The sequence below is a fragment of the Mus caroli genome, unplaced genomic scaffold (assembly GCF_978045245.1).
Source record: "Mus caroli unplaced genomic scaffold, Mus_caroli_1 scaffold_1, whole genome shotgun sequence".
Taxonomy (NCBI): domain Eukaryota; kingdom Metazoa; phylum Chordata; class Mammalia; order Rodentia; family Muridae; genus Mus; species Mus caroli.
The window spans coordinates 69517998-69650980 of record NW_028227256.1 but is presented as its reverse complement, the minus strand read 5'-3'; the positions used below and the strand labels follow the sequence as shown (position 1 = coordinate 69650980).

Sequence of the window (132983 nt, the reverse complement as noted above, 5' to 3'; positions counted from 1 at the left end):
TCTCTCTGACCTTCCTTTTAAGCTGACATTTTTGTTGTTGTTTCTATTTTAGGTAATGGGAATGAGCCCAGGGTCTTATACAGTAGATAAGCTTACTACCTCTGTTTTGTCTTCATTTGTTTACAGTATTTTTTTAAATAAAAGATTAATATTTGCCTTTCTAGTTTCTTTCAAGAATTTACCTTTATTTGCAAGTCTTTAATAATAAAGTATATGTGTTTATTTTTTTGTTTGTTTTTTGTTTTTTCGAGACAGGGTTTCTCTGTATAGCCCTGGCTGTCCTGGAACTCACTTTGTAGACCAGGCTGGCCTCGAACTCTGAACTCTGCCTGGCTCTGCCTCCCAAGTGCTGGGATTAAAGGCGAGTGCCATTTTTTTAAAAGATTTATTTATTTTTCTTTATATACATGAGTGTTTTGCCTGAGTGTATGTATATGCATCACACACATGTCCGATATCAGCAGATGTCAGACGAGGGAATTAAATTCCCTAGAATAAGAGTTAATAAGAGTTCATGAGCCACCATGTGGGTGCTGAGAACTGAGCCCCAGCCCTCTGCAAGAGCAGCAAATGTTCTTAACTGCGGAGCCATCTCTCTAGCCAAATAAAGTTGATTTTTTTTCATGAATACTTTTCTTTTTTATGTACATTGGTGTCTTGTGTGCATATATGCCTGTGTGATGGCATTGGATCTCCTGAAAAAGGAGTTACAGATGGTTGGGAGCCACCATGTGGATGCTGGAAATTGAACCAGGGTCCTCTGGAAGAGCAGCCAGTACCCTTAGCCTCTGAGTCATCTCTCCAGCTCCAAGTTTATTTGTTTATTTTTTAAAAAGAATTTCTGCATTCATGGAATGTATAGACATTATGAACCTTTCCTATCCTTCCAATCCCATAGTTAATTTCCTCCCTTTATATCAAAAGTGTTGGTCTGGACGTTCCCATTACAACTGGCAGGTTAATCAATAGTTTCAAATTCTTTCAAATTCTTCATCATTCTTTGATAGTCTCATGTTCTTTCTCTCATACCTGGTGTGGCTTTAGTGACTGACTAGAGGAATATGGTAGCTGATGTGCTGGATCCTGAAGCTCAGTCAGACTCGTGTTGCACAGGCTCATGGAGTTCTGAGTCTCCACACAAGCAGCCTGACTACCCTAAGCTACCATGCTGGACAGACTTCGTGTAAACACTTGATAATCCAGCCAAGCCCAGAATCTTAGCCATTGGTACCAAGGGACTAAACATGTGAGTGAAGTCACTGTGGGTTCTCTCTCTGTCAACTGAATATCACCAAGTAACCATTGTCAACAGTAAGCAAAGCAGAAGCACCAGCCAGCTGAGCCCTGAACAAATCCACGATCCATAGCACAACTGCAGATGTCAGCTTAAGCTATTAGATTTTAGGGCTACTTCGTTACATGACGCTAGGAAGCTGGATCATTACTTCTTTCTCAAGTGTCAGAACAGAATCATGGTATGCTTTGAGGTGCAGGCAAAGGCACTAGAGTTTAGAGAAATGAGAGAGCTAGGAGCTTGCACCAGCATTTTCTCACTTTCTCATCAACTGGTGATAGCTGACATGTGAAGTGGCTAAGGTCTTTAATCCAAGCACTTGGAGGCTGAGGCAGGTGAATCTCTTTGAGTTCGAGGTTAACCAGAGTTACAAATGAGACAAAAGAAAGAGAGAGAGAGAGAGAGAGAGAGAGAGAGAGAGAGAGAGAGAGAGAGAGAGAGAGAGAGAGAAGAAAGAGAGAGAGAGAAGAAAGAGAGAGAGAGAGAGAAAGGAAGAAAGGAAGGAAGGAAGGAAGAAGGAAGAAGAAAGAAAAGAAAGAATCCAATAGATTGTGCAACTGACATCTACTTTGAGGCAGTAGAAAAAGGATACCAACTCTAACTTTAAAAAGAGTTTGAAATGAAAGCTTTCTTCTTCTTCTAATGTTAATCCATTGTAATGTGCTGTTTTCCTCCCAGCCCCAAGCTCCCAGAATAACGACTCAGATTCATGATATATATGCAAATACCTAGGCCATATAGCTAGGCTCATTCCCTGACTAGCTGATAATTTAAAATAACCCATTTAAGCCGGGCGTGGTGGCGCACGCCTTTAATCCCAGCACTCGGGAGGCAGAGGCAGGCGGATTTCTGAGTTCGAGGCCAGCCTGGTCTACAAAGTGAGTTCCAGGACAGCCAGGGCTATACAGAGAAACCCTGTCTCGAAAAACCTAAAATAAAATAAAATAAAATAAAATAACCCATTTAGACTAACCCACATTCTGCCATGTGGCTGGTTTCCTCTGCATCTTTCCTTCTCACAACTTCCTTGGCAACTGGCTCTATCCCAGAATTCTTTCTTCCTACCAGATGTCCCATCTTCTATTCTACCCTTTACTATAGACCATAGGTTTGTTTGTTTGTTTGTTTGTTTGGTTGGTTGGTTTTGGTTTTTCGAGGCAGGGTTTCTCTATATAGCCTTGGCTGTCCTGGAACTCACTCTGTAGACCAGGCTGTCCTTGAACTCAGAAATCCGCCTGCCTCTGCCTCCCAAGTGCTGGGATTAAAGGTGTGCGCCACCACACCTGGCCCTGTTTTTTGTTTGTTTTTTTTTTTTTTTTTTAAATTGACAGGTGATGTATCTGTGCAATACAAGATACTTTCTACAATTCATGGAGCATTTTAAATGCACTGAATGTAGATCTAAGTTTTCAACACTGCTTCTCTTAATTTGATCCCTATGAATACATGCTATCAACATCCTTGTTCCACAGACAGGGCAATGGAACTTACAGAGATTCAGTAATGTGCCTATGGCCACAGAGCTAGAGCCAGGGCTGGAGTCTCGGCCTTTGGTGCCTGAGTCTTAGCGACAGGACCCTCTCTTTTCTCAGATTTTGCCAGTCACCTTTCTTGTCGCTGGGACAGAATACCTGAGAGAATCAACTTAAGGAAGGAAAGGCTTCTTCTGGTTCAACAGCTTGGGAGACTTAGCTCATGAAACTTGGCTCCATCACTTCTGGGCTCATGAGTGGTGAGGTAGAGGTGGAACCTCAGTCATGGAGGGGAACTGTGTGAAAGAACAAAGTGGCTCACCTCATGACAGTCAGAAAGCGGAGACAGTGTGTGTGTGTGTGTGTGTGTGTGTGTGTGTGTGTGTGTGAAAGGTCGAGAAATAGAAACACCTCAAAGGCACACTCTAGTGACTTCCTTCTTCCAAGGATGCATTACCTTCTAATAGCCCATTCAACTATGGATTAAATCCACTGACAAAGTTAAAGCCCCCACTACCCAATAGCCTCTGGAAACAAAGCCATTGAGATTTTATCTTAGACTCAAAGTGGAATAGCCTCTGAATGTGGGTGATGTTCTGATACCAACTTTCAGGAAGTCTCCCTTTACCAGGAGACACATCTGATCACCTTCCTCCCCACCAGATCCTGACACGCAAGTATCTCTGAACCTGTGAGACTGGACTGTTGATTCAGATTGTCTAAAGCCTTACAAAACTCCCATTCCCGCCGGGCGTGGTGGCGCACGCCTTCAATCCCAGCACTCGGGAGGCAGAGGCAGGCGGATTTCTGAGTTCGAGGCCAGCCTGGTCTACAAAGTGAGTTCCAGGACAGCCAGAGCTATACAGAGAAACCCTGTCTCGAAAAACCAAACCAAACCAAACCAAACAAACAAACAAAAAAACCAACTCCCATTCCCAAAACCCAGCTCTGGGCTTGGCAACACCAACAATGCTCAGGAAAGCAAGCAGTCTCTCTGACTCAGGGACTTCCTATTTCAGATACCTAGAAGGATAGGGTGAAGTCACTTGTAAGACTTTATGACTCCTATATTCAATAGGGTCAGGAATGAAGACTAATTTATCATCTCTCCCACTGAGTTCAACATAATGCCGGGTTGCTCCGCATGGGTCTGATGCACAGGAAAAAGGAACTCAAATCACAGTGTCCTAAGACCTTTGAGACTCTCACATCATCTCAGAGAGCTTTCTGGAGTGCTGCCTCACATGCATCTAGGAACAAGTTTACAAGGTTATTTCACTCTGCTTTATCTCCCAGCCACTGCTTCATCCATCAATCCTCGGGCTGTGCTCCCAGGTACAGCTGCCCTATAATTGCTATTGACTTTACATCAATGGCCTCCGGGGAAGGGACACTGCTCACTGCTCTGCTACTTGGTCCCAAGTAGGTTTCTTCCCTCAGCCACTTCAGTGTCATTGTGGCCAAGTTGAAACTGGCAAGGAGGTTTTTCTCTAAGCTGGGTTGATAGAAGAAAATTATGAAAATGAGGAACTACTGAAACTGCCATTCCACATCAGGTTGGGTTCAATCTTAGGATCAGATTCTTTTCATTGCTTCCATCCTGCCTTCATTTGACAAAGGACAGTTCCCCTCCCCGGGCTGCCTCAGTGTACACTCATGCTGGATCTATCCCAGGCCTCTCTTGGCCTTGGGGTGTTAGCTGAAGAGATGACCTACATATCTTCTTTACATCCTTAGAGGCAACATTAAATTAAATTTTTGTCAGAGCTATGGACAATGAGAGCATCCATTTGCTTCAAGGGCGAGCTTTTCTCCCTCCCTTACCACTCAGGTATGTCTGGCTCAGATAAGACAATCACAGAACAGCCTGGCATTAATCAGTCTCTTCAGCTGGGTCCTATTATCTTACCAATGTGTACCTTGATAATGAATGAATGAATGAATGACTTGGCCAAAATCAAGGTGCCCATCCTGATCCCCAGTCCACAGCTATCTTCTTAAGGATTCAGACGGCTTCCCCTTCACAGCAGAGCTTGTACATTCTTAACACAAATCCTAACCCCATCAACCCTATCCTCCCTTCCTCTGGCCATTGTGCACTCTGAGATCATTAATCACTCTGCTGCCAGGCAGGACCTTTCTGTCCCAGGATGCTCCCCTCTGCCCCACCCTGTCCATCTCTCGCCTTTCCAGCCTCTGACCACCAAGCTAAATAAGCTCACACCTGTTGGGACGAGGGGTTCAGAACTAATCCCCCAATATTTAATCTCTAGACTTCTAAGGAACTTGCTAGACCCTGACAAATCTGGGTTTTGTATTTCCTTCTGGAATTTACCAAGAAGCAAGAGGAGGAGGTAGGGAAAATCCTGGGAAGAAGCAGGAACACTTAGCGTGGCCAGCCAAGCTTTGGGATCACTGATTCCACAGTGTCCTATGCATCAGGAAAGCTCCATTGCTTGTACCCAGACTCCCATAAAGGAAGAGTCAAACCTAAACACAACTGACTTTAGAGAAGAGGCCCAAACTGATGTTTTCCTTTAAAGCCTGCTACCTAATTTCTGCAGTGCCTTGATCATAGAGGCATGAATGAATTGAGTGACTGGTGTCTCAGTAGGAAGCAACATTGTAAAGCAGGCCACTCCTGTTGGCTCTGAGCTTCTTGCAGAATTAGCTCTTTGTGCTAAAAGAGTCACACTCATGGGCCTCCCTTCCACTCCCTGGAAACCTCCTTTAATGGTGACCTGCTGGGAAACATGCCCCACTCTTTGTCATCTAAGACCTTAGCAGCTCAAATGGTAGGAATTGAAGGCCTGGTTAGAAAGGAGGGTGTCCTAGGCAGGCGAGTACTGGAGATATTTTTAGGTTGGCAGAGCCTCAGAAAAACCCATCAGCTCACAGAAGCCCTACCACTCTACCTGTGTGTCAGTTTAAATTTGGATTGAATTTTGGTGGCACAAAAGATACCGTGTCTCCTGTCAGCGGGAGGCCCCATTCTCCTCTGGTGCCATCCCTAGCTCTTCTGCCCTTCTGGCATCCAACTGGCTCAACTCAGCCTAAGAGAAAATTGGCTGCTGAACCAGTCTCTCCAGCCTGTCCATCTGTCCCAGAGGAGGGATGTGGTATTGCTCAACCCAGGACCTCCCTGGGTTGCAGCTACTTCAGAAAGAATTCAAAGCTTGACTTCACCTTGCTGCCAGAACTTGGTAAAGATCTGAGTTCTCTAATAGTAACTTCTGGGAAACTAGGTCAATTCCTCCACCACTCTATGGAGTCTGTAGAGTATGGGATCCAATACCATGTGAAGATGTAAAGGAACATGGGAGAGGTCAGGACAGTTAAAGAGATGTGGCTTCTGGCCCTGGATTAGCTTCTCAGCAATGATAGGATTTTAGACATCACTTCTTTCTGGGTCTTAGTTTCCTCTGTAGAATGAGAAATTTGGGTAGGATGTGTCTAAATTTCTTTTCACTGTTTCCTTTTATGGATGTAATCTGATCAACAGGAGGATATGGCTCACTCAGACGGATCTCTACAATGGTGCAGTGGAATTGGAAATCAAATACGTGTATATACTTTATTCTAGGCAGAAGCATTTTTTTATTTTGGGGAAAAGTAGGAAGGGTACTAAGTAGCGCTTCATTCCACTTTGTTGGCTCGTATAGAAGAAGCCCAGTAGGGGTCATTCATCCCTGGTACTGGTGTAAGGTTCAGATTGGGTTGAGTAGACAGGCCTTTCACTATCTTCTTGTCTGCTCTGAGATGTTTTCTCATGCCAAGGGCTCCGTTCCTCTTCTGTCTGTATCAGTCAGACCACGGTTCATTTGTTTTGAGCCCCCAACTATATGACAGACTAATGGCAGCAAAGACCATGCACTGCTTCATAACTCACACCTTGCTCTCTGTCTCTCTCTCTCTCTCTCTCTCTCTGTCTCTCTCTCTCTCTCTCTCTCTCTCTCTCTCTCTCTCTCTCTCTCTGTCTCTCTCCTGTGTTTTCTCCAGTCTTAGGTAGATTTGTCTTTTGAGATTCAAAGAGAACTTTGAGGGGCTTCTAGGGTCATGTGCATCCACAGTGAAATTCTATGTTAGTTGGAAAAATTTGAGCTGCAGATAACAAAAAATGTGACTCGAAGTAACATGAACAGTAAGGGTCCCCCCAAATCAAAATATGAAACCCCCAAATGGAATAAAATACAAGACAGAAAACTAGATGCCTTAACCATGTGTTCAAGGTGGGGAGTTTTGTTCCCCCTTTCATTGCAAATGTTACTTCTTTCATGGCTTCCCTAAGGCCATACCATAGCAGCTGAAATTCCAGACGTCACATCCAGGCACTGGGGTGGGAAGGAAAAGAAGTGAAAGTATCTCTTTCCTTTGTTTAGAAAAACAAAGGTATGTGGCAGTGTGGTTATGTGAATGAGAGTGACCCCCATAGACTCATATATTTGACCATTTGGTCCCAAGTTGGTGGAACTGCCTCCAGAGTGCTAGGATTAAAGGTGTGTACTGCTACCATCAGCACCACCAAGCTTGCTTTGTTTGTTTATTTATTACCAGGAAAAAGACACTGCCCCAGTGGGGGTGTCTGAGAATATAAGAGACTGTTCTACTCTCACAATCCAGTAGAGCTGGGTGATATGGTATCTAGCTTGAAGAGGTCAGGGTTGTGGCTGAATACCCCACAGTTTAAAACCCATCTCCAGAACTGGACTCCAAAGGATGACCTTGTCAAAAGTGTCAGTGGTGCAAAGTTGGAGAAGTCCTGGCTTAGACAGTCACCTGGGGGGAAATAGCTAATATGGAGCCAGTCAGCCTCAAGATCTTTCAGTCTAGGAGAAAACTGGTCCTTGTACTAGCATTTCTTTCAAAATCCCATGATACTTTGTGATATAGAATACACCAATGTAGTTGCCTTGGTCACATATCCACCCCTGAACTAACTAGGAACAGAAAAGGAGGAGAGAGGGAAGAAGGCAGATAAGAAGGGTAGCAGTGGGAACATGGGATGCAAGGTTCTTCATTTGTTCCCAATAATAACAAATAATACAAGTATTATTTGTTCCCAGTCTAGATGACCTCTTTGCCTTGGACGTTGATCTCTATGACCCAGAGTCCCCAGAGTCCGAAGAGTCCCCATGCCCTGTAGCTTCAGCTGAGTTTGGCCAATAGAGATAAGATAGGAGGAAGAAGAGAGATTGGGCTATGTATTCCTCTTTTTTTTTTTTTTTTTTTTTTTTCTGCCTGATTTGTCGGAGTTCTGGCAGTAGCTACATGCCACTATGACTTACACTTCTATGGGACAGTCCTCCTAGGCCAGCACTTTCTTCTTATGTTCACTGGGTCTAAAGATAGCCTAATGGTACCTTTTTGAATAACTCAAAATTTCCCATCAGTTCCCCTTTTCCTACCTACCTATGTGTAATTAGTACTCCATTAGAAAGTATCTTACTGTATATTCCACCTGGCTTCTCTAAGTTTACTGAATGATATAAGAGGCAGTTGACAAGTAAAGAACCATTCATACTAGATTGTCACGATAAGGTAAAATGTGATTAGATTATATCAAAATTTTCATGAGTCTAAAGAATAGCCATTCATGGGCCCATGCCTTGTCTGAGCAGCAGCACAGTGGAGCTGGCCCTGGAGGTGTGGTGTGGGTTGAGTCAGCCCCAAGGGCATGACAGCAGGAGGGCTGATCCTTCCTCATAATGATGGTGGCACTGGGTGGCCTAGCCAGAGAAATGCTGGAGAGCAAGCCCTGGTGGTGCAGATAAGGGATAGCCAGCAGGCTGACCAATTCAGCTATGCCCCCAGGTCCAGAAGCGGGGCTTTGAGTTGGCCTGCCCCCAAATCTATATCATCTGCAAAGGGTTGGGACGCGTGAAAGAGCCAAGCCTGCTGATCCTAAGCTGCAGGATCTCTAGGGCACAGGGCAATAGCAGGATAACTGGAAGTCTCAATGAGCATCCAATATTTATGGTGTCACAGAAGCCAGATCAGTGACTCATTGCAATGAACACTTACAAGTGAAGATGTGCGGACAGAGGGATCTACTGTGGGATGCACTGTGATGTATTATGGCTTCCACCATGAGATGTTTTCTATTATTTGAGTTTGTTGCTGGTGTGTGTGTGTGTGTGTGTGTGTGTGTGTGTGTGTATGTATGTATGTATGTTAATTTGAGGGAAAGTTGCAAGGAAAAAGGGCAAATATAAGGAGATGAGAGATGAGTGGGATAGGGGTACATGATAAGAAACTCATAAAGAATCAATAATTATTATTAATAATAATAATAATAGTAAAAAGAAAGTAATAGCTACTCATACCTAGTCCTTTAGGAACTAGTCCTTTGTGGATGCCTAGTAGTTAAAATGATGGATTTAAGGATGGATCTTTTGTCTTTCCTTTTAAGCCCTAATATTCACATCTTCCTATCTTCTTTTTTTGGGGGGGGTGTTTTTTGTTTGGTTTGGGTTGGGTTGGGTTGGGTTGGGCTGGGTTTTTTTGAGACAGGGTCTCTCTGTGTAGCTCTGGCTGTCCTGGAACTCACTTTGTAGACCAGGCTGGCCTCGAATTCAGAAATCTGCCTGCCTCTGCCTCCCAAGTGCTGGGATTAAAGGCATGTGCCACCATGCCTGGCTCTTTCCTATCTTCTAAGTAAGCAAAAAGTGTGTAAATCATTCTGTATTTGATAATAGCGCTTACTTCTTCTTGTGTGCTTGCAGTGTGCAAGGTACCACACCAAGCACTCTGGGTACTTAGTCTTATTTCATTTCAATTATCGTAGCGGTGCTACTGATTTTCCCATTTTATAGACAGGAACTAAGCAGTTTGCCCAAGATCAAAAAGTTTGTAACCATGGCAATCACAGACAGTGACCACCAAAGTTCTTAATTCTCATTACATTTTCCATGAAATGAGTGTCTTGTGACTGGTTTGGTCAACATATTAGGACTTTCAACAGATAAGGTAATTCTGGGATGACACATTTAAAAACTGGCATACGATGTTTAGTGCTTGATCCTTGTGCATTATAATGGTAATACGTGTTACATGGAGGTGCCATGGATTAGGAAAATGTTGGCTTGCTGTGAGCCACTACATGAGGGCTTCATCCTTATAGTTGCTTGGACTTTCACTGAAGTGATGTAAAACCAAGTGAATTTTATTGTGATTAAAAAGTGAAAAACGGGGACTAGAGAGATAGCTCAGAGGTTAAGAGCACTGGATGCTCTTCCAGAGGTCCTGAGTTCAAATCCCAGCAACCACACGGTGTCTCACAACCATCTGTAATAGGATACAATGCCCTTTTCTGGTGTGTGTCTGAAGACAGCATCAGTGTACTCATATACACAAAATATATAAATAAATCTTTTCTTAAAGGTGAGAAATGTAGTGCTATTTGTTGGTACAGCAAAACCTGACTTATCCCGACTAAAACAGTGACCAAGCTAACAATCAAGTCTTTCTGAACCATGAGCCTGTGTCTCTAGCCACTGGGCTAATCACTTTCCTTGTTTCTTCTTCAAAGAAACTTCTTGGAAGTCATAACTTTGGAAAGATGAGAGGAGGGTAGAAAAGAAAGGGGTATTCATGAGAGCCATTATTACATGAAGAACGGAGGTAAGAAAGGATTAGGAAGCAATCATACCTATTGTTGCTACAATAAAGACATAAGAAGAATAAAAAAATAAGAAAAGTTTATAAAGTAATCTTTAGAAAAATATTTATAGACGGGACCTCAAGGATTTCTGATCTTGGCCAGGGAATTAACTGTGGCCACTACTTGCTGAAAATAGTTTTGCGGCCTTCTCCAGGGAAGTGAGAGTGGGAATGGCTTCTGTTGTGGAAGGCAAGCACCAGTCCTCCTGAAAACAGGACAGAGCTCCATTTGGGTCATTGCCTCCCTGTGTGGTTTCCCTCCTTTCTAGCTCAACAAGGGCAGCCTGTTGGTTTAAGGTTGTTTGTTAATGCTAGCTGCCTTCTTCCTTCAGTCCTCTCTCACTACTGTCACATCCCAAGGATGGACAAACCAGATCCTTGTAACTAAGTTTGGAAACAACCTACACACTGAGGTCGGTATTCATATGCTCTCAAGGCATTTTGTATAATAATCACACATCATTACTATGAAACCCAAGTTTAAACAGATTACACAGAAGACAAGAGTAGCTGGAGTGATTTACTTTTCTGAAGTGGAAAAGATGATACTTTCAATTTTAAAGACAAAGACCCGACAATGAAGATGGTCCCATTACTGACATATGCACGGATCTATTAATTAGATCAGAATGCCTGATCCCAGCCATATTTTTGTGCAGGCATATGTGGGTTTATACGCTGGGAAAGGCTATGAGAGGACTTGCTAGTTAGCATGTTTATGCATTTATTGTCAACCGTAGTTTCTTGTTTATTAGAACAGAGGCTTCCCTGCTTATTACAGTCATTATGTCTGTCTGTCTGGAAGAGGTAATGCTCCTGAATTTCACAAATATGAAAATTCCACAAACCGAGGCAGCCTCAGAACCAAATCTTAATGAAAATGCAGAGAAGTTCATTTTGGAGGACACATGTTTTGTTTTGTTTTGTTTTGTTTTTTTAGCTAATATGGAATTTTCCTGATCAGGAGGACCACAGACTTTCCAAGAAAGGAGTCTGCTGCAGACTGCATTTAGCACTAGCCTATGCTTTTCTTTATGCATTGTGCAAAGTAAGTATGTGATATGTGTGTCCTTGTTTCTATTCTCTTACAACCTCTGTCATAGGGATGAATAGTCCCACTTTTTTTCACAGAGAAAGTAAGACTCTGAGAGGCCAAGAGCATGCCTGAGTATGCCTTGTACATGCACACCCACACCCACACATGCACACATCCACACATGCACACACTCACACATGCACACATACACATACACCTCCTACTCACCCACGTACCCCATGGAAGTCTACTGGAGAAGAATATTGGCTAGGCAACTTTTTAAATGTACATAAGTATAATAGGTTATGTGAAGTGAGATGATTTCTAAAAGGGCTGGGAAGTAGCATCTCTACAATACAAAAGGGGAGACAGAGTGGCATGCTCAGAAGAGGCGGGTGGCAAGGAAAAGGGGCTATGCTGTTTGCTGAGAAAATTTGAAGAAACAATGCCTTGCTGAGGAGTTGAAAGACTAAAATTCATGGTCTGGACGTTGAGGATGAAGCTGGCCAAGTTAGGACATTACAGATCATTAGTTGGGGCTCTGATTACCTGTGATCATTTTTGCTTTTGCAGATTTCTGGGGAACGGAAGTTGTGACCTATAAATGATGCTGAGCATCGAGTGGTCTCCGGCTGTGTCAGTGCCAGAGGTCAGGGTAGCCGTAGCCATAATGGAAAAAGCTAGCTGTTAGTGAGTGTCATGTGCCAGACACCATGCAAAGGCTCTGCATTCATTTTCTCATTTAATCTTTATCAAGCTCTGTGGGGTTGGCTCATTTTGTTTGCAAATGAGGAAACAACAGACAGACATTAAATAAAGTGACTAAAATGACAAAATTCACAATTACCGAAGTCAGGGCTCAACATCCCCCTTCACTTGAACCAACAGAGTTCTGAGACTGGTCTCACATACTAGGCTTACCCTACAACTCTGGACTTGTTTATAAGACTGAATCCTGGATCTGAACAGCAACGTTGTTACCCTGAGGTGTTTACTGATATGCAGTGCACGAATCTTAAGTGGATAACTTAATGGATTTCTAACCAATATCCATGTAATAGCTTTTGATTTCAGTAATTAGCTAAGCCAAACAGGTAAAATGCCAAATACGCAGTTACTGCTACAATTTAAAAAAAAAATACCCTTTAAGCAATGTAATTTAGATCATAGTCACATAGTATGCATTGGTATAGCAAAACTCCTGTTAAAACTGATAGAACCCAAGTCTTCATGACCTTAGATGATTTATAAGTTAGATGATCAAAATATGTCACGTGCCTAAATTAGCATGTGATAGGCCACTATTAGTGTTTTTTATTGTTAACTATTTCCAATCTCTTGCACAGGTGGGTACTTTCTACATAAGGAAAAGAGACATACATTGTGAGTTCCCCCAAGAGGGGAGGGTATATAAATTCAAGGTTTTATTATTGTTCTGTATCTTTAAAAAATCAATACTTCTATCTGTCTGGCTATCGATCTACATGTGCACATTGGATAGCCATTTTAAAAAGCTCTTTTTAAAGCAACACTGCATTAAGTGGTCCCTCTGTTAAAATGGATTATATGTACATGGCTAAAGTTTAAAGCATGTGGGTGCGTATCACTGTTCACCTGTGAGCTGGGAGGCCTGACGTAAAATCAGATTATATTCTGATTGAAGGCTATGAATACTGAAGTATATGTACCTCTCAGACACCTGTAATCCCATGCATGGTAGTAACATGTGACTCAAATAAGTTTGTAGGATGCTAGTGGGCTATGGTCTGTTTTTCCCCATGCAGAACAAAAGTCCCTGTGTTCTGAGACGACGTGTGGAGTGGACAAGTCAGGAAAAGAGCCTTGGGAAACACCAACTAACTTTCTCCTACCAGCCTGACTGAGCAGGCGGCCATTCCCTCAGTACAGTTGGGAAGGAGGTTCCTTTTGGCATGTCCACTGAAGGCTCACTGAATATTTCATGGTGCCACTTGCCTTCCCAGAAGGAGCTCAGAAGGGCTGAAACCATTTGTGGGCACAGGAGGTGGGCTACAGGACTGGTGTTGAGATGAAGCAGGTTGGCCAGTGTCATCTCCCCAGAACCATCACCACACTAGAAACCCCGAAAGACAGTTCAAAGCCGTGGAGAGAGCAAGGAGAAGAGGCCATCTAGGTGGTTCCAGGCACCAGGGAGGAGCCTTAGAGAGGAAGGTAAAAAGCAATGCTAAGCTGATCATCAGATGACCATGCCATGTGGCGAGTCAGAAACTAGAGACTTATTTTCCATTCACAGGGAAGAACTTGGCTCAGATGCAGGTCCACAGAAGGACCATGGAATGGTGAAGCCAGAAAGGGTCACATTTCTTTTCTGTTCCCAAATAACTAGTTTGCAGATTGAGAAATGGTAGGCCTGGTTTAGCCAATCTCTAGGGTCATTCCGATACATAGTGTCCTATGTTTCCATTCTGCCCACTTCTAGCTCATAGCTTGGTCAGAAACCCCAGTGATCTCTTAGATGGGTACCACCTGAGCCACATCCTCTCACCATCCATTGGTTTTAATCCTCGATGACTTCCATGCTCCTATGGAATTAAACTCACTCCCCATTACCAAATGACTTTGCACAGGGCTCTTGCACTGTGCTTGCAACTCATTCTTTCTCCCTTCCAAATCACCTGGCCTCCAACCAGCCAACTTGCTATTGCTCATGATGTGCCAACATGGCCGTCTTTGCTTGCTGCCTGCTCTCTGCCTCAGATTCTCTTTACTGGCCTCTTCTCCATGCTTGCATTTACACTTGGGGATGGTTTCGATTTTCCCCATCAACACACATACCACTGAGTCACATACCACTGAGTCATTCCCTATCACATGTCTCTGTTTATGTTCTTTATAGCACTTACTACTAGAGGAAATTAGCTTATTCTATTCACTTTGCTCACTTGTCTCTTTTTCCCACTAAGCTATAAACTATATGAGGTCATAGATGTCTTCCTCTCTATTATATTGCTGTCCCTGGGAATAGTGTAGACTTCCCCTTGTAAACAAGCAAATCTCTATTGAACACCATTTTTATTTCACTACGTTGCTTCTTGCTGATAATGATTTGAAAATTACTTTGTACTTGTGTCTGCAGATAATGTGAAGTCACACAGGAGACAAGCTAGCTCTCATCGCAGAGGCTGAGAGTTGGAAGGTGAGAGCTTAGCTCTGTGCTTGCTGCTGAGAGTCAGGGTTTGGAAAGATTAGAGACAGACCACCTGTCTGAGCACTGTCCAAGGTCAAGGTATAAAACCTGGGCACGTCGACTAATACCATATGTCTTTATCTATAAGTTATCACCTGTTACATAATAAATTATTCCCAAACTCGATATTTTACTCTCATTTAGGGACACTTTTCTGTTCACTGGAAATTCATTAAGAAAGATGGGATAGGATGAAATGAATGAAGAGCAGGAAAAGGACCAGAAATTAAATTCCATTTCAAATTAGTCCTTGTCTGTGGTTTGGTGGCAAAACCTGAAGAAGGAGGAGGTTAGGAATATTGGTTGATAAATAAGCAAAATATCCTATTTTTAAAAAAAGGTTTAAAAAAAAAGAATATTGGTTGAGATGAGGCCTCAGTGTAGCTGGGGATTCTTATGATGCCTGCGCAAAAGAGAACTATGCTTACTACAGTGATGATGAGCATGGCGATGAAGGGCACAAACCATTAAACAAATATTTATTGAGGACCAACTATGCACCAACACTGACTTATGCACATAGCATCAAAAAAATAAGAACAACCACAAACTCTGCCCTTGAAATCTCCAGTCCAAAAGGGGACATGGAGAAAACAGCACTGGTACGCCCTGCTCGTGGGCTCTTAGCCATCTGGGACTTGTTCTCTATCGTCAGGTTCAGTGGGAGCTTCTCCTCAACATTCTCTCTCCTTCCAAGGTGTTGTTTAAAAATGGAGTCCGATGGAGAGAGACGGGGTGAGGGGGGATGACCTCTGCATGTGTTGGAGGTGAGCAGTGACAGTTTAGACAGCTTGATCAGCTCTGTTTGTCTAAAGGTTTCTACAGCTTAGAGAGGCTTAGCTCAAATGCTCCTTTGACCCAGGCTCTTCATGAATGTTTGTAAAGATGTGGGGCAATTCTGACATCATATATTAAAGCACAGCAGGGAAATGACCCATTTCCAAGTTCACTTACAGGGTGGCTGGCAGGATTCAGTCCATGGTCAACTTGGCTGTTCGCCGGTTGTTGGCTAGAAGATGCTTTGTGTTTCTTACCATGATGCCCTGCCATAGCTCACAACCAACAGCTGAGTTACACGAAGGGAGATGAGACAGAGTAAATATAACAATAGAAAGTCAGTCTGGGGCTGGAGAGATGGCTCAGTGGTTAAGAGGACTGACTGCTCTTCCAGAGGTCCTGAGTTCAATTCCCAGCAACCACATGGTAGCTCACAACCATCTGTAATGGGATCCGACGCCCTCTTCTGGTGTGCCTGAAGACAGCTACAGTGTACTCATATAAATAAAAATAAATCTAGAAAGAAAGAAAGAAAGAAAGAAAGAAAGAAAGAAAGGAAGGAAGGAAGGAAGGAAGGAAGGAAGGAAGGAAGGAAGGAAGGAAGGAAGGAAGAAGGAAAGAAAGAAGAAAGAAAGAAAGAAAGAAAGAAAGAAAGAAAGAAAGAAAGAAGGAAAGAAAGAAAGAAAGGAAGGAAGGAAGAAGGAAAGAAAGAAGAAAGAAAGAAAGAAAGAAAGAAAGAAAGAAAGAAAGAAAGAAAGAAAGAAAGAAAGAAAGAAAGAAAGAAAGAAAGAAAGAAAGAAAGAAAGAAGGAAAGAAAGAAGGAAAGAAAGCTGAGTAAGCCAGGGGAAGCAAGCCAGTTAAGTAACATCCCTCCATGGCCTCTGCATCAACTTCTGCTTCCTGAAATCAGTCTGTGTGCTCTGATCTCTGAAGTGATAATCCTCCCTTTTTACGTGTAGTAAAAAATTTTAATAAAAGCCAGTCACTAGGTCCATCCACACAAGGCAATGGATCTTAGGAAATGAGGGTCATTCTCTACCATAAGTCTGCTTGAATTCTGAACTATCGCTTGACATACAATATAGTAAAACGGACAAATATAACTAAGTAAAGATTCCACATGACTCCTGGAAATTTAACTAAAAGCTAAATTATATTGCTAGACTCCAGGTTCAGTATGGCTCCTTGTAGAATTTCACCCTCGATGCTCACCAACCCATGAACATAGGCTGCTTTCTTCAAGTCAGAATTTGAAGACAAAGTCTATTATTTAAGAGATAATAAGAATAAGGGAAAAAAACTCAAGTCAGGTATACTGGTTCAAATATGTAATCCCAAAACTTGGAAAGCTGAGGCAGGAAGATAAGGAATTGAGGCAGGCCAGCTTACAATAATGAGTTTAAGTTCAGCCTGGGCTATAGTGAAATCCTTGCATTAAAAAATAGCTTTGGTAGGACACTTGCCAAAATGTATGTCCCTAGGATGATCCCCAAGAAGTTTGCTTTTAGTAATTTGGAAGCACCCCCTTTCCTCCCTCCCCTTTCCTCCTGCTTCCTTCCTTCTTTCCTTCCTTCCTCCTTTTTTCCTGACAGGATTGTACTGTGTAGCCCTGGATGGCCTTGAACTAACAATCCTGCCCCTCAGCTTCCTGGGTGCTGGTATTACAAATGTATGCCACCACGCTCAGTAAGACTTTGTCTGTTTTTCTTTCATTTTTTAAGATTTATATATTTTATGTGTATGAGTGTTGTGTATGTTTGTATGTGCATTTTCATGTGCATGGACGGTGCCTGTGGAGATCAGAAGAAGGCGTTGAGTCCCTTGGCACTGGAGCTATAGATAGTTGTAAGTCACCATGTGAGTGCAGGGAACTGAGGCCAGGTCCTTTGCAGGAGCAAAATGCTTTAAACCACGGGTCCTTCCCTCCAGCCCAGAGAGTTTCTTAATTTATTCTTCCTCCCTGCCTTCTGTGTGCATGAGTAACATGTTGGTACATATGTGACCCAGCACATGCATGCATACCAGAGGATAACTTTGTGGACTTGGTTTTCTCTTTCCACCTTGACATGGGCCCCAGGGGTTCAACTCAAGTTGTTAGGCTTATGAAATACACACTTTACCGACTATGTCATTATCCTGGCCCCAAGAGTTCCTATTTTTAAATGAGTAATCTAAGTGCCTATGAAGAGGGTGTCTGGTTCGGTATAGAATAGATACTAATAATTTGCATATTAATAGAAATTCTGCAGTTATTCTTCAGGGTCCATGCATTTGAAGATGGCCAGTGGAGATACTGCAAAGTTTGGGAAAGCAAATTGTAGGAAAGATTAGAAGACAGATGAATTATGTATAAGACTTGGCTGTGTGATCTCGAGCTCGGAGCTCTCTAATGCCTGTAAAGCCTCCTCTGTCTTTGGCACACTCTGTCTAGGCAAATAAGAGCAATAGCAGCTGGCTTGGAATCCCTTAGAGCCTCCCTGTTTAGAGAATTAAGTACAGCAGCCTCTGGAATGAGTCAGGCTGCATGTCTAAGTGTCCTAGTATTTCTTCCTAAACCTATTCTTTTCAATTCCTTCACTGTTCTTGAAATTCAGATGACCCCAGCATCTTTGTATGTAATGAAATATATCTGAAAACAACCTCGTTTAAGAGAATAAATCTATTACAGGAGCTGAGAACTTTCTGGCGTGAAATGAAAAATATTGATTGCTTCCTACCTGTTAGCAATGAAATCCCATCCAGTTAATTAACCTGCTCAGGGATAAAGTTTATTTTCGCCCTTCACCTTCAGTTCCAAATCTTTAAAGCCATTAAAACAAGTACCTGGTCAATGAATAAATCTCACAGAGGGGCATTTAGAACCTTCTAGACACTGGCTCCACCCATCCTCTTGCCTGTACTTTCAGTTACTTGCCTCTAAGCACCTTCTAGGCAGCCTAACCGAGTGGAAGGGCTGACGTATTCTGTGTTCCTGAGGCCAAGAACGGCTTCCTTCTTCTGAATTCTATGTCTTCTAACTCAGCTTGAATGTCATCTCTTGAAAAAGGCTTTCCCAGAACTCTGGCACTGATCCCTAACTCCCCCAAACTCTTCCCACCTCTCCTAATTGCTGCTGAACTGTAGGCATTACCTCCCTATTCTGAACACTCCTACAACTTTTTATACTTTGATAGCACTTATTGTGTGCCTCACATTATCATTATTCCTGTGTTTCTGACATGAGACTCTCGAGGATTCAGCTCTAACCAATTCATCTGTGTGTTCCCGTATCTCCCAACAGCATTCCTTACCTATGATTGGTGTTCAGTAAATGTTTTCTGAGTGTTTAAATGGAGACCCATTGATTTAACATTTTCTTTATGGTTGTTTTTCCTCTTGAGGCTCATGATTCAACACTAACATAGTGGGAGCCTAATTCAGTGAGATGTTCTGCAGGATTCGTATTACATTCTAAACAGAATCCACAAAATTCTGTCTGTCTATAGGTAATCCAGTTGTCCTCCCATTATTAGTAGCTTTCTAGTTACAGAAATCTTTCACTTGCACCAGCAGGGTGGGACAAGACAGTCTTCTTTTGGCCATCACCCATCTCTACAGTTCTGAATGCAGGCTCCAGATGTGGCCTTTCTATTTCCTGTTCCAGTTCACCGCACAACACAGCGGAAATTAGTATTTCATAGTTATAAAACCTTAAAACTAAAATTAAATGGGACATGTACTCAGTCATGTTTACACTGAAGGGGAGAAATATGCAGTTTCATAAAGGCTGTTGATCCCTTAGATCTTTTCCCTGATCATCTGCTGGTCTTTGAGTGCTGCACAGTCTGTTCCTGCTGAAAATACAAATACTGGTCCGTGCAAGGAGGTCTGAGTTATACGGAGGGACTCAAGCATGTGATGAGGTCAGTTTTATAGAGAGTAATGTGCATATTGCCAGAGGCAGAGATTCAGGGTAGTGTAGAACACAGGTGCTTTCAAATAAAGTTTATTCTGCAGCAGTGTTCACGCAAGTATCAATAATATAAGCATTGTTTTATCGCCATTAAAACATTGGCATTGTTTTTATTGTATTTATTATATGTGTGTATGTGGGGGAGCATTGTGTGTCATGATATACACATGGAAGTCAGAGAAAAAGTTGCAGGAGGCAGTTATCTCATCCACCAGAAATCCCTAGGATCAAGTTCAGGCCAGGCGTGGGGGCGAGCACTTTCACCTCTGAGCCATCTTAGTGGCCTAGCAAGCACCGTTTTCTTTTTCTTTCTTTTTATTTTATCATTTTTTTCTGAAATCATTTTCCTTTTCTTTCTTTTTCTTTCTTCTCTTTCTTTCTTTCTTTCTTTCTTTCTTTCTTTCTTTCTTTCTTTCTTTTTCTGGCATCATTTTCAAATACTGACTTTGAGCAGGCTCTCAGCCTCCATGTCAGGTGCTGGGACATGATTCAGCCAAGCAACCATGCTTGGTTGGCCAAGACCTAGAAATTGATGTCCGCTCCCTCGGTTTCAGGGCGATGAATATCCATGGAGACACCAACAAAAGGGCAGCTTCCTTATGACTCACTGAGCGAGCTTTCATGCCAGTGATTTTTTGGTGTGGTGATTTTACATTCTACTCTGTCTACAGCATCAGAATTTCTAAGTGCATTAGCATAATTAGCCCAGCTCTGTAGATGACTCATTGCAGTGTGTTTTCTAAGTCTGTGACCCTAACAGGAGTGGCAGGGGTGGGGCGGAGTGGGATTCTAAATTACAAATGGCCCAAGTCTGCAGTTGTAAACAGCGAGTGTTGATATAGCTTGTTTTGGGCTTCCTTCTCTCTGGGTCTCTGCATTTAGGAATACGCTTCTGATCATTGGAAATGCCTTGACAAGGATGGGTAGAGTGATACAAATAAGAAGAAAGGGCAGAGGAAATTAAAGTCAACTTCCAATCTCTCCTCATTGGTGGCTCTGTGGAAGATTCGGATGGGGGAGGGCTAGGGATTTTAGTTAGCATGAGGGTATATTATTGCCCTGGATTCTTATGAGTCACAGCCGAAAGAACGTAACAGCTTGAAGTAAAGATGACGCTGGTAAATGGTGGCCATATGACAAATATGTATCTTACCTCAAGCCTAGGAATATTAGGTTGACTTAGGCATATGAGAATAAAAATGAATCCAACACATAATGCAGGGTCAGGGAGAGAGGGGAGAGAGGAGGGGGGGAGGGGGAGGGGAGGAGGAGGAGGGCAGAGGAAAGATGAAAGAGGATATTTCCTTTCCCGTTGCAGTTTAAATTCTAGAAGGCAAAAATGCTTCAAGGTTTAAGAAGCACTTTTCTCATGAGTTCTTAAGTCATGAGAGATTTAATCTCCACCAGGGGCCAGCTTCAATATGGAAGTCACAAAACTTTATCTTTTCCAAAGCTACCAAGTGACATCTACTTTAAGTGCGTGTAAAGAAGAGCATCATAGATTTTGGTTAAAAGAGAACTGTATTGGGTGTATACGTGCTGAGGGAAGCGGTGAGAGGGACGAACGGTGGGCAGGGAGCTTACGAATGGTGCTGTACACCTCGAATTCTTTCTATCTGGGAAAAGACGTTGGAGTGAATGCACGCATCACTCCACCACCCAAGTTCCCATTCTGCCTCCTTTACTCTTCACTGCCTCCTCCCTCCTCTCCTAAATCCCTCCTTCTCTTCGTACCTCCCTTTCCCCTGGTTCCTCCCTATCTTCTTCCTCTTCCTTCAAACAGTTCTCTCTCCTCCTGTGGCTCCCTCTCTCCTAGTCTCTCGCTCTTTCCCTCCTCCATCCCTCAGCGGCGTCTGCGTCAGGCCCCCACTGGCGTGACGCGCGGGGTCTGGGTGGGAGCTGTCCACTCACCCAGGTGCTGAACGCAGCAGCGGCTTCACGGCCGCTCGGGTGGGAGTAGCTGGTGCCTTCTCCGCTCTAAGAAGGTTGTTTCCAGTCCCCGGACCGCCAGCCTACCGCCGGGCACCTCCCTTCCAGCACCACCCCTTTGGGAACTGAGCCAGGGGGGCAGCAGTCGCGGCGGCGGGTGCTGAGCAACGGCGGAAGACAACACCTGGCAGCAGGCTAGAATCTGATTTGCTTCCTTTTCGGCTTTTCTAAGAGATATATTTATATACGGTTCTGGGGAGTCTCCAGGACCAAGCTGGAGCCAAGTGCCGTCTGTCTGACCATCTCGACCACACCGTCTCTATTCCTCCTCCCCACCTTCAGCGTACACCGCAAACAAGCCTTACCTCGGTGCATCTGGGAGAGGTAGCAACAGCAAGCGAGCCTAGCCAGCCAGAGGCAGCCGGAGGAAGGAGGGGCGGCGTGGGGGTGGGAGCAAAGAGCGGGCCGAGGCCGCCCAAGGTGGGGGGAGCGGGGGCAGAGCTGTCGACAGAACCTGGCAGCCGCCCTCCTCCACCCCCACCCACCAGAAGCACTCTTTCCTGATTATCTGAGAACTGAATTGTTCCATTAGTATTATTTTATTTTTTATTCTCCCCATCACTTACCCACCGCCCCTACCCCCGCGCCTGCCTTGTCTGTGGTTGCATGGCAGCACTGCCCGGGTGCGGGGGCTCAGGGCCAGCCCCTCGGGAAGGAAGAGGAGGAGGATCATGAAGCCTGGAGTCGCGACCGCGCTGGACCGCGGGCAGCAGCCAGAGGACCAGCTGGAGCAGCCCCCGCCTGGGAGACACCAGGACGCAGACCAGCAGTCGCTTCTGCAGCCACAGCAGCAGCGCCGGGCGCGTGCAGACCCAGAGCAGGAGGAGGAGGGCGACAGCGACCCAGAAGAGGACGAGGAGGAGAAAGCAAAGCCACTCTCCAGCCCGGACCTGCCCATTTTCCAGCTCTCGAACCTCGCCCGAAGGGACCTTTGATGGAACCAAGGGGAGGGGCCTCCGACTCACAGACTGCAGCTGGAGTGGGCTGGGGGCTGAGATCATGTAACTATTCTCCTTCACTCTCCCCTCCCACACGCCCCTCTTCTCTACCTCCTTTCTCTGATCCTTCTGTCACCTTCTCAACCCCAAACACACACCCTTCCTCTATTCAGGACCTTAAGCTCTGGAAGGCAGCAGCACCCTCCGAGGGTTAAGGATCTCTTTTTCCTCCATCCTTTCCTGGTCCACCGCCCTATATCCCACCTCTTCTGTGTAGCCTTTTGGCTGCATAGGCGAAGCACAAGGCGAAGCTCTTTGCCCAATTTCACCCACAACCAGCCCCCCTAATTCCTCTCTTAAAAGCAACTCTGGTGCTGCTGGAGGTCAATTGCCCCGGTTTTCTGCCCAAGAGAATTAGAACGTCTTCTACCCCCACCCAATTTTGCCTTTCCCCCAACCACTTCGTACTACCTGAGACAGTCTGTCTTTCTCTCTCTCATGTGCAATTCTCAATTCTTTACTGAGCTGAGTTCCCTAAGCTGCTCCAAATTTGATTTATATCCACCGTTTTTATATAAAAGAGATTTACTACAGCCTAGAGATTTGAGAAGAAGCTAGCAACCCTTTCTTTGGGAACTTTTAACCGTTAGACATTGGTCATGCATCCCAGCCTCGATGCTTCTTCTGTTGCCCTGCTCCCAGCAGTGTTCTGGGGTCAAAGACAGAAAGGAGACAGCAGCCAGAACTAAGTCTGAGGTTGGGGCGGGGCTGCTAGAGCAAGAAAAACTTTTTTTACTTTTCATTTCCTTAGTAGCGTTCAGAATCATTGACTCAGAGTTGTCAGTCCAAGAGGGTAATTTATTTGCTGCTTGGAGGGGTTATAAGAAGAGCCAATAAGAAAAGAGGGAACACAGGAACACTGTGGACCCCAAGCCCCACCCTACCCACCTCTTCAAAGACTCCAGCTGCCCCTCTCCAGTCCTCTGCTTCCCTATCACATGCTCATGCCCCTGGGTGGGCTGCTGTGGTGGTGGTGCTGCTGCTGCGGCTGGTACAGCTGTGGACTGTGCACCCCAGCTCCCCAGATGTTGCGCCACCAGGGTCTCCTCAAGTGCCGCTGTCGAATGCTCTTCAATGACCTGAAGGTTTTCCTACTGAGGCGCCCCCCTCCAGCGCCCCTGCCCATGCACGGCGACCCTCAGCTCCCTGGTGTGGCGGCCAACAACAACACCCTTCCGGCTCTGGGTGCCGGGGGGTGGGCAGGTTGGAGGGGCCCCCGAGAAGCGGTGGGCAGGGAGACCCCTCCTCTGCCACCTCCACCACCTTTGCCTCCTTCTGGGGATGATGACTGGGATGGCCCAGCCACAGGGCCACCTGCCTCCCTGCTCAGCAGTGCTTCCTCTGATGAATTCTGTAAGGAGAAAACTGAGGACTGCTACTCTCTGGGAAGTAGCTTGGACAGTGGTATGAGAACTCCCCTCTGCCGCATCTGTTTCCAGGGACCAGAACAGGTGAGTCCTCTCCCTGCTTCCCCTGCTTTGGTGTGTGTTAACTCCAGGCTGGGCAGATTGCCATTTAATTATTTGCCCCAGGAATCTGTTGTGCGATGTCTAGTGTCAAGGGCTGTAGTGTTTCAAGTTTCACAATGTTTCTTGTAGAGAAGCTGACCAATAGGTGCAGGGAGTCTATTTGGTAACAAACTCAGTTCCCTTTGGTTTTGTACCCTCTCCCAAAGTAAGTCTTTTCAATTTCGCCCCCAAACTTCTACCAGCTTCTCAGAACAGAAGCCCCGGAAGCAATGAAATAGGAGCCTCAGAGGGCCCTTCAAGCTTGTTGCTAAGAACCACTTTTAGCTGGTTTCTTGCTCGTGGAACCACACACCCCATCCCAAAGCCCATATCCAGCTCTACATTCAGATTTCTTCCTTTCTTGAAGCTGTGGCAAGATAATGGTCTTGCCTCCTATTCTCACAGATTGAAGTGCAAACATCCTGTTTGGGTTTTGTTTTGTTTTGTTTCTTTGAGACTACCTCAGTTTTCCAAGACACTTCTTGGTGATCTTGAATTTTCCTTACTGGAAGCAAATACTCTAAGTCAGAGTGAGTTTAAGTGAAAGAATCTTGCTAGATCTTTCCCCCTTCCCTTGCCTCCCCTTAAACTCTCACCATCCACGGCATGGAACAGAGATTTTTTTCTTTTCTTTTCTTTTCTTTTTTTTTAGAGTCAGGCAAATTCTCCCTTCCTTGTCTATTCAGATCTCTGCAGACAGCACTCCTGTCAGTCCACTGACTGTCTGGTGTCCTCCGGACAGATATGCTAATTGACATCAGTTCTGACTTGTGAGAACGCATAACAAAGAGTCCCAGGTAGAAAAGGCTCACCTGTAAATCAGGTCTGGCTGGTGATGCAGCAGAGGGAACATCTGACTGGGATGTGGGCAGGGCTCTGTGTTCACTTCAGTAGTTTGGGTCTTCATGGATAGGTGTCAGTGCAGCAGGATGCTACACTGGTATTGCTGATAAACCCTGTTCTTGCTTACAGTGTGAGCTGCAGGCTTAGCTGGCAATTTCATTCATTTTTCTTCCCATGTTTCTGAATGGGCAGAGCACTTAGAGACTGGTGATGCCTTGGGACAGCAGCCTGGGCATTATGAAAGGAAGTAGGGAGTAAGTATCTCAATTGGGCTCCTCCTCTTTATGACTATGATAACCTGAAGCAGCAAAGGCAATGCTGGTGGACGAGGAGGTCCACACTGCTTGTTCGGTGCTTTTCTTCCAGCACAGCACTCCATTGCTAATACCAAGCTTCTGTAGGTGTGTGGGTCTGTGGCTGATGGCAAAGATGAGCCTCACTTTGTGTCAGAATTTGTCTCATTCAGGGGGCCTCGGCTTTTCCATAACATAGAGTGATTTTGCTTATTAACTTCCTGAACTATTTCTTCCCTCTCCCATATGGGCTGGCGCATGTGTACGTATCATGGGGGGCTGTTGGAAACGCGCCTTCTGGCAAGGGCTCACTTGTCTCTAGAAAACAGCAAGTCTTGGAACGTGTGCTGAGATAATATTTCACCTGCTGTGAAGTATTCTTCAAATAACTCTATGCCTTTAGGCCTCTTTTCCAACTTCCATGAGATACCACTTGCTTCCCATATCTTTCCTTGGTAGGAGAGCCCAGAAGTGTGAAAATACCTTGTAAGAGATTAACATATGATTAACTTTTTTTTGATCATGGAAAAGCTGTATTTTATTGGAAAAAGAAAAAAATCATTAGCAATAACTCTGAAATGCCTGCTTGTGGTACAAGGTCTGATTAATGGTTGGGGACTTTTGTCGTTGTTTATCATCTTTACTATGTGTCATAAATGGAACTTGGAATAAAAAAAAGCTAACATCACTAGAGGAATGGGTTCTCTTATTATGCGGGAGGTTGGGAGGCGCTGTGTCTGCATTGAGACCAGACCAAATCAAGCCACTTCTTAAAGATTATCTTGTTTGGGAGGCTTTATTCATTGTCAGAACCAAGTTGTTTTAATGGGACTGCGTTACACTGGTAACTAGAGAAATGTGTCATGTTAGATTGGAGAAAACGGTTTCCCACCTTCTTCTCACTTTTCTTCACAGAATTTCAATGAGGAAGGAAGACAAAAGAGAGAGAGAGGCTGGGGTCCTCTAGAGAAAGATGCAAAATGAGAGGTGGACATAGAAAAGGAAAGAGAGGGAGATGGAGAAGTAAGTGAAGGAGAGAGAGAGAGAGGAGAGAGAGAGAGAGAGAGAGAGAGAGAGAGAGAGAGAGAGAGAGAGAGAGTGCTGTGAAGCAGTTGTCTACCTGGTCTAAGAGAGGAGTGATTTGCCACCCAAACAGCTGAATGTCTTGGCCTTTTCCATGTTCAAACAAAGGAACTAAAAACTTCCCCTCCCCCACACCACACTCTCGATTGCCGCTACTCTAGGATCCAAAAGATTGACAAAAATAAAGATTTGGCCTCTTCTCGGAAATGCTTACAGGATTGTGGTGAGGGGTTAGCGGAGGGTTGCTAAATTCACACCTGCAGGTTTCCACGGAGAACTTTGTATCCATTCGCTTGTGTCGTGCACATGGATGCAAAGGCACAGGATAAGGCATCCAAAGGCACAGGACAAGGCATCCGTGAGGGAACAAAGCAAAGGAGAGTTCTGCTGTGTTGAAGCTGGCCTTCCAGTGGGGACACAGCAATGAGCAGATGACCTAGCAGACAAACAAGGTGATTTCAGATGGTGATGCACAGTGAAAAAAAAGAAGTCAGGAACAAACAGGAAGATGAGTTCAGAATGAAGGAAGAGGAAGGGATGAGACACGTGTATCTATACTCCATGGAACCAACTGGACGAGCCTTCCTAAGAGTGCTCTGTCCAAGCTGTCATTTAAGTGATGAGGAGGACCTGGCAGGGCACAGATTTGGGGGAAAAACCATTCCATTGAAACAACAACACCCCCCCCCCAAATCTAAATGTGAGCAGATTTAGAATATTTGAGGAACAGTGGAGGAGATCTGGGAGAAAGAAAGATAGGGTGTGAACCAATGCCTTGAGGACCTGTTGACGCCATGCTGGAAAGTTTCTGAGTAGCCATTTTGTTCTCCTCTCAGGCATTTGTTCCAAAAAGACCATGTTCGAAGGCCCCTGAGGGAATATGTTAGGGGCTTTTATACAGCCCTCTACTCTCTACTTGTGGCTAATGCTATCCAACCCCCCCCCCCGGAAGAATAGTGCACCATGGTAAGCGGAGGCTGCCCGAAGCCAGATGGCCCGAATTGGAGTGATTAACTAGTTACATGGTCGAATGGTGTGCTTCCTCAGAGTCCTCGTTTGTAAAATCCCCTGCTTTGTAGGGTGACTCTGAACACCAAGTTAGATACTACAAGAATAGCTGTGGCAGTGTTCTGTTACTGTCTATTATCTCTCAGGTGCACGACAGCGCTCCCTTGCTTTGTTAAAGTGTGCCCCAGCTCACAGGCTGGCAGAGGGCTGAGGACTTTCATGGGTGGCTTCTCTTGCATGTGTTACGCTCTAGGCACAGAGTGCTGTCCCTCTGCTTCAAGCTCCAAAGTCTTTATTAAGAGCCAACTTAAACCTGCTGCTTTGCTGAACAGTGGCTAAGAGACCCACGTTAGATGTGGCCCAGTCCTCTAGGATGTCACAGCCTAATCCAGACATCACAGGGTCTGACAGAGATCAAGAACACACAGATGATGAACCTGAGTGAATGTCTTTATTATCTGAACAAGAAAGAGGCAGGTTTCCAAACAGCCAGTGGGGTGGATACCTATTCAGAAAGACAGGAATGCAGGATTCGCAGGGATTTGTTATTTTTCCCCCCAATTAGTCAGGAAGGCTTCTCTGTTGCTGCTGAAGACCAAGGGAGAAGAAACAGATTCAGGCTGAAAGGTTGAGGTTTGAGAGGAAGCAGCAGAAGAGATGAGAGGAAGTGTGCCTTCTCAAAGAGTGAAACCACCTGCTCCACGGGAAGCTGCAGGATGCCTGGAGGTCCATGGGGCTAATGGCCAAGGATGCAGCCCAGAGCAGGGCAGGCAGGGGCTGCATATTTTAGATCTAAGGAAAAGCAGGAAACAGGTTTTGGGGAACTTAACAAACTTGGGTGCCTTTCATGTTCTTTGGGGCTGGCTTCCAGAAAGCTCTGTTCACAAAGCTTTACTAGAATAAAGGTTTTATAAGGAGAAGGGGAACTGCCAAATGCACTGAGAATTCAAAAGTAGAGATTGAGAAGAGCAGTTTAGGACCAGATAGTGTATTTATTCTTCTAGGAATGGCAGCTTTGTTGTGTATTTCCTTGTGTGCTTACTACATTATTGTCTCCTCACACAATGAATAGACCCACACCTAAAACTTACAGATCTTAGGCAATGATGATAGTAGAAGCTCACGTACTGTAAGCTAAAATATTTACAGGTAATAAAGCCAGCTAACAAACTGTTAAATACAACCATTCTATCCTCTCAACCTGACTACTGTGCCTTCAGAGCAACCAGGAAAATGAATTTAAATTTACAACTTTTAGATTTGTCTGAATTATGCATTAGCCAATGGAGATAGCCTCAGACTCCTCTGATTTTCTTGTCTAAGTTCTGCTCATACCATTCCCTGAGAAATGGTTTCTTCCTTAGTCCTCTAGCTTATGAGGGAAGTTCATAGACATGAAGAAGAAAATCCTGCGGGTCCTGGGAGCAGGCTCTTGTATCTCTGGGCAGGAACTCCAGGTTCCCAGGTAATTGGAGCATTTTCTAGAAGAGGCACAGGGTTCCTCAACCTTGCCGACTCCTTCTCTGTGGACCGGTGTGCTTGTAGAGAGGACAGCTATTAACCTCCTAAAGCCAGGGACACTTGCCTGGGTCTAAGGGAAGCGTCATGAAAGGACTCTAAGATCCTGGAAGGAAGCAACCTGTAGGTGCTTTTTCTTCACCAGATCATCAGATCTCAGCCCAGTACCTGACACATGCTTCACATTCTAAATTAACTGATGAAATGCTTGCTCAAGTGGACGTATCCACAGTCTGGGTAATTGAAGTAAAAAAAAAATGTTTAGGAAGAAAAAATACCAAACACCAAAAAAACCAACCAAACCAAAATCATTGTCTTCCAATGTTGAAAGCATGTTGTCTGAAAGAAGGGCCACAAACCCAGTGCCTTGGCCAGTGAGGGATTTCTACAGACATCAACTTGGGTTTTGATACTATAAAGTTCATTCTATCTAAGTTAGGCAAAATGGTAAAGGCTGCCTTAGAGGGGAAGTATATAGATGACTGGGTCTAGATGACTCAAGATCCCTTCTTGGTTTGAGTTTCAGTTCACAAATGACATTGTTGGGAGTGTCCACAGGGGTCTCTTAAGATCTAAGCATAAAGAAATGGCACCCTGTCTTCTGCAAAGCTTCTCTCACAGCAGGACATCTTGTCCCAGTATGCAGAGTATACATAGTATTCTAATGTGTCCTTAACAAATGAATGGACTCTCATGTGTTTATTGGAACTCTAAATTGTTGATAGCAATATGATTGGTACAATTTCGACTTTTTGCCACGCACATACCAGGGTAGGGGAGCAAGCCCTTCATGGCAGATCAGCAAGACATCACTGTGGACTGAAGAATACAGATTCATCCAGTGACGATGGCTGCCACCTTCAGATTTTTCATTGGTGCCTTTTAGTTTCTACCTCCATTCAAAGTTTCTAATTCACCAGGCCGTGATGGCGCATGCCTTTAATCCCAGCACTTAGGAGGCAGAGGCGGGCAGATTTCTGAGTTTGAGGCCAGCCTGGTCTACAAAGTGAGCTCCAGGACAGCCAGGGCTATACAGAGAAACCCTGTCTCAAAAAAAAAAAAAAAACAAAAAAAAAGTTTCTAATTCAGTTTCTAACAGTCTCGCTTAAACTGGAAGCTCCAAGGACCCTTTCTTTATCCTAGAACCTTACTAATGCTCTCCTTGTCTGTTGGGAGATAGTATAAAGATGTTCAAATCTCAGTTGAGTACCTGGATAGTTTTCATTTTTGTGTATTATTGACACGTGCATACCATGCTTGTGAAAGTACCAGGATGTGTCGCTTTCTCTCTCTCTCTCTCTCTCTCTCTCTCTCTCTCTCTCTCTCTCACACACACACACACACACACACACACACACACACACACACACTGAGAGAGACAGAGAAGCAGAGACAAAGAGATAGAGAACCAGGGATGGTTTGGGGAAGATACTGTTGTCTTGACAGCTGTATAGTACAGTTTTAAAATCAATTGTCTGTGGACCCTCCACATCAGCAGTTCTCAACCTTCCTAATACTGAGATCTTTTAATACAGTTCTTCATGTTGTGGTGACCTCCCAATCATACAATTATTCTTATTTCTATCTCATAACTGTAACATAAATATCAGATATGCAGGATATCTGATGTGCAACTCCATGTGAAACGGTCATTCAACCCCCCAAAGTGGTCGCGACCCACAGGTTGAGAACCGCTCTCCACATGCTGCTCTCACTAGAGTCATCTTGCACTAGCCAATCTACTTCAGCTTGGGAGGATTGGAGGATTCATTGGGTGTGGCTTCAAGCTCAGCCATTCATATAGAGAGTTACTTTCTATAGCTGGGAAGGCAGAAAGTTGTGAAATATAGACTCCATGAGAGCCTGCAAGAAGACAAACATGGGGAAATGGTGAGAACATGAGTGCTGGAGAAGCCCAGCTCTGTCTTTTGAGTTTAGGGGAGGGCGAAAAGCTGAAGGAAGGGGACATGCTAAAAGGACTGTGGAAATGAGCAGGCACTTGTTTGCCGGGGAAAAGCCGAGATGGAGGTGAGCCTGGATGTAAAGGAGCTGCAATGTGAATATTGTGAACCCAAGCTGCATAGATAGCACCCCCCCACCCTAAGATGTGTTGTGCGCAAGCCAGGATTTGCATATGTACATTGCATACAGTGCATATTTGACACCTCCTTGTTTGGATGTGAAAAACAAAAGTGAGAGTATACAACCTTGGAACAAAATTGAGTAAATTACATTTTCAGGATATTTTTATTTGTTCTTTGACAATTTCATACATACATATGAGTATGTATCATTCCTGTTTACTCTGAATTCCCCTTCCCACTCCCTCCTCCCCCCAAATATCCCCCTGAATATCCTCAACTTCATATCTTCTCCTTTTATTTTCCCTTCTATAACCCACTGAGTCCCATTACTGTTGCCTGTTAGAATACTTGACCGATCCTGTTGGCTCCATCTTGTGTGGACAACCACAGCAGCAGTGAACTTATGAGTGCAGTGACTGTACCGATCCCAGAAGACAGCATCTCAGAGCCCTGCTCCCATCATCCATCCTTCTCTGGTATTCTCCCCTCTTCCTTTTCTGCAGTGTTCCCTGGGTCTTGAGTTGCAGGGTTGAAATAGATGTCCCATGCGGAGATTATATTCAATGATCACTTATCCTCAGCATGTTGATCAGTTAAAAGTCTCTGCATTAACTGCACACTGCAGAGAGATGCTTCTTTGGCCAAGATGAGAACAATAGCCTATGGTATAAACAGAGATATTTAGAAGGCAATTGGACAGTATGTCCATGCAGAAAAGCAACAGTAATAGGTTTTTCACTGTGTCCCTTGGGATCCCAGGCTGTGGGTCCTTGACCATGTTTGTAGTATTAAGTATGACTTTCCTCACGAGGAACAGGCTCACATCCAATCAGAAAGTGCTTAATTATCTCTCTAACCTTCATGCCACTGTTGCACTAGTGGGTGTAGCCTGCCTAGCAGGTCAGTGTGGTGCATTCATGGTTCAGCACTGGGAAATGACGTTGTCCCTCTCTGTGGCCTTCTTCTGGTACTGTCAAAGTTAGCCAAAATGGAGGAAGTTTTCTGTTCAGTTCCAGCTTGGTTCCTCTGTTCTACAATCCACATGTGTTGCATCTTCAACAAAAGGGTTTTACCATCAGTTATGATAACAACAGCGATAACTTGTGTTGTTTGAGGGATCCTTATGTAGAGTCTTCATGACGAATAACTTGTAGGGAGATATCCAGTCTTGGCAACTGATAGTTTCATTGATAGTCCATGTCTTCTAGGGGAAAGCATCGTCAACCCATGTGGGTCATCTGTGTTCAAACTCTAATATATATATATATTTTTTTTTGAGACAAGTTCTCACTATATAGCTTTGGCTGTCCTAGAACTCACTATGTGGACCAGTCTAGACATCTGTCTGCCTCTGCCTCTGCCTTCCAAGTGCTAGATTTAAAGGGACATGCCACTATGTCCGACTTTAATAAAAACTTTTAAAGATTCATTTTATGTTTAAGTCTTGTGTGTGTGTGTGTGTGTGTGTGTGTGTGTGTGTGTGTGTGTGCAGGTAAGTGCAGGTGCACCAGAGGCACTGGATCCCCTTGCAGCTGGAGTTACAGATGGCTGTGGTCCACCTGACACAGATGCCTGAGGCCCCCGCAAGAACAGTATGTGTTCTTAACTACAGACCCAGCTCTCCAGAGGTTGCCCAGTTGCATTGCAATAATTATCTTAATAAATGAGTGGGTTTTCATAATATTTTTCCTACATCTATAGAGTAGATCAACCAACTCTCCTCCCCCACTGCCCCAGTTCCAACTTAAACCTTGAACCCCAAGCCTCCCTTCTCGAGGTTTATATAACGTGTGTACTGTTAGCCCCTCATCACTCAAAGCCTCTTCCCTTCCCACTCAGAGCCTCTTTAGCTTCCCGATCTCTACCGACTCCAAGTTAAACATGCAAAGCTAAAATTTCAAAGCTAGCATCTCCATATGGCAGACTGTATGGCATTTGTCTTGCTAGGCCTACAAGCAAATCTATAATTTACATTTTGAGTAACAAGTAGAGGTCATCAGAGAAAAAAAAGGTAGGGAATTAGAACATATAGGCTCTGCCTAACTTTAAGATCCAAGGAGTTACCTCTTGCCCCGTAAAAGGATAGCTAATGTGAAACTCAGCTGATTGCTTTCATGAGAATTCCTTTTCTTTTCCTTTTCTTCTCTTTTTCTCGTTTTTCTATTCATTCATTTGTTTGTTTATTTATTTCAGGCAAAGTCTGACTATGCTAGAACTTACCATGTAGACCAGGCTGGACTTCAACTCACAAAGATACACCTGCCTCTGCCTCCCAAGTGCTGGGATTAAAAGTGTGCGCCACCATGTCATAAAGATTTCTGACTCTAGGCTGTGTGAAGTTGGCAGTTGAAGCTAACCAGAATAGAAACTAAACTCCATAAACTGGTGTTTAGGATGAATAGAAACCGTAAAAACAGTTAGCAGTACTGGGTTAGGTTACACAATGGGACAAATACTCAGGGCTAGTCTATGAAGTTTCAAGTTGTCTTCGGAATTACTGAGAAAGACAGACGAAATTATTTTCCTTGTTTATAGAAAGGTTAACTTGAATGTGATGAAAGAGAATCAATATCTACAGAGCCCTCTTGAAGCTGCCGTCGTGGCTAAGACGTGACTCTGCACATAGTAGAAGGTTAGTAATTGTCGAACCTTTCTCCTCCTTCCTGGACCATGTTGATCCCAGGTTAATAATGCATCTGTGGTCCCTAGTATATTCAATGTAGAAAGTACATGTGTGCATATATTTGTGCATTCATATGTGTGTAAATTAAAATTCCAAATATGAGGTCTATGGATAACCTCCTCAGAGCCCAACCAATTTAATTTTCTGATACTGAAAGGACAAAGGCTGGTGATTGTTTTTCTGGAAACCACAGTAATCATTTTCTTGGCTTGAGACCTCAGGGCCAGAAACACACCTTTCCTTATTCTTTTGAAGAATGATAGCATAAACACACTTTTAAAAAACCCCACCCACCTAAACAGGATAAATACCTTTTATCAACTATCGCCCATGTCTCAAGGAAGGTTGACAAGGGGTTTTATGTCAAAGGATGTGATTTCATTCCCACTTGGGGCCCTCCTCAGATTATCTTAGATTATTTATTTCACATCCCTGGACTTGGAAGCCGTTGTTTATAAGAAAGAATACAATACTGAGTTGGACACTTGTAAGAAGTTGATCAGATACACAACAGATCTAAGCACATGACAGCTTTTCAGGAGTTGGGGCATAGCTCCCTTTCCATCAGCATGTCTTAGGGACTTCCCAGGTTCCCTCTCTGGAACCCTTAGAAGATCAAATGTTTAAGGACATATTTGGACCTCAGTGAGACCCCAACATTAAATATTATTGTTGCATGTGTTTAGACCCAGAGTCTCTGCTCAGCAGCTCCCATTACTGTGATACCTGACTCAGCTGAACTCTGTTCTCTCCCTTGGGTCAGAAATTCTCTAATGGTGTTATCCTTATCCATCTGCACGATTGGATACTCCTCGTGGAGTCATAGCCTTGATTGATCTTTATCAATCAGTGCTCTATGAATGGCAGACATTGTTTTTTAGAAAAAGCCCTTTCTTTATCTGAGCTCTGAGTCCCCAGAAGCTAGGAAGAGTCTAAGTGTGCAGAGAAAGCGCAGGAAACCTCACTTACACCTGCAGGGCATTTGCAGTCCAGCCACCCCTGGGGTATCTGGAAGAGGATTTAGATATGTGTCTAAATAACATTGACCCACACGTAAGAAGACTGCTCCTTTCCAGTTTGCTCTCCTGCCTTAGGATTGTGTCTAGGACAGAAATCTTATTGCAGTAACAATCTGTCTCTAACATTTTTCTAAAGTTGTTAATCTCCCTTGTAAACAAAAAGAGAAGGCATGAGACTCAGAGCCTTTGGATAGACTCCAATATCTAAATAGAACTTTTGATTACTTTGTTTATATTTGTGCCTATTCTTGTGAATAGTCTTTTCATTAGCACAATGTTATGTTAACAGTAAAACAGAGCAGGAAGTTCAGAGACTTCCCACGCATTCCCTGTCTTCCCACCACCACCATCTTCCACCCAGAGGTACGTTTGCTACAATTGATTAACTAGCTTTAACCTCATTACCCAGCGTCCATTAGGACTTGGTGCTCGCTTTATTTGTTCCAAGGGTTTCTCCTCAGCCTTGCCCATGTATAATGATTTGTATCCACCATTAGAGTATCAATCAGCATTTTCACGTAGTGATATACATTTATGTTTCCTCCATGTCCTTCTAGGTGTGTGTGTGTGTGTGTAAACAACATTTTTTAGTTCTAGGTAATATTTTGTTGAATCGAAGTCTTACAATTTGGCTTTTTTTCTTTTTTTTCTGTTGCAAATGACACTAGCTCTCTTTTATGGTAGCAGCAGAAAGTCCCCTTTAGAGAAAATGGACTGAAATAAAGATGTGAGATAATTAAAAATAAATGACAGATTTGAAGAAAGTAATATAGGTTGAGTACACAGAAAATATCCATGACTGAATAACGCTCACCTGGGCTTCACACCCTGTAGCAGTGACTTTTCTCATTTCTGTGGTTAACATCTGGCAAGAAGCTACTTAAGAAAGAAGGATTTGGCTGGAGAAGTGGCAGCTTAGGGGTTAAGAGCACTTGTTCTTCCAGAGGACCCAGGTTCGATTCCCAGCACCCACATGGTGGCTAACAACTATCTATAACTCCAGTTCTAACTAATCTGATGCCCTCTTCTGACCTCCACATAACACTGCATGCCTGTGCTGCACAGACACACATACAGGTGAAACACCAATGCATATTAAAAAAATACATATAAACAAATCTTAAATAAAAAAGAAGGATTTTATTTTGAGCTCACAATTTGAGGTTGCAGTCCATCACGAAGGGGAAGGGATGCTGGCCAAGCCTGCTTACCTCTGTGTGAGTCGGGAGCAGGCAGGAGGGGAGCTCCTGTGTTCTGCTGGCTTTCTCCTTTCCCCTCTTTATCCATTGTTCACAGCCTGGTGGTACCCACATTTAGAGCGAGTCTTCCCTTACTTGCATCTCTCTAGACAGCTTCATAGGTACAGCCAGAGCTGTGTCTCTTAGGAGATTCTAAATCCAGTCCAGTTGACTATGACAGTTAGCCACCATACACTTTAAAAATGGTTCTGAAACATTCGTGAACTTCCAAAAGACCTCGGGAAGGCGGTGCAATGCAGCTTGAGGCCATGGTCTGCTTATGATATTATGAAGTCTACATTCTAAACCATAGGGTTTGGCCTTTGATGCTTCTCTCCTTCGTTCTTTTATTCCAATCCCAAGGTGGCTGATGATTCTACGAATACTGCCCATCAGGAGACAGTTCTGTAGGGGAAAGAAACGTAGCCACTGAGCTGGGGTTCTAGCACAGGGGAGAGCTAGAGCTTCGGGCACTGGATCAGGAGGATGGGACTATTTAGGAAGACACAGGACCATGTGCCCAGGAAGGAAGTGGCAACTAAGACAGCTGTGTTCAGAGAGAATTTGACTGCAGTCAGATCAGGAACTTCCCTGGGAAAGTCTGGGAATCCCTAAACAAAGGGACAAACGCTGAGTGGACCCAATGCCTCACATGCTTTAGCTCAGAGGGACACGAATTTCATCTACAACTCACTGGCTGCGTCTTGAAACCTCACACACACACACACACACACACACACACACACACACACACACACACATACACACCAGTGCCTAGAAGTAGTCGATGCTCAGAGACGAGTGAGTTCTAGGAGCCTCTTCTGCAATGGTGGTGGTCTTGCTATTTCAGGGTAGTTACAAATATCAAATGATATACTCTGTGGCAAACACTGAATACATGGCCTGCTCCTCAGTTCATGCTCCATAAATACTAGTAGCATCATCATCATTCCCTCCTTTATAAAAGGAGGTTGAGTTTGAGAATACTCAGGCTGCTTCTAGCTCTGCTGCCTTTGTGACACATTAGAGCAGTGGTTCTCAACGTGTGGGTCAAGAGCCCTTTGGGGGTTGAGTGACCCCACACAGGGGTCATCTGAGGGTGAGAAGCACTGTATTAGAGGGAGGAGCCCAGTTTCACCTTCCACCAGAATCAGCTTCTCAAGCAGAATGGCTTTAGGAAAGGAGAGTGAACAGTGCTTGCCTAGCGTGTGCAGGGCCTGGGTTTGATTCCTAGTATGAGGAAGGTGGGAGGAGGACAAGGAGGAGGAGGAGGGAGAGGAAGAGGAGGAAGAAGGAAAAATGGAGAAAGGAGAATCAGCTTTAGAACTGATTATTAAAGACCAAGCTGGGGAGAGAATTTAGACACAAGATGCAAAAACTGTTTCACAAATGAGTTCAATGGGAACCCAGAGTCAAATATGGTTTTGATAAAATTAGCATGGTGGATAAGACCATAGGACACTAAATTTGACAAAGGACTGAAAAGCTAGATCGTGAGGCTTTCAGAATCAGGGCTATAAATCCCAATGTTGCTGTGCAAATGTGTGACATTGGTTGAGTCACAGACTCCGAATCCTAATTTCCTTCACGGTAGGATAAGAACGATAATAACAGGGTATTGTTGTCTGCAAAAGCTCTCAGGAGACTAAGCCATGCCGGAATACAATAGGGAGCAAGCACTCAGTAAACATTCTCTAGATGTTGTTGTCCGACCTTGTCAGTCCCCATCACTTCCTGCAAAGTTTCCTGGAGAATTTCTGCCTTGCTGTGTGTGACTGTGAGCTGATGACTTCAAGACACAGGTCATGTGAATGTAGGGGTATGTGAAACCAAATTTACCCCAGCATCGCCTGTCAACTAAATAAAGTTACCTTAGATACATGAAACATTTTTCAAATGGGTAGAAAAGCCATTGTGGTGAACAAAATCAAAAACATTCTTCAATGTAGAATAGCCTTGTCAATAAATATGCTCAGTGGGTGTTTAAAATATAGCTATGATCATTTGAAGACATGAAACTTTTTCGCCCCAGCCTAACACCAGCCTACTTTTACAAAGCTTATTATTAGGAGCTGGAGAGATGGTTCAGTGTTTAAGAGCACTGTGTATTGCTATTCCTAGAGGACCTGGGTTCAAATTCAAATACCTACATGGTAGCTAACAATTGTCTGTAACTCCAGTTCCAGGGGTTCTGATGCCTTCTTCTGATCACCTTAGTCCCCCCAAAAGCATGTGACACACATACATGCATGTGATACACATACCACATTCAAACAAGCATGTGGTACATATATATACATGTGGTACACATACAAACAAGCATGTGGCACACATACAAATAAGCATGTGGTGCACATATATGCAGGCAAAACAATCATAAACATAAAATAAAATTATTTTTAAAGAAGTTAATTATTATAATTCATTATAAAAGATACAAAAGAGAAGGTGGACCAAGAAGCTTACAGGATAATTGAAAACTTTTAAAGTATATTTTTATTATTTGAAAATGTCCCACATGTAGATGGTGTAGTCTGTTTGCATCCACCCCATTCCAACTTCTCTAACTCCCCTGATGTTCCTGCACATCTCACTCCTAGCTTCTTGTCATCTTGTTTTGTTTTAAATAAGTCACTATAGTCCAATGGGTGTTGCCCACGTATGCATAGGTCATCCACGGGAACACGGGCAACCTACCAGTGACCACACCTCCAGAGACAAATGACCTCCCTCCATTAGCCATTGGCTACCAAGGAGGTAGCCATGAGTTACTCTGCTGGGGTGGAAGCCTGTGAGCTTCTCTCTTATCCATGATGGAGTTGATTCATCAATCCAATCATGGCTTGATTCATGCAAGTCTTGTACAAGTAGCCAGGTAACCATGTTGCTGTGTTCATGAGTGTAACCATGTCATGTTCAGGAGACAGCAGTCATCTTCTGGCTCTTACATTATTCCTGTTTTCACTGTCATAATGTTCTCTGAGATGCGGGCAGTAGTTGATATGGCTATCTCATTTAGGGGCTTTGTAAAACTTTTTGAATATTTTAAAGAGTCTAAATTAAATACTATTCTAAAAATAGCTTGTTGTACTTTCCCAAAGTGTTGAGGTCACTAAATATGAAGAGGGACAGGGAATTGCCCTGGATGAGCAGAATCTATGCAGACCAGGTTGGCCTGGAACTCACAGAGCTCCACCTGCCTCTGCCTCCCTAGTACTGACTAGCAGAATCTAAAGAAATATGATAATTAAATGCAATATGGCATCTGGTCTGGATTCTGGACAGTAGAGGTAGCTAGTAAAATTAGAATAAAGCATGTAGGTTCAACAGTAGCCTTATATCACAGTTAAATTCTTGGTTTTGATTATTGTATTATGTTCATAGGAGACATCAACATTTGAAGAAGTTGGGTGGATGGTACATGGCAATACTTTGCTCTGCTTTTGTGTCTTAAAAATAAGACTAAGATTATCTTAAAAGTTAAAAGTTAAAAAATATTTAAATAAGGGACGTTTATTAAACGTGAAAACCTTGGGACTTTCTGGTGTAGAGGGATGGGTTGGGGAGCTGTGATATTTACTAGCTCTGTATCTTTTGAAAAAAAAAGAATCAGTTGATTTTTCTGAATCACAGAGTTCTGTGTCTGCAACATAGAGTTCATATAAACAATAGAGCTGTTCTGTACAGTTAAGTAAGGGCACAGGGGAGATGGCTCGGCAGTGAGGGACACTTTCTGCTCCTCCAGAGGACCTGGAGTTGGCCTCACAGCGCCCATGTCTGCTGGTTCACAACTGTTCACAACTCTACAGTTCCAGAGGGTCACACACCTTCACTGGGTCTTCACAGATACACACACATATGCTCACATACACACACATACATACACACACATACACACACATGCACACACATATGCACACACATATGCTCACATACACACACATACACACACATGCATACACATATGCACACACATATGCACACATACACACACATATGCTCACATACACACACATACATACACATATGCACACATACACACATATGCTCACATACACACACATACATACACATATGCACACATACACACATATGCTCACATACACACATACACACACATATGCTCACATACACACACATACATACATATATGCACACACATATGCACACATACACACACATACATACACACACATGCATACACATATGCACACATACACACACATATGCTCACATACACACATACACACACATATGCTCGCATACACACATATGCACACATACACACATATGCTCACATACACACACATACATACACATATGCACACACATATGCACACATACACACATATGCTCACATACACACACACACACACACACACACGGTGAACACTCACACAGACCCCTACAGATACATGTACATAAAACTGGATCATATTAAAAAAAGGAATTAAGTCGTTGACAGCAGACACAGTGAGAGAAGCTCTGGAAAGCTGTTAGACTTCCTTCTGATCTGTCCTTCCCCTGCCATCCAAAGTGGGTGACAATATGCTTCACTCAGTCCCTAGGTGTAAGTACCCTGTACCAAATGCTTTGGGATGGGCAGGATGGCATCAAGGCAAGGCAAAGTGTTGTGTGGGCAGGAGAGTTTCCTCACTGTGCGATCTTAAGTACATAAACAGAGTTAATAGCTCCCCGTGTAAACAGCACCGGCTGTTACATGGTTGTGTTCAACAGTTTTTAACCTGATACCCCAAAAGGAGCACTTCGGCACACAGAGTGAACGTGGGTTGTATGTTTTGGTTCATCCTGGGGTGATCCCTCCAGGAGCCACAGATTTGTGCCTCTGTGGAACAGTGTTCTACTTTAGAAAGGAAAGCTTCCCAGGCCTTAGGCTCTCAGTTCTCTTTAAAGTGTTTGGCAAACAACTAATGGGAGCAGAGTGCGTGAGTGTTCAGAGGTGCGACTCCCACGACGTGCCTGCTTGTGGGTGTGGGTGTGTGTATGTATCCGGGTGTGGGATATAGTATGTAATGCAAAGAAAAAGGCCCTGGAGTGGGTTTGTCCATTTGGCTGCTTCTCACTCAGTGCATCTTTGTTCCAAAGAGGGCCCAGAGGCTCTGGTCTTTGCACATCAGTGCTGGTATTGTATGGTACCCCTGTTCTTGCTTTGAAGGAATATATACCTTGATTTCAAAGGATTTTCATACTCCCCTGATTCCATTTATTGAGAAGTAAACCTACAAAGTGCTTCCTCATTATTTAAATTAACTTTTAGCCTTTGTATGAATCAAAAAGCATTTGTTCAACATGATACCTGGAATCTGTTTAGCTGTAATCCGGCAAGTTAGGTGGAAGCGAAACAAGCACATGTTGGAGTTCGTGATGGCCATGCGAGATTTATTACATTCTCCCTACTTTCATCTATGTTTAATCTTTTCCATAATAAAAAGTATAACCTCTTGTTTGGTTAACAAAATGTTGTAAAAAGATACGTATGAAAGATTTTTATACACATTTAGGCTGAGCTAGCTGAGGGTACATAGGCTAGCCTTGGGCACAATAAGCTTGAGGGCCAGCCTCAAAAACAAACAAGACCCAAGCAAGACTCACCAGTCTCTCATCAGTTTTGTTCCAAGAGTAGACTAACGCTTATGACCTCTTGAAGGACATTTTACCCTCGGGGTCATGATTAAATCTGAAAATATCTTGCTACTCATTTCCTTTATGGACACTGGGTCTGGTAGTGAAAAGCCAGGGCAACCACCAACTCTGAAGACAGAGAGTGAGTACAACTGGGTGTCAGGCCCTGGGAATGCATAAGTGAGATAGGTGCTGGTAGAGAGCCTAGGACAAGAGGCTGCTGTGCTTGGATGCAGTCTCAAGACAATACAGTGAGGGCCTCAGGCCAGGGCTATGGGCAGCATGATCTGCACTAATGTTTCCTATAGAGCTGGAAGGATCCCAGAGAGACCGTTAGATAGCAGAGCAGGCTAGCACGTAGGAAAGCTACTAAAGCAAGTGGATGGGTGTTCCAAGGTGCAGGCATGAGAGACTGATCCCAGCTCCCGTCACCAGAAACTATTCTCTCAAGGCTGCTTCATCCTGTATCTCCCTCATTGCTTCTCCATCACTCAGTTGGGCTTTAGGACCTAGTGTGGTTTCCTCCAGAGAGCCAGGAGACTGACCAGGCAGGGTGCAGATAAGAAAGGGTGCTAACTCCTAGCTAGTACTAACTAGTTGGTACTGACTAGACTTCTCAATGGCTATTTTAGTAGGCTTGGTTCTAATAATTTTGTAGTAGGAATGAGTGGTTGACTGTACTTAGGGCTATCAGTCTTAGACTTAGTAACGCCACAAAAACTCTCCTGGTTCACTAAATGGTACTTTCAACCTGGACCTTTTCAAAGAGTCTGGAAGAACCCTAATGAGTCTAAAAGCTTCCTTTTTCCCCATCACAGGAAGAGTCGCCTGTTTGTATTTCTGTAGTTGGGAAGGGAACAGAAACTATTTTCCTGGCATTGCAAGCAAGAGACAAGGGTCCAGAGAAGTGAGGTGATATGCTCAGGAAAGATGGCAAACAGGATAGCCAGGGTCTCCTCATCCCACGACAAGAGGGATACCAGCGAACACATGTGCAGGGAGAGCAATTGTTCCTGCTACCTGGTCTCTACAGCCTCAGATCTACTTATCCTTCACATCCTAACATGTCAGTATGTGAGCAGCAAACCTAGAGAATTGAATGAGTGGGATACAACAGGGAGGGAATGTGTATAAAGTGGCGGAGCATATGGTTAATTTTCTTTTCTAATTAATCTGAGGCAACCCTATAACTTTTATTAGGCATCGATCAAATTTTCTTTCAGTTGGAGGACTATTGATTAAAGTCAGGCTATGCAGTTATGGAAGGCACAAGGGGCCAAGCTCTCATTTCACAGGCCACAGGTGTCTTGGTTATGCTGGTGGTTGGATTTTACTGAAATCGTGTTATCTACCTGTTAGGACCTTTCCCCATGTGGGTAGAGTGAGATGATTAGATCATTTGCAGTATTTATTGAGCAGCTGCTTAGTTAGTGTTCGAATAACACAGAGAATTCTGGAGATCATGCTGAACTCAATTGCAGCTCCTGTCCTCTTGGAACTTCTTTAGTCATGTGACTTCCAAGGAGCCAGTGACAGGATGAGAAGGCCCAAGGACTCTAAGTATTATGGAAGTGTCTACGGGACCTAGGAAGGCTTTACACTAAAGGAGATGGCTATCATAGACCTGGTGTTGGCTGAGACAGAGGATGGAAGAGGAATGATAGGGAGGTCAGGGATGCTTTAGCACACCAGCTATTGCTCATCCTTTTGACCTGGCTGAACCTGGTGCATTTGTCCCAGAGCACCATCTGTAGCAGCTGCTATCTTTGTTCTACTTGGGAGCTTGTTCTATGACATTGGGTACCAGGGTCCTACTGTTTGGGGTGATTCTCTTGATAGCAAGAAATTTATTGTTGGGGAGTACAACAGGTTGACAAAATTGAGTTCAAAGCTCAAGAACTGCAAATGTGTCAAGTGTTCCACTGGGGCTATTGATAAATAGTGCTTCATTCAAGACTTGGCCATACTTACTCTAGATCCCTTACCTACATGATTTTGATGAGGTTTTCCTGATTTTTCTTGCTCATACCCATGGGGATCTGATAGATGCAGAACTCAGTGCCATGTTCTGTCTTGTTTTTTTTTGTCTCTTGATATTGTTCCCAGATTGCCTTTAGCATCATCACTGTCCGCTCTGATGCTCAGAGGTTAGATGAAGAAAAGTGAACTCACAATGAGAATTGTGAGATTTAAAAGAAAGAGATATAAGGTCCAAAGCCTGCGAGTGATGTATCTGTTAGTACTCTATACAGACACTTGGGCTCACAGGACACTGTCAGAGTTAAAGAGGAAGACCAGCAACTCCAGGTCACAGAGGTGAAATCTGGCAGGATTTGGGTCCTCAGATCCTCACAGTGATCCTACGAGAGTCCTTGTGGCTTTAGGCAATGGGTGACATGCCCCAGCTTCTTGGAATTCTATGTGACTCCTGTCAGCTCTCTGCTGACCAGCCCTCATCTTCTTGGAAAATGTCAACAGTTGACTAACATTCAAGTTCACTGTATTTCTGCTTCAGCTGCTTGAACGTGGCATTTAAATTGTACTTGGTGTCTGGCACACAGTGGGTTCACAATGGTGGCAGTATCCGTTCTTTGTTGTATCTTCACAAACTTTGTGGACTCTGAATGAGTTCTTATGGATGAGGTAAGTGTGCTAGGAAGAAGGGCAGCCATTATGCTTCAGGGATATAATGGGGTCTTCTGGGGCAAATCTATGAAATCTTGTCATTCTTTATTCCGGTGTGGAGAAGAGATACTTTCTAAGGAGTCAGATCATTTGTTGGTTGGTTGTAGGGTTTAGACTTGGGGCTCTTGAATCCATGTCCAGTGCTCTTTCTACCATTTCATTAAATAGCATTTAGCTCAACAGTTATTTTTCAACCAACTGAGATGTATTAAACATGGTATTAGCTTAAGCAATTTAGGTAAATAAATATGGTTCCCCCTCAGTGACATTTCAGTCTAACAAGAGGGACACAATAACTGCCATAAAAATCATAATGGAGAGGTATCCTTGCTGAAACATGAACAGAAATGAAGGAGTAGCTGAGGCTTCTTAAGTGAGTCACAGTTGGCTTCATAGAAAAACCAGAACTTCTAGCCAATAGCACGGGCTCACCAGAGCCAGGTGTGGGAATGCTCTCGCACTTAAAAAATTAGAGAGGATGGCATAGCCTGGTGGTATGTTAGAGCAAGTGGCTATGTCATGGCTTAGTGATACAGGATAGCCTGGTAATATGGGATAACATGGTGAAACGATATGGCATGCTGATATGGCATGACATGATCAGAGTACAATGGTATGTCACAGTATGATGTGATGGGGTAACATGGCATGACATTATGGCACAGCATGGTGGTATTTTATAACACGATGGCATGGCCCAACATGATGGCTTATTACAGAATGAGAATGTGCTTCAGTGTTGTGGTGTAACAGCATGGTGGTGTGGCACAGCATGGTAATATTTTGTGGCATAGCATGACAGGATGTCACAGCAGGATGTGATGCCACAGGGTGAAGGTGTGGCATGGTATCCATCCTGATGAAGTACTGCGCCATGGTGCGGTGGTAGAAAGAATGCCTGTGAGTAGCACTGGCAGACAGTTATGCCATACCCAGAACCCTCTCCATCATGTTCATTTTCTTGCTTTTCCTCACAGCCGTGCAGTGAGAGGGCTGAGAATATCTGCCTCCCTTCTGCCCCGTATCACAGTGTTCTGAGCAACCCACTCTCGTGCTTATCACGGCCATGGGGAGAAGTTCACTTCCCCTTGCTCAGTGACAATATGGGACTGCCTGAATCTGGACTGACTTCTTGGTTTAGCCTGTCATCCAAGCTTCCGGATAGATATTCTGGCTATACCCCACTGCCTGTCATTCCCTACATACACTTGAGGGCTCCCAGGTTTTTTATTTTCATTTGAAAACCTCTTTCTTAGTCAGTGTTCTATTGCTGTTAACAGACACCATGTCCAAGGCAACTCTTATAAAGGAAATTATTTAATGGGGGCTGGCATTCAGTTCAGAGGTTTAGTTCATTACTGTCGTGGTAGGACGCATGGTGTGGCATGCTGACAGACATGGGGCTGGAGGCTCTTCAGCTGACAGTTCTACATCCAGATTAAGAGAGAGAGAGAGAGAGACTAGGACTGACTTGAGCATTTGAAACCCGAAGCCCACCCCAAATGACACACGCCCTCCAACAGAGCCACACCTCCTATTTCTTGTCAAGTAGTGGCACTCCCTAATGAGCAAGCATTCACATCTATGAGCCTATGGGGACCATTTGTACTCAAACCACCACAGCCCCTCCCTCCTGAGACTTCCTTCCTCTCTTACAGAGACCCCATTCCCCTCTTCCTCTAGGCAGGCTTCAGAAAACACCTTCTAGATCTCCTGCTCACCTACATACTGCCCATGACAATGCCTGGCAACTGTAGAGATTCAGAGACGCAGTGCAACGGATCCAAGCTGCTTGTGCCAGTCCATTTAAGAAAAACATTTTCCCTTATTCTAACTCATGCTTCCCCTTTTCTGCCAAGGCAGAGGCAGAAACGGTGTAGATCTTTGAAACATTCTGCTTACAGGTGACTGGCGCATCACGGTCCCATCATTCCCTTGGTACCCTGAGCTGTACAATCTGTCAGGAGCCATTCCTTCCCCCACCAACCCCATTTCTTTCTAGGATCTCTCTCTCTCTCTCTCTCTCTCTCTCTCTCTCTCTCTCACACACACACACACACACACACACACACACACACACACACAGACACACACACACGCACACATGCGCACACACACACACACACACACTATTTTTATTGATTATTTGGGAATTTCACATAATACACCTTGCCCACATTCACTTCCCAGTCTTCCCAGGTCAACCCCTGTCCCTATGTCCTCCCGGAAAGGAAAGGAAAGGAAAGGAAAGGAAAGGAAAGGAAAGGAAAGGAAAGGAAAGGAAAGGAAAGGAAAGGAAAAGAAAGGAAAGGGAAAAAAAGAAAAAGGGAAAGAGGGAAAAGGGAGGGAAAAGGGGAAAAAAGGGGGAAAAGGGGGGGAAAAGGAAAAAAAGGGAAAAGGGGGAAAAAGGGGGGAAGGGGGAAAAGGGGGAAAGGGGAAAAAGGGAAAAAGGGGGAAAAGGGGAAAAAGGGGAAAAGGGGGGAAAGGGGGAAAAGGGAAAAAAGGAAAAAAGGGAAAAAGGGGGGAAGGGGAAAAGGGGGAAAGGGGGGGGGAAAGGGGGAAAAGGGAAAAAAGGGAAAAAGGGAAAAAGAAGGGGAAAAGGGGAAAAAAGAAAAAGGAAAAAAGGAAAAGAAGGAAAAGGAGAAAAGGAAAAGGAGAAAAGGAAAAGGAAAAAAGGAAAAGGAAAAAAAGGAAAAGGAAAAGGAAAAGGAAAAAAAGGAAAAGGAAAAAAGGAAAAGGAAAAGGAAAAGGAAAAAGGAAAAGGAAAAGGAAAAGGAAAAGGAAAAGGAAAGAAAAGAAAAGAAAAGAAAAGAAAAGAAAAGAAAGAAAAGAAAAGAAAAGAAAAGAAAAATGCCAAGTCTGATTTGTGTTGCCCATTTACTCACTGGAGCATTGCCAAACTCCCAATAGGCAGCCCCTTAAAGAAAGCTGAGTCCTTCCCCATGTGCACCCCACCAAGAGCCACGCGCTGTGAAGAGCTACCTTTCAGGATCCCTACTATAATTTCTAAGAAATTGTACACAGAGTTTCTCTGTATAGCCCTGGCTGTCCTGGAACTCACTCTGTAGCCCAGGCTGGCCTCGAACTCATAAATCCGCCTGCCTCTGCCTCCCAAGTGCTGGGATTAAAGGCATGCGCCACCATTGCCCAGCCTGAGCTCTTTTAATGCTTCCCTTTTACTTTTATTTTCTCCATTATTCTGTTTCCTACAGAGCTGTAGAATGGCTGATGCTTCTTCAGCTTTTCCAAGGATCCCCCTCCTCTGAGAACCTACTCACCTCCCTGCCTGGCTTTCCAAAGTCCCTCCTAAGTCAGCTTTGCCTGTCCTCACCTCCCATGTCCCGTTGCAGTTTCCTCATAGATGTTTACCTCCCCCCAGGGTCAAGGGCCTATGCTCTTTTGTCTACTTGGTAGGTCCCCATTCCATGTTCTGTGAAGCTAGTGATTAAATGTGTTGGTTCATTCATTCCCCCCCCCCAAAAAAAAGCTCAGTGAGGCCTGAAGAGGTGGCTCAACCCTTAAGAGCATTTGTTGTTCATGCAGAAGATCCAGGTTCGAGCCCTAGCACCCACATGATGGCTCACAACTGTCCATTCTTCATTTTCAATGGATGACCTGTCTCCCACAACATGTGTGAGCAATTGCTCACACAGCTGACATCTCCCATGCTTCAGAGGGTCCTGGATCCCACGATGTGTTGGGACCTCTGCCTGGGTCTCTTTCTACTGCTCACAGCACTTACCCATTGCAGTCCGCTAGTTCTGTCGCCCCCGCCCCACGCTAGACAACATGCTCCTGACACTGCCTTGGGACTGCTGCTTCCTGGCAGGTTGCATGCAGGGTTAGAACATTCACTGGGTTTTTCTGTTTGTTCATTGTTTGTTTGTTTGTTTAAAACTACCTATTCTGAGTTCATTATTTTATTTGATGTGTATGAGTGTCTTGTTTGCATGTATGTCTGGGCATGCCAGGCCATCCACTGGAAATGAAATATGGACAGTTGTGAGCCATCATGTGGGTGCTAGGAGAACCTGGATCTTCTGCAGGAACAACAAATGCTCTTAAGCGTTGAGCCACCTCTCCAGCCCTCATTGAGGTTTTTTTGAATGAATGAACCAACACGTTTAATCACTAGCATTACATACAAAACACCAGCGCTCCAAGCTATGTGTGTTCACAAGAAGGCAGGAATACAATGAAGGAGGTTTCATTTTTGATGGTGTGTGTGTGTGTTTGCGTGTGTTCCATGTAACATCATTCCAAGTGTTAGTTCACACGACAACCACCCATTTTGGTTTGCCAACAGCCAACACATACCCTCAGACATGACACTTAACCTGCTAAAAATTGGAAAGATATCAGAGGAACATAAGCTATCTGTCACCCTGCACGAGTGTCCCAACTTTAAGGTAGACTGTTCAACTGAAGAGCCAGCACTCAGGTGTATGGTATCTGCTTGCCTGAGGCAAAAAGCCCTTGTTGGCTAGCTTGTGGGTGCCTATTTGACATTCCACACAGCAGTCATCAGCTCTTTGCCAGGCTGCTTAGAGATCAGGAGTTAGGAATCTCTCTATTTGATCATACACTGAACAGACAAGCAAACTCAAATAGTTCGATCTCTCGCACAGAGCTTCTCTGACCTCAGCATGCATACGAATGGCCCACTGTATATCCCAACTTTTCAAGCATACAGAGAGCTTGTTTTCCTAAGTACTCAGGCCAAGATGGATGCTTCTGGTCCAGAGGAAACAGCTGGAGTGGCAAGGAAGCTAATGGCTCACATTCTTAGACAGTAGAGCTAGCTGGGGAAATGTATCGGTGCACAGCCACAAAACAAGATTAATCAAGTCAGTCTCTAAGGGTGGGACAAGGCACCAATATTTTTAACTTTCCTCAGGCATTTCCAGTGCAGAGTCAGGAGTGCAAATCCCATAAAGGGAGGTGGAAAAAACATCACTTGATAAAAGCTGATTGATTGGTCCAGATGGGCTAGGCTGTGATGTCAAGTCATCCACCGGAAGTAGCACCAGCAATCTCAAAACAGGAGCTTATTTTAGAAAGCCTTGAGGCAGGAATCTAAAAACAAAAACAAAAATTACACAGGGTATAATGATATATATATATGTATGTATTGGGGGAGTCATTTAGCAAAGACTCAACATTTTCCCAGTCTTGAAAGGAATGGAACTCAGTGAGCAATCCTGGAAAACAAAGCCAGCCTATACTCTGACAACAGGCAAGGAAAGAGAGCAATGTTGCCACCTCCCGATCCCCCCACCCAAAACCAACCTCAGGTATTGCAGCTCTCTGCCTCCAAACTGGTGCCTGACTATTCAGCCTGTCTTTTGTTTCCGTTCTGTTGTCTGCTGAGGTTTGGTAACTGCTAGCTAATTAGTATTCGAAACACCTCCCATTTGCCTGAAGTCATCAACCACATGGCCTTGCTGCCCACTTTACTAAGAAAACTGGGGTCAGCTGTTCACATTCCATCACACACACACACACACACCCATACACACACACACATACAAACACACACATACACAAACATACATACACATACACATATATAGATGCACACAAAACACACAAACACGCATACACACACACACACACATATATACACATACACACGCACATACACATATATACACACAAGTGCACACACATATACACACATACACACACAAACATGCACACACACATATACACACAAGTGCACACACACACACACACACACACCTTCCTTTTGCTTCTCAGCCCTCCTCTTGATCTCTGCAAATGTCTGTTTACCTAGCCTGTTCCCCTCCCTATCTGAGAAGCAGCACAGCACCTCCTACCCAAGATGATCCTACATCTCTGTTCTTCATCCCAGTTCACCCCAGTACTGTCTAGAAGTTTCCACGTGAGCCTGGCCTTTCTCACCACCACCTGCATTGAACTCTCTCAGGCATCTTTAATCACTTTCCCTTCCTGGCTCTGGCTCTTTTATAGATGGGCGTGTTCAGGTCTATGATTCAGTCTTTCATCATCAACACACACACATTCCTGTTTTTCTGTCTGGTTGCCTCCTTCAACTGAAACGATTCTTGGAAGATCTCTGATGACCCCACTACAAGGTCTTTTAGAGACTCCATCCTCCTGTCTCCTTTGTATGTTAGTCCTGATCCCCCTGAACCCCCCCCCAACCCCCCCCCCCACTTCTCCTCTGTAACATCAGCTGCAGTGGCTAAGAGGACTAGTTCTACTCACACTGCCTTTGGCTAAGTCTTGTGCAAGCTATAGGCCAATGGGTTAAAAATCAACCACACACTGCAATCATCAGTTTCCTCCTCTGTCCCCCACCTTACATGAATGAGGGTAGGCCAGAACAGGGACTAAAACATAATGCAGTGCATGTAGGAAGGATAAGTGTAGCTATGGAACACACATGTAAGGGACACAGCACATGAGTAGTGGTTGCCTAGTCGTAGCCATCTTGGTTCATGCATCTGTTATCTACTGATGAAATTGCCTATGACATCTTATTCAGGACATGTCCCTGTGATTAGGCAATACAGGACTGTGTTGTTAAGTGTATACTTTGGTAGTGAATTTTTGAAGTTTTTCTTCTCATTTGTTTGACTGTCCTGCTGTACAAGAAAGTGAAAAAGGACTCTTTCTAGACCTCTGAACTAACATAACATTTCAAAAGACCCAAGTTGAGCCATCCACGGTGACTCACCCCAGTGATCCCACCACTTGGTGCCTGGAAGCAGGAGGTTGTCCTTGGCTGAATAACAGGTTAGAGGTCAGCCTGGGCCACATGTGGCCTCAAAACCACAGAGCAAATCAACGCAAGAAAATAAAAGTAAGGCTGTCTTCTGAAAATTGAAACCTCTTCTGAATTCCCTGTATTGCTAATGTCCCTTCCCATTCCTTAATCGCTCTGTGATCCCTCCCACTCCCAATAGCTGCCTTCCCTCTTCTCTCCCCCATCCTTTCTAAAGCAGGTACCTAGAGGTCTGTTCTTAGGATCTGAACTACCTTCCTTCCTTCCTTCCTTCCTTCCTTCCTTCCTTCCTTCCTTCCTTCCTTCCTTCCTTCTTTCCTTCCTTCCTTTCTCTACTTTCCTCCCTTTCTTCTTTGCTTCCTTCTACCTCTACCATTTGTCCTATCCTACTGTATAGTTCCAGACACTACTGTGTCTGACCCAGATAATTCTTCTAGCTCCTCTTCTGAGCCTCCAGTTTCCTAAAGTTCTCCTGGCTTCATTTAGGACCCCAATCTGTTTTTCGATAGCTGCTATATGATGGCATGAATGTTGCTGGACATTTCAAACCTCAGAGTCCTTGCCTGCAAAATAGAAGTATTCTCACACTGCTATTCTCAGAGCTGCAAATGTGCAGGGTTGGGATGTATATATGATGAATAGGTATATATGCATAATAGATACATAAGGCTGGAGAAAGGATCTACAAGGAGGCTGCAACTTGGATGTATGTGTGCACTTTGCCAAGTTGTCAGTGTGGTGGTATTAAGTAGTGGGGGCTTTGAGGGGTAGCTGGGCTTACATGAGGTCTTGAGGGCACAGCTCCTATAACAGCGATGATGAAGGATAGGAGGAAGAGGATGCAGGGAGGCAGTTTGCTGAGAACCAGGCAGAGAGAGGCCTTCCAGATCCAAACCACACTGGTACCCTGGCCTCAGATCCTCAGGCCCAGAACTGTGAGAAATGAATGGCTGGGTTTAAACATCTTAACTTCTGCTCTTTTGTTAGAGCAGTCCAAGCTAAGACAGATACTTTCCTGTGAAAATTTCCATGGTTCCCTATTGTTGAATGAATAAAATGTTCCAACTCTTATCTTATTTCCTTAAATGTCCCTCAGTTTGGCCACAGTCTTTAATTTAAGCCTGTACTTTCCGATAGTCTCTGTTTTTGCATGAGACAATGTACCATCCCCCTACAGACATGCCCTTTCCTGCCTCCTCAGTCGCCTCTTTCCTGTCCTTGTCACTACAGTACAGCCTCATAAGAGGTGATCACAGAGCCTGTCTACAGCTAGCAGCTCCAACAGGGACTTGGGGAGCAACCTGGTTAGGGGCTCAGGCACAGCAGGCATCTTAGGAGGGAAATGAACTGTTGCACATGGTAATCAGATTCCTGGGGCCCAGTGCAGACCTTCCTGCAGGTGCGAGGGGAGAAAACACCCCATTCCTGATTCTCCTAAAGGAAGGGTGACTTCTCCACTACAACCTAAGCTCATTTATTCTTCCAGTGAGAATAAACTGCAGGATCTCTCAGACACCCTACCCATTCCCAGTCTACACAGGGCCTTCTTCCCGATTCTCTGCTATTCTCCTAGGCTTGTTACTAGTCACTGTCTTACCAGTCCCTCTGAGGGTCTGCCCTAACCCCAGCCTATCCATCAGCAACAGAGATACCAAAGTAAAGGAGCATGGGAGCACTTGTACACCAGAAAGGCCCTTTCTCTTTGGAGAAAGAAGGATGTAGGTTTGAAAAGCTGCCCTCCCTCCCCATACAAGGTGGATGTCCTTGTGAGTTCCAGTTACTTCCACAGATGACCAATTTTGGTTTTGTCATCTTTGGAGTGATAGCAGACACCTGTGGGTAAGTGTATACTTTTAAAAAAATCAAGTTTCCCCCCACCCCCTCTCTCATACACACACACACACACATGCGCATGAACGTATGCGCGCACGCACGATCCAATTACTCTTGAAAATTGAAAGATGAGAAGCAAGTGGGCTTCCTTCCCCCAGATGGCAGCTGTGTCTATAGCTCCACCATTCTAGCCCTTCAATTCCTTCCTTGGGATGAACTTCATCAGGGTCAACAGCTAAAAGATTAAAGCATGCAGTACAGGGACCTTCTTCAGGGCATGCAGCAACTGGTTCTGTTCCAATCCAGTTGTTACATACTTTGAATAACACCACTACTGTCATGCATTGAAGTCACCATCTTGGGTGCATAGCTGGGTTACCTCCATTGAGAAGGAGGTTTTCCATTTTCAGAGGACCGAGTCCTGCTTGAATTCTCATAATGCCAGTTCCTCTCCTTGTTTCTGTCTTCTTTGCTGCTGACTGAACACCCACTATCTACCTGTGTCCTGCAGACACTCTGCTCTCTGTTCAGACCGTGGACTGAGGTGGTCCTTCAACCTAAACCTCTCAGGGGCGAGCAGAAGAGAGGCGGGATACAGATGGCTGTCTTTTGCATGTGGGCAGCTAGAACAGAGCCGTTCCTGAGAGGCCGTGGGTGTAATCAAGCCCGTGTCATTTCTCAGACAATGGAGACAAACAGAAGAGCTATCTCAGTTGGGGTGGAGAGCACCAGCAGGGAGCAGGCCCAGTGGAGAAGCTGCAAAATGGTATAAATTAATGAAAACGACTCTAGCTGAGCCCCACTGCCTGCCTCCTCCTCAGAGTGGTTCTAGCAACAGCCTTCCTGGGGCCTTCACACCTGGGGGCCGGGAACTTGTTCTGAGGACAAATGACTATCAGTGGAGAAAAAGGAGGGGGCGTAGAGGAAGTGACTGGCGCTGGGGAGCAGTGTACACCTTGGACAGAAACCAGAAATAATGAATGTGCAGGGCCAGGAAGCTCCTGCATTGCCTTGGCTGTCAGAGTAACCTTTCACCAAGGCCTCTCACCTCTCAAGACCTCAGTGTGGCTATTACTCAATAGGTTAGGCTAACAGAGTATTCAAGTTCATGAGAGCCCCATGTTCTGTGGCTCCAAAATATTTATCCGTATAAACATTTGCTTATATAAACATATAAGCACAGCTAACCCTGTTGAAAGTCTTCCTCCTCTCTTCCTCCTCACCCCTTCTCTGGACCAAGGGATGGCCAAAAGGCGCCATGGTAAGACCGAGTGCACAGAGTAGCCACGCGGAGTTCCTTTCCCAGGAGGAATGGACAGAAGCAGCTGAGATCACAGTCTCCACTGCTCTCCAGTGGGGCCCCTGAATCCACACTGAGACTCAAGCCTAGGAAGGTGTCCCCGCCCCCACCCCAGTCCCCTCCAAAGACATTCTGGTAGCAGCAGGGGTCGGGGATGGCGTTCTAGAGGCAGAGCTATCGAGAGAGTTGTGAGTTAGCTCCTGTTAGAACAAAACTGCCACTTCTTCCAAGTCATTAGGGGGTTTATATTCACATGTGGCCTTAAATCAAACTATAGTCATTCCCGAAGTCACCAACAGGTCCCTATTTTTGTCCAGGAGACCTAAGCATGGTTGCAGATCCCAGGCCTGGTCACAAACCTGGCAGCAGCTTTGGAGGAATCTGTGCTCTGGGCTTCCTGCTGCTTTTCTTCCGGGGCCAGAATAGAGTAGGAAAGAGAGAGGCCTGGAGATTGTGGTTTCTCCACTGAGAGGGGAAGGTGGCTGGGCAGCCTAGCAGGGAATACTGCCTCATTTAAGAAATTGTTTCCAAATCTTCCAGTAGGGGCCCAGAAAGATGGCAGAAATTAAGTGTATAATTCCTCTGGGGTTCTTTGGTACCTGATTGCCCTAGCTGGGTCCTGGGTAATAATGGGGTCTCCTGGAGGGCCTTGATGGGGTCCTTGGTAATACTGTTTTATACTTTAGAGATCCCAGAAAAACCCAGACCTCGTCGTGGGCAAATCATGTCAACAGTTGGATGAGGACCAGGAGGCTAGATGGGGATTTGAAAAGGATTTCTGAACTGCCTGGCTCCTTGTCTTAGCACCACTTTCTCTCGAGCTGAAGAAAAACCCTTCTTGGCTGAGCAGCTAAGACAGAGAAGCAAGTTTCACGAGAAGAGAGGAAGGGCGGGTGGAGAGGAGTGAGTGGATTTTGTGTTTTGACATATTTACTAAGAAATGTGGAAGCTGCTTAGCACCTGCTAATTAGAGTCAGAGCAACCTGAGTTCCCTGAGATGTGCAGATGCCAAGGGAGCCTGAGTCTGGAGGATGGGTGGATTTTCTAAAGAGGATTATGGGCTTTTCCTGATTGAGGATGGAGGGAAGTAGAAGAGAGAAGACAGGAGCTGAGGGCAGTGAGCAGGGCAGAGTCATTTTATAGCACAGCCTGGATTTCTCTGAACCCTTTCTCCTTCCAGAAGCCAGATACTTTCTTCTCTCACTAATGTACTGCATGGAACAATTGCTCCTATGGGGTCTGGGGAGAATGAGTTTGGAGACCAGATTCTTGAGTCAAGCCGCAGTACTGAGGTCGAAGGGCTGGTCCACTGGTCTTTAGTTCCTTCTCTGTGCTTTGACCTCTTTTGAGACCTTTTCTTTCTTTCTTTCTTTCTTTCTTTCTTTCTTTCTTTCTTTCTTTCTTTCTTTCTTTCTTTCTTTCTTTCTTTCTTCCTTCCTTCCTTCCTTCCTTCCTTCCTTCCTTCCTTCCTTCCTTTCTTTCTTTCTTTCTTTCTTTCTTTCTTTCTTTCTTTCTTTCTTTCTTTCTTTCTTTCTTTCTTTCTTCTATCCAACCAGAAGACAGCGTCTTGGTTATTTATGAGCATGGCTGCGGTCCCACTCCTCAATCTCCCACTTGTTGTTAGGGAACATTTCTGGGCCTGGGAGATGCTAACAGGACTCGATTCATAGGGTCATTGTGACAACGAAACATAATGGCCAACCTAAAGAGCTTGACATGTTGTGTGTGCTCAGCAACCCTCAGAAATCACCTTTGAGGATTTTAGAGTCCAAAAGCCCTGAGTATAGCAGCTCAGTCAATGAGTAGTTCTGTGTCTTGCTGGGTCAGGGTCTGTTTAAGGAGGATAGGGACCTAGTAACAACAACGTTCCTGGTTGTGTAACTGGAAGCAGAGGTGATATATAGCATAGGAAGGTGATAATCCAAAGCTGGAGGACAAGAGGAGGAAGTGAATGAGTAGGGCCTGGAAATTCATGCTTTCTGCTGAAAACTGAGACCATGGTGTGCTGTGGGTGCTGAAATTGAGGGGACAAAGAGCCACTATAGAAGCTGCTACCTGCAGTCGCAAGGATCCTCTGCGATTGCCTCTAACTCCCGCCCTTCTGCTTGGCCACCCCACTGAGGAACTGTAGGTTCCAGGAGTCATGCTACAGGCTGCCAGGATTGCTTTTCTCCTCTTGGTGTCTCCCGCTCCTTGAATACTCGCCATGCAATACTTATGCAAACTCCATAAGGCGACCTGCAACATATAACTGTTCAGAACAGTCTCCAGGAAATGCTGGTGTTTGTGGGATATGGTTTCACTAACAGAATTTTAAAGGAGGGAAGGGAAGAGTAGGAAAGAGGAGAAGTTTACTGGAGTCGAGCATTCCAGCCTCTAGAAAAGCTAATGGACAGTAAAAATGTGTTCACCGATATTTGAAAAACATAGGCCATACACAGTGTAAAATTATTTTTTAAGCCCCAGGTAAATAAAAGTACTCATAACGCCAAGCCCCCAAATAATAGCAAATATTTTGGTGCTTATTCACACCGTTCCTCAAGTATGGCATTTCTTCTTACTATAGAAGTGTCTGTTGGCTTCACAACCTGTTCCTTTTAACTTGGTAACAATATCTGACCTTATGGCTTTGCAGCGCTGACTTCAAAGCTTCAGACCAGCACATCTACACTTTGACCTCCTGCATTTAGCCAACACCCTGTTTTCGAAAACTCATGTTTGAGAATTCTGTTCATTAGATGATTCTGTCAAGAAATCCACACATCTGGATCTGTCATTATTCCTTTAGGATAATTAAGGGGCATTGTTGGAAGGGGGAACATGTTCATTTTTACAGCTTGGTTTTAACAGGGATTACCAAACTACTTCCCAGAAAGCTCCTTTAAAAAATTTTGCTTGTATTTTACTTGTGACAGAGGAAATAATTCTGTATAAATTTATCAGCACAGAATTGATCTAAAGCCATTTTTACAAAATTAATTCATCAAATGACCATAGACTAGTCAATTAGGAAGATAGATGGTTGATAGATAAATGATGTTAGATAGAAGACAGGTAGATAATGACAGATGATAGGTAACATATGACAGATTAATAAAAAGATAAATGATTGATAGATGATAGGCAGCTAGATGATAGATAGATAGATAGATAGATAGATAGATAGATAGATAGATAGATAGATAGACAGATAGATAGATGGATGGATGATAGGTAGATTATACATGTAAAACAGCTCTTTAATAACCAGTTAACAGAATAAGTAGTTTAACAAGCACACTGACATAGTCACAGAGCAATTTCTGCTGCGTAGGAAGATGCTCATGTGGTTTTTGGAAATTGCCATCCAGTTTGAATGGACCGTTTTCATTTTGTTCTTATGGCAACAGTTCAAGGACTGCTCAGTTGTTGAAGTAATGGGGACTCATGTGTGAGCATCTCCAGCATCTAAAAAGTGAGTTTCCTCGTTCAAATCTAGAGTGATGGTGTTTTAAATGATATCATTCATCATTCGGGTGTGCAGATGTCTCTTAAGGGTTTTCTTTTTCTTTTCTTTTTGGTTGTTTTTGGTCTGTGTATCACTTCCTGTCCTCATGCTGTTGAGTCATCTGCTGGTCTCTCAGTGGTTGTTCAGTTTCTAGCCGTCAGTAAATAGAATAATATGCAGTGTGGGTGCTGTTGCCCCCTTGTTCTCCTCTTCACTTACTGACCTTCTAAGATGATTTGGTTGCTTTGTCGTTGTATTTAATACAGGGTCCTACTCTATAGACCTGGGTACCAGCCTGCAACTCCCTAGCTTCCAGCTCATAGAGATCAGAGCCTCTGCCTTGCTGGTACAGGGGTTACAGGTGTACACCACCACTGCAGCCTTGGCGGTTTCTGATTTCTGAGCACCCCTGTTGGGGACTCTCACACCATTTCCTATGTTCCTGTCTTCAGCCCTTTGCAGCTTTCCTTCACCGGCCGCTCAAACAACAGCAGCTTCAGTTCTGAATCCCTGGAACCACATGGATGCAGTTCTTTCTGCCTTTTTCTTACCTGAGTTCATCATTTGAGGCTGAGGATGAGTAGAGGAGGCCAATTCATGTTAGACTTCTTCCTCAATGTCATATTTATAACAAGTCCTTGTCCAGTCTGGTGATTCTGTTCTGTCACTGGGACCTTCCATTTCAGATGGTGGCCAGTTCTAGCCCAAAGTGTGAACCACACAGATGCTATGCAAATTGTTACCAAGTTGATTTTATTGTTTGTTTTTGCAGTACAAACATCATTCAGATGACTAGAACCAACAGAGAGCCATCAGAACAATGGGGTGGGGGGTATCACTTCTCACCTCAGTCTGTCCCTTAACATCCCATGGTGGCATGTTCTCCCAGCTTTATATATCTTATACATTTGCTGACTTCTTCAACTGACTGACCCCTGACTCTTCAACTGAATGGCTTTCTGATTAAGCAGGCTGCTGACCCAGGAAAGTCCTCTGTGCTTGCCTCTCTGCTAATCTGCATCAGTTTTCTCTCGTTGCTGTACTGAACTACTGCAAACAAAGCAGTGTTAAACACCAGATACTTATTTCCCCACAGTTCTGCAGATCTGAAGTCTGGTGTGGGTCATAGCAGGATAGAATCAAAATGCTGGCACACTGTACCACTTTCTAGAGGCACCAGGAGGGACATTTATTGTTTGATTATTTGGGTTGCTGGTAGAACTAAGTTCCTTGTGAGAGAGGATATGGTCCCTGTTTCCTTGCTACCTAGACTCCAAGGGCCATTCCCAGCTTCCAGTGGCCACCAGAGTCCTTGACTGCTGGCTCTCTTTCTCCTTCTTCATATCTATCAGACTTGTTAATTCTTACATTGACAGTCTCCCTCTCCCTCTCCCTCTCCCTCTCCCTCTCCCTCTCCCTCTCCCTCTCCCTCTCCCTCTCCCTCTCCCTCTCCCTCTCCCTCTCCCTCTCCCTCTCCCTCTCCCTCTCCCTCTCCCTCTCCCTCTCCCTCTCCCTCTCTTCTCTCTCCCTCTCTTCCCTCTCCCTCTCCCTCTCCCTCTCTTCCCTCTCCCTCTCCCTCTCTTCCCTCTCCCTCTCTTCTCTCTCCCTCTCTTCCCTCTCCCTCTCCCTCTCTTCCCTCTCCCTCTCTTCTCTCTCCCTCTCTTCCCTCTCCCTCTCCCCCTCCCTCTCCCTTTCTCTCTCCCTCTCCCTCCCTCTCTCTACTTTTTGGAAGCATAGTCTTACATAGTCCACAATAGTCCTGAAGTTCTGGTCCTCCTGCCTCAGCCTCCTGAGTGCAGGAATCACATTGGTGTGCACCATTGTACCCTGCTCACACTGAGCCTTTGGATCTGTTCTTCTGCCTTTTTTCACTTTCAAGGGTTTGTGAGATCAGATCCTGCCCATCCGGGCAATCTAAATAATTTTCTTATTTTCAGACCAACCCACTGGCTGCTTTATATCTCTTTTCTCATACATTCACAGGCTACACAGTTTTGAATATGGCTACTTTTGAAGGTCATATTCTATTCTGCCTATCAAGCCAGGATTAAGCATTGGTTCTAAGTGTGATGGGGGGAGGGGGATCATTCATGCTAGCCTATACAGTCTTGACTTGAGGGAGCGAGTGGGACAAGAGACCATTTGCTGGTTTCTTGCTATAGTACAAAATTTCTTCCCCAAATGAAAGGCAGGAGTGATTACAGCTATGGTTTCTTTCTGGGGATGTTGAAAGGATGGATCCCACAGCCAAGTTTCCCTTCACAAAACGTACCCGCTAAATATAGAAGGAAGGCTCCCATCATGACCCTGAGGGAGAACAGGTGAGAAAAAAATGTGGACAATTTTAAGGAAATTGGGTCAAAAGAAAGTATCTGAGAGCAGAGAGAAGCGAGTACAGCAGGGGCGATGAAGGGGTTAGCATTTTGACTCACGTGCCCAGTGATTCCCCAGGCAGGTGTTCTGTGCACTGAACTTCAGCAGAGGCTGGCTGTGAACCAGTTCTAACCCCCATCAGCAGTGAGGGCGCTTCACAGCTGCTCCAACACATGGTGTCTTTGAGCGTTTTAATTTCCCCTCGTCTGATGGGGTTACCTGGAACCTCACTGTGGCTTTGTATTTGTTCTTTCAGCTGTCATTTAAGCTGAGCACGTCCCCGTGATGTTACTGGCCTTTCAGCCATCTCCTTTCATGACGTGCTTGCTCTCCATGTTGTCTCTGCAGGCTTCCATGGCTTCGTTATACACTCTAGGTTTAGGTTTGTTTTTTTGTTTTTGTTTTTGTCACATATATGTTTTTACAAATGTCTTCTATTCAGAAACTCGACTGGTCATCTAAATATTTGAATGATTCAAAGTCCTTAATTTTCCCTCCCCTCCACCCCATATGTGGTTAATGCTGTTTGTATGCAATATGGGAATCTTTATCCATCTCGAAGATCATAAAAATTCTTTTTTTTTCTTTATAGATATCCTTTTCACATTTGATTGATCCAGAGTTGATATTTGTGGATAGGGTGGGAATTCACCTTCATCTTTTCCACACATGAGTATGTATTTCATTACATTTTCCTCAGGAGAAGTGACTAAAGCTTCAGTTACTCCAGGTAGGGCATTGAGAACAAATCAAAGAAATGAGTCCAGCCAAGACTAGTTTGGTGAACCAGGAAGTTTAATTGAGGTTACTTATAGTAGTGTGTGGGGGGAAGTGACAGATACAGGAGCATGGTCCCTTACAAAGAAGTCAGTCTCTCTCTCTCTCTCTCTCTCTCTCTTCCCTCCCTCCCTTTCCCTCAGCAACCATTAAACTGTTTATATTCCCCAGAGAGTGATGGGGCCTCCTGTGGGTCTTGTGGGCAGCTTCATAAACCCTTACAGGCTCCATGAGTCTTTGTAGGCCCTGTGGGACCAATCTCTCCTTCATGATAGAATGTTAGGAGTCCCAGACCTGTGAAGGTGCCTTAGTTAGGGTTTGCATTGCTGTGAAGAGACACCATGACCAAAGCAACTCTTATAAAGGACAACATCTAATTGGGACTGGCTTACAGATTCAAGGGTTCAGTCCATTATCATCAAGGCAGAAAGAAGCATGGCAGCTTCCAGGCAGGTGTGGCCCAGGAGGGACTGAGAGTTCTACATCTTCATCCAAAGGAAGAAGCCAGGAGCAGACTGACTCTTCCACATTGGTCAGAGCTTCAAAGGCCACGCCCACAGTGACACAAAGCCACACCCCCTAACAGTACCACTCCCTATGGGGCAAGCACATTCAGAAGATAACCACAATAACTCTGATTTCAAAACAGCAACGGCTGTGCTATACCCACAGGGCCGCACTCTCCAGGGTGTAATTGGCAGCACGGTGTGTATTGAAAGGACTAGTTTCTTGCTGGCCTGCAGTTTCACATTGGCCATGAGTAAGTGCGTGCTCAGGTGTCTGTCTGTGGACCTGCATCGGGAGACTGTTGGATTTTGAGACTCTCTGTCCACCGAGCTCAGCACCACGCTGCGTTAGTTTGGCTCTATCTGAAGTCTTCCACACAGCTCAGTTCTTTAAGACTACATTGCTTACCTTTAGTTCCTGCTTCTCCTCAGTGGTTTTAGAACACAGGCCAGTTTCCACAGGAAAGATGGAATTCTGATTGTAACTGCTTTGAAATCACAGATGGTCAGGGTAGGGATGGGGCATGAGGATCTTATTAAATTTCTCTCATCAAAGGGTTGTCATTAAAATTTCTGATGCTTTGTAAACACTTTTTCTTTTTTTAGTTTTCTTTTCTGCTGGTCATAGTAATTCATTTCCCTAGTGGCCTTAAACCTTCTTTAAAAGATGCGGAAAATGGCTTTTAAATCGTGATTTGTAGATTCTTTTTCACTATATACTCAACAGATGAACTATAAAGAACATTTTGTTTCTTTTTATATTCTAATGACAGCTTGTTTGTTGTTACTTTATTGACATGCCTTGGGCTTCCAGGTGATAGTGAACATATCAATACCACGTCTACCCATAGTGCAGTGAACCCTTTAATCACTTCTCAGAACTGTTATCTTTTGGACTTTTGTAAATAGCCTTTAAGAAACACAGGAAGTCTCTGGATTCCAGTTCACTACATGAAGAGTAAGATATTTCTTCTTCATCTATTGAAAGATCGTGTGACTTTTATCACGTGACTTTCCTACTGCATCCTGACATGAAGGAAGCTGGCTGCTTCTCATGTGTTGCACAACCTTCCACAAGAATTCACTTGTAAGAACTCGATTGGCCCTGGAGTGCTGCCGGTGTTCCCTGTGTCCGGATTCAACTCCCCGAGTCTGTGCCCTAGGGTTTGTGTGTATCACCACCAGACACTGGCCAGCAAGTTTACTGTCGCTTAATGTTCATGTTGGGTTGGACGTCACAGAATGTAGTATTCCATTTGTTTGTTTTTTCTTTCAGTTTTCATAATATCAATGTCATTTGTTTCTCAAACATTTCGAGTGATGTAATAGTGAGGCCCCGCCCGGGCTTTCAACTGTCTTTGTGTGCAATTTTGATGGGTAGGTTATTTACCAGACCTGCGGACAGTCAGACTACTCCTTTTATGGTGGTTGAGTAGATGGTGCTCTTCTTTCTTTAAATGTTGTTTATGTGTCTCTGAGGTAGGGGGAGGGGGTGCCCACAGACGGTAGAAGACATTGACTCCCCGAGAGCTGGGGTTACAGGTGATTGTGAACTGTCCAATACAGGTGCTGAGACCTGAACTTTGGCCCTCTGGAGAAACACTACCTAATGTTAACTGCTGAGCCATCTCCCCAGCCCATATCTCCCCTTTTCCAGTTTAAAAAAAAATCTTATTATTTATTTATTTATATTGAAAATTCACACAGTATATTCTGATCATGGTTCCCCTCCCCCACCTCCTCCAGATCTTCTCCACCTCCCCAACCATCCAACTCCATGACTCCTTTCTCTCTCTTTAGAAAACAAACAGGCAACTAAAAAAAGCAAACCAGAATTTAAAGCACACACACACACACACACACACATGAAACACACACACAAAAGCAAAACTCACAAAATTACAAAATCAGAAGCCATACTATACAAGCAAAGGATCAGTAAGATTTAAAAAAAAATACCCAAAGCAATATGAAACAAGCAACAACAATCTATGAAAACTGTCACTGAGTCCATTTTGGGCTGGCCACCTACTGCTGGTCACAGGGCCTGCCCTCAAATGTTGTTAATACATCCGGTGAGGCGAGATGTATTGGTGAGAGTTCATTGGCGAGAACTGACCTCTCTTTTGTAAGCAATTATGAGTTGGAGATAGCTTCTTTGTAACTTTAATTTTTTTCAAAACCTCTTTTTAATGACAATTCTTAAACACTTTAACCTCCCTTGTAGCCCACCATCCACCAGAGGTCATGAAAGAGAAAGGATTGGGGGGTGGGGGAAAGTGGGCCTATTTAGAAAGGTTCTTTGGAGCAACTCCTGTCTGTGTTGTCTGGAAATCAACAGTTCAATTCACAGGTCAGCAGCTTGATCCACTTGCAAACATTTCATGGATAAACCAGCAGTCCAGTTCGGTACAGTCAAGTTAGCAACAGCTGTGACACAACCTAGTAGACACAGCCAGGCCTCAGTCTCAGCTCCAGTCGGCAGGAGGGACCAGCAGGAACACCAGGAGCTCTCAGCTGTGCCTCTCTCAGGGAAGTGAAGATCAGCGAAGATGCAAGACCCCACAAGCATTGCACAAATAGATGTACCAGCAAGCCAAGTTCTCTCTTCGTCACTCGGTGGAGTCCTATTTATCCCCTCCAAACATGACGTGTCCTCCACATGCCTTGCCTCAGTATGGCTCTTGACTCAGCATGTGCATTCAATCAGCCCGAGTCCACAGAAGTGGCAGAAACTGTAGTACATTACCAGAAGATTTTTGGTGTGTTTCTCTCTATGGAGTCTTGACAAATGCAGCTCAACTACGCAATGTAAGGCTGACTAATATATGTGTGTTCTTAGCAAAAAATCCTTCATTACATGTCCTTGTTTTAGCAGAACGTCCTCTCTCCTGTGTCTCCCTCAGTGAAACATTCCTTCACGAGTCTGCCTTAGCCTTTCACACCGGTGTCCACTTTAATGAAACGTTCCTTCACATGTTTGCCCCAGCAAACCACCATCCAACCAGCTTTCCACTTCGCTTCTTGGTTAGGGATGGGAGCTCACGTCTACTTCTTCCTCTTAGCGCTGGTACCCCGTTAGACTGGAACCTGCATAGGCCCTGTATATGCTGCCACAGTCTCTATGAATTCATATATGTCTTGGTCCTGTTGCGTCTGGAAGACACTGTTTCTTTGGCCCTATTCTCTTTTGATATTCATGAGTCTTGCTAGAGATATTAATTTCATTTAACATTTGTTTGCTCACTGTTTGTTTGTTTGTTTATATACAAGGGCTTACTATGTAGCCTGGGTAGCCTAGCACTTGCTATTTAGCCAGGATAGTCTTAAAACTCATGATCGCCGTGCCTCAGCCTCCCTAGTGCTGGGATTACAGGTGTGTTCTTCCACACTCAGTTCTCTGTTCCCTTCTTAGTCTTGCCAAGAACACAGCTTTGGGCTGTGCTGCCCTTTTCCCTTTTTTGTTTTCTGTTTCATTTATTTATGATCTTATTTTTATGATCCTTCTCTCTACTCTGGGTTTAGTTTGCTATTCTGAATTATTCAGACAAATCTCTAGATTTTGGCTTTCAGCCTCCCTTCTTTCCTATGTGAGTGTAAAAGAGAAAAGCAAAGCTGTATTGGATTCATGGGTTCTGTTTGCCACTTTTTCATTTGTTCCTTTCTAGACAGGGTTTCTCTGTGTAACCCTGGTTATTCTGGAATTCCCTCTGTAGATCACACAGACCTCAAACTCAGAGATCCCAAGTGCTGGGACTAAAGATGTGTGTTACCATGCCCAGCCGCATTTTTATTCTTGATGGAAATTTTTATGATAATCAACACAGGGATTATTTAGAGCTTCTGTCTAAGTTTGGATTTCATTGCTCTGAAGAGACACCATGACCCAAGCAACTCTTATAAAGACAGATATTTCATTGGGGCTGGTTTACAGTTTCAGACATTTAGTCCATTATCATCACAGCAGGTAGCAGACATGGTACTGAAGGAGCCAAGAGCTCTACATCTTGATCCAAAGGCAGCAAAGGGAGACTGGATTTGACATTGGGCAGAGCTTGAGCGTAGCCCACCTCCACAATGACACACTTCCTCCAACAAGGCCACACCTACTTTGACAAGGCCACACCTCCTAATAATGTCACACCCCATGGGCCAAGCACTCAAACACATGAATCTTTGGGGGTGGGGATTTGCAAACCTATTCAAACCACCACAGTTTGTGTTTGTCACTTTCTGTTATCATGACAAAAAACTTGAGCTTGTCTATTTAAAATGAAGAAGATTTTGACTCAGAGCTTTCATTTCAGTCTGTGGTCACACAGTCCTGTTGCTGTTGGGCTGTAGCATTGTCTAATGTTCTTCTTCTAGTGGCCACCATTGCTTCCTGTGGTCTAATATAACCTGAAACTGTTCCCACTTCTTAGATGATGGAGGACATTAGGTTGTATAAGTTTACCACCTTCACCATAGTGGAGTTTAATGCCTCAGATCTTTAAAACCTGGTCACTGTTCTGATCTTATACAGTCAACGCTGCCTTTGTCCATGTGTCTACTCTAACTCGCTCCTTTTTTTGTTTGTTTGTTTTTCTTGCACTGTTCACAATGTGTGGGTGGTGAGATGTGAGTGTGTGCTCTAATGACCCTATAGAATAAAGATGGGATGTAGCAGGAGGCACAGTGAAACAGATTCACAATGTGTGAGCCTGCTGGGTGCGTGGGTCATTGAGAGTATCTGAGGCTTGGCTTTCTCCCTTCTTAAAATCAGGATTGTATGTTTGCTTGCCCAGCCTGTCTTGCAGATGTCCTCAGCATTAAAGGAAATAGAAGCAGACATAGAGATGCTGCAACACTAAACTCACCATGCAGGGATTTCAAACCCACCATGGGTTTAGGCAGTAAGGTGTTCTTTTGACTTACAGAACCCTTCTTGTTTAAACCACACCACTGTTTAAAAATCGTATTTCACATAGAATATTTATTTTTACCTTTTCATTGGAGAAAGAAAATAACCTAGAGATCCAATAACTTCAAAATGGCTTCTTCCCAATCATGGTCATGGGTAGGAGCCAAGCAGAGCCCTCTCCTCCGGGATCATGATCTTGGTTTTATGAAGGCACAGTGTCAGTGCACATGGATCTCAGCACGTACATACACATCTGCATTCATGCTGCCAAGCTTGCTCGATATCTGAGCTGTGGCCCTGGTAACACTGAATCTACCTTTGTTGTATTACTCATTTAAAGCCAGGGACACACAGGGACAGGGCTTTCTAGTATTTAGGGTTGCTAAGCACCGAGACAGGTGACTGAGAGAGGTTGTAGAAACACTTTCCCCTGGGACCTAAAAATAAAACAGATTCATCCCCAGTCTCTCTGGGATGCAGAGGATAGAGAGAGAGAGAGAGAGAGAGAGAGAGAGAGAGAGAGCTGACTGTACCACATCACTTCTAGGTTCTAGGTCTGAATGAAGATGAGGAGGAATTGTTTAGAGTCTGCCTGTTGGAGGGAGATAAGATTATAACCATAGATCGAACATATATTATAACGTAATTCAGCATTTGGAAAACAAAAGAAAGTATCATAATTCAGACAACAGAAAACATAAGGGCTTTATGAAAATAGGCATGGCTTTAGTCAAACTTATTGAACTGTCCACTTCAAACCTGTCAATATCACTAATCTAAATTATACCTTACTATGTACCCCAGGCTAGCCTCAAACTTGTGATTCTTCTGCCTCCCAAGTGCTAAGATTACAGGGGTACATCACCATGCCAGCTATATCTGAATTTTTTCTATATATGAGCATTTTTAATGTCAAAGTATAAATAAAAATGAAGGAGGAGGCAGGGAATAAGTTCTGAGGAAGGGTAGTCTGTGCTGTTCACTGAGTAGACCACCAGACATACTGCTTATACTATTGGATCCTCATGATGTCTTTCAAGGTAGGCAGAATCATTACACACATCCTTCAGGTGTCGAAACTGGAATCCCAGTGGTAGAATATATAGCGGCTTCCACAGTTGAGAGAGTCACACCGTACAGTCCAGATGGAGTGGTTCACACACTCAGGGACTCTCTCCATCTGCTCTGTGAGCTAATCATTTGAATGGTTAGGAAAACTGAGAAAATTTATCACTGTAAGCTCGAAGACGGAAGGCTGAAGCAGACACGGCTTACTGTGGTATCTGCTGGGACATCTACTGAAGAACACACTTGCTAATTCTGTATTAGAAGCATTCATTCACAAATCCCAGCCGCTGGAGGAGTCACCCCAATGCTGTTATCAGCAGGATGATCAGACTGTACAAGAGAGGGGGGATGGTTCTTTGTAGCAAGTAGTTCTGTTTATGGTAAGGCATTTCATGACAAGATGTTTCCATCCTCACAAAACACACCCTGACTCACACACCTAGGCCCTTGAACCTTCAGATTAATTGTAAGACTCCTCATGAATGTTGAAACCCCTCTCCCAGAAAAAAAAAAAATGGACATGTTCTGAGAATATATGTGCCAAAAACATTTGTTTAAGTCAAGGTTTCTATTGCTGCGACAAAACATCATGACCAAAGAGCAAGTTGGGGAGAAAGTGGTTTATTTGGCTTACACTTCCATATTGCTGTTCATCATTGAAAGAAGTTAGGACAGGAGCTCAAATAGGCAGGAACCTGGAGGCAGGAGCTGATGCAGAAACCATGGAGGGATGCTGCTGACTGGCTTGCTTGCCTGACTTGCTCAGTCTTCTCTCTTATAGAACCCAGCACTGCCAGCCCAGGGATGGAGCCACCCACTGTGGCCTTGATCACTAATTGGCAAGATGCTTTACAGCTGGATCTCATGGAAGCATTTTCTCAACTGAGGCTCCTTTCTCCTTGGTGACTCTAGCTTGTGCCAAGGTGACTCACAATTGCCTATAGCTTCATTTCCAGGGAATCTGATACCCTCTGGTCTCTAGGGGCACTCGTATACATGTGGTACATATAAAATCACACAGGCATGCACACAAAAATAAAATGAATAAATAAATCCTTTTTAAAAGTAAGGTAGAAAATTAAGAAAAGAAGATATCAGATATCAACCTCTGGTCTCTACACACACGTATTTATGAGCATGTGCCCAATACACAAACATATAAATCGCATGCAGAAATACACACACACACACATACACAGAGAAAGAAAGAGAGAGAGGGAGAGAGAGAGAATAACACTGTTAAACATTTAATCTGCTGTAAAGTAGTTAGTTGGTCAGCTAATATATCAATATCATCAGAGGGCACATCTTCTAAAAGAATACAAATTGGAGAATATGGCTTAAAGAATGGAGAATGTGATTCATTTTGAGTGCGGTTTATCCTACTCATGCTGGACTTTGATCTTTGTTGTGAGGCTTAATCTGATGTTTAGAGACGGAGCCTTGGGAAATGCATTCAGTTTGGATTAGGCAAGTTGGGCAGAACGCCTGAGATTGAATCCCAGTGACTTTAAATCAGGGGTGGGGGGGGGTGGGGGGGCACCTGTCACTTCAAGATTCCCTGTGTCACCTTGGGACTCTGCCAGAAAGGAGGCTATCAGCAAATATGGCTCCTCCAACTTTCACCTCCAGAATTCTGAACCAAAACGAATCTCTTTTCTTTACAAACTACCTGCTCCTCAGATATTTCAGCACAGCAATGAGAAAGCTGAGGGCTACAGGGAGACACCCACAGCAGGCTTGTACTGCTTGGACCCGGAAGCCCTTCCTAGCTGCCCCGTGCTTCAGAAGTCCTCATCCCTTCACCTTCTCTGTCCCTCCAGGCAACCCATCTCTGGCCCTCTACTTAGATTCCTCTGATATGTCCAGGAATTGGGTTCTTAAACACGTCCATTCTCAGCCTTTAGGGTGGGTTTCTGAGAGCAGGGTGCCCAGACCACTTGCCTTCAGGCCACACTGGGCTTTTCATGTAAATGCATTTTCTGTGCAATGCCCCAGATCTGTAGCATGGGAGTTCCCGGGGTGGGGCAAGGCGTGCTGAGCCTTGGAGAATTTCTGCCTCAGGCACCATCCTTAGCTTTGTGTACTGATTTGGAGGCATGTCTCCTCCCTTATTCTCTTTTCCTCCCCAACTAAGACTCTTGGCCCAGGAGAGTGACCACCTTCCCTTCAAAGATGTTTCCTTTTTCTACCACAAATACTGTTCCTAGAAAGCCAGCTGGCACTCTCAGCTGAGAATTCTCTCGTTCTTTTTCCCCCCAGGTTTTGTGATCTTGTGTTTCCTCTTCCTCTCCTTCTCCCTCCTCCTCCCCCTCCCCCGTCTCTCCCCTCCCTTGCCCCCTCCCTGGATGTAGGATGGGTGGAAGGTGGGGCTTCTGTCATTATAAGAAATTGGGCAGGCTAGCACCCACCACAGGAAGCACAATTAAGAATGATCACTGTAGGAAGGCTGCTCTCCGGGAAGCTCGGAGAGCTGTCAGGACAAGTGACCTTTCTAATCACGCCTGACATTTCGCAGCCTTGAAGGCGGAAGAGCTGCCCTTATTCTGGAGATGTCGCTCTTTGTCACCCCAGACACCTGCATCTGAGGCTGTGGTGACTTGGCCCCCAGCCACTCAATGAAGCAGAGCGTGCAGAGGGCTTTGTTTCTCTAGGGAAAGAGAACACACTGAGCCCAAGGCTTAGGTGTTTGGCAACTGAGTCTAAACTGGGGACAGAGAGGTATAGGAGAAGCATATCTCCTCCTCTGAGGATTAGCCTGCTCCCAAGGGCTCACGTGGCCTGGCTGATCAAACAGGGCCCGTGGGGAGGATACCAAAGAGGATTACCTTCCAGCCCTTCCTGCCCCAGAGTACTTACTGGCTGCCCTGACTCACATTTTATCCATCTCCTTATGAAAACGGCTTTAACTTATTTTCTTAGTATTAAAAAAGAAAAGCTTATTCCAGAAAAGGCCACACAACATATATAGACTATAAAGAAAAAAGTGAAATTACATTTAATCTTATCAACCAGATAAACACTCTTAATATTTTGAAGACAGCTGACCAGAGTGGTGACTTGAATCCAAAATTGCAGGAGTGGAGAGACCCAGGGAGGTCTCAGGTTCAAGGCCAGCCTGCAGGTCAAAGTGTCAAAAAGCAAGCAAGAAGCAAAACAATGTTTTGAGGGCATATAATATCTTTTAAAATTTTTTAAAAATATACATGAATATTTCGGCTACAGGTAGATAAGCACCGTGTGTGCGCAGATGCCTGGTGCCCACAGAGGTCAGAAGAGGGCATGAGATTCCCTGGAGCTGGAGTTAGAGATGCTTGTGACAAATAAACCCAGGTCCTCTGGAAGAGCAGCCAGTGGTCTTAACTGCTGGTCCATCTCTCCAGCCCCGTATACACAATATTTTAAAACAAAATCGAACACTATCATAAATGCTATTTTGTAAGATACTTTTTTTTTAACTTAACATCCTGAGCACACTTGCACGTCGACTAAATGTGAGTTGAACAAAGTCATTCTTAGTGATTTCCTTGTCATCCATTCTGGGAAAAGCGCTTCTGGTTGTTGTAAGTTCCCCCGCAGGGCACACCATTCCTGCAGGTACTGCAATGCCAGGTTAACATAGACAGTGACCACAGCAGGCTCCTAGGCCATTTTGGTGTTCCTACCAATCCAGCCAGTATGCTGTCTTCAGATACAGTCTGCATCAGCTATTCAATGGATAACATATAATGTACTTGGACTCAGCCAAAAGGCTGAGAAGCGCTGGCTCTGAGTTTTAGTCATAGTGGAATATTCTAGAGCAAATGTCCTCACAGTTGAATATTCCGAGGGAACTTTCTTATGATATATTCCTAAACATGGACTTACCGAGTTGAAGGATAGGAGTACGTGCTGGTGCTCGCCCCACCAGCATGGGAGGATGGATCTCTTGACTCCACCTGCCTTGAGACTGAGGCTTGTCTTTAAATCTTTACCATTCCCAGGAGTGAAAATGGTCTATCCCAATGGTCTGAGTAGGTCTTCCCCCTACCTCCCTTCCTTCCTTCCTTCCTTCCTTCCTTCCTTCCTTCCTTCCTTCCTATTTTCTGTATATGGGTGCTTGGCCTGCATGTGTGTCGAAGCACAGTGTGTGAACCAGGTGTTCATGGAGGCCAACAGAGGGCATCAGATCCTTTGGACCTAGAGTTACCAATGGTTGTCGGTGCCATATGGGTCCTGGAGATTGAATCTGGGTCCTCTGCAAGAGCGGCAAGTGCCCTTAACCACTGATTCAGCTCTCCAGCTCTTGAGTGTGCATTTCTATGTGTCTGAATTTAGAAGAGTTTCCTTTGTTCAATGGCCGTTTTGAGTTGGTTTTTTTTGTGTGTGTGTGTGTGTGAATTCTCCTGACTTCCATTCCTTTTTGGGGGGGAATGCCAAAACTTTCTCATATTTAGTTTCAAGTAGTTTCTGGTTCGTAATGCGAACTACTTATTATCACTGAATTACATTTTTTTCCTAGTTTTTTGTTGTCTTCAGTTTCACGTGGGTTCTGTCACAGAGACATTAAAGTCTTCTTATGTTGTCTGAATAACATCTGGTTCTATCTTTAAAAAACGAAAGAAATCATATTTATAAAGGCCTTACTTATTCTGTTACATTTTGTCTATTTATTCAGTATTTGTTTCCCCAGCTAGAGTGTAAACTCTGTGGAGGGCAGAAATAAATATTTACTGTGTTTTCGTCTTGCATGTTGTTCCCAATTTCCAGGCTCCTTTGCCGCTCTCCCCACCGTCTGCAATGGTCTTCTCTTCTCTTCATACTCATGGTGAGATGGCATCTCTGCAGAGAGCTCTTTCTGGTTACCTACTCTCAGGGAGGTTCCATCAACCCCGTTCTTCTCTCACACAGCACTCTTGTTTTCTCCATGACCTTTATTCTAAGAAGAAGCATAGACCATTTCATCTATCTGATATTTGCCTCCCCAGCTAGACTATAAACTCCACGGAGGGCAGAAGTCAGAACTCTTTTGCATTCTAAGCGCCAAAGCTAACATCTGGCATATGACATAAACACAAAAGAAATGTGTTAAAGGTCATTGAATGTTAAGTCAACGGTATAAGGTATGCACTAAAGATTTGGTTTAAAATTTTCCAGATGGCATCTTGTGATTACAGGGCACAGCAACACAGCAGACTAGCTTTCTGCTAATCCTCACTTCATTTGACTCCAAGAAATGAAATCCAGGATACAGCAGGGGCGTGGAGTTCCTGGCTCATGTCCCCTGGAGCCCTGTCACCTCCTGTCTTTGCGGTGACTTCCTTCTCTCCATTATTGTCTTAGCCCTAAGTGCTTCCCATAGGCTTACTTCAGGGCTTATTCTAGAGAGGATCCTTAATTAATGGTATTTGCTTGCTGGTTATTATCACTCCAATGGCAGGGGAATCCGCTATCTTTGATATGTTTCATTCACAGTAGCCTCTGGAAACCCTGAGGGATCTCTTCTCTCTCCACAATGCTGAAAAAAAAAAAAAAAAAAAAAAAAACCAACCTAGAGTGTTCTAGTGTTCTGCACTCTTCAGCATTCTGGTATCACTTCTAACAGCTGTGACTATGATGACAGACCAGGAGGGTTGGAAGAGGCAAAAGGGAAGACAGTGGGACCCACGTACATGGGCTTTGGAAGTTTCAAGTGCCACCTCATGCCGCGTCCACTTACTACCTCACTAATTGAGAAAATGCCTTACAGTTGAATCTCATGGAGGCATTTCCTCACCTGAAGCTCTTTTCTCTGTGATAACTCCAGCTGTGTCAAGTTGACACAAAATGAGCCAGTACAACATTAAAATTTTTTATAAATGTAGAGGCCAAAGAGATGGCTCAGTGGGCAAAGGTGATTTCGGCCAAGTCTGATGACCTAAGTTGTCCTCTGACCTCTACTTGCTTACTGTGTCTCTCACATACACACACACACACACACACACAATTACTAAGTAACATTTTAATGCTACTTAGCACTTCATCTCTAATCCTTATTAAACCATTTAAAGTGGCTGTCATTTGTAACTGGTTTTTGGTTTTGTTTTAATTTATCTGTGGTAGATGAAGAGACAGCAACATCCTTTGCTAACCAACAGAGATTAGGTAAAACATGACCCAACGGATTTCTGAGTTCGAGGCCAGCCTGGTCTACAAAGTGAGTTCCAGGACAGCCAGGGCTACACAGAGAAACCCTGTCTTGAAAAACCAAAAAAAAAAAAAAAACCAAAAAAAAAAAAAACCCCAAAAAACAAAACATGACCCAAGTTTTTTGAGACAGTGTTGCAAGTAGTCCAACCTCACTTCAAACTCTCTACATAGCTGAGGATGGTCTTGAACTCCTGATCCTCCTTCATCCTCCTCCAGATGTCAACTCTCTTCTTCTTTAGAATTGTACAATTCATACTGGAGGAGAGTATTAGACTACACATTGGGAAATGCTGATTATAGAAATTACCCCTAAAAATGAACCGAAAACATGAACACTAGAGGGAATGATATCAGAGATAAGGTATTTATTTCAGTGAACATTTTTGGATCCTAGACTTTGCTTTCGTCCAATTGTGGGAAAATGAAAGTCTCTTATACACACTAGTATTTTAAGATGACAAAGTGTCAAAGGGTGCTTCCTTTGGTTAAATACCAGTCAAACATGCTTTACCTGGGGCCCTAGGATACTGCTGTGGCCAACATGGGGTCTTTAGTAGTAAAAATATTACTAAACTAAAAATTAAAATTTTTAACCCAACTTATTAAATCCCAAACCATCCAATTTTGTAAATACTGAAAGGATACAATTTAAACCATCAAGCAAATATTGTGTGCACCTAATACATCCGTTATGAAATAAGAAATTACAATAGTACTGAACAGAATGTTATAAAACCAGTGTTTCACAGTCTGGGTGGGAGAATAAAGAAACGCATCTCTAGACTAGGCTTTCCCAGGAACCTTCCAAATGTTCATACCCCAGAGACTCAATCTTACTTCTGCAAATCTCAACTGAAAATGCTTACCACATGCTTGTTTGGTAACGTGTGAAAATGTGACAAACCCAAGTGTTGACAATAAGGATGTGATTTTAAAGTTTCAGATTCTAGCAATGGCAGGCAGGCTGGCTATGAGCAGCCATGCTTCCAGGTGCTACATAGTGACATCGGATGCCTTCCCGAATATAAAAAGGATCCAAAGTTTGACTCCAGTTTGTATTTTTAAGTATTTCATTTAAAGAAAAGTATTAACACTGTTTATCTCTAGGTGGTAGGGTTATAGGTAAACAGCCTACCTTTTGTTTTGTTTTGTTTTTGAGATGGGGTCTTACTGTATAGTCTTGGCTGGCCTAGCACTTGATATGTATGTAGATGAGGCTGGCCTTGAACTGAGAGATCTACTTGCCTATGCTTTCTGAATGCTGTAATGTTCACCACATTATACTTTTTTGTTAATATTTTTCAAATTCTTTACAATAAAGTATGACTTATTTTGTTTGCTTTTGTTTAGATAGGGCTTTCCTGTCAAATATGACTTTTTTTTTATTTTAAAAGAATAGACAAGCCAGGCTGTAGTAGCTCATGCCTTTAATCCCAGCACTTGGAAAGACAGGCAGGTGGATCTTGAGTTTGAGGCCAGTCGGGTCTTCAGAGTAAGTTCCAGGACAGCCAGGGCTACACAGAGACAACCCATCTTGTGGGGAAAAAAAAGACGAAGAGCTACAGGCAGCTAAGGAGTGCCCAGGGAGGGAGAATTAGTTGTCCCGGGGATGAGACCCCTAATTGGCCATCCAATTCCAAATGGCCATCCCTGAAATCACATACACAGGAGCAACACTAAAGGAACACAGCAAATTGTATTTATATATTTATGCATTACATACATACATACATACATACTTGCAACATTAAAGAAAAATGGGAGTGGAGAGGACAGGGAAGGTGTTGAAGGGAGGAAAGGGGAGGTGGGAACTGATTCAATTATATTGAATTTAAAATATATATTTAAAAACAACAACAAAAACCTAATTTCCTGCTTATCTCCTATCTCATACCTTAGTAATGTCAACATGATCATGGTCTATGTTCATTAAAATCCAGAAATCCCTGTGTCTCTCATGTCAGCCAAATATTCGCCATGTGCAAGGGACATAAACGTCCAGAGATATATACAAGGTGGTTCACAGTGAAAGACTCAAAACCAATGGATACGAAAAAAAATCTAGAATACATAGGTAAGATCTGGAGTTCAGACTGGCTGTCCCAAAGCAGAGCAAATTCTCTGTGTCACTCTAGAAAACAGAAATAGAGGCTGAGAATAGCAAAGATTTTTGCTATTTTAGCATGGATTTTTGTGTAGCTGGACTTCAGCTACTTTATGGGTTCTTCTTTCTTTCACTCTTTCAACTTTCTAACACTAGGTAGGAAAGAAATATGGGGGATGAGGGAGAAATAAATACCTGAATAAAGTCAGTGGCAGGAAAGGGGGCAACAATATCCTTAGATTTCTTCCTGCTGATTAGGGCCTTGGGCAAATTTGATCTTTGCTGTCGGGATATCTAATTTTTTTCTTCTCATATCTTTGCCCATGACTACTTGACAAGCGGCAACAAACATCAATCAACGGCAACCCACCAACCAACTCCCTCAGGTCCCTAGCATTTATAGACCCTCTAAAAAGTCCCCAGAATTCCGAACATCACCCAATCACAGAAACTATTTGCAGCTGGCAAAACCACACTCCTTCTGGAGCATGAGGCAAATCATAGTCAGCTGCTGTGGACAGTCTGAGGCAGCCCTGTATCCCACACCTGGGATTAAAACGAAAACACATTTTTATATTTCTGTGCTTTTAGAGAAACCAAAATCCTCACTACATTTCTGTTTAAAGTATCAGCTGTCTAGTAACTGCAATTACCCGCCTCTATAAGGAGAGACACTGAGGGCAAAGCTAGATAACCACCTGGTGGCCATGCTTACCAGAGTGCTTGGTGGTGGAGGTGGGGTGGTGTAAATGCCTCTCTCGGAGTCTCATTAGACCCATAATCTCTGCCTTATCCATTGCCCTAGGCGTGCCTCTTTCCCGTTCCAGTCTCCCAGCCCTTCCTCTGTCTTGAAGAAGGTACCAATGCCGTTTGAGATAGATGATATTATTTGTGGTGGAGACAAGACTGGGTATAATGCTCTGGGGTTAGGACACAGCCATAACAGTTAGAGCTTTTTTGGTTGTAAGTGACAGAAAACCAACAGAAACTCTGTCATGCAAAACAGAAAGGAGTTGGCCAACACTCAGGGAAGCCAAAGGGAACCAACTGTGTGCAGCATGGGGGGAAACCAAGGGCTGTGTTTCTATTTCCAGCCCTTAGTCTGTGGAGCTGAGTCTGGCTACAGGAGAAATCAGGCCTGTTCATGTGGAAACAAGGCGGTCTCTGACAGACTGGTGTTTATGTTACATTTCTACCTCAGGCCTCCAGCTCTGACTGTGAGTTCTCACAGGACTTAGAAAATGGCCTTGAGAAAACTAGCTTCGAGAGCTTGGTCATGTGACCCACTCCTAAATGGGTCGATGTGTCCCAGGAACAGGAGTCCTTGTATTAGTTAAGCATCTTTGCATGTATGCACTTAGAACCAGGAACAGATTAGCTTCTGTAGACCACACGGGTTGAACCAGCTATGGAATGGGACTGCCTTATATGCACTGTGGAAAGAGCTTGTCTTTGTTAAAAATATTCATGGAAATTGATTTCATGTCCATGTCGTGTGATAGTTCTGCTTCTCTTCTATCTAGAAATCCTCCTGCAGTAGTTTCTGCTCACGTTGCTCTGGTCTGACTTACAGACAGATTTCAATCAAAGCCTCTTCCTCGGCAGACACTCGGTGAGGGTTAATTAGGTTTTCCGGAAACCATCTGTAAAGTGCCCTGGGATCTTCAGGACCAGATGCTGTATGAAAATAATTGTCATTAGAATCGACTCTTCATCTTTATCCTTATGAGGAGTGGGGAGGTGGCGGGCCAACATGCAAGGAAAGGGAGATCTACAAATGTCCCAAAACATCTTTTTGACCACAATAAAGTATTCTCCTTTCCTTCCCCATTACTTTATAGCTGCCACTCACAAGGAGCAAACTGAAATCCATGAATGGGGTTGTGCATCCACACCCTTCTCGGAGAAGAACACTAAACTCGGGAACTTGGAGCCAGGAGTAGCTAAATGGGTTGTGCAGTCTGAGCTCAACCAGGATTGGCGCCCTGGAGGATTAGCGGCTGGCTGTGTCGGAAGGCTTTCCTTTTTTAGCTCAGGTTAACGGGCTATGAATGATACATAACTGTCTGGGTAGTGTGAGAATGTCATAGCGTGCACCCCTCTGTCAGCCTGCAAGATGCCTTTCTGGGTACTGTCAGAGACAAATGCTGGGAAGGCTTTGGGGGCTGAGAGGGTCATAGCTCAGGATCCAGGAAGTAAGGCATAGGCTGGCTCACAAGCCGGCCCTTTCACGTGACGGGGCCCTGGCTCTTCTGTGCTGTCTATTCGTGTAGGTCACATAGACCCATGGCCAGCATTCAGAGTGACTCAGGAAACAAGTTTCTACAGCTGACCTGGAAAGTCTGGAAGTTTAGGCTGAAATTATGTGTGCCCAACTTAAAAATAATAATAGCAATATTTCCCCAATTTTTAATTTTAAAGGTATTCAAAACATTAAAATCCATCCATCTATATTCACTCTACTAAGTTACAATTTTATCTCATTACATTGTTTGATGGCACACATTTGTAATGCACCCCCACCCCAAGCTGTCCTACCACCACTCTCATCACCATCACCAGGAAGGTGGAGACACATAGATCTCTGAGACTCACTGGTCTTTAAGTAGTGAATTTCAGGCCAGCATTATATTTATTTATAACAACAACAAAACAAAAAGGGGTGAACAGCATTTGAGAAACAATACTAGAGGCTGACCTCTGGTCTGCACACATGTATGTGCGTGCATGCATGTACACATACACGTACATACACACTCTGGTGGTTTCAAAGAAAATGGCTCCCATATGCTCATAGGGACTGCCATTTTTTGAAAGGATTTGGACGTGTGGCTTCGCTGGAGAAATTATGTCACCCGTGGTGGGCTTTGAGATCTCCTTCGCTAAAGCCAAGCCCAGTGGGTAATTTTCTTCCTGCTGCCTACTGAGACAGATGCATAACTCCCAGCTACCTGTCCACTGTCATATCTGTCTGCATGCTACCATGCTTCCCATCAGGATGATAGTGGACTAAACCTCTGAGCTGTAAGTCGTCCTAGTGAAATGTTTTCCTTTATGATAGTTGCTGTGGTCATGGTGTCTCTTCACATCAATAAAATTCTAACTAGCACACACACACACACACACACAACACAACACACACACAATACAAACACAATTAAAAAGGGAAACCCCACTATATACTTATGTGTTTTAAACATGGAAGTACAGTAAAAGACATGTTACGTTTCCACCCAGCTTAAACTCTCCCATCTTATTCCAGCCTGCAGGAAACAAGGGCTAGTCTTATATAACTGGATACGAGTACGGTGGTTTCTCTAGGAACCCCTTTTTCCAGAGGAGTTATTCCTCAAATGATATGGAGAACATTGTTGTTCTGGAATCCGAAAATGATTAAAAGTAATATGGCATAAAAAAATACAAAAAATATTCAAAGGCAGAACAGTTGGATGGCCTTCATCATTCGGTATATGATAACCTGCCTCTCTATCCCTCTCTTTCAATGTATGTGTACCTATGTATGTATACCTAGATGTGTATAGGTACACATACATAGATACATGCCCATGTCCATACATCTTCCCTGAGCTATTTGAGAAAAAGTTATAGAATTTAGGGTGTTTTCCTTTTAAACACTTCTCTCTTGAGCTGTTCTCTTGAGAGCAAGCAATGTGACGGCTGGTTAGACGGAGGCTGAGAGAGCAAGGACGTGCACTGCAAAGTTCAATGACGTGAGTTCGATCCCCGTTACATCAATGCTACAAACGATTATAAAATCTCTAAGTTAATGATTTGTTTATCTCCACGATGCCATTTAAGCTGACTTTCTTTCTCTGTCTCCACCCGCCTCTCCCATCTTGGTCTATCCCTCAGGACATGGGTAGATTTCTGGAGAGAGAAGCCCTCAGGCCAGATATTAGAGACATCTCAGTTTAGCTCTCTTTGTTCATTTCCTCAGGGTCACCTGTAAGGTAAATGAATGAATGCTGAGCTGTGTGACCTTGCGGGAGTCACCAAATGAGGAATACCTCATTTAGCTATATTGTGGTTTATCTCCTAAGGTGGCTGGGACAAGCGCTGTCTACAATAACTGAAGTTCTCGGCATGTGGACAGGCAAAAATCAGCTCCAGAAAAACATTTGGTCTGCCATTAGCATGACAGTGGTTGGCACCACTCGGAGCCTGAGGATCCTCCCTCATCCCAAACAAACTTTCATCTTCCACACTTTAATTTGGTTACAGTTTAGTGGGTGTGTTTTTTGTTTTGTTGGGGGGGGTAATAGTTTTATCTTGTCTTCTTGGTTTGGGGGGGTTGTTGCTGTCTTGGGTTTTGGGGGGTTTTTTTGAGAAAGAACTTACAGTTGGGTGGGTAGAGAAGAAGAGACCATCTGGAAGGACTTGGAGAAGGAGGAGCATATAATCAAAATATATTTAAATTTAAAATTGTTTTAATTAATACAAATATAATAAAAAAAAATTTTTTTAAAGATCACTCCTGCAAAGCTCCCGGGACAGAGCCCAGGTGCCACAGTGGCAGCTCCTCCGTGTGGCACCTGCTCACAAAGCCAAGCTATCATTTGCTTTATACTTCTCCTTCCTGGGCTATTTCTGCTGAGAAGTGATAATAACTATAGACCCCAGTGATGGTTTGCTCAGTTCATTATTAATCATTATTAATTGCCTATGAACATCTTTCCTGGAAACAACATTAAATGACTTACACAGCAAGGCCTGGCTTGACATATCACATAAGGAGACAAAGGTTTGACTCTGGCAGAGCAGCTCCTGCTGGGAGCCCCCACACCTAGAAGCCACACATCCCAGGCAGAGGCCGAGCATTCCGAAAGCCCTCCCCCAAGGCATACCGTGCCCCAATCTGCAAGCATCCAGCCCTACTCCTGGGGGACAGGGCTTTATCTAACAACTCCATCACGTATTGTTTATACCAGAGCTATGCTACATGAAGCAACAGAAAACCAGTGAGAACCCAGTTCCTACCATATGCCAGGTGGGTCACCTGACTCTCACTCACCTTCACTCTCACCCCAGCCGGCAGAAGAAAGTCCTCACTTAGGTAACTTCTTCAAGGTCTGCCAGCCTTAGCCAAGGAGGATTCGAACCAAGCCCTTTTAGGCTCTGAGGACTCTCCATGCTCAAATGAGAAGGCTACAGAGTGAGCTATTTTCTTAGAATTTATAGTGTCACCATTGATGCTATGTGGTGTCCATGGATCATTGTGACAGTCATCTCCTGTGATCTTTCAAATAATCTTGAGAACCAAAGAAATAATAATAATTAATATTAATAATAAAGAATAATAAATCAGCCAGTGCTGGCTGCCATAAACCTAATGCTATTCTAACTACTGGCCTTACACTGATGCCTGTACTTTTGACCATGACATGTAACATAGGTGCTGTTCCTATTACTGCTAAGGATGATGAAGAACTGAGAAGCTCAGTGACACGGACAGAAGAAATATTGCACAGAAGTGGATGCTCACAGTCAGCTATTGGATGGAACACAGGGCCCCCGATGGAGGAGCTAGAGAAAGTACCCAAGGAGCTAAAGGGATCTGCAACCCTATAGGTGGAACAACAATATGAACTAACCAGTACCCCCGGAGCTCGTGTCTCTAGCTGCATATGTAGCAGAAGATGGCCTAGTCGGCCATCATTGGGAAGAGAGGCTGCTTGGTCTTGCAAACTTTATATGCCTCAGTATGGGGGAATGCCAGGGCCAAGAAGTGGGAGTGGGTGGATGGGGGAGTGGGGGGGGAGGGTCTGGGGGACTTTTGGGATAGCATTTGAAATGTAAATGAAGAAAATACCTAATTAAAAATTAAAATTAAAAAAAAAGAAGAAGAAATGTTGCATAGCTTGTCAGGAGCAGTGCTGGGATCGAAATCCAGAGGAAATCCATGCTCTTCATGACTGCTAAAGCTAAATGAGGATTGGTTACTAGCTCTAGTCTAGTCATTGGCTCCAAGGAAGGAGGCCAGGGAAGTCACCATGGGAAGGGAGAGAGGAGAGGGGGAAGTGAGAGAGAGAAGGATGGGGTGAAGGGGGAACCAAAACGTTTGGATTATATAGGGAAGAGCCTTTGTGGGGAGGGCAGCCTAGACTCTGGGCTGGAAAGTTCAGAACTGGGGGCAGAGATTGAGAACTGGGGGTAGGGATTGAGCAAAGCTAGGAGAACCTGGAAGCCAGGTCTGCTTTGATATGTAAAATATGCACCTCAGTCCCTTGTCCCAGACACTTGGTTTGAATGACAAGCACTTTCCTGACCAAGCCATCCACAGCCCCAGACATATTTGCTCCAGGTAAACTCCTAGGGTTAGGAGAGAGAAAGGAAAATTCTGGTGGGGCTCCTTAGAGGACTGTAATTCCAGTCTTAGGTCAACCTGAAAGTCTCAACTGTCAAGGGTTAGAATTTCCAACCTTAAGAGCTGGGCCGCACTTGGAACATAATCTAAGTTTCATTGAGGGGCCCTTGTCTAAGATGCTGGGTATTTCTAACGGAGAAGAGACAGCTGGCTAAGAGGATGGGTACTGAGAGGGTTGGCACTGTCATTAGTCATCAGGCTGTGAGGGCAGCCTTGCCTCCTTTCTCTAGGGAACCATCTTTTTCACACACACACACACCATACCAAAAAAACACTCCTAAGGCTATCAATAGTGAAGATGAGTTAGGTGTATAACCCCAGTGTTTGGGAAGTTGAGGTGGGAAGAAAGCAAATTTGAGGCCAGTTACTTGGTAAATTCAAGACCAGCCTGTGCTTGCCATATAGCAAGATCCTGTCTCAACATCACAACAAAACAAAATAGCAGTGGACACTATACTAGGATATACTCATACAGCAGGGATTGGAGTTCTACACTGTGACTGCGACACTAGTGACCCATAACTTCTGTGTATGATAACCAGGGCCCACAGATAGCCATGCCCTGCTCAACGAAGGCACAGCCAGAGTGTGCCAGATCAAGCCTGAGTCAGGCTGGAGTCAGGCAAGGAGAACAAATGTAATCCTTGAGGCCCAGTGGAAAAGCCAACAGGAGGAACCTGCCCAGTGCCAAGGAGTTGAGTTGGAGTCAGAAGTGGGTATGAAATGACAAGTCCAGAAGATTGAGACAGACAAGAAAAGCCATGACAGCTGAAGAATATTAGAGTAGGCAAGACCTGGTGGCTTTGCCACTGGCCAGACAGAATTTTTGGACAAGATACGCCCTTTGCTCAGAGTGTCTGTCACTGGGGAGGGAAGGGAGATTTGTCTACTTTTACAATGAAGTAACTGAGACCTTTGGCTCTATCTCTAGGTAGAGTCTTCTAAGTTGCAGAGACCCACAATCTAAACTTTACAACAAGTTTTGTTTCAAGTAGCAACCTGTGTGTCTGATGCTATGGGACAGAGAAGCTATGATGGGGGCAAAGTCTTCTTTTGGTTGTCTTTTATGGTTTCTGGTCCACATGGCCACTCACAGTTGAGGTTTTACACAATCTGAAGGGTCTCACGCACATAACCTACAAGTGCCTAGTACCCCCAGACTTGCACTGTGCATAACCCACATGGATGTATGTGGTCCTGTCTGGACAGTAAAGCTCCTTGTTGTAGCCTGAGGTCTAGTCCTTAGCTTTTCTTTAGCCTCTTCCAACACTGCTCGCTCACCCTTCCTTCCTTACTCCCTCCTTTTCTCTCTCTCTCTATCTCTCTGACTCCTCTCTCTCTCTCTCTCTCTCTCTCTCTCTCTCTCTCTCTCTCTCTCTCTCTCTTCTCTCCCTCTTTCTCTTTTCTTTCTCTCCTTCCTCTATTTACACTGGCTGTCTTCTAATCCCCTGTCTCCTAGGATAGATTAAAGATGCCTCTTCCTCCGATAGACAGGTCAACGTTCCCTCTTCTCAGATCGAGTCGAGTTTCATGATCACTTGAGCAGTAGCGTGAAGTGCAAATGGCACTGTGATGATTTCCTGGTTTCTTAGAACACAGTCCTTGTGAGCACTGAGTCACTATGTCCTGGGTGCAGCTACTGTAGATAGCACAGGACAGCCACGTGAGTGCCAAGGCCTCAGCTGCCCCCAGCCTTCCTGCCATCCTTCTCAAGACTCCAGGTGTAGGAGCCGAGTCAGCTTCAATTTTCCAGGTCAGCTCACCTGTCAACTGGATCTACCCAGTGACCTCAGTCAATGCCCCAAGGAGCAGGTGCCTACATGTCTAACCTACGGGATTATGAGATGAATGAGACTGTGGTTTTTAGCCACTGAAATTCAGAAGAGTTGTTAGGATCTAGAGGGATGGCTCAGTTAATCAAATACTTGCCACTCAAGCATTAGAACTTGAGTTCAGATCCCCATGCTCATGTAAAAAGCTGGGCATGGGACATGTCTATAATCCCAGGGTGTGATTGCATCACAAGCATCTATTTCTCCTACTGTACAGTAGCAGGGACCATAATACCCCAGGCACATAGCTGGCACCTGGCACACAGTGTACACTAAGTCCTTCAAGAATGAATGGATAAGGGGTCGCATGCATGATGCATGCCTGCATGCATGGGCACATGGTCCTAGCCTTTCAACCTGTTATAGAATAGTGTCACCCCAGAGACTGCTCTGTGTGCTTGGAGGGGCCAAGTGATGAGGATCTAGAAGCCGCCCACCTTCATACACAAAGCAGGTTTCTTTATTTGTGTCATTGGCTGATAGTCCTTCATAAGATTCACAAAAAATAAACTGGTTGTGCTTCATTGAAAAGACAACCTCTCCTGACTAAACAATCCAGGCCCAGTCTGCACTCCTCTCTCTGTGCCTAGGCAAGCTGCTGGGGGCAGTAGGGAGAGCAGGGCTAGGCTGGGGCTTCTAAGAGGCTTGCTCCCCTATTCCAGGGTGGGGTTGAATCCTGTTCATACTGGCAGTCACTCATGAGAGAGAGAGAGAGAGAGAGAGAGAGAGAGAGAGAGAGAGAACAGGAGGTAGGCAAGATCAAAGTGAAATTATTTATAGATGTCAGAGGTGTGTGTGAAGCCAATAAACACAACATATTTTTGAATGAAGCCAGGATGCTCAAGTAAGGGATAAGAGGAAGCCACCAACTATTAACACTTAGAGACTAGCTTTCAGCTCTCATCTGTCTCGTAGCTGCTGCATGGCACTGGGCAGATGACCCCGCGTCTCCCCTCAGTTCATATCTATGAAATGGGGATAATGAGACCCACCTCTCAGCAGAGCAGTCAATTGAGTACATGCAGCAGTGACTAATGGGCCCTGGCTATTACGCAGTAGACATCTTCACGTTGTGTTTAGAAACGTTCATATAAAATTTAAGTAAATGGCTAAGGCTGTCCTCAGTAAAAGTTACAACTTACTAAAAATCTGACAGATTACAACCACTTTACAAAATTCATATCAGCAAACCATCAGATTGAAAAATATTAAACATATGAGAATAACAAGGCAACAGAACAAAGTATTCAATGACCAAGCTGAAAATAGTGTATTTAATGTGGTTCCAAAAACAGTAGGAGGGGACTGTAGAGATGACTCCGTGGTTAAGAGTACCAACTGCTCTTCCAGGGTACCTGGGTTCAGTTCTCAGCACCCACATGGTGGTTCATAACTGTCTGTAATGCCAATTCAACATACATGCAGACATACATGCAGGCAAAACATTGATGCACGTAAAATAAAAATAATTAAAAAAAAACAGATGGACTTATCCAATCTATTAATACTATTTTGCTAATAAAGTCAAACGTTATGAATTTATCTCAATTAAAGGTTTTAGGAAACATGGCAACAGTAAGTTCTCTGCTCCTTTGCTTTCCTATTGAGTTTTCTTAGTGAATCTTTTAGTGGCCCGCAAGCTCCTCAGCTTGGTGCTTTTGTGAGATGTCCCCTCATCTCCTCTCCCTTTTCTCTGTTCTTCTTGCCCCAGGTATTTTTCTTTGAGGCTTAGAGTAAGTACAGGATGATGCTCATGAATAGGACTTTGTCCCAGAGGGCAGATGTAGGACAGCTGGTCTGAGAAATTGTTGCAAACGAGATGGAAAGGGGGCACTTTCAGTAAAAGAGGAGTGTGGTGTGGTTGGGATATTCCAGTAAGAATGGAGAGATGTTCACATAATGAGAGCCACGGTGAGAGATTGTCTTAGGGATCTGTACTGTATTAATCCTCTGTATGGTTCGAACACGAGGGACAGGGATAAATGGAAGGAGGTGGCTGGCAATGCCATTTATCCCTGGATTGACCGTGCATGGATGACCTTACGCCCATATCCTTTCTCTCCTAATGTATACAGTCTTAACAGTATAAAGATACCTGTGTCATTTGATCATCTTCAAGTTTTTAATACCTCCATGTCACACTTTACAGATCGCCCTTGCTACAGATTGCCTCTTGCAATCCACTGTCAGTCCATACTTCCAGAAAGCACTGGATAGCTGGAACTCAAGTGTTTTCAGTGCGATGGGTAGCCTTGTAAGGCTCCCGACCACTAAGTGACTAGCTAATGATTATGAATGCATGCATGAGATAGATGTATGTATACTGAGCTCAGGACTTGTGTGGAGTCCATAGGTGTTCTCTACTGTCCTAGGGGCTAAGACAGAATTAATTGTTGGAGATTTACAGACTGCAGACAAAGATCAAATAAAAACAAAACTACTGGCCATACCTCATATACATCTTTAGAGGAACACCCCTCCATTGCTAGAGGATGGTGTGGGTGAGAACTAGGGAGAGAAAGAGCCAACCACTCTTAATGGGAACTTTGCCTCCATCTCTTTGCAGGTCTTCTCTTGGGGGGGTGGGAAGTAGGTATCAAGTTTACAAGTCTACAATCTCCTTCAATAACCTCTTATCCAGGCGATCATATTCAGGCTAAGAAACCTCCTGAAAACCTGATTTGTATTTACAGTAGAGAGGCTCCTTTTCAATATCTACAGTGCTTATGTTCCCACATCAAGGGAGCTTAGACTAGGACCTTACACAGCAGAGAAGCCAAACAAAAGAAGAGGTGCTTGCTTAGTGACCCTGGGCATGAACAAGTGAATCAGGTGTTCTGAAAAGGGATTTGGATAGAGCATTAGAAATACACTGGAAAGGCATCTTTGCACTCTGGGGAACCAGCATTCTCCCCAGTACCGGGATCCTCTCTCCCCTCCCTCTCTATATTGTTTCCTCCCTCTTCTCCCCGTCCCTCTCTCCATTGCTATGTTATAGTTACACAACACTAAAGGCTTCTCTCTAAGCCCCTATTTCAGTATTCTAGGATGGGTACAAGTAGTTGCTGGTGCCATCTCCAGGTGGCCTCCTGAGCTGCCCAGTAATGTGCTCACTTCAACTACAAGCACCCCTGCTTCTCTGGCTTTGGCCTAGTTTATCTGCAAGCAAATCCTGGAGTCTGGTATCAGGTCACTTTTCATCTGTGACTCTGTTATATAACTTATAGATTCTTAAAAAGTCAAAAACTGCCAGAGACTAGTAGAGATGATTAATCTAACACCCCGTTTTAACCAATAAATAAACAGCAACTCAAGAAAGAGAAATGGTCTTGCCTCTGTGGCAGTTAGAAAGCCAAGCATTTGTCCGCAGTTCTATATGAGCTATCTAGCTTGTTGCTGTAACCAAAGACAAGAAGCAACATAAGGGAAGAAGTGTTTGTCTAAAGGGGTTATAATTCATCTAGGCAGGGAAGCCATGGGGATAGGAACATAAGGCAGTTGGCCACATCATGTCCACAGTCAGGAGGTAGAGATGAATGCTTGTAACCAGTGTGCCTCCTCCTTTGTATTCAGTCTGACTCCTGGATGGTGCTGCCCACTTTCAAAGTGGGTCTTCCCTCTTCAGTTAAACCTTTTAGGAAACACCCTCAGCCTCACTCAGAGGTGCGTTTCCATGGCAATTCTAAATCCAGCTAAGCTAACAATGAAGACAAACTATCACATGCTCCAAGAAGGTCTTCATCCCTCATGTCATCTGGGAGGTGACCCCTGTGGACATCAGCACTCTTGAGGCCTCCCTTAATGTTACCATCCATAGCCTTACTCCTAGCCAAGTATCACAGGCATTTTATTTTTCAGTGCCTCACACAGCAGGAAGGGTTCACAGGCTCTTTACAGACACACTCTCCCTAAACCTATTACTAAATGAGCAAGTATCAGAAAATTCATTCCTTGAAATGGTAAGCTGATTTGTGCAGCACAAGACTTCTTTTGCTGTTGTTTGTTTCAAAAGTCATTTATTTATTATTCAGTGGGTCAATAACAATAGAGTTATGAAATATCTAGCATGATCGTAGTTTCTTTGGCATTTGAGAAAACTGATACCAGAGGTAGTTGTGCCTGAGCTGGGAAAGTGACTCCGTTATCCTGCAGACTTTCTGCAAATATTTATGGGGTTTATTTTTAATTTATTAATTTATTTATCAATTTATTTTTATAACCAGGCTGCAGTTTCTTCTCCCTCCTCTTCTCCCAGTCCCTCCCTACCACCATTTGGAAAAGGGCAGGACCCCTACTGATATCAACCAGCCATGGCATATCAAGTTACAATAAGACTAGGCACTTCCTCTCCTACTAAGGCTGGATAAGGCACCCCAGTAGGAGGAAAGGGTTCCCAAGGCAGGCAACAGAGTCAGAGACAGCTCTTGCTCTCACTGTTAGGAGTCCCACAAGAAGACAGTTACACAACTGTAACATATAGCACACGACTTCTTTAAGTGGACATTCTGCTCATTTCCTTAGCACAGGTGGTCTTCAGGAGCCAAAGCACTGAACTGTGATCCAAGGACCCTGTTTAGAAGAGGAGGGGGAGGAGCCAGATCTTTGCCTTCTTCCCATCTCCTTGCCTTCCTTTGTCTTCAGGAGTATGAGGGGGCCATGTGTGTGCATGCAAGTGTGTAGAAGCCAGAGGATGACATCACATGTCTTCCTTTACTGTTCTTCGTGTTATTTTCTGATAGTCTCTCACCAAACCCAGAGCCCCGGTTTGGCTATAACAGCTGTCCACTAAGCCCCCAGGCTTTTCCTGTCTCCATCTCTGCCCAGTGCTGGGGTTAGAGGCATGCCTCTCTGTGCCTGGCTTTTATGTGTGTACTGAGGATATGAACACATGTAAAGTTATCAAGTCAAGATCTCACTATGTGGCCCAGACTGGCCTTGAACTTATCATTCTCCTGTCTCAGCTTTTCAATTTTGGGAATTGCAGGTGTATGCCACCAATTCTAACTTGTAAGATGTTGACTCTAATACCAAACAGACTCTTTGGTTTACAAAGGACAGGACTCAATGTCTTCTTCTCTGAGCTTTTCCTAGAGGCCACGGACTTCCCTTTGCTTCTGTGGAGGTGGAAGTCGGCACCGCTGCAGAGGCTGCTCTGCTTGGTTAAATCTTTTATTCTGATGGTTCTATTTTAATTCCTACATTCCAAGCTTATACCAAAGCTATGTCTTAGTCCTCATGAAGAATGAATGGGGACAAGGACATCGAGAGGGAAATGGAACTCAGCTGTGCTTCCGTCCCTTTCCTTTCTTTCTGCTCCCCTTTTTTTGGGTTACAAATTAGAAGCTTGTCTTTGTAAGTTATTAAATGTCATTTCTATTGTCCCCTTGAAGGAATTGCTCTCCTTCCTAACTGAATTTATGGCAAATTTTCAATAAAAATCTGAGAATAAAAGTCCAAATGCACAATAAACCTAAAACTGCTTAGTAGTTATAAATGACGGTTCATTGCTTTGAATTTTAAAGTGTTAATAAATTAAGGTTTCCTAGAAAATTCTGAATTTTCATCTCATTAAAAAGGGTCTTTTGGAAGTATCATCTGCATTTTTAATGGCTCAGCCTTAGTTTTTTTGTTTGTTTGTTTGTTTGTTTTGTTTTGTTTTGTTTTACCAGAGGTTCACTACACCACTAGGTGAGGAGATTACAGATGGGTTAGTCATTAGTCCCGTTTCCTCTTACCTATACTCCCTTGAAGTAACTGTGAACCACAGTTGAGTTTCTGCTCTTCCCTGAGCACTTTACATCTCATCGTTCTCTACAGTTTGATTGGATGAGTACCACTGTTACTCTCATTCTACTGGTGAGGAGAACAAGCACAAAGGCAGTAACCAACTTGCCTCCCTGTCCCCGAGAGCCATATACACCATTGCATATTCACAATAGAAAGCATGGATTGCCTTGCTCCCCGTGCACACAGGCATTGGCCTTCACTTGTCATCCTCTATTACATGTGTTCTGGGAATTGTAATAACAGAGAGAATACACACATCACTCAGTGCAAGTTTCCTCCAATCGATATCGCATTCATTTATTCGAGTGAGAAAATATTAATGTCTCTCTGAGACAGTCGTGCAGGGATGCTGGGCCACTGCTTCTAATCGTAGAAACACACAAATGAGCACATATATCATGCCAGCACACAGGCATGTGTGCACACATGCATGCTAGCACACATACATGCTGGCACACATTATGCTACCACACAGGCATGTGAACACACAGGCATGCAGGCACACATTACATGCTAGCACACATCATGCCAGCACACAGGCATGTATGCACACATGCATGCTAGCATACATACATGCTAGCACACGTCATGTTAGCACACAGGCATGTGTACACACGCTTGGAGGCAAACCTTGTGTTTGTAGAGCTCTCTGAAGGAGGAGACTAGGTACACTAGTTACAGTTGCTGTGTATCCTTTCTCTCAGGGGAAGTCAGAAGCACAGAGCAGAGAATGAGAAGGCTTACAGGCTTGGCGCTCTGGCAACAAGCACCATGAGAAGGTCCTTCACCCTGGCTATAGTCCAGGAACTGTTGTACTATTGCAATCAAGATGACCTCCTAGTGAGGCAGGTGCTCAATACCGTGTACCTCCTTTGGGCCTCCCTTCAAAGCTTCTCTCACCTGCTTTGGGGGTGAGGACCAACCCCTCTCTGTACCTCCTGCTACGACGCTTTCACAACCAATTACAGTTCTATTTCATTCCCAGCAAGGGAGCTGGCAGCTTTGGGTCCCCTCAGCAGGACTGGCTGGCTGCAATTAATGTCTCTTCTAGAGCCTGATTAGCTAAGGGGAGGCCAGACTACTTCTTCTACCCCCAAGCCCACATTTAAATTGGGAAATGGGAGGTTTCCTATCTTGTTGCCTATATTCAGAGTCCTTGGTTAGTCCAAATGTGTTAACCCTTCATCTCTCTCTCTTAGTGGTGGAGTTAGAGCATAGAACCAAGATATCATCCCTCAACTGGATGTTCCTGGGAGTAAAAGAGAAGAGACTTCTTGACTCCTCCTTTTAATATCTCCAATCCGGATTAGTAGGATGAGCTGGGTGCCCATGAACTCCCAGCTAGAGCTGAGGATGCAACAGAAGCCATGGGCAATGGTTAGTGTTCTAGAGCTCTGAGTGTAGAGGATGATTCACTTGACAAAAGACAGGGAGTTCAAATGAGGGGAAATGAGGAGAGAAGGAAATTAATGAAAATAGAACGTATTGTGTGGTACACATCGTACATCTGCTTGAGCGAGGAAGTGCTGTAAAGCCGCACTCACACAGATGATGGGACTCAGGCTTAAGTGAAGGAAATTGTCCCAGGCCAGCTAGTTAATGTGGTAGAGCAATTGTCTCAATGGCATCCCCATTGTCACTTCCTTTTGGCAATGACCACTTCCATCAGGTCTAGAGGAGCTGCATGCCCTGCCTTGGGCAATGGAGCCTTGACAATGTGCATGCAAGCAGAGGGTTAAAGCATTTGAGGACTGAAGTGCCCTCTCTTGCTAGTGGGACTCCTGTTGTCATGCCAACAAGCTGGGCAGTGTCACTAGATGATATGAGACACCTGGATCAGAATTGGGTCATCCCATCCTGGATTAGCCAGTATTTAGCTAATTCATACAATCCAGTCAAGATCAGCCAAATCATATCAGGCGAACCATTCGCCTGTGAAGTTGTAAGTGGTTCTTTAAGGTTTTTGTTTGAGGGTGCATACTCAGAAGAATAGTTAGTGGCTAGGGTTGACAGAAGGAGCTAGTGGATGGCAGAATGTGGGTGCTGTCCATTTATCATGAAAAAAAGAAAAGGCTGGAATTGTAGCAGGGGAAGACACAGGTTTCATTAGGATACCCTTTTAGTCACAGGTTTGCAGTCACACAAGGCTTTTATTGGGAGATGGTAATGTCTCTAAATCCAGGCAATTGTGAGCTATCCCCTGGCTGGCAGGTCTTGCATGTTCCGAGTGCTTCAATCCTGAGGGCTTACTCTGGTTGTTGCCATCTCAGAATCTGGGTAGAGCAAAGATTCTTGACAGGAGTCCTCAAATCATCCCCATCCCCCATCTGTTCTTCCGAGCAGGCAAAACCCTCACCTGAGATTCTGCAGGTTCCCCCTGACTAAGTACATCTTGGTCCTTTCATAGCTGAAAGACCCCTCCTCTCCTAGACGTCCTTCAGTTGCATTGCTCATTGCCAGAGTAGTACAACTGAAGTCTGCACCTTCCCAGAGAAAGATACAAAGACAGATTATCCACATTTCCTGGGGCTTCTTTCTTGAGTCATGGCTCTGATGTCCTCAACAGATAGCTCCAAGAATGTGAAGAAGGGGAGGGGCCTTGAGTATGGAAAAATAGCAGCAAATGCTAACTCTGGTGTTAGCAAGCAGCAGTATCATTTTTTTGAAGACTATCATGGCAACCTGTGTCCATAGCCTTAAAAGTTCCCATGCCCTATTCCTCCTAAGGACATGATTTGTGATATCAGGAAACCACTGGGGGAATTCTTATAGAACATGTCCCTGAATTGGAGGCGGGCGGTGGGGGATGGGGGGAGAGGGCACTTATGTGGGAAGGGGGCTGTAATTAGATGAAACTTTAATTTCTAATCAATCATTAGTTCTAAGATATGGCTTTCCTCTCCCACCCCAGCCTCTGAGCAGGTGCATTGACATGGTAGGAAGACTTGTCTTAAAAAAAAAACCCTAAAGACCAGCAAAGCTCTACAAAGAGTGGCTGAAATGTGAAATGATCAATGATGTGAGAATGGGATCTAAATATAGGGCTTTTCAGCATAGATGGATGATGACTGGGGGCGAAGGCAGGGCGTTGAACCAAGTGTCGAACAATTATAAAGCCTAAGAACAAGAGGAACATGGCGCTGGCTTGCCAAGTCCCAGACAGGACTGACTGAGAACATTGAGTCACAAGTGCTTACAGAATGGCCTGGTCATCTGACAGAGACCGAAAGCAAACAAAAGGAAGCTAGACTTTCTTTATCAGCCCCTAATTAAGGGAACCATGAGTGTAAGATCATGCTGAGACTCTGGGTGGGTTTGGAATGTGTGTCACCATGTGAGAATGTCTCTTGGGCTGGGGCTGGCTTGCATTTTCAACTTGAGGCCTGAATGGTGGTGTCCACCCAAGGCTGCTGAATGTTCATGAACGGAGACTGTCCTCTGCCCTCAGACAGAAACCGCACTGGTCTGTATATATCCCCCCACACCTCCACACCCTTAACATCCCTACACCTCTACATCTTCACCCTGGTCCTCTGCCACCTGTACCCCATACAGGTTTCTATGCCTGTGTTCAAAGAGGACATTGGAAAGTGGTGCTGATGAGAAAGATAGGTTCTCTTGAGTTCCTTCCATTTGTTGGGATTGGGGGCAGTCTAACCAGAAACTAGAGTAGGGAAAGAATATCTTTAAGACACTCCCCAAAGGGCAGTGGTGGCACATGCCTTTAAATCCCAGCACTTGGGAGGTAGAGGCAGTCGAATTTCTGAGTTCGAGCTCAGCCTGGTCTACAGAGTGAGTTCCAGGGCAGCCAGGACTACACAGAGAAACCCTATCTTGAAAAACCAAAAACCAAAAAAAAAGACACTCCCCACCCTCCACCCTACTCCAAGAAAGAGGGGGGGGGGAGGGAGGGAAGGAGGGAGGGAGGGAGAGAGAGAGAGAGAGAGAGAGAGAGAGAGAGAGAGAGAGACCTAGAAGGTAAGGACTATAGAATTCTTTGAAACAGAAAATAAAATTGCCAAGATAACCGCAGCCACAGAGACTTGGAGCCGCTTACTTTGGAGCCAGCAGCCTGGAGTCTATTCACATGCCAGAGTCATTCAAATTCGCTTAGCATGCTTTCTGCTGACAGGGAGCTGCAGCCAAGATTTCAGGAATAGCATGCTTTCCTGAGAGGCGTGAAAAGAACCAAGCTGGGTTTGCAGCAGACTCTGGCATGGGCAAGGTCCTGCAGGGAAGTGGGGCCTTGTCTTGGGAGCATGGAACCTGGACAGGGCTCAGAAAAGAGAAAGGAATCTCTTCTGTGGCATTGCATCCTCCTAAGGGCTTTAGGTTGGTCTAAGTCTGCGGTTCAACCTGTGGGTCATGACACCCCTGAGGGTCACACGTCAGCTATCCCGCATATCAGAAGTTTACATTATGATTCATAAAAGTAGCAAACTTGCAGTTATGAAGTAACAACCAAATAATGCTATGGCTGAAGGTCACCGCAACGTGAGGAACTGTGTTAAAGGGCTGCAGTGTTAGGGAAGTTGAGAGCCACTGCTCTAAGTGAAGTACAGTGACTGTGAGGCTGATTTGAGGAGGAAGTCAGATCCACAGGAGGAACCAACAAACAATACACAGGCTTACTGTAATCCCTTTTAAAAGCAGGCAAGAGAGATTACAAGCAAGAGTCTTTCCTTCTCTGAATCCTCCTCTGTTGCTAAACTCCTTTTCTTAATTATAATTATTAATGCATATTAGTTATACACACTAGTGAGTTTCACTGCAATTTTCATGCATTGATATATGCTTTTTGACCATGGTCACTCCCATCTCCTTCCTATTCTTTCTATCTTTCTTCTTCTTTTTTCTTTCTAGTCTTTAGGCCCCCTCCTCCCTACCTCACTATCCTCTAGTATTCCCATGCACACATAAGGCCGCAGCTGTACCCAAAACAGGAGAGGGAAAGACTGATGCCTGCAAACACCTGTAACTCAATACCCACCCCCACCCACTGTCACAGAAGGTAGAATTCACGAATGTGGAAAAGCAGGCTTGGGGAGGGGGGTAGGTCCTATGAAAGGAGGGTCGTGGAGGCAGGAGGATGCATAAGGATCTGGGGCACTGGTTTTCTTTGTCCCTCCCCTCAACATGCCAGGGCAGATATCAAACACCTGGAAACCCAAAACTTTCCTGCAGGTATCACCAAACCCTATATTCCTGGCTCACAGCATCTTCAGACCAGTAAAGTACATTACTTGGTGAAGTGACAATAGTTATAGTGCTCTCATTTGCAGAGCTGGTACCTACCTCCTCCTGTTAGGGTGTGAAGTTACGGTAAAGGTAGGTAGGTATACATGGAAGGGCATGGTATAGTGCCATCACAGACACTCCCTGTGTGTTCCATAGGGTTCTAAGCATTTCTCATATCTTACCCCGTTTAATCCTTCTGAGAAACCTCTCTGGTCCTACTCTAACCTCTAAGGAAACTTGCCTAAGGTCATGCATAATGGAGCCAAGGGCATCAGCAACGATGTTGTATCACCTCATGCACATCAGGTCCTTAGAACCATGCTTGGCCCCTAGCACATATTCAAAGGCATGGACTATAGACTAGCAAGAGAGGCAACAACAGGCCAGGGGGTGGTGGCATACACATTCAATCCCAGCACTCCGGGGGCAGAAGCAAGTGGATCTCTATGAGTTCAAGGCCAGCCTGGCCTACAGAATGAGTCCAGAACAGCCAGGGCTACACAGAAGAAACTGTCTTGAAACACATACATACACACACACACACACACACACACACACACACACACACACAGAGAGAGAGAGAGAGAGACAGACAGACAGACAGACAGACAGACTGACAGACAGACTGACAGACAGATAGACAGACACAGAGAGACAGAGACAGGGACAGAGAGACAGAGTCAGAGAGACAGAGACAGAGAGACAGAGGACAGAGTGAGAGAAGACAAGTAGAAGGAGAGAAGGAGAGAGAGGGGAGAGAGAGGAGAAGAGGGGAGGGAGAGAGAGGGGAGAGAGAGGAGAAGAGGGGGGAGGGGAGGGGAGAGGAGAGGGAGAGGGAGAGGGAGAGGGAGAGGAGAGGAGAGGAGAGGAGAGGAGAGGAGAGGAGAGTGAGATGGAGAGGAGGAGAGAGATGGGAGCTTGGAGAGCAACTTGCCCAATATCTTTCACCCAGCAAGTGGGAGAATTGGTATTTGAACCCAGAATTCAAAGCCTGTGATAAGAATTGGCACACAATGAGTCCTCAATAAGTTTTCACTCTCAGTGCCTATTTTTATCTTTGTGTACATAAAAGTCTCAAAGCAATGTAGGAGGCAGAAGGTTTGTTAATGAGTATCTGGTCCAACACGTTACAAAGTAGGTCTTAGCCAATTTTGCTTTAAGTGGGTCTTGGTGGAGTTGGAGTCTTTGGGTTGCAGCCAGCATGGAGATACTAAATAAGACTCCCAAAGGATTCTGATGCAGCCTCAACTCTCAGAAACAGTGGATTCAGGTAGAGAATATTTAAACACATAGTCACCAGCCAGACAGCGGGCAAGCTGGGACTGCACTGGGGAAAGGTCTTGCTCCTGTGCTTTGTAGGGCGATCCTATGTACCTAGGGTCCTGATCTGAAGCAGCAGAAAGCAACATGTGACTCCAGCTGTTTGCACCTGCAGCCTAAGCCCTCCGAATGATGTATTAATCACAGTGAGTGAAAATTAATTTTAGGACATTTTCACCACAGTTCCTCTAGGGAGCATCATGAGGGGTTCACAGAGTTGAGGCTGTATACTCCTTTGCTAGTGTGCAAGGACCATACAGGACTGACAAAGGGACATGTCTGCACCTTCCCTCTGACCTGTCAGATGATTTGGCCTGGTTTTTGGAACAAAAAAAGGGAACGCAGTGACCTGGCATTCCTGAAACTTCCTGAGAAGTGTAGTGGCCCGGAACCTTGGACATGGGCCCAGCCCACTGTATGCAAATAGCCCAATTCTAGCTCCTCAAGGCTTATCTGAATTATGTTTTTCTCTTGAGCCAGCCAGAGGAATGAGGCCAGATCAGCCTTTAATTTTGGCTCTTTGGTAACAATAACGATGGTAATGATGAGTTAGACGGAAAGACAAACAGACATTAGATTACACATCTGGGCCACTAGAAATACGGATACCATTATGCCTCTGCACATTAAGCGTGACCTTCTTTCTTCCTGCCAGCCCTCAAATCCTGTGGTTTGTTTACTATGCAGGCCATGTTCGACTTCACAGAATTGGATGTTATTTAAATTCAATTATTGTGAGGTTAAGTTCTTCTCTCTAGTAGCAGTTGAGTGAATTTAGAAGCAGTTAGAGGGAATAGGTACATTTATCTTATACCAGTTAAATTATAGGGAAAGAAGCAGGGTAGGAATAAAATAATTACCAGGATAATGAATGTCACAGTTTGGAGGGCTTGGGTTCAACTGTCTACCTTTCTTGTCCCTTTTAACATCTGATTGTTTTGAGACGATGAACAGATAAACCAGGACATTTTCCATGAAGATGTGACATTTTTCCATGAAGATGTCTGTAGATTAACTGTGTGAGGCTGTCCGTGTCTGGGTGTTTCTGAGAGTAAGTGGGTGGTATGAGAATAGAAACAGAAATAATTTTGTAGGTTAATTGGATTTAGTGTCGATAACTGCAGCTTATTAGGGCTTTAGGTCTCTTCTTGGTAATAGATTTCTCTCCTCTTTAGATCAAGTTATCTCACAACAATTCATAATTTCTCTCCAATATTACTGGCACGCTGATAGTCCCTTGAAGCCAAGATTTGGCCTTAGATCTATTGATGAAAGCATAGTCTGTGTGGGAAGGGGGTGTGGATGGGTGGCGGAGCTAAAAGACTCTTCAGAAAACAGAGCTGTTCATACACTTTCTCATACAGTATGCACAAAATTCAGGATGGCTTGTCTGTGAACAATAATGGATTTTCAGGTCTTGGGGCATCTATGGGGTCATTATTCGCCCTTCCCTCATCCTTCACAGTTTGGCAGGAAGGCCATCATAATAAGTCATTTTTGTCCTGATCCTGATGCCACAATTCATTGACTCCCACAGTCTAGAGAATGAGGAAATGATTCTCTACTGTCCTGATGGGAAGACACTGGAATTTTCCAGGTTACCCTCATTTTTTTCTTCTATGCACTAGCTCTTTTGGGCATTGTCTCAGCCTTTCTCCACAAGCTCAGAATATGGCCACCCAAACAACTGATCAACATCTTGAACCCATGATATAGTTTGTTGTGCTTATAGTTGTGTGTGTGCACATGTGCGCAGGAATGCATGCTTGTGTGTGTTCTCATGCACAAGCTATTAATAGTCCTCACTGTTAACTGGTCACAGAATGTGAGGCTTTAAGGAGCGATGGAAAACAGGACCTGACTTTTCTTGTCAGCTACAAGTTATCATACCATAGACACAACCTAAGTCAGACACTGGGAAGTCTCTACCTTATTTAGCATCTTCATGTCCCCTACACACATACACACACACACACACACACACACACACACACACACACAAACCCTATGACCTAATTCTTGCCCTTATGTCTATCCTTCCCTATCACAATGCAGAGTTCTGGCCTGGAGGGGAAATTCTGACTTTAAAGTTTAGAGCCTACAGGCCTTCATACCACAACAGCTCCAAGACTGGACTTTCCTTCACTAATTTTTTAAATTAGTGGTTTCCTTTACTCCTTGGAGCAATCTTTAGTGGATTAGTCTGCATATGAAAATCTTTGTCTCTTAACTCTTTTTCAACAAATGTCTCCTTCCCCACTAAGGTTGGAAACTTGAGAGTGGAGGGAAGAGGAACTGAGAGCCTATTTTGACCTGTCCCTGACCCCTAACCCCCACCACACAGACATCAATTAATATCATATAAGCATGACCTAGAAGTGATTCTGGAGATGGAGATGAAGGAAAGAGTAATAGGGTGCATATGTGTCTGTCCAGGGAGTGAGATACCAATGGGGGATCCAGCAAGGCCATCTCTCCTATCAGGGCTAAAAAATGAATAGTTTTAAAGACAGGCTGCTGTGGGTAGAAGAAGAGATGAAGTCAGCAATGCCTGTGTGGAAAGAGGGAGCTGGTAAACATTTGGTAAATGGAACTGGTTTCAGAGCCCAGCTCGTTCATCTTCATGAGCATGTAACAAAGTCTCTGAATGGGCACTTCGATTGTGAAGTGGGGATGGTAATCACTAACCTCGCTGTGCTGAGGTGGCAGACGACATTACATCTACAGACATGGTCTACAGACATGAAGAGAGAGATACAGAAAAAAAGAAAAAGAAAAGAAGGAAGGAAATTCATACTTGAAGGAGGTGGGAAGATGGTTTTAGTTTTGCTAAGCCCTATGGTAGTGATTCGTAACCTGTGGGTCGAGACCCTTTTGGCAAAGCTGGATCTCCACAAATACGTATATTATTATTCATAACAGTAGCAAAATTACAGTTATGAAGTAGCAACAAAAATAATTTTATGGATAGTGATCACTACAGTATGAGGAACTGTATTAAAGGGCCACAGCATTAGGAAGGTTGAGAACCACTGCTCCACTGTAACCCTTACATACTAGCCTCCATTTAAGTTGAGTGAGAACTAACTTACTCCCTTGCTCCCCTGCTTTGATAAAACGTCTCTAAAGCTCTTTTGATATTTCATACCAATCTTGGCCCATTGGTACTTCTTTCTCCACCTTCCATATAAGCCCAACTTCTTTTATTTTCATATTTCACCTAAAAATGAAAAAAAAAAAGCAGGAAGTTTGCCAGACTCATAGATAATTATTTGTTCTCATCTAACTTGATCCATCAACATTAGACAAGGCTAATGATTCCCCCTTCTTAGCATACTTCATGTTCTCCCTTGGCTTTGGGAATGCTGTGTTCTCTTTCCTTCTTTTCTCAGTCTCTTGTGCTGGTTCCCAACATTTTCTGGCCTCTAAACAAGGCCACTCACCAAGAGAAGACCTAGTGCCTCTCCTTTTCTGGCACCCACTAGCCACTTTGGTTATCTCATCACGGTAGCAGATTTAAACACCGCCTCACTGCGAAGGATTCTCATGCTCCTGTCCTCTCCCGGCCCAGATGCCAACGTAACGCATCTGCAGTGTTTGTCTGGCATTTCCACTCGATGGCTCATGGGCATCTCATGGGTTGTCTCAAAAGTCAACACCCAGTCTTTAAACCTGCTTCTTCTCAGTCTTTCTCAACTCAACTGAAACCAACTCGTCCATTCTTCCCAATGCTCAAGTCAAAGTCATCATCTATTCCTGCTTTTCTCTCACACACCACATCCAATCCACCAACCAATCTCAACATTTGTTTCTTCCAAAATACATCCAGAAACCAATAATGTCTTAGGTTTTGTATTGACTTATTCATCCTCCACTCGGATTATTTCAATGGCCTTCAGTCTCCAGATCCTGTTTTATTTCCCCCTAGACTGTCCACAGTAGAGAAAGAAGCCTGTGTGATCCTGTCATGCATAGTCAGATCAACACAGATGACACAGGTGAGTAAGAGGGCTTAGAGACTGAGTCTCTCTCTCTCTCTCTCTCTCTCTCTCTCTCTCTCTCTCTCTCTCTCTCTCTGCATTCAAGGCTACCCATCTCATGCATAAATGCCAGGCCCTTAAGATGCTCCATAAGCGCTTTCCTTATCTGTTTCTTCGACTTTGGTCCCAACTTTGACATCTTCTATTTCCCTTCCTCTCAGAACTCAATCTTAATATACCATTGTCTTTGGTTTTCCCCAAATATGTCAGTCATTTTTCTGCCTCAGAGCCTTTGCACTTAGTCATCCTGCTCAGATTTCTTGATCCCATATATCTGCATGGTTTACTCCCATCTTAATTCAAATACCCCTCTTCAGAGGGCTCTCACAGCCATTGGCTATGGAATATAGTTAGTTTCCTAGTTGCTGTGATGAAAATATGAGAATGTTACTTGATTCTAGATCCAGTCAAGTTGACAGCCACCACAGAGTTCCAGAGAATACAGTCTGTTATGGCAGAAATGACACGGCCATGAGACCACGAAGCATCTGGTCACCCTGCAGCCAACAGCAGCAGTAAGCAGAGAGAGCGAGATCAATGCAATGCTTGTCCTCAGCTTCTTTCTCCATCACTCTGGGTCCTGAGCTGTGGGATGCTGCCACCTACACTCAGAATGGGTCTTCCCTCAAGTTAAGCATTTCTGGAAACAACTTCACAAACACACTGAGAGGTGTGTTCCCATGGTGATTCTAAATGTAGTCAATGTGACAATGAAGCTTACCCGTCACAGTCCTGTTTAGGATCTCAGTCCACATGTCCTCATTCACAGTCCTTTCCCATTCTATGCTTATTGTCTCCATAGCGCATGCCGGCTTCGCTTAGGTAGACACAATTTACTTGTTTATCTGATTTATTGTCTTTATCTACCAGAGAACTTTATACCTACCACCTAGAAGAGACAACGTAGTAAGTAAATATTGAATGGACAAAAGGGTGACTGAACACGGCTTCAAGTGGTTAACAAGTTGATCAAGGTCACACAGACTGTCAGAGCCTGAATAAAGCCAACACTGTCTAGGATGACAGCCAGGCTCTTGATCATCATGAGTCTCAATAAAGGAAAATAACTATAAACTGTGCCCTAAGGCTGCTGTTTTATTGTATCCTTGTTTTGATCTCCCAGAACAGCAAACTCCAGCCCAGCATGGGGCTGTCTTTGCCACACGATGCTGTATATATTTCTTCCTGCTCTGTGGCAGAAATGCCTGGTTATGAGTAAGTGGGGGAAAAAAAGCAATCTTGGACTTACCTGGCATTTCCATAGCAACTGGGTAACCTAAGGACTCTTGAAGCCAGATCTTCATACTGAAAAAGGCAAAAAAAAAAAAAAAAAAAAAAAAGAAAGAAAGAAAGAAAGAAACAAGCTAAAAAACAAACAAGAAAAATCTGTGACTGGAGAGATAACTGTAGCTAGCAACTGACTCACTGGAAGAAGACTCTTCATCTTCTCCTTGGTCCCTCCCACTGGGTTAGTCACAGCCACAGCTAGAAAATTACCTTGTCCTGATCCCTGCCTGTAGCACCATTTCAACCCAAGAGACCCGTGTTCTTCTCTTATCTAGCATCTCTAAGGTAAAGGTTTCGTCAAACACTCCCAGTGTCCTGTAGTAACCCAAGGACATTTCTGGACTGGGAATCTAGAATGCTGTGTACTGTCCCAGAACAACAAACTCTCGTAGAATGTCCTTTAAGGGCTGGTGAGATGGCTCAGTGGGTAAGAGCACCCGACTGCTCTTCCAAAGGTCCAGAGTTCAAATCCCAGCAACCACATGGTGGCTCACAACCACCTGAAATGAAATATGACTCCCTCTTCTGGAGTGTCTGAAGACAGCTATAGTGTACTTACATATAATAAAAATAAATAAATCTTAAAAAAAAAAGAATGTCCTTTAATCTTAACCTCTCTCTGTGACCTAGTTAACTACTTCTTAAGCCTCTTGCTTCTTTATTACCTATTCGACGTATCTTAGCATGACAGTAGGAAAGGAGAATTGCAATAAAAAAATGAATACTTAAAGAAATGTGAGTTAAAACTGTCATTTGGCAAGAGGGCTTACTGGCGCTGGGGACTGTCAGGCACTTTGTATGCTTCATCGCATTTGATCTTTCTTGTGAGGAGGTAAGAGCTATCTGTACATAGAAGAAACAGCATCCCAGAGGTTAGGGGCTTGCCTACATTTGCTTGGCTAGTAATGGGTGAAGAGAGCATTCAAAACCAAAGTGCTTGATTTCTAAAATGCACGCTCTCAGCCACTCTCACAGACTCTGTCCCTTGAAAGCCAGAGAATTAGAGGAGATCCCTGTTTCTTCCTTGTCCTAAAACCCCGAGGTCACTGAAGAAGGCTCTGGTCCCGTGGCTTTTAGTGAGCCCCCTAGGATCTCTGGCATTTGCTGTACTCTGCAGATTAGTTTACAATAAGGTGGGGGCCTCAGGAGCTGGGCTTCCCCGCACTCTGGGCCTGTATAGTTCAGTCCACACGTTTCCTGGGCATCACTGGTTTGCCTAGTTAATGGGGTATCAGTGAGCAGCATAAATCTCGGAGGATATGAAAATGATGTAGTACCAGACTGTGTGTAATGAAGCAGGGAGAGGAGACAGGGCTGCAGCTGGCAGTCATGGGAGATTTGGTTGCAGGGCTTGAGATGGGCTAGAAATATCCCTCCCTCCTCCAGGGAAGGAGACAGGAAGAGATGCATGAACAAGGCATCAGTGTGGTGAGACCAGGCACTGATACTGGTCAGAAAGCCCTGACTTTTCCCTTTCCTCATGTCACCAGCTGGCTCTGTGACACAGACTCTACATCACATCTTCTCTTGTATTAGGGGATGTTCATACTGGGAGCCCGGGGGGAGGGTGTCCATCTCAGTTTCCATATTACACCATTTAAACTTGTGTATGCATGGATATGTACATACAAGCATTTGATGGTGTGTGTGTGTATGCATGTGGAGGAACTGTATGTGCATGTATGTGCACACGTATAGAGAGGCCAAAGGTCAGTGTCAGGAGCCATTCATCTTACCTTGGTGAGACCAAATGGAGACTGTCATTTTTAAGCGAGGCTAGCTAACCAGTGAGCTTCCAGGGCCTTCCTGTCCCTGCCTCCCTAGCTCTGGGAGTCAGGCAGCACTATGCCCAAGCTTCTGTGTGAATGTTGAGGATCAAGCTTCAGCTCTTCATACGTATGCACCAAGCACTTTGCCAATGACACTGAGATCCTGCTCTGGCTCCCGCTCCCCGAAGCAAACCTCCTCATCTTTAGCTTTTAAGGAGTTTACTGTGAAGAACATCTTCATTAAATTTAACATGATCCATTTTTTTTTGCTGCCAGTTATTTTTATTCTATTGTTCTTGAAGACACATGGGTATAATAAGATGGTATTTTACCCTAACCAGTAAAAGGACTGTGGCCCTCCTCCCGAGGTACATAAAAACATATCCTAGGCAATTGGCATAGCAGCACTAACAAGTTTAAAAGAGCTTCTTTGTGGATTTTTTTTAAATTTAGTTGTTTTTTTTTTATTCACCAGATCTACATTTTAAAGGAGTTTTAATACCCTGGTTACTAATATTCTCAGTGCTAGAAGGGATTTCCCAATCTGTCTTTGGGTTGTCCAGGGTGGATGTTGGGGAATTAACAAGAGGCTTCAGGAGAAGCACCACAGCTCTGGCCAGTGGGTACTCAGACCAGGCCTGGCCAAGCCAGCTCCCTCTGTAGGTAGGTATGTGACTCTCAAAGGGCTCTGGTGAAAGCTAATGGTCCCCATCCAGAGGCCAGGAGGAGAGCTCAGATCCTGGTAAGGGCTGTTGTCAGCCAGTAGCTCTTCTATGCCTTTTCTCTTTGCTGCTGAGAGAAACAAGGGTGCAGACTGCTGTCACTTGGTTTCATTGCCAGCGACCGGAAGTAATGTCTTTTACCTGATCGGCGACTTGACTTGGCTGCTTAACAACCCGATTAATCAAACCTAGCTCATCCTGTTAGAATTAATGAGCCTAGGAAATGCTGCCATGAGTAATGAGGGCTTTGCCCCTCCCCCAGCACCTCTCTCCACTCACCCCCTCCCATTTCAGTCTCACAGCTACAGCCACTCAGTACCATGGGGAGTTAGAGTTTGCTGTACTGAGCGGCCAGCAGCATGCACAACTCCTGCCTGCTCTTCCCTACTGGTCATCATAGACCCCAAGATAGGCTATGTCCTAGAGAGATAAAACCTCTTGTTTATCAAACGGAGAAGCCCATGATTATCTGCCAAAGTCAGATTATTGTACTGTAGGCACTGTCCTGGGTGCTAGAGATGCGAAGGTGTATAAAATACTTGCCTGTGAGGGAAGTCATAGTGTAATGACCTGCAGATGGAGAAGGGCCATAAAATGAGATTGGGAAGGGCCACAGCCAAGAAAAGCTATTGGTACTTGAAGAACAGAATGAAGTTTCATGGTGCTGATACCTAAGTATCTACTACCCAGGTAACTCATTGCACACAGGTACATGGAGTCCCACGTACTACAAAAATTACTGGGTTAATAAGATAAATATTGATTCTCTTCTCACAAAGTGGGCAATGCCAGAATCTAGGAAGACATTTGGCTTAGTTTTTCATTTTTGTCATTCAAACACAAAAGGTTGTCTTCTACTGTAGGGCTTGGCACCAGTGAAGGGTATAAAGATGTGAACATCACTTCGGCCTTCAGGGGTCCTTTGGAGGGCACATAGGTACATAAGTATATCCTTGTGATTATGTGTTAAGTTCTCTAAGCGTGAGATGCTAAATTCATCCAGCATAAAGTCCTTTTGGGTTGAAACACCAATCTTCACCTGGAGAAGCCTTGGTTGACTCTTCAGGATGTGGCATTAGATCCATCTGAAGAACAGAATTGAGCATTTGAGTAGACTGGGAACAAAAGGACTTCATACAAGTCAAGATTACAATTTTTCATTTAGAAGTTAAAATGAAAGGGACCAATGCTTCCAGAAACCATAGGAGGAGATGATTGGTTCTATAGTCCACAGTGAATAGCAAGACTAAATATGCAGATGGATATACTTAGAGGTCAGAAAATCCTGGACTTGCTTACTCATGGTTGAGAACAAAGCTTAGTTTCCTAATTGATGAAACATTCAAACAAGCAGGGGAATGCTTCAAGTGGCATTATCCCAAATGTAGCATCACAGGGCTCAGGAATTGGGCTGTGCATGGGTCCTTTGAGTAAGACAGAGGAACTGAATCCAAAATAAGTGATATGGGGTGGAAGCATGGAGCGTAAAGGAGGAAGCTATGAGGAAGACCAGAGGGGATGCAGAGCCCAACTGTTAAGGTCTCTGGGAAAGTGAGTAAAAGAGCTGAGCCAGTGGGGATTTAATGAGCCAAGAGGGTGGACAGTGAACTGGGAAGGAGAGAGTGAAGAAAGAGAGAACAAAGGGAGCGGGATGGAAGCTGGATAGTGGTGGTGCATGCCTTTAATCCCAACACTCGAGAGGCAGAGTGGATCCCTCTGAGTTTGAAGCCAGTCTGGTCTACAGAGTAAGTTCAAGGATAGCCAGAGCTACACAGAGAAACCTTGTCTCAAAACAAACAAAAATGAGAGATGGCAGAGAGAATAGGTGGTGAGGTTCTCAGAGGCACTTTGGGGCCACCATATCAGGTGACAAGAGACAAAGTTTTCAATCATGGCTATCTGATGTTCACTGAGAGCTCTAGAGAATAGCCATACTCTGTCATTCAGTTACAAGGGGCTTCAGATCCTTACCATATAGCTTTGCCTGATGGTTTATTTTCCTGCTTCCAATACTCCTAAGTTGGTCTTTTGTCCTTTGCCCCAAAATTGGCTGGTTCAACCAAGGCCTTTGGCAAGGACATTGGCCAGCCTCCAAGATCCCATAGGATTCAGGCCTGACCTACATTTTTTTTTCTACTCAAAGACCCAGCATGGAAATATTCTAAAAAGAAACTCATGGAGCCTACCACCTACCATTGGACTACAGAAGGCTTCCATGGACATCCTAGGTCTTAGGCAGTTCAAGACTCGTTGTTTTATGTCTTACCAGGTAGGAAGAAGGTCTCAGAACTGGTAGTTTATCTGTCTAAAGCTGCTTGGATTCTATGGTAGGGATGCTGGGGTCCAGGCCTCTTCAGTAGATTCTGGTGCCTCCAGACAATATTTGTGGCTTGGACCGAGTGGCCTTATCTGGGCTATCAGAGTGGCTCAGACCAGGGTTCCAGTATCCATCTACCTATCTATCGCCTGCTGGACTGAGGCTCCAGTCTCACCACAGTGCCTCTTTTCTTTCTCCACAGGGAGAGCTGCTAAGCCCATGCCGCTGTGATGGTTCAGTCAAATGTACACACCAGCCATGTCTCATCAAATGGATCAGTGAAAGGGGCTGCTGGAGTTGTGAGCTGTGCTACTACAAGTACCATGTCATCGCCATAAGCACAAAGAATCCTCTACAGGTAAATCCAGAGCTTCCTAGCCTGGGGTTCCCTTATTGCCTGTTTTATGGTAGGGAAATTACCAAACCTCAGATTCAGGGCAGCTTGCTGACTAGGTGCCACACAGTCAGGAGGTGGTGAAAAGTGGTCTTTTCTCTTAAGTCTAGTCAAGAAGGGGAAAGGTTGTGCAAAGAGAGAAATATACCATAGATGAGGGGAAAGGCAGGGGAAATAGACGGAAGGGATAGAGTAAGAAAACATATGGGTTAATAAGAAAAGGAAAGGAAGATAAAAGGAATAGGAGATGGGGAAAAGAAAGAACAGAAAGACAAGAAGTGAGGGAAGGAAGAAGGGAAGAGAAGAGAAAAGCAAAGAAAAAGAGACCAGTAAATTGGGAAGAGATGGTGGGAAAGTGAGGCTTGGAATTTAAGCCAAGGGCTTGAAAAGAAGTTGAGACCAGATGGCTCAGTGGTGTTTTCAGACTTTGATTTGCTTGTAGTTTACCTGGAGTCTTAAAAAGTGGATTACAATTCACTGGTCTAGAGCAGGGTCCTAGAGACTGCATTGCTAGCAAGTTATGAGGGATACTCCTGCTGGCCCACTGACCACACTTCCTGTGACAAGGGACAGAGTGAGAAGGAATGGAGAAGAAACAACAAAGAGGGACAAAGAGAATGAAGGAGGGGGTATACAACAATGAAGAAGCCATGTTGACAAAGTAACAGAGGTACTATGGGAGGTATGGAACTGCAGGGCCAGAATTAGAGTAGAGATCTATCAGTCAGATTGGCAGAACTCAGGGCTCTCTCTTCCCACTCTCCTCTCTCCTTCTCTGCTGACATAGCCATCTTCCCCCCAATTGCTGGCAAGTCCTATGTCAACCAGCCAAATCAAGCAGTTTTCCAGTCAGAGTGGCACATGAGTGCACACAGACACAGACACAGACACAGACACAGATACAGACGACACACACACAGACACACATACACACACACACACAGACAAAGACAGAGAGACAGAGAAAGCATGTGTGTGTGTCTGTGTCTCTGTGTGTGTGTGTGTGTGTGAGAGAGAGAGAGAGAGAGAGAGAGAGAGAGAGAGAGAGAGAGAGCGCACTCTGCTTCTGAAAATACCTCCACATACACATCATCAGTCAAGTAAGCAGTCATGTAATCAATTAGCCATCGAGACAGTGAGGATGGAGACAACAGATGCCTAACAGTGTCCCTCTCCTGTGAGCGTGGCAAAGAGTCAACCTTGCAAACCCAGGAGGGTTGGAGGTGGGTGACTGTAGTAGGGTCTTTGCATTGAAGAACATCTGAAACCATGTAGAATTGTCCTGTGGCATTCCCCATGAGGTACCCTCAGGAAGTGGGGGAGGGGGAGGCAGTCAAGGCATCAGATTTGCAGGCATCTCAGCCTCTTGATGGGAAGCCCCTCCCGACTGCTGGCTCCATCTTCAGTCATTCGTCTCAGATCCTGAGATGCCTTAAAATAGCAGTGCTGAGCAACAGCTGACTCCAAGTCCTCGGGGTGCAGCGGAGGTCTGAGCATTGACCCGCCCCTTGCTTTACAGCTGACTCAGACTTCAGGAAAGGTCAGATCCACAATCTATGAACTCACCCTAAGACACCCCCATCTTGGTTCCACCTTTGACTCAGATAATGAAAAAAAAATCATTCAAGTATAGCTTTTTTTTTTTTGTAAAGAAAATGTTATTTTAAGCCTATGTCAGGTAAACAAATGGCAGTATTGGCACCACCACCCTGTTAATCTATTTCCAAGTTACTACCCTGACTTCAATTATGAGTTTCTAGGCACTGGGGACCTCTCTGATTCTGTTGGTCCTGAAAACTCAGTGATGTGAGGCAAGTACATGCCAATTCCTTTTTCTATATAGAAGTAGTTTGGACTCAAAACTGTGCTGTATGGTTGTGTCCTAGATTGTTCCAAGTGTGTGTCCTGGACTCCTCTGGCCTAGCCAAGTGTCAGACAACTGTCTGCTCAGTCACAGTGGCGACCCTCTGTGCAAAAAGCCCAGCTGGATTTTCTGTAGAAGTTGGGGCTGGCAGACCTGACTAAAAGCTAACAGATCAATGGGTAGGGTTTAGCCATCAGAGCAGGGAGGTACTTTCCCATATATCTTGGCTCCCTCATGCCCTGGTTTGTGTCCCAGGCAAAGATGTCAGAAGTTGTTCAAGTCTTCATTACGGAACAGCATATTAGTGACCTTCGCAAAGCAAGGTTTGCATCTAGAATACCTACTGAGAAAAGAGTCATAGCCTTGTGGGGCTTGAGACCCCATTGCCTGCTTCCCTCTTTGTCTTTGATAGCTCTGAACAGCAATTTAGTTAGTGCTAGCTTCCTGTGGTTTTAGTTAACCATGGCTGCCTGGTACCCAAAAAAAAACATTGAAAAGGAAACCGCAGAAAGAATTAATAACTTATAATTGCATATTGTTCTGAGTAGAGGGAGAAAATGCCATGCCTTCCTCTCCTTCCTCCCCAGGACGTGAGTCATCCCTTTCTTCATCATCCAAACCGTATGGGTTATTTACCTATTAGTTACTGAGTAATCACCTCAGCTAGCAGATTAGCTGGCATGAGTCATCACAGTACTTGGTCCACTATTGTCTGAGGCTTCAGGTATTTACTGGGGGGCCTTAGAATGCATCCCCCTTAATGAGAGAAGAGTATAATATATTAATGAACATTTAATTACTGCTTGTTAAGTGTTAGTTCACACATAGTATCAAATTGAACCCTGGAAACAACTCAGTGGAGTGCTATTATTATGCCCAGGTTTAGACAATAGAGGCAGAGAGTGATTTGTGGACTTGTTGGAGGCTGTACAGCTATGAAGCAGCAAAGCAGGTTGCTGTCTGCAACAGGAACTATGTATGGTTCCTGTGTCCAAGCACCTACCTTGTATATAATAATACATAATACAGGCACACATACCCAGGTATGCTCACCTCTGCCTTGACAAGTTCATGTGTGCCTTTACTGAAACATAGTGAAGAATGCCCTTCATTCCCTGGCTTTACATTTAACACTCACAAGAGTCAGGAAGAAAAAAGGACCAATTACTTCCATCTTTAAAGAAGGCAAAATTTATGGTCATCATGATTTATGGTGACTTCTTGCTCACACCCAACAAGTTTGGGGACACGGCCCAAGAAGACTTGGGTCCTCTGATGCCTTATTTAATGTCCCTTCCTGGTGCACAGAAGAGCATCTCCTCCTTGCACTCCTCCCATTGCTTTCCACTTCCTGATGCTGCAGGACTGGAGTTCACAGGGAGAAAGTCTTATGATCTGGGGGTCAGAATCTCATTTAGACTAGATTCTGAGGGCTGGAGAGATGGCTCAACGGTTAAGAGCACTGTCTGCTCTTCCAAAGGATTCAGGTTCAACTCCTAGCACCCACATGGCAGCTCACAACTGTCTGTAGCTCCAGTTCCAAAGGATGTGACTCCTTCACACCAATGCACATAAAATAAAATTAAATATGTAGAATGAGATTCTGGTGTTCGGGGTATTTGTTGGCAATGGGGCTTGGCACCACCAATTCCCTTCTCCATTCCCAGCCCTCCTGTCAGATCTCAGAGCTCTCTGCTTCTCAGCTCTCTACTTGCAGTGCCTCCTGTTCTACTCCCATGGAGCCTCACATGGGACAAGAAGGAGCTCTTATCTACAGCACCTCATCCTCCCTCTTGTTCAGCACACTCACTTTAGTCAGAGGCCCAGCCCATCAGATGGTTTAGAGCTGAAAGGAAGAGCATCAGGATAAAGAGGACCTTTCTGTGCTTCTATGTCTTTGGGATTATCAAAGAGGAGAAGGAGTTGGATCTTAGTGTTGCCCAACCCAATTACAGTTAGAAACTCTTCACTAGACTGTGTAGGGTTGGCCCTGGAAAAAGCATTTATTGTACATGAGAGAAGTCCATGTGATAGGGCCATCTTCTGGAAAATGCCTTTGTTATGTGTAACCCTAGGCTGGGGAAGCACTGGAAAATTTAAAGGACTAATGCTCTGTAATGGGATGCTATCAGTGTAATTAAATGTTAAGGCCCATGTCCTATATCTGGATTAAAACTGAGATATTTTCCAATACCTACTGTTCCTTGGAAGCCACTGGCCTACCCCATCTGAGCCCAGTGATGTCAGAGGGAGGGGTCTCTATTGGCAGGTGGAAGGCACTGTGCCTCCCCTCTGTGTTTACACCACAATGATCCTTGGGTATGTTCCAGGAAGAACACACACATATCCATGATGGATTGCATATGTAAATTCTTAGACTTACATGGTCCTGAGGCTGTAGGTGTCATAGGGCAAGGGTCTTTTAGTTTTGTCCATTGCTTTAGTTCTAGCATCTAGAATAGTGGCCAGGCACATGGAAATGATCATTGTACTCATTGTACTTATTTGCTGAGTACAATGAGCCTAAACTAAAGTCCTACTCAAGGCTAATTTAGGACATTGCTCCATAGATGAACCACAGAATCATAGAATTCCATAGCCCAAATTCAACCACACTCCAGCCTCCAGCTCAATAGTGCTGTAAGTACACTGGTTTCTTTCTTCTGTTTAAAAAGAAAAAAGGAGTTAAAATACAGTTGATATATTGCGAACTGTTTTTTTTTTCCTTACTCCCACATGCCATGTCCTCTCCTTCCCTGTCAAATTGTTGATCTCTAACATGTACACTAAACGGCAGCCAAGATGGTGTTGCAAAAACAAAACAAAACAGTCAAAGGAAGACCTGTGCCCTCTTAGCACCTATTAGTGAGGAAATCAACCGTGCTGCTCTAGAAGGAATAGTCTGGCACCGTGGAGCAACACCCACACCAGCTCTTTTTCTTCTCACCTTCGGATTTCCATGTTTTTGAAGTCAAATATAAGGGTCTCCTCCTCAGCCAGGCCTGCCCAGAGCCCCCCTCCTTACAATGATGTCTGATCAGTTTATACATATACAGTACTGGTTTCCTCTGCACCCAACATATAATATAAAACTGCAAAGATGTCTATTGGACTACAAGTGGAGAAGCCCTGGCCTAACTCTAGGCCAGTGAACTGATGGAGCAGAAGTAAGAGTGTGGGCATGGGATACGGGCAGTCAAGCAGCTAATCTGTCACTCTCTCCTCCTCAGTGGCAGGCCATATCCCTGACGGTCATCGAGAAGGTTCAAATTGCAGCCGCCATCTTGGGTTCTCTCTTCCTCATCGCCAGTATCTCTTGGCTCATCTGGTCAACCTTCAGTCCCTCAGCAAAATGGCAACGCCAAGACCTCCTCTTCCAGATCTGCTATGGGATGTATGGCTTCATGGACGTGGTGTGCATAGGTGGGTCTGGGGGCTTGTCTCTGGGGGAAGTGATGAACTACCTAGTAAGGAAATGGGGAAAAAAGGTCTCAAGATCCTCTCTACTTGGAGGCCAAGCAGAGAAGTACTGGGCTTGAGACCCAAGATCTAGGAGGAAGCCACAGCTTAGGCATAAGAGATGGGTAGGGAAGAAGAGGGGGGCTGGGGAAAGAAGAAAAATTGAAATCATTACCAATCAAATCTGTCTCATCCAGTTGAAGACAAGGATGAAGCTTGACTCTGAGGTGAAGATCAGTTGGTGGGTTCATCTGCCTTGGGCAGGGAATGGAAGGCTTCTCCTCAGTTGCACACCCCACAAGCCATGACTTATCATGTCTATACAGCAAAATACCTAGAAGCACCATGATGAGAACTGTCTTTTTTATTTTTCTGTGTGAATATATGTACATGTGGGTGGATCACATGTGATGAAGGCTTGCACATACATGCACATATAAGTGTGCATGTGAGCAACCCACATATGGGAGAGGAGTTGTCAGAAGACAACTTTGTATGTTGTCCTTAGATGCCTTCCACCTTTAGTCTGAGACAGGGTCTGTCATGGTCCTGGAACGTGGACAGGTAGGTTAGATGAGCTGTTCAGCAAGTGCCAGGGATCTACCTATGTCCACCTCTCTTCTCATTGTTTCCAAAATTATAGACATGCTGCCACAGCTGGCTTTTCATGGGGACTCCAGGAATCAGACCTTAGTTCCCCATACTTGTAAAGCAAGCCTTTCTGCTAACTAAGCCACCTCTCTGCCTCCTACCTCTTTCTTCTTCTATAAGCCTATTCTAGTATCCCAAATTTCTCTAATCTAGTCCTTTGAAAAGTATGTGTAGGTTGGGGTTCCACACAGGCTCAAGAGTTTGGGGAGTAGGAAATATAATGCTGTTCTGAAGCCCCACATCTGCTCTACCATGAGCTTCTGAGTTATTGTCATTGTTGTTGTTGTTATTCATTTTAGGTACTATTTTGTTTGAAAGGATTAAGTGTTTTAGGGAAAAGTTAGAACCCACTTCTTTAGTTCCCACTTCTTCCCCCATCCAATGCTCAGGTCAATGTTCTGCCTCCTGATTACCATGACTCATGGAGGACTGGGTCCTTTTTCTTTCAACAGATGGTATGGCTATTGATAATAAGGATGGTTGCTCCATGCAAGTGAGGAGGTGGAAACAGTCCTGGTTATTCTGAGTGAAACTGACGCATGCTTGAACACTGGCCATACATCCTCATCTGGAACTTTCATATCCCCAGGCCACAGGACTGGGAACATTGTGCTACTGAAAGTCGCACAGTGTTCCTCTTGACACTACTGTGCTACTTCAAATATGCCACTCTGCTCTGTTTGGCAGGAAAACACCTACTAGTTATAATTTGGCTGAGACGATGGTGATGTAGAGTTCTTTGGGGTCATGTAATATTAGAAATTGAAAAGACCTGGAGTGTATCATACTGATCACAGAAGCCAAGGGCCAGTAATGCCAGACCTTGTGTGTTTATCTAAGCCAGTGTATTTTGTCTGGCTATGTTAATTCAATATATCAACCCGAGGGACAAAGATTACTTTTCTTATTTTTCAGATTGTGAAATATTGAAAGGTGCATCTTAAGGCTAACTCAATACGAGCGTAAGAACTATAGTTCAGTGCTGACCCTAGCAAATTCTGGGCAGTGAAATAAAACAGAGAGTGTCATGTGACCTGGACATGGAGCAGGAGGTGATGGGCAGCAGTTGGCAGCCATAAGCAGGCTCCTGTGGTGGCTGTGATGCTGGCCAACAGTGACACTGGTGGCTGTAAGGGTAAAATTTTACATCAGTTGCTCTTGCTCCACAGTACTGTCTGCAGCCGTACACTGGATGGGTGTGAAAATATAGGGGCTTGCTGCAGGGAGAATCAAGTGGAAGCTGCAGTATTCACCAAGGATGCTTTTATTTTGGGTCTCAGTCTTCCTAGAAAGCAAACTTGGCATCAGTCTAAGGAGTGCAAGATGGAAACTCAGGCTTTCTTCAGCTGGAGAATCCTCAGTGTGTCCCTCTTCCATATGCTTCTGAGTCCAGGCTCATCCCTTGGCTTCCAAAGCCACCAAGAGCCACAGTGTCATTGCAGGAGCAACCTGAGCATGGTTTTCAGAGCCCCCTAAAAACGTGGGTTGGGGAAAATGTTGAGTAAAAGATTCCATAGCCAAGTTCCAAGCTCCACGAAGAAAGAAAATAAGTCCTACAAGAGTACTGGCTCAAAGGTGCTAAGGCCAGAGGCAAACCATCTGCTGCTGTGAATGGCTGTGTTTTCTGTTTTTCAGGCACCGAGACCAATTTGTTCCCTAAAACTGTTAAATAGCCATGGATAGTAAAGACTGCATATAAGCATCAAATGAGTAGTTCTTTATGTACAGGTCTTTTTAAATGTTTTTACTTTTCTATTGGAGTAGTGTGGTAAGTTACAGTTCAGGATGGCTCAGGGACTCTGCAGAGAAATTCCACTGAAAGCCAAGAGCAAACACTGCTTACTGCTTGTGAAACCAAATCGGTCTCATTCATAGCTGGATTCATCCAGCTGGCTTTTAGGAGCATCCGTTGTCACTGAGAAAAACCAAGAGTAATGATTCAAAGAATGGGCTTTAGTCCTCATTAAAGGATTTTGCCAGACTCTCTAGGTTCCCCATCAGAGGCAGTTAGTTGACCTCCGGGGTTGAGGTAAACGACTTTGAATGTGAGCATATCAATGGGCAATGCAGTTCCCGATACAAACGGTTCCAGAAGACAGTGCATCTACAAACGGTTCCAGAAGACAGTGCATCTCTTGCGTTAGAGTCTTAATCTCGTAGACCAATGCATGCGACTATGAGAATCAAATGTAAGTTAATGAGAACACAAAACACCAAATCCCTAGAAAGAAGCAATGAGGGCACAACCCTTCGATGATCAGAGGGGTGAATACTGTGGTCATATTTCACAGGTTGGTAAAGCTCAGAGAAACTGTATTCTAGGCCACACAGCTAAGCACACAGTGGAGTTGAGAATGAGACTAAGAACCTCTAGCTCCAATTCCAGGGCATTTGCTATAGCCTATTGTATCTCTGGTTGCTCTATATGAAATTGTATGTACCAGTTAGGGATGACCCCTACCCTAGCAATATTGTAACATAGAAGACATCAAGGGAGGTAGAAATGAACCCAGTCGTAACTATCAGCAGCAATCAGAAGTTTGCTGGGCCCCATCTGCTCCAGTCTTGTGTTTGGGATCCAAGTCATCAGCCATGGTTGTATCTTTTAAAAAGTCAGTGCTGTTTTTATGCCAATGGAGAAAGAGGCTTTAGAAATTAGGATGGAATTTGGATAGCCTATCTGCCTATGATATCCTCTGTCAAAGGGTATTTTAGGTTAGGTAAACTAATTCTACTGATGGACATGGACTTGGAAAGTCTATTTTTTGACCTCACCCTTAAGCATGAGAGGCACCAGTTCTAGTGGATCTTTTGTCCCATGGAGGGGCGTGACTGACCACCAATGCTCAGCAACCAGAGCTTGTGCTGTAGTCTGAATTCAGACATGAGTCCCAGGAAGAGGAAAATGGGTCAGAGGGCCTTGGGATGGCTATATCTATTTCTTCAACAGCATTTATTAGTTGCCTTGTGCTCGCTCCCCCCAAAACCAAGAGACATTAAACGAGAGGTGAATGAGACGTATCTGTTCAAGAACCTAGTCTTCAAGCACACAATAACTCACGATGGGGAGGGTTTCTGTTGGAGGCAGAGAGGGAGACAGAAGAGAACAATGAACTCTCTGAGAAGACCCAAAAAAAGACCCCTTGCTGAAGGAACCCTACCTTAAGTTAGTTTCAAAAGAGAAATCAAAGTCTGTCCAAAAGAGGGAGAAAAATATTCTTGGCAAAGGGACTTGTGTGTGGAAACACAGAAGAGCGAAGAAGGTGTGCTTGGGAGGCTTTGTGGGCTTATATGGTTCAAAGGCAAAGAACCAGGGCAGGAGGTTAACGATGAGCAATGAATTGGGGGAAGATGGCAGAGGCTAAATCCCATGGGGTCATAAATCATGTGCTAAGAACTCCTACATCACTTTGCTGGGGTTGTGGAAGCAATGATAGAATTTTACATAGGAACGTCTGATTAGACATAGATTTTTAAACCTATAAATTTAACAACTATGGGAAGGATAGATCAGAGCTGGATAGACTGGAAGAAGGAGGGACCAGATGAGAAATAATTATCTAAGCAGGAAACAGAGATGCAACACAGACAGTGTAAAGGTGACCTTGAGATGCACATAGCTCCTGGAATGGATGGAATGAGGTAGACAGTCACTGAAACAAAGGCAATCCAAGGGTATGCTTTGACCAAGAAACCAAAACAAAAAGAGCACCCCGATCTTAAAATCCACGCAGGGGGGGCAAAGGCTCTCCCTAAACCAAGAGTTTGCAGTCAAGAGAAACAAGACATCATAGACAGCAGAGATGAGAAGGCAACTCCAGGGGAGGTTGATTGGAGCCTGGGGGTGTGGCTGAAGCAGTAGTAGGGGCTTGGGGGCGGGGAGGGCTTTCATAGCAAGTAGTTCTTTCCTGTGAGATAGGAGAAGGTGTTGAGGGCTTTGGGCCAGTCCTGCAAGTGTTGGTGGCTGACTGGAAGAAGGGAGATGGTAAGAGAAAGTAAAAGCTTTAATCCATGCATGAGAATCTGTTGAAAGTTGGGTCAGATTTGAAGCAGATTCGGAGGCCCACAGGAAGAGCTGAAGTCATGGGTTTGATGAGTTACTGTAGGAGGGATGTTCTGAGGAGAGGTAGATTAAGGATGTAGGACAGGTTACATTTAAGGGATTGATGGAGACAGAACAGAGAGAACAGGAGAAACTGAGTCTCTGATGTCAGAGTGATAGGGTCTGGACTGATAGGCGTAATGAGGTAGAATTGGTCTAGGGCTCACAGCCACATCTCGCCCAGTCTTTTTCTAAGATTGTGTTCTTAAGTACCACCTCTCTCTGCTTCCATTCCTCCTCTGTGAAGCTATCTAATGCATCACTGTTGGGGAATGAGACGGCACATGGAGATAGTAGGTAGGTCCTCAGGAATAGCCGTGACCAGGGTAGAAAGCACTCAGTCAGAGTGCAGTCCCCTTTAAATGAACAAAGGTTTGCCAATTGTTACCACAATCTCAATTCAGTCTCAGCCAAGACAGAGATGGAGCCTGACCCTGACTTCCTGGCACAGTCTGCTTTTATTTTGAGCATAATCTTTTCTTGAAGGCTCTTAGTTCCCTCACACACTCACCTCCCTTCACCAAGATCCACCTCCTCCTCTTCCGTCATCTCTAATGATGCTGATGTTTGTAGCAGAAGTTGACAGACCTTTCCAACAAGCAAATGGGGGCATTCTCTGCTCCAGGGGGTGACATTATTAGGACTTAACACGGGGAAATTAATTTAAAGGTGTTGGTACCAAAAATAATTTTTAATCACTCCACAGACCTAAGAGATTGACCATCAAAAAGTCAACACTGCAAACTGAGGCTGTCGTCCTTGTCATGTCTGTTTACATTTGTCCCTTCTGAGTGGAGGAGAAAAAGAAGAAGAATGCCTTTGAGCTTATTTCTGAACCTTAAAACAATGGTAGAGTATTTTTCAATAGTAGAGCAATTGTTAAAAGTATAGAAACAGCTGTTTCTTCTCTGTGTGGTCCTTTGAGGTCCTGTCTTGTGATGTCTAGATATCTTGCCCCTGTTCTTAAAAAGTACAAAGATTTAACTGGGAATAGGAGAAGGGAAAAACGATTGTGAAACATTTGTAATTTTGTATCTAATTTTAGGGACAGTGAGATAGCTCAGTGGGTAAAGGCACCCTCAGATCCACATGGTGGAAAGAGAGAACTGATTCCTGCAAGTTGTCCTCTGACCGACACACACACACATATAGACATACACATACACATACACATGCACACACATATGCACACAAATAAATTTATAAATATAACTTAATTTTATTCAGATTCACTCATCACTCTGGGTAGAAATGACTCCACTCATTAAGCTGTTAATCCCTGCTTAGGAAACTGGGCAGACAGCAGAGATAGCCTGGTCTGATAGTCTAGGCAACCAGATTAGTTCCCTAACAACTTTTATGGCCTTGGACATACATCCTCTTTATAAATGATTTCCTCATCTATAGGATGAAAGTGTTGGCCCTAATAATCTTTGAGATCCTCCTAGCCTAGGACTTAGAAGTTACATAGTAAGCGGATAGTAAAGTCCTCAAAGGTTGACAACTGAGGCTGTAAGGAATCCCCAATAATGTTGGGCTGGGTATAAGAAGTATCAATCTCACAAATGGATGAGAGGGTGCTTGGTCTATACTCTGTCATCTCCAAGTAGCTTGTCCAGTTTCTGGATACATGTTGACTCGTATCTTACCACCCAAAGCTTCCTGTACCCAGTCATCTCTGTCCACAGCAAGACTGCCAGATGCATTGAGAGCGAGGGTGATGGATTTAGAAGAAAATTTGCCAAGTGAGCACCACCCACTCTACAGGACACCCCACAGAGAGGCACTTCACTCTTCCAGATGTACCCACAAAACCCAAGTATTCTAGGAACACCTCTTTGGGACTGTTCTCAATGTCAGACAGATTCAGGAATGATGTGTCTGTCTATTGGTAGGCTTGCGATGAAGAACAGACCCAAGCAAATAAATAATATAGATGCTAAAACCAGCGAATGCATTTGGGGAATGCCATGACACATGCCATCAAGACACAGACTGCTCTTCTCTGAAGGTGTTAGGGAAATCCAGCAACCTACGGCATCCAACCGTCAGTGCTTTAACCCAGCAAGGTTCCAGAGCACTGAGAGGGTCTCCTCCACACAATGAACAAGGGATCCAAGCTCTTCCCACTCTGTAGCTGCAGTGTCTTTAGGCTTTTAAGCCTTTTAAGCCTTTTGCTTCTTTCTAGCAGAAAATTGACCATGAATAAGGCAAACCCTCCTCTTACACTTTCCACTCAGTGTCTATTTCTTAAACGTTGGCCTGACTGTGTTCACATTCACACCAGGAATCTGGCCCCTCATGGTCCACACAGGGAAAGGAAATGCCATTCCTTCCCAGGGGCAGCTGTATATGGAGGGAGGACGGGGGGGGGGGGTATTACCGCCATCTCTGTCGCTGTGAGCCCACCCCACTGAGGGAAACGTTCTGAGCCCTGATAGTCCGATGGAAGAAACAACACCTGAGTTCCCAAATATTATCTGTTAAAGTCTCAAAGGTTTTTAAGAGCCCAAATTCTCAGTGGATACAGAATATGTCAGTTATTTTTGCATCACTGTAACCAAAATGCCTGACAGAAACAACTTAAACCAGGGCCATTTGTTTTGGCTTGGGGTTTCTCAGGCTGTAGTCCATTCTGGCACGGAAGACAGGGAGGAGGGAATGACTATCTACCAAGGTGGGAGCATGTGGTGGAGGGTTGTTCATATCATAGAAGACAGGAAGTAGAGAAAGCAGCCTGGAACGGGGGAAGCATATCACCCTTAGAGCCTCCCTCCAGTGTGACCTACTTATGCCAGCCAGGCCCCACCTCCTAATGACTCCACAGCCTTCAGAATAGCACAGGAGTCAGGGGGCTGAGAGCCTGTGGGGGCAACATTTCAGATTCAAACAATAACACAGAGTTTCGGTATGTCTGCCTACACAAACAACTTTTTAAATTTGTAATAACATATGTGAAGCACAGCCTGGCTCGCTTGAGAAGCATGGAGATGTCTCCCCAGAGAGTATGAGGTGGCTTTGCCAATCTGGCGTCCCCAGCCGCACCAAAAATAACCGGCTTGCTGGCTGGCTGGCTTGCTTGCTTGCTTTATTTGTTTATTTGTTTGTTTATTTATTTATTTAAAATGAAATAATGTATATTTATTTAATAATGATGATAAAATACTAACCAGCATTCATTATGCACTGTGTCCTAAGTGCTGTGAAAAGAGCTTCATACACTGTAGTGTTGGGTTTTGTTTTGTTTTTTCTTAATCTTCTTTACCCCCATGCAACTCTGTGGCATGGTTGCTACTACAATGGCCCATCTGCCTGATGGGAAAACTGAGAATGAGACGTGAAGATAAAAGACCTCTACAGGGTCTTTTATCTAGACTGCAATTCTGTGCTGGCCACTGTAAAAACAATGTGCCACACATTAAAACATATATTGAGCAAGAGATCTTATTAGTATCACTAATAGAAATTATACATAAACATATACCATTAAAAAAAATTGTTACCTTCTCTGTAGTTGTTTGCGAGGTGCGCACGTGACTTGGAGCATCAGCCACACAGCACTGCTCTGGCTCAGATACACCCCGGGTGATAGACTAACTGCATTTCCTTGCACAAGGAAATGTCTTCCCTGAGCTCCATTTCCTCTTCGACAAAATGGAGATTATAAGATGGCTGACCTCACATATGTTTCTGTCACGAATCGCTCATTTTGCAAAGCCCTTTTACGATGACAGAACACCGTAAAGCATTCAAGAAACATTATCGTCCCCATGGCTGTCACCATCATCATGACCTTCATCATCACCTCTAAGCACCGACACCACCCAGTGTGGCTAAGGAACGCCAAGACCCATTTTGTAGAGCAAGAGCTCTTAGCCTCACGAAGGAGCCCTGCAGAAAAAAACCCCAACTGCACAGATCCTTGCAGAAATACACCCTTCCGTGAAAGCAGTGTATATTTGAGGCTCCACATTTTCTCTCCCCTATCCAGTCTTACTGCATAAATATCACTTCATCCCCAGCATTTCACCCCCATATTTATTTTCTCCGTAAAGGCTTCTTATGGATCTGTTTTGTCCTGGGTGAGCAGAGAGGCTGCAACGGTTCTGACTCAGAAGCCTCAAGACACATTCTGTACCTTGATGAAAAGCAACCAGCCCCATCAGGTGGCTGCTATGTGAGAGTTCTGGCAGAAGTTATATCAAAGGGGCACGGGCCCTCGGTGCCTAGGCACTGACAAACACTAAAATAATGGAAACAGAAGGGAAACTGGCTTCCCATTGACCCTCATCAAACATACTGGGCATCCTTCATCCTTTGACTCTATTGTGGGACTGAGGCACCTGGGCCCACCCATCACCACTTCCCTGGGGAGGCCCCTAGCAGTGTATCTTGGTCACATTGTAAGATACATGTAAGACATGAGGATATGCCCTGGAGAATCCTGAGCAGGTAGAGGCCAATCTGATTTCTCCCAGAAGCAATCCTCTGAGCCCACCAACATAGATGGTTATCTTCCTTTCTTCTACACCTGCCAGGGGAACTTACTTACTTTAGTGTAAGTTCCAGGGTTGGGTCTTTAAGGGGTGCAATCTGGAAAGTGGGTATTTGACCACAGTGGAGCTTCAGGTAGGGACATAAGGTCACAACCCACAGCTGTCTGGCAGAAGGGAAGTATTGTAGTGTGAATGTGAATGTCTCCATAGGATCATGTATTTGAACTCTTTAACCCTAACTCATGGCACGGCATTGGAAGGCTGTGGAACCTTTTGGGGCCTTTGCAGCCTTGCTGGAAGAAGTAGATCACTGAAAGTGAGCCTTGGAGCTTTACAGTCGGATCCCACTTTCTGTTTTCTCTCCGCTTGCTGATTGTAGATGCAGTGTCACATAGACCCTTCCTCTCTTAAACTGCTTCGTGTCAGATATTTGGTCACAGTGATGAAAAAAAAATCAACCAATATAGGAAAGAGGTTGTGCTGCATGAGAGGCCATGGTGGGGCGGGGGGGGGGGGGGGGGGAAGAGGGAGAGCTCGACCCCGCCCACACCTACGGGACCAGTTGGTCTCTAGAGCACCTTTCACCCTGGTGTGCTATTCTCTATAAACAATGGCTCCTCCTAATGACAGAGAAGGAGAATAGTTCCACAGGAGAACAGATGCTTATGGTGACAGGTTGGCAAAGATGAAGACAAAAGACATACCAGTGCCCTGTGCTCTCCTTCCAATGACCCATTTCATGTGGCCCCACTGTTTATACCTGCCACGTGCGGCACTCAGGACTCCTCACCCCAGCCAGTCTCATGAAAACTCTGTGAGGAAGGGATTACCAGTTCCAACTTGCTGATAAGAAACTGAGACTCATAATAAGCAAGTCCTCTGCTGAAGCCAAAAGGCTTGGAAATGGCAGGCACACTATTACTCTCTATGTGCTCATGGGCATGTAATTGGCTCTAAATTGTGAGGACCAATTGTCTTTGGGTCCAAGAAGTGGCCATTTCTACCATTGCCCTACCTTTTTTCATCTAGCACACCTGGAGAGAGTATACTTTTCAAATGTATGTGTAGTGTGTGTGTGTGTGTGCACGTGCATGTGCATGTGCAGGTGCATGTGTGCACTTACGCATGTAGAGATCAGAAGTCAATGTCAAGTGTCTTGCTCAATTGCTTCTCTTCCTTATTTTTGGAAATAAGGACTCTCACTGAATCTGGACCTTGCCCTTCGTCTATACTGGGTGGTCAGTAAGCTCTAAGGATCCTCTATATCAGCTTTCCCAGAGCTGGGATTAAGGATATCTGCCACATGTATTTTACATGGACGTTCAGAATCCAAACTCAGTTCTTCATGTGTGTACATCAAGCACTTTATTAAATCTCTTCCTCTTCCTCCTCTTCTTTTTTTTAAATTAAAATGTAGCCAGACAGTGGTGGCACATGCCTTTAACCCTAGCACTTGGGAGGCTTAGACAGGCAGATCTCTAAGTTTGAGGCCAATTGGGTCTACAGAGTAAGTTCTAAGACAACCAGGGCTACACAGACAAACCCTGTCTCAGTGGGTGGGGGTGGGGGTGGGGGTGGGGAGAGTGAAATATGAAATATAAAATGTAGTGCATTCCGTGCAGTAGAGGGCAGGGATAAGAAGAAGACCTGTGTTGAGGCAGGGCTGCTCATCATAGCCCTCCCTAGTCACCATCAAAATCACCCCAGGCTGTTGTGAGATGCAGGTTCTCAGGCCTGGCCCCAGACCTACTGTCTCAGGCTTCCCAAGGATAGAGCCAGGAACCTGTGAGTTACTGAAGATTCTCATATACACTTAAGCCTGAAAAGTGCTAGTTTAGACTTGTCAACAACTTTCCTGTCATTTAAATCAGGACACTAGTGAGACATGAGGGTGTGGAGGTGACTTCTGAGTCACTGAGGTCATGAGAGGTTTCCCTATAGACTTCTTGATCAACTTGGTTGGAACTGTGATTGGACACATGGTGGGAAGCAGTATTGTGACCATGGCAGGGGCTCAGAGACATAGAGTGGGCATCCAGAAAAGACAGCATCAGATTAAGTTGTGTCTCTCTCACACACACACAAAAAAATCCAATGGTCAAAATGCACCAAGGGAAGGTTGGGATTTTTTTTTTTAGAGAACTCCTTGCTATTGCTATGGTTATAGGGTGCGGAGGAGCTATGCAAGTGGGACTACCTATTTGTGGTGGCCAGCCTTTTCATTCCTCGCAGTCTAAGCAAAAGGCCATTTCAGCTTAAGATAAAGATAAAGGGAGAGTGACAAAAGAGATGTCTAACAACCTGTAGCACCTATAACCCTGTGAGAAAGAGACTCCCAAAAGCTGGAAACACTTTAAAGAGATGAAGTGTTTGCTCTTCTGAAACTGGATTTATCACAAATACAACCAAGATGTGGGTGCATTGCAAATAATTGCTCAGTGGCTGTTAAATTGCTTAGAAAATCTCAGGAAAGGACTCAGTTAAAATTTACTACATTTCTGTACTCCCATCCCTCCCTCTTTCCCCCTCTCTCTCCTACCCTGTCTCCTTCCATCCTCCCCTCTCTCCCTCCCTTTCTCCATCTATTTCTTTTTTTCCTTTCTGGCTTGCTTTCGAGACAGGGTCTCATGCAACCCAGGCTGGCTTCAAACTCTCTGTGTAGTCAATGATGACCTCACCAGCCATGTGATAAAGATTCCAGGCTTGCCCCACCACACTGGTTTATGCAGTACTGGCGAGCATTCTACCGACAGCTACATCCTCATCCCTTCCTTCTCCTATGCCCAGACTCTTCACCAATAGCCCTCTTTGTTCACCTGCATCCCAGCTCTTTCTCAGTTCACAGCTGATTCCTACCCCTCATTCTTCTTGGCCGCCATGTTGACTGACTGCCATCGGGCCCAGCAGATGCGCCCAAACTCATCCGGCTCTGTTTTAAATAATTCCTCATTGCAAAGAATCGATAAGTAATTTCTGAAGCAGAAGGCTGAGGGGAGTGGATGTGAATGAGGTAGTTTATGTTTTTCCAACTTTTCCCAAATAAGTGTTATCTAGAAAAACAGGTGCGTTCCTCCCCCTCAGCCACCTATCCATTAAAACGGTTTAATTACTGCCTGAACACTAGACAGGCAATTAAAAGCAGCATTCAAATTGAAAATTTAAGGCACCCTCTTCAATCAGAGTAAAACTGTCTGATCGAGAAGCTAATTAAAAATGGAGTGTAGATTCCAGCCAGGAAGTTGGGGGCCTCAAAAGCCCCCAGTTCTCTGTACCAAGGCTCCTCCTTAGTAACTCTTGGAGGTGCTCCCAGTGCAGCATTAGCTGTGGAGACTCAGTCAGAGCCTGTCATCTGGAAAATGGCAAAGGCAGCATATGCAAACAAGGTACGCTGGAGAAACAGATGAACAAATGACCTCAGTACCATCGATGCATAGGTATACATTTAAGGGTAAGCAGAAGTAATGGGAGTGGGCACCCTGGTGGAAGAGGGGAAGCCACTTTGTCTAGCACCCATCACACTGAGCAAGGGGGTTCACAGGGGGTCTTTAGGAAATTATGCTCCCTCTAAACTATTGGGACAATTTAGATGTTGGTGTTTCCGCTCCGAGAGATGGTGTTTACCCAGGGCTAGGAACCAATGTGTCTTTCAGTGAACCCTTGAAGATACAGAGAGAGAACTGCAATTTCAGGAGTTGCTGGATAGTGGAAGAAGTGGCAGTGGGTGACGGCTCTTCTCTCCCAGCGTCTGCATATGCCTTTCAGGCTCTGTTCCCACCCCCATGATGCTCTGGGATCACAACTGGGGTAGATCCTCAGAGGGGAAGGAGCAGGGTGGGAAGTCTGGGAGCTAAGTGGCCTCAGGCGGCAGTGGTGTGAGCACAGAACAGAACAGAGGCAGCTTCAGTGAGATAGCTCATTTTAATGGGGGAACAAAGACTATTTAAACCTTTGGGAAGTGAGGGTACAGCCTTGGCAGGGGCCAGGGTGCTAGAGCTGCCTCATTGGCACGAGGAGGTGCTTCTTGGACATGACTTCATAAGGGGAAAGGAACTCTAACCTGCTTACATGTCATCCTGCAGTGGGGCAAAGGTTGGGGTACAGGGCTATGTACACCCAACGCGCAGGCCCAGGGCAGGGCAGTGATGATCCTGCTCCTGCTAACCTCAGGATAGGATTTCCAGAGTCTGGACATGCCTCAACCCTACTCTTGCTCCAGGCTTGGGGCTCCCCATTTCCCTATCCCCCACACGCATTAAAGCAGACTTGTGCTATGGTGAGCAGTCCCTGCTGTTCCTATGAGCTAGCTCTTGCCCTGAGGTTTCCGTGGCTGCAGGACAAATCCCGCCTTGTCATTCATAGCAAGCCATCTCCACTGTCACAGGCTCAGCCTTCCTTCCGACCTCTTCATTCCTCAGACAATCATCTTCTTGTTTTGCTCATTCCTTCCGCCACTTTCCATGGTGACCTCTGGACAGCAGGTCAACATTAGTGACTTCTCTGGGTGCTTCTTTCGTCAGAGCAGCTGGGGTCTAAGATACTGCATCCCTGTATCTGTCTCTATAGTGGCTGTTCATCCCTTCTCAGGCTGTGGGCCAAGAAGTAGTCCACAGGCATCTCTCTACCTGCTGGGACATCCATGCTGTCATTGCTTTGTCATTGTCTTTCAGAAACCCCATCCTTTTAAGTGCATCCCTCTTTCTTTATCCCCTTTCTCCTCACTGCTTCTGGCTACTGGCTGGCCTCCCTGAGGGAGGGATCTGATGGAGACATACTATATAGGGCTGAGTATCCCAAAGTCTCTCGCTCTCTGCATGATGTCTGGCTGGGTCTCTGTATTTGTTCCCATCTGTTGCAGGAGAAAGCTTCTCTGACAATGGTGGAGAAGGGCACCGATTACATTTGTCTTTCTGGATCTGAGATACTTCGCTCCACGTGATTTTTTTCTAGTGTGTTTTGTTTTCTACTACAGCTGTACTCCAGCACTTATATTGACTTTGGTTTCATCTTTTTCTTACAAGCGATGTCTTTTGTTTTATTCTGTCTACTAATTATCTATTAAGGCATTCCATTAATTAAAAAATGCATAGCAGTCTTATAGTATCTTATGAACTGTATTTCAGGATAGGAAAGGGGATGCTGAAACATACTTGGGGGTTATATATAGTACCATTCACTAAACTGTTTGGCTTGAAAGCATGAAGACCCTGAGTGGGCTCTGGGAATCCAAGCATAGGACAAGCGCTTTACCCTGAGTCATGTCCCCAGCCATGGTGAGAGACTTCTTGCAATATCATCACATAGCAAAACATAGGACACGTGAAAACCAACTGTCAGTCAAGGCTCTTGGTAAGGCATGTAATCTGTTCATGAGGAGTGCATTCTTGTGGCCTAATCACTGTGTAAAAGGACCCAGTTTTCAATACTAACTCATTACTAACATCTGAGTGTTTAAGAAGATGCACTTAAACAACAGTACCACCTCCGTTCCCCAAAATTCTAGCACCATCTGTCTTAGTTAGTTTTAGTTAGGGTTTCTATTACTACCACAAAATGCCATGACTGAAAAGTAAGTTGGGAATGAAAGGTTTACTCTGCTTACACTTACACATCGCTGTCCATCACCCAGGGAAATCAGTATAGGAATCCAATCAGGAGAGGCTCTTGGAGGCAGGAGCTGAGGCAGAGGTCGTGGAGGATGCTACTTACTGACTTGCTTCTCATGGCTTGCTCAGCCTGCTCTCTTATAGAACTCACCAGCCCAGGGATGGCATCACCTACCATGGGCTGGGCCCTTTCCCATTGATCACTAATTCAGAAAATGTCTTACAGTTGAATCTCATGGAGGCATTTCCTCAACTGAGGCTCCTTCCTCTCTGATGACTCTAGTTTGTGTGAAATTGACACAAAACCAGCCAGTGCATCATCTAAGTTCTCAGCTTCAATCTTATTGCTGTTTGATCGACCAGTTGGATTTTTAGCAGACATCTTAAACTTACCATAACTAACATGTGACTGTTAATACTGCAGTAAGGTGAAGAATGGCCCCCAGAGACACACAGGGCCTCATCCTGAAACTGTTAACCTTTTGTGACAGGACTCTGCAAACATGGCTAATTTGAGCATCTTGAAGTGAGGAAATTATCTTGAGTTATTCCAGTGGTCACTACATGTAATCACCAGAGTTCTTATTAAGAGAATATCAAAGAAAAATGTGATGACAGATTAATAAATGTGATGACAGAAGAAAGAGGGTGGGATGATGTGAGAAAGAGGGAGAGACAATGGCCATTTCTAGAAGTTGAAAAAGGTAAGGAAATATTCTCCCTCTAAGGCTTCTGGGAGTATAGGCCCCAGTGATGTTTGCACTTTGGTCTGGTAAGATCAACCCCAGAACTGGAAGAGAGCATATTTGTACCATTGTGGGCTACCTATTACCCTCCTCACTAGCAGCCATAGTGAATTAATAGTCACTATCACCATGCAGCTCCACACGCCAGCCCTGGGACCATCGATGTCTCTGCAAATGACCCTCACCATCCAGCTGTGGCATCAGAACCTTCAGAGCTTCCAGATGCTTCTTGTGCCCACAGCTCACTTGTCAGCCAGACTGTCAGCTCTACCCACAGCATACACCCTGCCTCCAAAGACATCTCACTCACGGCACTGCCCTGTCCCCAGCACCACAGTTCCCAGCTTCAATTACCGCTTCCCTTCCTGCTTCATTTTAGAATAATTCTATACATGTCCCTTCTGGAGTACCAGTGAATTTTCTTAGAGAGGAAATCTTTCAATACCATTCCTCTTCCAAATCTACTCAGTTGCCTCTCATTACACTGGATACAATGCAAGACACGATCATAACGGGGGCTCCGGCCACCTTCTCCACTTGCCACATCCACGGGCTTGCACTGCGCTAGGCATGCCAGCCTCAGTTTCAACCTTGGTCATTGCATTCCTGCCTCCTGGCTTGTGCACTTGCATTTCCCACCAGAGACGAGTGCCCTCTCCAGATCTTTGCATACAACTCTCCTTCTCATTTAAGCCTCAACTTAAACTTGCCTCTTCCTCTGAAACTTGCTTCTCTCTTCCCTCTTGCCAAAAAGACCCCAGTTGCCTGCAGCTAAGGGCTATTTAATCCTATTTCATCTTCCTCCTAGCATGTGCCCACACAGGAAGAGAGTCTGGTGGCCTCATTTGTACATTTTGTATATGCCTCTTAACTTAAACATAGGCTCTCTAAGGAAAGGACTTCCCGTCTCAGGCACTGCACCATCCTAAGTGCTTTGCACACAGTAGGCCTAAAATTGATATCCATTTGCCTTATTGCCAGACGTGGTTTGTTTCCAATGGCTCCCACTGGATTTGGCCAATATAACTGCAAGGATGTTCAGACAGCCACAGGGATCCATATTTCAGTAGCATTGGCTGTGCAAAGAGCTAGAGCGGAGTTTCAGTTCCCATTCAGCAGGACCACGATGACCACAGGATTTCATTGCTATTGCCCTTTAAAAGCACATGATTCATTCAACACCTGGTAAGCACAGGGCATCATGAATATGTAATACAGGGAAGGAAAAAATATTTTTATTATGATGTCATTGAAGAATTTGAATTGTGCCAAGCCAAGAAGGGGGCAGGATGGAGCAGAAGCAGGCGAAGGCAGTTCATGCAAAGCCCGGCTCTTTTGTGACCTTCTCCCTTCTGTTGACTCATGGAGTCTGGGAATCTAGTGGTGCTCTGGAGTCATGTGGCTCAGAGCTGGAAGGCAGATTTAGAATAAAAGCAACACAGAGAGACCCCAGCTTCTCCAGTGCCCGTGTCTGTGTAAGTTCAGGATGCAGTGGCATTCTCCCCCCAGTTGTTGCCTTCTTTGCTTAGCCTTTGTCTTCTTCTCTTCCTGGCAGGCCTCATCATCCACGAAGGGCCCTCGGTATATCGCATCTTTAAACGCTGGCAGGCTGTAAACCAGCAGTGGAAAGTGCTGAACTATGACAAGACAAAAGACTTAGAGGATCAAAAATCAGGAGGCAGGACAAACCTACAGACTTCCTCATCTGCCCAAGCCAATCTACCCTCTGCGGAAGAGGAGGCAGCTAGCCCGCCCGCCCGTGAAGAGGGCCCCACCAGGGCCGCCAGCCACCCCTCAGGCCCTGTGTCCCAACACCACTGTGCTTACACCATCCTACACATCCTGAGTCACTTGAGACCTCATGACCAGCGGAGCACCCAGGGCAGCGGCCGAGAGCTTGTTATGAGAGTCACCACAGTGTGAAAGGAGGCCTGGGAGGCAGGTTGAGACCACACACCATGCCACAAGAGTCTGGGCCAGGAGGGGCCCAGGGAGCAGGAATGGTGGGCCTCAAGGGGAGCTGTGGGGGAGACCGCCTGAGGGAGAGCCCTTACAATTCCCAGTCCATTGGTTCCACAGCAAAGGAAAACCAACACAAACTTCACAACAATGGGTGGGACAAATGGAATCTGTCCTAAGAAAACAAACCCTCCCAGAGAGTCACAAGTAGCAAGACACCCAGAAAAGGGTGGGCAGAAAATGGTGGCTGGTACCTGGGGTACCTGCTGTGCCTGAGGGTCTAAGGGCAGCAAAGAGAGAAAACAAAGGGCCACTTGGGTGCTGCTGCTTCCTAGCACTGGGTAACTGAGAGATGAGAGAGAGAGAGAGAGAGAGAGAGAGAGAGAGAGAGAGAGAGAGACCTTGTGAGCTGGTGGTCCTAATGTTTGCTGAGGGCCTCTACACTCTGTAAAATTCCAGTGACTCAAATGGCTTTAGGGATCCCCTGGAGACAGTTCAGGAAGGGAGTTGTTGGTATGCCTAGCCAGAGAGATGGGGTTGGGTCCCCCCAGGAAGAACTTTCCTAGCTGTAACATGAACTCAAAGAAGGCTGAGGTTTAGACATGGCGATCTTTCTGTTTCCTTGTTTATTTTACGGTGATTTGGCTCAAAGATGTTTACAGGACGTGGGGGACTCATGTACATACATGTGCATGTGGAGAGACGTGAAGACTTCTCATGAGTGGCTCAAGCACACTTCCGCTGCTGTGGCGTCAGCCTTCAAAGATGTCAGGCCAGGGATGATTTTCCTCACTACTGAGCCCTGTCTATAACCAGGATAATGCAGTGCCATGTCCTTTTGGAGTTGACACTCTCACAGGGCAGGCCCACAAGCACACACGCATATGTATGTACACATGCATGCATGCGTGTGCGAGTGAATGCCTGTGAACACACACACACAGACACACACACACAGACACACACACACAGACACACACGCACTCACGTGCTTGAGCACACACACAGACACATACATACACACACACACACATCTGGGTCTGCTGCAGCGTGGGGGTGACACTGACCTGTGTATCTCAAGGAAGGCATGAACACCTATCTAAGTATTCCTAGCTCCTTGGTACCGGTCCCCTCCCTAAAGAGGCAGTTTGCCTTGTGCTCTGGGCTATGTGCTCCGGGTTATGTGCTCCGAGCTATGTGCTCCTGGTCCTTCTGGTGCAGCCAGGCACACCAGGGAGGCAGTCAGGGAGCACAGTCGTAGGAGCCCACCAGTGTGTTCCAGGACCCTGCCAGGGAAGGCCACTGGGTGGTCACCTGCAGAGTTTCTTACTGTCATTGCACAATGGACATGTCATCCTTGGGTATTAAATGGACATTGTCAAGTACTTTTTTAAACTAGTTTTTAGGGTTTTTTTTTTTAAAAAAAACTCTCTCTTGTTTGTAATATTCTCTTAAAAGCTTGGAAATAAAATTTCTTTCCCTAGCACTCATGTCTCTTTCCCCGGTTTCCTTCCTTCCTTGCTCCTTCTCCTCCAGTGAGAGCCACTTTTCTTTCTCTGTTCTCTATGTTTCCTTAGCAAGAGTTCAACGTGTCATTATTTCATCTTTGAGAGTACAGCGGCTAGGGCAGACAGGCATGCTGCCCTCAACATGCATCCATGTGTGTATGGATACATAGGTACACATGATGCATGTATATACATGGTATGTGTGTGTATGTGACTGCATCAAAACAATGAGATTCTTGGCTTTTTGTTTGGCTTCTTAACAAATGGATTCCACCAGGTCAAAGCAGGAACTACTCTCAACCCCTTCCCAGGATACAGCCCAAGGCTCATACGAGTATTAATGCTAGCAGGATCGCTCATGAGCTCCATCCACTGGGTCCGTTTCAAAGAATTGAGAGAATCTGAGGAGGGAGGTGCAGGTCCAGGTTCCTTGAATACTTTCCTTTGAGGACCAGAGAACAGCATTCAAATTAGGCGTCCCAGAGAAAGCTTGGGCAGAGGTCAAGTACCAAAGATGGCTCCTCCCTTCACCCTGACCCGTCTCTCCCTCTTTATGATTGATGGATAGTCAGGCAGTACCATAGGTGGGACGTGCATGGTGCATCATTAGTAATTGTAGTTGGATGAGTAGTCGCTAGCAGGAGGCCCCTAGCTGGGGGAGTACTTTACAAAGATTACTTCCCAAAGAATCTTACAATCCAGAGGCTTAGAAAACACACACTGAACCATTTACAACTAAATGAAACCCACAACTACAAATAAGCTGTCTTGATAAGGGATGGAGGGGCTGCATCTCGGTTGGTAGGGTGCTCGCCTAGATGCCCAAACACTGGGTTCAGTACCCAGCACTGCATCAAGCAAGCCACATGCTTGCATTCCCAGCACCCAGGAGAGAGAGGTGTGAGGACTGGGAGGTCAAACTACATAGCGAGTTCAAGGCCCACTTGGGATACATAGGACACTAAACAGAACAAAAATTAAAAACAAACAGAATAAGGATGTGGGTTCTCAGTGTGGTCCAGAACAGGTCATTTACCTGAAACACTCATGGGAGCTCTTTGTTATGTGGATTGTCTTCTTCCAAGATAGTGTTCAATTTGAGGGAAGGTAACGGAAAACATTGAATTTCCCCTTGTCATCTCACCTCAAATTACATTAATTATTAGTATCAAACAGTCAAGAAGTATTTTACCCATGAGGGTCTGACCCAATCTCTCTCACTCTTACAGGCAGAATGACAGATAGGGATTTGAAAAACCATGTGTGCTGTACACAGTCGAGAGAGGATCTCAAATGGCTCAGAGGGCGAGGATCTAGGGCCGGCCTCAGCCTGTTTCTGAGCCTAGAGTCTGAGCTGCATTGTCTGGAACCGGGTGGTGAATACACTGCCCTTCTGCCTGTTTCGTCTGACCTCACACATGCCTCGTGCCCTCCAAACGCAGTCCATCCTGGAATGGGAAGCCAGTGATTTTCTTGGTGCTGGCCCTTCACGTGGTGGAGCCCCAGAGACTTCGCATGGTCCTGAACCCAGACTGGTGAGATGCATATGTGCCACTTATAACAGCAAACCCAGCTATCACATTTAGTGCCAAACCAGAGCTCAAATAGCCATTTAGGGGAAAGAAAGAGCTGCGGACTGAGGCTTATAGTTACAAAAAGAAGCAGGCACATCCTGTGTCTGTACCCTGTAAGCTTCATATGAAAAAGTCCTAAACTTAAGAGTATCTTCAGTGGCCTCGGTGTTGGTCTCAGCCTGGCCTCTGCTGCCCCAGCTAATGAGGAAAGAGTAACGTGGCACATGGCTTCAAGGCACAAAACACTGCCACGTGTCTGTGATCCTGAAGGGTTTCTCTCTACAAAGAAGGGGTAATCTGTCTTTGTATCTATTAAGCTAGAAAGTCATATGCTCAGAATCTGTGTCTAACAAAAGTGTCCTTTCTCAACGGAGAAATAATAGAAGTGGCTAAACACACAGTGTTTTCCATCTGCCAGACTCCATTGACAACTTTTTAAGTATTCTGGTTGCCCAAATTAGCCACAACAGCTGGGAATCCTAGTACCTCCAAGTCTCAGGTGAGGAAAGGGAGGTGTGGAGAGGTTGGGCTTGGTACCTGCAGTCATGCAACTAACTACATGGACAGGGCTGGAATTTACACCTTAACCATTTGATCCCTTACATTGGGATATGAACACCATAGTATACTG

General features: G+C 44.7%; 1 protein-coding gene across 1 annotated transcript; it reads left to right on the top strand.

Annotated features, from left to right (window-relative positions):
* The first annotated feature begins 21314 nt into the window (after positions 1 to 21314).
* On the top strand, positions 21315 to 130740 carry Marchf4 (membrane associated ring-CH-type finger 4). The gene is made up of 4 exons (XM_021174418.3): positions 21315 to 23854; positions 106199 to 106354; positions 111485 to 111677; positions 128867 to 130740. Exons 1-4 carry the CDS (start codon positions 23342 to 23344, stop codon positions 129232 to 129234), a joined length of 1230 nt encoding a protein of 409 aa, XP_021030077.1. The 5' UTR covers positions 21315 to 23341; the 3' UTR covers positions 129235 to 130740.
* The last annotated feature ends 2243 nt before the right edge of the window (positions 130741 to 132983 follow it).

Coding starts and splice junctions, on each gene's coding strand:
- Marchf4 (XM_021174418.3), top strand. CDS start 23,342: ATGCTCATGCCCCTGGGTGGGCTGCTGTGGTGGTGGTGCTGCTGCTGC. Junction 23,855..106,198: donor GTTTCCAGGGACCAGAACAG/GTGAGTCCTCTC, acceptor CTTTCTCCACAG/GGAGAGCTGCTAAGCCCATG. Junction 111,678..128,866: donor CATGGACGTGGTGTGCATAG/GTGGGTCTGGGG, acceptor TCTTCCTGGCAG/GCCTCATCATCCACGAAGGG.